The following is a 121,199-nucleotide window of genomic DNA, read 5'->3' as shown; positions in this document are numbered from 1 at the left end:
TTCATAGATTCACTTATTTTATTGTTTTATTTTCGTTATATTATTGAGTTCCTTTCTGACCTGCTGCTGATTTATCACTAGCTATATCTTTCCCACTGTGAGACTAAACAGATGATCGGATCTTAATGAGTTAGGGTTCTGTATCAGTTCTGTGTTTTAGTGCACTGCCGAGTTAAACACATCAGCTCATGAAATAACATCAGTATTAAAACGCGGATCTCTGCATGGAGATCTGTGTGACTCTGGTCTGCAGAAGCTGAAAGATTAGTGGTGTTTTTACCGGTAATGGAGTCGCTCCACGCGGTTTACACGTTATCTTGTTTTTCGCGACGTCAAAAGAGAAATATATCGCCTCTCCCCTCTCTCTCTCTCCCTGCTGAACACTGTCGAGTTAACTTCCAGTCGAGCTCCGTATCGACAGTTTAATTCCGCGCGGCGCTGCTGCAGGAGAGGCGGGTACTCCACCTTCGCTAAAGTAGCAGTGATTGGATCTCTTCCTAACTGGTCCCTACCTTTCACAGACCTAAATCAGTTCTGATTGGATTTCGTCCCTGCCAAACATTTTCGTCTCGTTTTTATTCGTTGACCAAAATGTCAGTTAATTTCGTCTCGTTGTGTGAGCGTGGAGCCGCTGTGAGCCGCTGCCCCTCCTTCCCTGTCATATCAGAGCGTATTCACCGCAAAATGTTATTTGCGTTTTGTCAGTGTTGGATTGGAAGAGCAAAAATAGGAAAGTACCGCAATGTAACCCTTTTATTTTAGCAGAGTAACTGTAATCTGATTACCACTTACTGAAGCAGTAACTGTAACGGATTACAGTTACTTATAATTTGTAATCTGATTACGTAACGCCGTTACATGTAATCCGTTACTTCCCAACACTGGCCGCGGCACCCTGGTTGAGAAACACTGCTCTAGAGAACACATCACTCCTGCTCTAGAGTCCAGTGGTGGTGTGCTTTACACCACTGCATCCAACGCTTTGCATTGCATTGAGTGATGTAAGATTTGGATTGAGCTGCTCAGTGATGCAAAACCATATCATTAAGTTCTCTACACTCTGCTGTTCATGAGCTAATCTAAAGGCCACATGAAATTTGGAGCTCTGTAGTTAGTGACCACAGTATACCACTTCTGACCACATAGCACATCAAATACATACAGACATTATATAATTTGTCCATATTATTATCTAAAATACCAAGCAGTTTGTTTCTCTGACTGGACTTTACAGAACCACAGAGATATAAGTTTATTACTCCACAAAACTCTATCACACACTAAACCAACTATCACAACCTTTCCAGTGCAGTGACATGATGACCTTCACAACAACATCATTATCAGGTCTCGCTTAAGAGTTTTGATCAGCATCTGGTATTGGAGAGATTTCTCTGGAGGTGAATACACACTCAGATTATTTAGTCCACAGACAGTGTAAACAGTGTGAACAGAACTACTTTGTTGTAACTTATACAAGAATGGCTTTAAGTCCAAAGTATATAATGCAGATAATTTATTTATTTTTTTATTTTTTTTATTATAAATTTTTAAGACTTGCAAGTTCCACAGGTCTGGTAACACATACCAACTGAGAAAAAAGCTCTACATGAGAAATGCTGTCGGAATGTATCTGACATTAATGTTTTGAAGAAAAAGTTTAGTAATCAGCAGTAAGCTGTCTTGATTTACTAATTTCATAATCCTATTGCAGTTAAATGTCTAAAATTAAATTCAGCAGGTCTAACAATCCAGAAAGAGATTCTGAAGTGGGTATTCTCCTCCTTATTAGAGACTCTCTGGTTTTACTTACACTGCAGTTACAAATGCCTGGACTAAAAACTGCTACACCATTTAAGGTGGCACAAAGCTGCAAGCTGTCTCCTTTTTTTCTATTCCACTTTAAATGCTACAGCTGAAATACCTTGTTCCTCTAGTCTAGATATTTTATGATACAGGGTCAGGCACTGACAGGGAGTAATGCAGACCCTCCGGCAGGGGGCGTGTCTGAACTATAAATGAACCCTACAGTGGGCGGGGCGCGTTGCTAAGGCTTGGGCGTGTCTCTGTCTGGTCGGGACACTGATTGGCTGCTGTGGTCAGGCTGCGTGTTTGAAAAATAAACAGCAGCAGTGGCAGTCAGCGCAGCGGAGCTCCGGTAAGAAACAAACCCCGGCGGTTTATTACAGTTAAATACTTTATTATAGTAAAACTGAAGCTCGTCTGGTTAAATAATCTTTAGAGTCTTCAGTATTACAGTAATACTGTTTAAACTCACCGGAAAACAGCTTACAGTCTCGAGAGACAACGCGCTGCTGTCTGTAGCTGTAACTTAGCCTGCTAGCTAAATATACCTAACCTAAATGACTGACTAGCTAGGTTAATTCTGTCTCTCTGTCTGTCTCTGTGTATCTCTTTGTTTCTCTCTGTCTTTCTATCTCTGTGTTTTTCTCTGTCTTTCTATCTCTGTGTTTCTCTCTTTCTCTGTCTTTTTCTCTGTCTGTTTCTCTCTCAGTCTGTCTGTCTGTTTCTCTGTTTCTCGCTCTCTCTCTCGCATTTTCTCTCTCTCTGACAGTCTTCTCTCTCTCTCTCTCTCTCTCTCTCTCTCTCTCTCTCTCTCTCTCTCTCTCTCTGTTTTTGTTTCTCTCTATCAGTCTCTCTGTGTCTGTTTCTCTCTCTCTGTCTCTTTCTCTTTCTTTCAGTTTTTTTCCTATTCAAAAAAGCATTATTGGCATGACCATAGTAAATTACATGAGCCAAAGCATTAATCAATTAATTAATCAATTAATGAATTGGAAAAAAAGTATTTTAATTCATTTTAAACAATATAGTTGTGGTCTCTAATATGAATGAATGCCATGTGAGCCGTTTTCTGTGCTCACGTGTTTCAATTTAGCCGTGTTTTAGATCACTGAATTAGAGGTCTCTGAAGAAAGGCAGGATTTGGCTCTTGCTCAAGAATATTCATACATGCAAACATATGCCTCTGATTGATTAACAGCACTGCAGCAGAGAACGCCCACAGTCAATTTTACAGTTCTAAAACTCAAAGGACAAAATGTTTTCAGCCTTAGTTGTAAAGATAGAGATATAATGTCAGACTTGAGGTGAGCAGCCCAGCTTCCAAGAAATGTTATCAATGCCATGGGGCAAGAGGGGACTGCCCGTTGCGGTGCTGCTCTCCCCGTGGCTGAGCTGCTCTCCATGTTCTGTTCTGTCTCTGAGTTGTGTTGCCTTGTCAAACTGTGTTTCCCTAGTGTATATTTAAGGTCTTTGTAAAACACGAAATCAACCAGAGATACAATTTAAACCTATAGTTACTTACACAAGATATCTAACGCTAACTAGCTGCTGTAAACAGAGCTGTCAGCTCTTTAGCTGATAAGACACAGTCAGCTCTGCTGCAGCCCGGCTTCAGCTCTGTCTGTGGGCGGTCGCGAGCCAAGGTGACCCATAAACTTACGGGTTGACGTAGATACGATGCTTTTCCTGATCGACTCGTTTTTTTGAACATTTTCTTTTCTTAGCTACTGCAGACATTGAAGGTTGAAGAGCAGTTTCATATGCAGCATGCATATACAACTCAGAGAGACATATAGTATTTTACAAAGAACAAGAAAAAGTGGATTTTAGCGGAAGAAGACTTTCAACAACAAAACATACATAAACATTTCACATACAGCTACATAAACAATTCACAAAACAATTAAAGTTAACTAGACATTAATTATCATTGTATTTGACTGGATATCTGTGTAGATTATATTGAAACTATATGATCTGTATGATTATCTCTGTATTAGAACCTGGTTTCACTACAGTACAGTGGTTTTGGTGTTTATTACTGAACTAACCCACTCTGTCTCTCTTTGTCTGTCTGTATCTCTCTATCCCAATCTCTCTCTCTCTCTCTCTCTCTCTCTCTCTCTCAGTGATGAAGATCAGTGAGTTTGATTCCTCTGATGAAGAGGAGGCAGGAGAGGAAGAACACACTCCTCTACAGATCTCCTGGTAAGGGGCTTTACATGCACACACACCTAGCCTTCATACATGGTGTGTTGATCTACATAGTGTAACAGACTATGTTTGTGTATTCCCAGGTTGTCTCTGTCAGTGGTAGAGTCCTCTCAGTTTCTGGGTATTTGCTCTTTGCCAGGTAAGCTGCAGCACATGCTGTAAAAGTGATCTGTACTATATATCTCATATTATGCATAGTAGAAGGATGTATAATAAACTGGGTGTCATTACTCACTGTCTTTAACAGAGTGACACAGTCAGTGCATATACCTCCACCCTCTAACCTAGCATTTAACCTTACCCCTAATGTATGTATCAGATTATCTGTTCAGAAGGATACAGTAATTATGGTGTGCCGATGTCGTGCTGATTTCCGATATTACACATGTATATACATGTCCATGCCAATGGTGATATACACATGTATAACTTTATTTTTCAGTAAGTATAAGGTTTTAAAAGTGAAAGTGCAATGTATGTTGCACTACAACTCAGTTATAATTATAATTAACAGAAGACTGTAACTGTAACTTCTTAACACAGAGGTGTTTTTAAAAACTGATTTCTAGGGGAAATGCAAAAAGAGACAGTTCTCACAGAAAAAATAACTGATGGAATTAGAGAAAAAAACGAGATGGAAATTGTTCTGGTATGCTATTGAAACATATGGACAGAGCAAGACATCACACTGAAAGCTGTTAGACCTGTGGTTGCAGTATATAAAGATCTAGACATACTTGTATTTCCACATCATGATTTTTATTCTGTATTTCACAAAAATACAAAAAATATTATTTTGTTGTTTTATTGCAGGATGCAGATATAAAGAAGTCAGAAGAAACCTGGAGAAGGATGTTGGTGAGTTCCTGTGATGTACTCCAGATAGAATGGCAGTAATTTGTATTCACTTTCAGCATTGTTATTCCGATGTGCACATGTAAATTTAGTTTTGCATGAAGTGTAAGAAGGCCTTAATTCTCACATACAGCTGCTGTAATGTCATAATGTTGGATTGCTGACTTCTGGTGAAATATGGTGAAAATCTTTTTTTTGTTTGTTTTCGTACAGTAAAATATATATACTGTATCACACATTCTCTATTAGGCATCATTGACAAAGCACAGTGGAAACATTACCTATAATGTTAGCCTTAATTGTCTGGGCTACACTGCTTTGAGCAGGACATGCTTGCCGCATGCGCTTATGTAAAAACACCTCACTGTGATGTGGAGGTGTGGCTCGATCCTCTGGTCTAAAACTTCATCCACTGATGTGAACACCCATGACCTGCTCATCCCCACACTCTGATCCTCCATTAGGTTGCAACAGACTGTCTGAAACCCACTGATCTAATAGACCTGTTTTTATGAGTTTACACATTATGACTGTTATTTAGAGCTTAAATTAGAATAAGGACACAATGAGAGTTTTCTTTAAATAAGTGTGTGTGTGTGTGTGTGTGTGTGTAGGGGATCTGTGTGCTGAGGGAGTGGAGGATGTGTTTGTGTTCTGTACACGAGGAGAGCTGGTGCGCTACAGAGTGCCCTGTCTACTGGAGCACTACACACAGCGTGGGCTCCGCGTGCACCACCTGCCCTTTCCTGATGGTGGCGCCCCAGAGCTGCCTCAGTGCTGCCGCATCCTGGAGGAACTTCAGCTCAGCCTGCAGAACCAGCACAGAACCGTCATGCAGTGAGTTCCACAACGGATGTGTGTGTGAATGTGTGTTATATTGTGTGTGTGTGTGTGTGTGTCTGTGTTTTACAGTGTGTGTGTTTTTCCTGCAGTTGTTATGGGGGTCTCGGCCGTTCAGGACTCAGTGAGTACTCCTACGTTGCACTTTCTTACAATATTTCAGATAATAAGACTTTAAATTGTATCAGTTTATTCTTACTGTGTGTGTGTTTATGTGTATGTGTGTCCCAGTTGCTGCATGTTTGCTTCTGCACCTCTCCGTCTCCATGACTCCCAGTAAAGCCATAGAGATTCTGAGAGAGCTCAGAGGAAGTGGAGCCATCCAGACCGTAAAGGTAACTGATTAATGTTACTGTCATTATGAAGTTTAACAATGCAAGGTAAACTAAACTCAAAATTAGACAAAGAATGGTTCAATAAAATGAAATAAGAAGACAGTCAGAGAGGAGAGCAGGTGTTCATCTTTATTGGAGCAGGTGGCATTGGCCATCATACAACAGCACTTAATTACAGGCTGATTGCAGTAACTTTTAGAATTTGTTTGCCCAGAAAACAAATGATTTGAACACAGTTATGCCCAGGCCAACTTGTTATTAATTAAAAAAAAGACATTAAAGTGTGAACCTCTCAAGGGATTCCTTGTAAGGGTGTTTCATTGTCCAGCTTCATTGTGATCTTGAGCACCTGCATCACTTTCCTCACTCATGCACAGAGCCTCTTGTAAAATACAGCAAAATAAAACCACTTTAGATCTCTTTAGATCTCACCCCTGGCAGTATTTCACAAGGCACTTCTCTTCATACTAACTGGTGGGCATTAATTCTGCGTTCCATTTAGCTTGGATGTCGCAGTTGTGAATAACGTCACTCCCGAGCTAACGTTCCATTTACACGTTCAGATATTACTGTTAGCATTGCAAGTGAAACCAGTTGATAACAATGCATTAAATGATGTTATGTAATAACAAAAGTTTGGGAGAAGGACCACGCCCGAACTCTACGTTCTAACTCCACCCCGTATCAATCAACCGTCCTATAAATACCTCCCCTAACTAACTATCTCTCGTGACGAAAGTTCGCATCAGTCGAATCTGCCGCACCCGCCTGCTAGCATTAGCTTGTTCTCCGTCATGGACCTTTAACTCGCCGCCTCCGACGAGGACCTCTTCCCTCCTAGCCAGCCTGTCTCCACTCCTGCTCCACCTCGCCGGGCTCTTCGTCTGAATTCCGTAATCTCCATTCCGGCTACTCCTTGTTCTACTACAGCTACTGCTTATTCTTCCTCCCGGGTCGGTCGTCCTCACCAGTGCACCCCCGGATCTCGGCACTCCCGCCGCTCTTCTCCCCCTTCCCCTACTCCTCCTGCGCGGGCTCGCCGCTCCGGACGCCCGTCTTCCTCGGCCGGCCTCGCCGGCCCTGGGCCCCTCTCTCCTAGTAAGTCCCAGCCTCCTCGCATGTCCGATTGGACTGTTGTTAAGCTGCAGCGGGTTTTTGAAGGACCGCTGCGTCCCTTTCCCCCGTTCTGCTCCAAAAGCGGAACTTTTCACTGAACCTCTGAACAGCGCACATGAGCCGCACCGGCGTCGCGGCCTGATGACGTCACCCGCTCAACTAGCCGCCGCTGCAGCTCTCGCGCCCCTGGCGCGGCACCAACTTCGCCTCAGCGCCTCGTCTCTCTTCCCCTCAGTCGTCCAACTCCCCCTCCCTCAGTCGTCCAAACCCCCTCGCCGCTGCTGCAGCTCTCGCACCCCTGGCGCGGCACCAACTTCGCCTCAGCGCCTCGTTTCTCTCGTCTCTCTCGTTTCCCTCTTCCCCTCAGTCGTTCAAACCCCCTCTCTCAGTCATCCTCCTTCTCCATTTCTGCGTTCCTCCTGCTGTTCTCCAACAGTGTTGCCAACTTAGTTTTTGTTTGTTATTGAGAGTTTAAATGAACACACATGCTCTTCAGTTTCTCCTCAGCGAGCAGCAGGTGCTGCCGCGAGCCCCGCCCACGACACTCACAGCGCAGTCTCAGTCAGACCACACACTCACACCGCTCTTCAAACACGCTGCAACGAACTGCGCATACCTAAAGCCGCCGCTGACTGTCAAAAAAAAAAAAAAAAACTTAATCATGTAATTTACGTTAAAATTGAGTTATTTTCAGAAGTCTCTGCCTATTAATAAAAGCAACAGACGTAGTTCATTTGTTAGAGTTCATTTGTAACATTTCTAACATTTAAGGGGTTTTAATCACAAATTGCAGCCAATGGCTACTTTCCTTACTGAGCAGTTGGCAACACTATTCTCCAACCCGTCCCTTCCAGCCAGCCTTTCTCCTTCCTTTACTCCGTCAATTCTCTCCCCGCCTCCTCTCTCGCCGTTTCTCACCGGGCTGCAGCACCCGCTCAGCTCCTTGCTGGAGCTTCATGACCTTCATTCTCCATCTACAGCGCCGCCCCCTCTCAGCTCGCGCTGCGGTTCATCTCCAACACTGGAACCCTGCTACATTCCAAGACGCCCCGGATCTGGAACTTCATTGACGTGTGTTTGCGGGACGAAGCTCCCCATCCCGCGATGGGCCTGGCTGGCTGACGTGGTTTCGGCTTTCAAAATCCTCCCTCTCCATCCTGACTCCGGTGCCTTTTCAGAGTCCGTTTTTCAGTTCACCTTGCTTTCGGGTGCAAAGTAACCCCAAGCTTCGACTCCTTTGCTAAGGCGCTCTGCTGGATTTGCTTAACACGGGCCCCAGTTCGTGCTCCACCTCCTGGGTAACTTCGTCATCGGTCCTCCTTCCTCGCCCCTCTCGATGGGTCTTGAAGCCATGACCAGCGCTTTCACTCGCCTCCGTGCCCCGCCGTCGGAGAACTCCGTTGGTCCCTCCACATCTCTCGAGTTTCTTGGGATCTTTCTGGACTCCGCCTCCTTTCAAGTCTCCCCGCCCGTACCTAGCACCGTCTTTCCCCCCTCGGCCACTTTGTTCACAAACCAAAATCGAACCCAGGGTCGTTCTTTCATTTCCCGCCTCCTCCGCTTGGCTTTTTCGTCCGAGCCCTCCACCATTCGTTATGCTCAACTGATACTGCACGTCAGAGCTCCATTTCTGGCTGTGCCTCCTCTGCAATTGAACGGGTTTTTCTTCTACGCCAACGCAGCTTCCAGCTCTTTTGATATTAAGCTATTCACAGATGCCGCTCCTTCCTCTGGTCGCTTCTGCTTGGCCGGAGAACTTCATCTGCTCCGCCGCGCGATTCTTCTGCGCTCTCTGGACTTATATGCGGCCCTCGTCGCTGCCCTCCTTTGGGGACATGAATGGTCAATCTATTCTACTCCACTCTGATCAATCTCGCCGCAGTCCACATCAAAAAAAAAAAAGTTGCTCCAAATCGCTAGAAATCTTGCCTTTTATCCGTCGTCTCACTTGGCACTCCATTAAGCATCAGTTCACCACTAAAGCTGTTCACACCTCAGGTCCATTTAATTCTATCGCTGATAGAATTTAATTCTATTCTTTTTCGTTTTCAGTTACAGAAATTCAGATCCTTGGCTCCGCATGCAAATGCAACCCAACCTCGGTACCTTCATTTTCACAAACTACACTTCACCTAACCCCCGTGTAAACGAACTGATCTTCCAAGCTCAACAAACCATCCTTTCAGCTGTCCTTCTACTTAGATTCCTCAGATGCTCAGAATTTACTTCCCTTAAAATCTCCCACAACTCCTTCTCAGCCCCTAATTTCAGATCTCATCATCCTTGACTCAGATACCCTTACCTTCAAGAATGAAGCAAACGGACCAAATTGGCAAAAACCACGATCCTCTAACTATTCAAACTTGACTCACCCCTCAGCCCGTACGAACCACTCGTCCACCACTTAATCTCCGCCTCTTTCAACAAGCATCACCTTTAGATCCTCTGTTCACAACGGAATCTAGTAGTATAATCTCAAAGCACTGGTTCCAACACATCTCCGTCGCATCCTTTCTCCCAGTAGTTACTCACCAGATCAATTCTCCGCCCACTCAATTTACATCGTGCAGCATCCAACGCCTCCAGACAAGGAATCTCCGAGCACACGATCAAGCTCCCCGGCCGGTGGTCTTCCCAAGCTTATAACCTATACATCCGTTCCCAACCAGACGGTTTGAGACAGGCTCATTCCAAACTAGCTTCCACACAAGCTCCAATTTTGGGGATATAATTGCACGCTTCTTCAAGCACGCAGTTCAGAACTCCAGCCCAAATTTCCCTGAGTTCCCTCCCCTTTTTCCTTCTTCTTTCTCTACTTCTTTAGGCGTGGTCCGCACTTAGCAAAGTAGTATTTTGCACAAACTAACTGCATGTAAACATGTCCACAGATAGATGTTGGACTGTACTGTTTTTGCAACTAGTTTAATGAGACAATAATAAATAGAAGTGATATTAAATTGTATAATAATGCTGCTTTTACTACTGTTTATATGGGGGCAGCTATCTTGCATTTTAAGCTCAGCGTTGGTGAGGCTCTCCCAAACTTTCAGAGCAGAAAACACAACCTGTTGGAACGTTCCAGTTAAAGTTTTCTTTGGAGCTAGAAAATTCCGATATGAATAAAATTCATGAAATGAAACTTTAATGCAGTCAGCTCTTGTGTGACATCATTCCCAGCTCCAACATCTGAGGTAAATGAAATACAGCATTAGTTTCCAGCATTTGTTAGCTACACTCTTTTCTTGCCAAAAGTATTTGCTCACCCATTTAAATGATTGCCAAATCATTTAAATGACAGCAGTTGGTCACGGAGTGTTATACATCATGTAGACTCCAGATTAGCTCAAGAATAGTAGATTGTAGAGAGCTTCATGGAATAGGTTTCATGACTGAACAGCTGTATCACCAAACACAATGCAAAACATCAGATGCAGTGGTGTAGAGCACACCAGCACTGGATTCTGGAACAGTGGAGTGTTCGGAGACAAATCATGTTTCTCTGTCTGGTAATTTTCTGACGGATAAGTCTGGTTTTGGCAGAAAACAGTACTTGTCTGACTGCATAGTGCCAAGTGTAAAGTTTGTTTTGGTGTGTGTGTGTGTGTGTGTGGGGGGGGGGATTATGGTGTGGGGTAGTTTTTCAGAAGTTGGGCTTAGCTCAACTGGGCTCAGTAGGTTATACTCCCAAGATTGCAGAAACAGTTTGAAGACTGCCCTTTTCAACATGACTGCGCACCTGTGGACAAAGCAAGGTCCGTTAAGACATGGACGAGCAAGTTTGATAACCTTAACCCAATAAAACACCTTTGGGGTCAATTAGGGTGGAGACTAAGAACCAGGATTTCTTGTTCAACGTTAGTGCAGCGTTAAATGCATTTCTGGAAGAATGGTCAGATTCATGGGCCAACATGATATTAAGCTCTGCAGATTAAGAATGGGACTGCTCTTGGCAGTGTAATGTACATTTTCCTCATCTCTACACTGCTTAGTAAAGTTTCCCCTGATTTTCCACAGATGTTTTGAATGTGACTTTTTTTTCCAAATCCATAAACACTGATGTTTAGACCATCTTCTTTTTGTCTCTGATTTTCTGTCTTTCTTTTTCTAACAGCAATATAATTTCCTGCATGAGTTTCGGGAGAAGTTTGCAGCCTATCAGGAAACCAAAGAGAGCGCTTCAGAGAGATCCATCTCCAGATAAAGATTTGCATTAATTATTGTTTCATATTCTGACAGGGTGATTTAATGTTGGGATTATGAAAAGGGAGGAAACTGGTGGGGCTGTTCTATTCCCTAATGGCACTTTAAACATTGATTGATTCTATTTTTTTTTTTTACATGATTCAACAATGTCCAACCTTACATTAGTCTAAAAAAAATGCTTCTCAATATCAACCAGTGTGCACACTGAGCATTATGCATTTAATTCCTGTCTGCTAAAGTTCCAGCTTCTATTAATACCATAATTAGCCATTTAATTAAATACCAGCCTGTTTAATTAATGGGTACAATCCTGTTAAATGTGATTATTTAAATGTTCTATGAAAGAAGATTCTGCATCTCAGAAAAAATAATAAATAATAATGTTCTGTATTTCCATTGCATTGAAATCATGTGTATAATATTTTCTATTTCATATTGACCTTTTTTATATACTATCCCTAAACAGTAAAGAAAACCTGATTAAATTATATTAATTAAATTAGTAAAAATTAGCTGTTACTTTCAAGCTCCTGTTTCATTGGTTTATAAACTTGTTAATTCATGGCCTATTCTGATGGAGAACAACAAAACATTTAAAAATATAGAAAATACACAATTCCATATTTATAGATGCCGGTTCTGAAAGGGTTAAGCAATACCTTTAATTGTCAACTGAGATGAGCAGTGGATGGCGATAACTCTACCTTGTCCTCAGATTCATTACACTGTCTGATAGTGAAGTGGGACTTCAGAGTCCAGTGGTGACACATGGTGCAGTGGTTACTATAGCAGAATGGCTTTAGGCTAAAAAAAAATATATATTATATTAATTCAGTTCAAATGTGTAACATTTTTTCTTTTATTGTTGATGATTATGGCTTACAGCCAGTGAAAACCCAAAAATCAGTGTCTCAGAAAATTTGAATATAATAAAAGACCAATTGATACTTTCTGCAGTGTGGGCAGTGTGCCACGTCCTGCTGGAAAATGAAATCTGCATCTCCATAAAAGTTGTCAGCAGAGGGAAGCATGAAGTGCTGTAAGATTTTGTGGGAAAACACTGCACTGACTTTAGACTTGATAATAAAACAGAGTGGACCAATACCAGCAGATGACATGTCTCTCCAAACCATCACTGATTGTAGAAACTTCACACTAGACCTCAAGCAGTTTGTACTGTGTGTCTCTCCACTCTTCCTCCAGACTCTGCTCCCTTGATTTTTTGATTGAAATGTAAAATTTACTAATGATCAGTGATGGTTTAAAAAGCAATGTCATCTGCTGGTGTTCAATATTGATATATTTGATATCTGATGCTGCAAATAGTTAATGAAAGAAATTTCAAATTTCTCCAACACATGTTAAAGAATGTGGAATCATTTTATTGTCAATATCATTCTGTGGTGGGTAGAGGGGTGAACAGTTCAGTTCTAGCTAAATAAAAGCACTCTCCCTTCAGGGTGATGATTGATACACACTGAAACACAACCCCACACATTCTCCACCAGCTCAGCGACACACTGAATCCTCTTAACACATCAGCAACTGTGAAGTCTGCATTTCCTCTCGCTTATACTGGATTTGATTGATTTGTACTTTTGTGAGAAGAATAAATTAATTCAATACAAATAATGGGGTATTTTAGTCTTAAAGGACATCGTCACTGTTCATAAAAACTCCTATTTCTATATTTTTCTACATTATTTGATCACTCTGTGTAAACTTTTTTATGATGAACAGGCCAAAGGAAATGCTGCAAAGTGCCATAGTGAATTAGCTGGCCAATAGAACACTGACGCAACTGTACCTTTCATTACAGACAGTATAGAAATCATGTTTAATAGGCTATTAAACATGATTTCTATACTGTCTGTAATGAAAGGTTTGGCCCGAATAGCGTTTTTTGAGCTCCGGATATTCGGCACTGATTCGGCGAATATTCGAATATTCGTTTTTAAAAAAAGAGGTAAAAAAAGAGGTAAAAAAAAAAAAAGAAAATCACGGCCCCCTTAAGACATATTCACCCCGGATTTTTGGTGTTTTTATCCCGGATTTTTGTTTTTCACCCCATATTTTTTCTGTGTTTTTAGCCCAGATTTCTTTGTGTTTTCATCCCGGAATTTCTGCTGCCGCACACTGCGGCTTATCCACTGCGTAAGCAGGCTAGGAGCGCTGCTGCTGCATGGTTTCTCCGCTGCACAAGCCAGCCCAGTAAATTGCTGTTTGTGTTTTCACACTTAGGCTATTTGCTTAAAAAAACAACAACAAAAAAAAAACGTTTGTTCAGGAAGTATTTTATATTCTTAAACATTGTTGATTATATTAGAGGACAGTCATTGTAAACTGTACTTGGTCTATTTCGGTTAAAGGATTGTGCAGGGCATATTACTGATTTTGTATTTTTGCACTTGGGCTATAAGCTCAATATTAAATATTTCGTTTGTTTAGAAATTATTTTATATTTTTAAACCATGTTAAATTATATTAGAGTAGAGGAAAGTCATTGTTAATGACGTTATTGTACTTGGTCTATTTCGGTTTAAGGATTGTGCAGGGCATAGTCTACTGATTTTGTATTTTTGCACTTGGGCTATAAGCTAAATATTAAATATTTCGTTTGTTTAGAAATTATTTTATATTTTTAAATCATTTTAAATTATATTAGATAAGAGGAAATTCGTTCAGACATCATTTTTGTAGGCCAGGCTTTTGTAATCGATTTAGCCCCTACTGTTGCCACGTTACCCCTTACTTTTATTATATAAATCAGTTTCGAAGTGCCTGCTTTTTTTTTATCATGTATAATAGAGGTCTGCGCCAGACTGATTTTTTAAACCCACTCTTCCACGCTCCGAGTTTCTGTCTCGTTACCGCGCCGCAAAAAAATTGCTTCTTTTAATCCCACGCCGCCCCACATACACATTTCTGCCGCTCCGCCCCACGTTCCTAATATAAATTAAATAAACTACATTTAATGCTTCAAATTTACTTATATATTTATTAAAACAGCAGCGCTGAATAGTGCGGTCCCGTTCCTTACCCCAGTCCAAACACCATCGGTGTGTGCCTGTGTGTGTGTCGGTCCATCGCTTTGAGAGTTTTCTTTAGGTTTTTTTTTTTTTTACAATTATTACAGTTTTCTTAACTATTTATTAATTTGCTCCTGCATGTCTGGCAGTGTTGGGCACGTTACTTTGAAAAAGTAATTAGTTATAGTTACTAGTTACTTCTCCAAAAAAGTAACTGAGTTACTCACGGAGTTACTCCACTATAAAAATAACTAGTTACCAGTAAAAGTAACTATTGCATTACTTCGCCCTGTAAAAATAAATAAATAAAGAATAAATAAAGAAAATAAATGATGTAATTACTATTATTATTAGAAAAATAACAAACAAAAATAAACCCAAAATGTTGACAAAAATATAGTCTAACGAATAAAAAAAAATAAGAAACGAAAAACTCCACAGGACCAAAGAAAATTACTAAGACATGTAATACTGAAAAAAAAACGGAAAAAACAAATACGCGTCTGGGGATAAAAATTAAACAAACCAAACCACACTCAAAGAAATAAATGTATATATAAACAAAACAAAAGAATGGACAAAAACAACAATCCGTTAAAAAAACTCATTTAAATCCATTAAAAAACTCATTTAAAACAATCACAGGCTTTTTGCGCAGAATAATAAAAGTTTTGGTTAGTTTCAGTTTCAAATCATGAAAACAGCTCACCAAAACCTCAACCTATCCTTTATATTTGACAATATTTGATTAACTTACAGGTCCTTACTTATTTTTATTTAACTGAACTGAGTTGTAAATTATTTATAGCCTCGCGCTGAATTCAGCTCAGCGCTGCTAAAGAGAGAGAGAGAGAGAGAGAGAGAGAGAGAGGCGCAGCGCATTTTGCCTGATTTTAATTAACAGTACATTTGTTGGCTTTAGTAAGTTTAATAACATTAATTTTAGTATACTTGTCAGATCTTATTTATAAAAACTTTTTTTAGAAGACAGAGGTTATTCTGCGCGTAATGCCGCGCCGCTGCGCCAAGCACCACTTTGCATGCCTGACATTTCAGAGCGCTGGACGAGAATTTAATTCATGAATTAATATATTTAATATTTTAATAAATTTGCCCTGGTGATAAGAAACGAATGCTAACATATAGCTTTGTATTTCTGTGTATTTCAAATGTTTTAAGTTTTATGTAATTGACGGGCAGCACCACGCGCCAGATTGACAATGTGATTTGTTTTTCAGATATAAAAGTGAAATTCAGTTAAATAATAGCAAAGTTAACTAAAATAAATTTATGTTCAGTCAAAGTTATTTTCTCTTTTAATTTTCCATTTCAAAACTCTAGCATTTGAGTGAGAATAAGCATCTGTTGAAATTTTTAAACAGCAGAATGCCTAGTTACAGTTATTTAGTCTGTGTACTAAACATAAATATAAATCCTTATAACTGACAGAAATAAATATAACTAATAATAATTTATAATTACAGTGCAGATTTTTAAGTATATATATTTTTTCATAGTTGATTGCTGAAGGCTCTGGGTGTGGTTTATTTTTATGTGGTAAAGATGTGATGGTATGGAGTATTTTGGAGCGCAGGGTGAGCAATCGCGCTAAGCTTTTTTCCGCCGCCAAGATAAAAACACGCCAGAAATTTACCTCAACACACATCATTTCCAGACCACCACGCCCATCGGTGTTAATATATTCCAAAGTCCAACGCTATTTTAAGGAAGCGTGCAAGGCCTAAAAATAGACTGTTGACGGGTGGCAACGCGCCACGCTACACGCCATGCGTGGGGTGTATGATAGGGCTCTTTGTCTGTATGCGCAAAGTTAAAAAAAAGTTCATTCAGCTGCTAAAGTAACGTGCAGTAACGGAGTGTCGAAAATGGTAACGGCGTTATAGTTACAGTCATAGTAATTAGTTGGATTACTCGTTACTGAAAAAAGTAACGGCGTTAGTAACCCCGTTTATTTTAACGCCGTTACTCCCAACACTGTCGTCTGGATTAAACTCCCGCTCCAGCCAATAACAGTTCAGTTCTGTCCCGCGCGCAAGATATTCTGACGGGACCCGCGAGAACAGAAGTGGTTAGAGTGAGGTGGAGCTCTGGAAAGTAGAAAAAAAACTAATATCCGAATACCAAAATTAAAAACCGAATACCTACTCAACGAACGAATATCCGAATACCCGAATATTCGGGTCCAGCCCTATTAATAGCATGATGTGCACCATGCATGAGAGACTATTTGAATATCAGTTTTTTAGAATCTAGCACTGCTGATTTTGTCAAAATATTGCAATAAATACTTTACATTATGTAAATGCCTTTAAATATCGTGATATAATATTTTAAGCATATCACCCAGCTCTGTCACTCTGATGTACACCACAGGTGTTGGCTTTTAATATTCATATCAAAATCAGGAAGTAAGCCAGTAAAAAGCAGAAGCCGGCAAAAATATACAGTGGAGATATCAGCTAATTAATGGATATTTACAGATTCCCATTATTTCAGTGTTTTGTTATTTAAATACAAAATTAATAAAAGGAGTTGTTTATTACTAGCTAGTTAGTTAGCTATCTTGTGTAAGTAACTATCAAAATTGGTACACCATGCTTTTGACAGATTTCTGCATATTACTAAGTCCCATATCAGCATTATGGATTTTTATGGACAGTGACGATATGAACTGTTCGCTAAATGCTTCATCTGGTCTGAAGTGTCACTAGTTTGTTAAACTAAGCAGCGGTTTGATTGTGGTCTGGGTTTGGTGAGATGGTCTAAACTTTAAAAAGCAAAATTAAAGCCTCAGAAACTTTACTAAGAAGAGCACAATAAACACACAAACTTCTCCTAGATCTGTAGTAATAGTGTAATAAATCAGCCGACCTTCTTTAGTTTTGCACTGGAGCCACAAGGCTGAAGCTTATAATACACCATTAATCAGTCTACATACCTACGCAATCTCTCAAACTGTGTGGTGGTGGTGTTACATAATCTATAAAAGGGGTGGAAATCACAAGGCATCTCAGTATTATCACAATTTGCTGCCCTGTGATTTTGATTCTGTGGTACTTGATATATCACAAGACAATTCTCTACGATACTTTAAGACATCTGTGTTACTGAAGAGGATAAAATAAGTAAATACCATTGGTAGAATTTTACATCCAATATTCTTCACTGCAGGTTTACTGTATTCATATGATTAGCGCCATGTGGACTAATGAAGCAGTAACTTTAGTAAGTCAGATTGGGGGCAAATCTTAAGAAGTTTAGAGAGCCTATGTTTCAGTAAAAAAAAAAGTACAATATATCACAATATCAGAGCATCTGTGCTCCATTTCCTGTTTCATGTTTTCTAGTTTGAAAAAATTAAATACACAAGACATGCTAACTGGTGGAGTATAAGCTTCCACGACTTATCAGAATCGCAGCTTCAGTCTAAAACTAAGAAACAAACCGGTCTCGTCTGATGGATGATATCTGTGATTATTACAGGATGGAATTACTTTGACTTTATCACCAAACTGTCGCTCTAAAAATGAATGTTTATAAACCCTGCTGCTCCACTTGGAGGTAGTGAATTATTACACACTCGCACCAAACCAGGGCTCATTAAGAACTCTGGCATTCAGCATTCACGTGAAAATAAAAGCCAAGAAGAAAACACGAAAAGAATAACAATCACAGCAACTCTTTAAATGCAGAATGATACATTTTAAACCATTGAACCATTTTTAAAAGCAGAGATCACTGCAAACTGATCGCTAGCGAAAATCTTGTCTGTCCTGAAATGATAGAAGCGCCAGCAATAAATGGCAACATCAAGGGGACCAAGCACTCTACCAACTGATAAGTAATGCAAACGTGTTGGCACACAACATAAAAAAACAAACCAGAACAGCCAACGCCTGATGAAACAAGTGATTCAGAGCTAAACAGACAATCGAACAGCATGAAAACAAAATGTTTAGTAAACAAAAGAAAAGAAAAAGAAAAAACACGAAAACCTTTATTTTAGTTAGAAATATCAAATCGCAACCAAAAGAAATAAAAACTGAATAAGAAGTGGAGAGTTGGTTTGAACTAGTGTTGTAATAGTTCATGTCGCACTGTGTGTATGTGTGTATATGTATATATATGAATGCGTCTGTATATATGTATTTGGGGGCAGTAATGGCCACTTGTGTCCAGTTTGGCCCCCCATGGGTGTTGAGGGTGTAGGAGCAGGATGTCCATTTGGAACAGAACCGCCCTGCACTGGGAGAGGTTGCCAAATTCAGTCCCGATTCAGCTCTTCCGGTGCAACTCGCGATCCAGCCTGTACGTCTCTCCAAACCAACAGCGTCCAGTTTAAGAGCTGACCAACACGTAGATCATTCTGAATGAACAAAAACAAGTGTCAAAACTGTGTAACTGGCAATAATAAAACCAATAAAAAAAACTTAAAAGTACAATATTAAAATACTTTTAAAATATTAAAGATTTAACTATTAAAAGTTTAAAAGTAGTTTCAAAGTGAAAGTGCAACTTCAAGGAATTCAAATAATATTGTAATATTCAAGTAATATTGTATATAAGTAATATTGCCAATGCAATACGTTCTAAACATGTAAACAGTAATTAGTTCAAATATTACCATTAAACACAAATGAGCATTATCACAATTATTAGAAGTGAGGTACTACTCGTAGTACTATAAACAAATGTCTAATTTTTAAAAGAATAAGTACTATATAGGAACAATAGCCAATATTTAACACATTGACAATTCTAATTACTCTATTTTTTAATTTTACAGAAACTGTTTATGTAATGCAAGAACAGCAGCAGGAGAATATAACTTATCTGAGGCACTAGTATTTGCCTAAGGTGAGAAAAATCATTAATATATAGCAACATATAACATATTGCCTTCACTTGCAATAAATTATTGATAAGTGGCAACAAATATCAAAAAAAAAATACTGAAAAATAGCTGCTCTAAACTCCCCAAGACTCGCCCCCAATTTGGCTTACTACAGTTACTGATTAATTTCTCCAAAACTGAGACCAATAAATCCATATAATAAATCAATTTAGGATTATTTTAGTCTCTTTAGTAATGCAGATGCTGTGAAGTATTTTAAAGAACTGACATAATTCATTAAGTGTCTCAGAATCACAGTATCGTGATATCATTGTTATAATTGGCAACATATCGTGATGCCCTGTGATTCCCACCACTAGTATGAGAAGTACTTACCCATAGAGATAGTAAAAGAAGGAGAGCAGGTAAAAGGCGAGTTTACACCAGCCTTCCTTCTGACAGTATGCCAGAATATCAGCGTTCATTATGGTGGTGGGATCATACAGGCCAGGACCACTCATCACCGGACGACTCATGTACCTGCACACACAGACACAACAAAGTTTTTTAACACAAGTTTATAGGGGTGTGCCATATGGTATTGTAGACAATATATTTTAATGTTAGAATTAAACACGTCCATATTATAATAGTGATTTTCTGTCAGAAAGCAGTCTATTATTTATTGTATTTATTTTGTTTGTTTGCAGTATAAGGGGCAAGGGGCTGAATAAAAATATCCTATAAAGCGTTTAGGAATTAAAATAATTTTTTAACAAAGCCTCACCATATTAGATGATCACAAGTAACTGGACAAATTACCTCAAAAGCAATTTTATAGGCTGCATGAGCTATTTCCTCATTAATCCATTATCAGTTAAGCAGGTAAAAGGTCTGGAGCTGATTCCACGTGTGGTATTTGCATTTGAAAGCTGTTGCTGTAAACCCAGAACATGTGGTCAAAGTAGTGGCCAAATCAACAGTTTGGTACATTCTGTTAAAAAATATTGCAGTGGTGAGCTCAGGAACTCAAAAAGCCCTAGACCTCCACATAAGACAACAGTAGAGGGTGATTACAGAATCCTTTCCATGGTGAAATCAAACCCTTCACAACTTCTAATCAAGTGATTAAAGCTTTCCAGAAAGGAGGTGTATCAGAGTCTCAGTCTATCATAAAGAGAAGATTTCACAAGAGCGAATGCAGAAGGTTCACAAGGTGCTAATCATTAATAGAAAAGCCAGATTAGACTTTACCAAAAAAACACCTAAAGAAGCCAGCCCAGTTCTGAAACGGTGTTCTTTGGACATAAGAAACTGACATCAACCTGTGTGGTAGCATCCAGAGCCCAAATCATAAAGATTGTGTCACTGTCCAACTGTACTACTGCAATAAAATAAAAGCTTTATAAAAAATATTTTTAAAATGTCACAATATTATTTTAGCTCCATATCACCCACCCTTACTTGTAAATAGTAAAAACAAATCTTACTGGTGCTACACAGAACCCTATTTAAAAACGTCTTCAAACTATTTGTTCAGGCAAAAAAAAACATTTCCACACCAAAAGCAAGGCTGTGCAGTAAAATGAAAATACTGTATACCAAAGTATTTCAAAATTATGACAGCATCTTCAAATGAAGACCAAATTTTAAAGTTACAATGTATCAAACGTCTGTTCTGTGACCAGCAGTTAGAAAACTGCTCATTCATTCAGGTGATCTTAGACGGTCAGAGGGTGGGGGTGCTGTGGGAGCTCAGCGACTGGTGATGTCACACTCTGAAAACAGGTAAACCCTGATGAGCCAGTTTGAAATGTGCCTTAGACCATTTACAACACCCCTAAGACCGTTCAGTTGACTGGGAGCTCTCAGATATAAGGTGGATCTGTACTCAAGCTAGCCCAAGGAAAAAAAAAATACCTTTTTTTTTTTTTTTAATTAAAAACTTTTTTCAGCTTTCTGTTCATCCAACAGCCCTCATTCGATCTAAGACATTCTTGTGTAAAGGCTTATAAATGGGATTTCAGTCAGTCAGACTCGTAAATGCAGGACCATCTGCGCTAATTGTGCAGCTTACCCTACTTCCTGCCCCTGTAATACCGTATACCACATTAATATTCTGAGATTGTATAATGGTTTAAAAAGACTGCCCAACCCTAATCCAGAGAATGTTTGAGGTGTATAAACTGTAGAACAACTCTGAATGAATACATGACCTCATGACCATCCCCAGTCCCAATGCAAGTCTGCATACCTGTAAATACTACCCAGTTGTCCAGTCTCTGCCTTAACACAGTGTAACTAGTTCCCATAGCATATAAAACAAACCCTGCGTTCACACTGACAGGCGACAAATCACTTGCATTGCCTTAAGTTTCTCACTTGTGGGTGTGCTTGTGGCTGCTTGTATTCGCCTGGCTGGTGACCATGGTGGCTAACCTAGAAAGCTACCCATCAAGCCATCAGCTGCTTTAATCCACACTTAATTTTTCTACGAACTGTCCCTGTATTGTGCAAAGATGCTTCATATAAAACAAGAAAGAAACAAACAGCGACTAGAAACCTCTTCATCATGTTCAGAACAGTGCACTGCTGGCGTTATGAATGAAGAACTGTTGGAATCAAATGTTTACAGAGCAGAAGCTGAGGACCTCAGTCTCTATGACTGGGCCAAAAAATTAGTTTGTCAACGTTGATTTATAGACGTAGTTAATTTGAATAACTCGATTTTTAGCCTCTTGTTGCCACAGCTGCAAATTGTGTTCTCCCATAGGAAATGATCGGTAGCTTGTAGCTCTGTTTCCTGCAGTGAGAGAGGAAAGTTAAGGCTGGTAGTCTACAGGGGAAGCATGCACAAGTGCCCTGCGCAGCTGCTTGTATTTATACTTGTGAATTCATGTGCCCGAGACGCTCTGCAAAAGCGTGTGGACGGGAACCAGAGGCTTCTCGGACCAATCACAGCTGCCTCTAGGGAGGTGCATGTCAGGGTTTGAATAGGCTACAGCATAGGTTTGACACAAAAGTATAATTTGACCTTTCAGCTGAAAAGCTTAATAAAAATGTATCTGTGTAAACTAAGTGCGTGAGCAGCCTCTCCCCCATCGTGTTTCTGTCTGCAACGCAGTGTGTGGTGAGATGCACTTACAGCGATTTGTCAACACTTACACTGGGAGTTTATAATAGATATTGTCAATTATATTGATTGTTGCAGTCGTAATGAGGTGCAGCTGCAGTTCTTTTGGTTACCATACATTTAACATTGCTTTATAGAGGTGTGCCAAAAAATCGATTCACATAAGAATCTTGATTCTCATTTACTACGATTCAGAATCGATTTAAAATGTCCCAAAATCGATTCTGAGGGGCGGGTTTTAGACTGATTTTGGGCTGGGTATTTTTGTTGGACCTGGCAACCCTGGGGATAGCGCTTGTCCCTTTGGAGATCTTCCAGACACACACAGAGCGTAGGTGTTTGAGAATCACCGGTAAGATGGCAGAACAAGCACTATATTACCTTAGATTAACGTGTAGTTTCAATGTTTTATGGCAGAATGCTTCATAACAAGCATAAAAAAGATCGCTAGTAGTTAGTTTCAGTAACTGTTAGCTAGCTAACTAGCTAACTTTCCAGTTCCACCTTAAATAACGCTACAGGTGGCAGCGGGCTGCAGCATTTAAGGCGGAACGGAAAAATAACAATAAGCTAATCAGAGCTAATTTCAGCTCCTCATCACAGAGGAATTAAGGAATGGACAATATGAATTAATTTCTCCACCTCCTGCCCCCTTTCTGAAGAAATACAACGACCTTAAATTAACTAGTTAATCAGCAGCTGCTCCTGAACTTTAGCGCTCCACTGCTATCATCACATCAGCCCAGCAGCGTCACCTACACACCACCGCTAGTAGCCTGGTAATAAAGCAGTGTTATTTATTATTTATTTATTGTTCATTAACGTCATTGTGATATCCCAGTGATTCCTCTGTCACTGAGGACCCACATTCCTGCACATTTTATTGTTTTTGTAACACATTACTTGCTCCAGGACCAGTGTATATTATGGAGGGTTTTTTTTCAATACGATTCATAAGCCAGAAGCAGAAATATTTATAATTCAAATCGTTTTGAATCAAAAATCGATTTTGAATCGAATCGTGGCCCCCAAAATCCGAATCGAATCGAATCGTGAGATAGTAATCGATTCCCACCCCTATTGCTTTACAAATATGCTTTAATGCTGCCTTCAAGTCTACCTCAGAAGCTCATTAATCACAACTTTAGAGCTCATAAATAAGTGTGTTATTTCTGTTCAATTGGTTTTGGTCAGAAACAGCATTTTTTTTATTAATGGTGGAGTCAGCTAAAATAAAATGAGTAACTTTTGAGTAAATTATTTATAAGACCATTAAAAAAGCTAAATATAACACTTAATGATATACTTAATGACATTATAAATTGATGTGGATCTAATTCTACTAAACAATTACTTGTATGAGTAGAATTATTTTGGAACTATGAGAATTAGGAGGTTAGGTTGTAAGATGATCAGTTTAAATGGGCCAGTGAAATTTGCTATGTTGTGCTCACTGTATACAATGGCTCATTTAAGCTGACTCCACTCTAACTACTTCTCTTGCCAACAAAACAAAGAGCAATGTATAAGCTAAATTCAAGGGGCAATTTTATCTAGTACAGTAATTGTAAAGTATTAGTAGCAAGTTTATGTCTGATTTTTTTTTGTTGTTTTTTTTTTTACACATTACCAACTCAAAGTTAGGAATTAATGAAAACACTTTCCCATGGGTAAGTTTAGAGTTTCTAAAATTCAAATTCTAAAATAGAAAATATTAAAAAATGTAAAAAAAAACAAAAAAAAAAAAAACAGAATAGATGTTTACCTCCAGACGTGGTAGGCCAGCAGGGGCATGTTGAGTCCGAGCGTCAGCCATTCAGCGGCGCAGAGGAACATCACACAGAAAAACACGTGGATCAGATACTCCGGCAACACCAACTGCAACATTCACAGAACACACCTTCAATACTGACGATCAACACCTGTTAATAATAACAGGAAGTCTGTGATCTCAGCTTGTTTATTGAAGAGTATTAAATGTACTTGCTGTGTATTTACAATGAAATCTCAATACTGAGAACATCTTCAAACTGAGAGCCTGAACTAAACTAAACTGCAGTCCTGTTCCAAACTGCAGTATTGGTGAATCTACAGGAGATTGATTTACTCCATTCTTAGGCTTAACCTGGGCCTGAGCCTCAATTTTTTTTTTTTTTTTACAGTTTAACAAGCACATCTGTATCTATTATATCCAATCGCTCATGTTTAATTCTTGATTTTAATTAATTAATCAGTTAAACAGCATGTGGAGAAAGCATTTCTCCCCTATCTTCCTCTTCACACCGCTGATGTAAAAGCAATGAAAATACATTTTCATATTTTTAACCCACTCTCCTAGCCCTCAAATGTAACCTGTGCTTCTTTAGTTTTTGCACTGGAGCTAAAAGGCTAATACAGCTAGCAATTAATGCAAATAACCATTCAACATATAGTTTTGAGAACAGCACTAACTGTGTGTTCTTTAACTAAACATAGACTATTTAGGCTTTCTAGGTTTGTGACATACTAAAGTTATCACTGAACTAATTCTATTTCTGCAATAACGCATGTTGGCTGTGACTGAAATGGCTACTTACTCCCTCATAAGAAAAGCCAGAGTGCTAGACTAGTTCTGTCTGTATCAGATAATTAATGTAACAGAATAATTGAAGATGCTCCTAATATGTCGTATGTGTGTGGTCAGCCAATCAGCCATAGATATATGAATCGTTTTATTGTTTTCGTAAAAAAATTGCAGGTTCAGGTGAGAGAGTAAGGTAAAATTATGGGATTTTATTTCCAGGCGTGAGCAGATGACCTAAAAAATAAAATTATACTAAGATTTGAGTAGCTTCCTGCTTTTAGCTATTTAAATCAGATCAGATAATAAGGAATGTAGCTGTGGGAGGAATGTTTGATAACAGTGTGACAGGTTTATCTTTTATCTGCTAAAAAATGCTTAAAATGAAAGCAAAATACCTCTCTACTGTACATAAGAGTTTGTGTGTCTCATCCCTCCTGTGAACTTTTATTAACAGTCCACCTTTTTTAAGGGAAAAAAAAGAGAGCAGCTGCTGAGGTTAGATTTGCTGGGAAAATGTTAGCATTAGCTAATCTATGTGTAAATCTAAATCCTTAGGTCAAGTATTACAGCTTTTTATTGGTCTCATTATAATTTTCCTCTCCAGCAGTGTGTAGATGTAGGTTTCAGTTCAGCTTTGGGGACACAATGCTCACCGCCCAACCTATTTTTATTTAGGGCAGACTGGTATGTTATATTTTCATGTTTATTAATAGAACTGTATGGAATGTACGTATTATTTGGTTTATATTTATGTGGTAATTTCTAATCATTTTTAAAAGATGTAGTGACATCATATAATCATATAATGTCAAAACTATCAAAAAATAATTACATGCTATATTATGTATAAATATATATTGCATAAAATAAATTAAAATGAACATTCAAAAAATTGCCATTTTAACAAATATTTATTTTTATATGATGAAATTTTTATCTGGTCTTGGTTTACTACTAACGTCTTGGTCTTGACTCGGACTTGGCATGTCCCATTCTCTGTCTTGAATACAACACTGACTGTCAGTTATTGTTTATTCATTATTATCATTGCTGCTAAGTTTATTTTTATTTACTTACATTTCTGATAGCATAGGGTCATGTGTCCCATCATAAAAATGCATTAAACACATATATAGTTGACAGATGCAGATAAAATTAATTAAATGTCCAGCATTTAATTTTAAGGCCATGTTAGAATAAATTCTGCAATATTGTTAAGATGTTGAATGTTTTGTTTTTTGGGCATTATTCTTTGCACTTTGGCTTATTTGAAAAAAAAAAAAAAATTCTGGACGCCAATGTAAAAATTTGGCAACCCTGGTGGCTTGCCAGCAGCATCATTTGGAAACGTGTGCATTGCTTAGTAGCAAGACTTTCTCAATGCATTTTGCGACACATTTTGCTCATGTAGCATGCTGCAATATTTGTTATAAATTCTGATGCATTATGGGAGTTAACAGCGCCCTTAAAATAAGGCCCTAATTCCACTTAACGATTCACCCACTTAATTCAAGAAAACAGTCTTGAACATATACAGGAATTAATTCCAGTCACAGCCATCATCTTGTAACAGTGGAATTAGCACAGTGCTAACGGTGTGCCTGAGGTACCAGGGAATAAAATCTGTCAAACTGATCTAGTCAAACTGTGTGGAGGTCACCAGTCAGCTCCACTGGAGCAGTTTATGTGGTTTCTAACACTGTACAACGTTCCCCTGATTCAGTGGGCTTCTTTTAGCTGTTTGCTACATTAGCCTCGTGCTAAACCAAAGAAGCCAGTTTTAGACACCAAACACACATCAAATACAGCTAGGATGAGTTTTTTTTGGTTGAAATCTTACTTTTAAATTAAATCAGAGATTTTTTTTAGCGTTTACTCCAACTCCCCCCACCAACAGAGTGCATACAGTCAAAGCAGGTGGGGGTGGGGGGTACATGCTGGTAAGGGTGTGTAAGGGGTCAAAACAAATCCCTGCAGAGTCAGGGTGGAACAGCCAGATGGGAAAACCACAAGGAGGCCATGCGACTGAGCGGGATAAAAAAAAAACTAGAGAGGAGGTGGGGTAGGCAACATGAGGTAATGTATTATATGTATATATAATGTATTATATATAAATAATATTGTGTGAATGCATGTGTGTGTGTTAGGGATGTAAATCTGTGTTTCGACACAAGCAATTCACTTGCTTTTTGTTGTTATTAGTTGTTATTTTGAAACACTATTCACTATTACACCAATGTATGAGTTCTGTACATTGGTAAACAAGATGTCGGCCATGGTTGCAGCAATTAATCCCAGCTGTGTGTTTACTAACCGTTAAACACTACCACAACAGCAGTTTACAAATTTTTTATAATATTTTTCATATTAGCAATTTTCTTCGCCAAATAATATAAATGTGCTGTTATGTGATGGGTGGAGCCTTTTTCGACCAATCGGACAGTGTGGACAGAGCTCACTGCGGTTAAGGTGAACCATTTGGATTATTGAGGTCAGAGATTTACATCTCTAAGGTGTGGGTGTGTGTGTGTCTGTGTGTGTGTCTGTATTCTAAACTGCTGTGCTATTCCCCAACCCTGTAACACACACAGAGAGCCATAATAATAAAAATAATGCATAGAAATAAGGGTTTGATGAAGGACGACACTACGTGTGATCAGTGCAGAGTTTGTGGGTTTAACTTTAAAAAAAACAAAAACAAACAAAAAGATAAACTGAACAAAATTATTTACTGAACCAATGAAAGTCTGGTTTTATAACATCTTAGATTGAGAGGAAAACAAACACGATTTTTGTTCGGATTTTCTAATTCTCCAATTCTGCATTTTTATGCTTATGTCTGAATTCTGCTTTTCTTCCTCAGTTCTGTGATTCTTTCTGTGTTCTCTGCATCACACAAATCATAGGGTCCTATTTTTCTCTCCCTTGGTCCCTTACTCATCCATTCTGTCACTTTTCTAGCCCTCCTTCCTCCCATACTTTCTTATTCATTATCTCTCTTCCACCCTTTTTCTATTTCTATCTCCATCCCTCAGTGCACCCTCTCTTTCACTTCTCCACCCTTGTTTCATCATATTTCCTTCCTGTTTCTACTATAAAACTGTTGTTTATACTAAATAAAACTTTAATATTTTTGTTGTAGTAGAAAATTCCAGAAGTTAATTGAAAAAATGAAAAATTGAAAAAAATCACCCACCCCTACTTCCTTCTTCTCACCTGTTCGTACATCCTTTCATCTATCCTTCCTCCCTTCCTTTCTCACTCTGCTTCTCTCTTCCCCATCCCATCCTTTCTATTTCATTCTTAACCTTTCACCCTTTTCTTCTTTCTTTTTTCTCTTCTTCTCTCATTCTAACCTTTTCTTCTCTCTTTGTTTCCTCATTTGTTCTCTTCCGCTCTGCAGCGTAAGGTCTAACTGTCCCTGAGTAAGACGCTGGACTTTAACACACACATACACACACCTCTCTGCTCTGCTGCAGAATATGTGCTTATCTACCTCCACAGCTGCAGGATCTCTGCACGTTCTTAAACTCTACCCAGTAAATGAGAGCAGCTCTGATCCAATCCCGGATTATAATCCCCCAGTTCAACTCCAGATTAACTCTATTAATCAACACATCCCGCTGTAATCCCACAATGAAATCTAATCCTGAATAGACTACACCAAACTACATTTCCCATAATCCCCAGCAACATTGATATTTCTTTCTCACTGTTTCCCACTAAACCAGCCAGCCATTATAAAAAACACTGTGAAGAGGAAAACTCAGAAGCCAGAATAGAACAGCTACACTATTAAAGGCACACAGTTAGCGCCATGCTAATGGGGTTATAATCTTCCATTATTTGTCAGATACATTAGCCTCATAGCTCCAGGGATATAAACTTCCAACATCACACATGCCTAGGTTTATCAACAACACTGAAGTGGGAGGACATAATCTATTGTTTAATGACTCCTGGTACAGATCACTGTGGTCGTCTCTGAGCTGATCGTGAGCGCAGGCTGCAGACGGTGTTAGTCCCTGAAGCTGAATGCAAAAACAAAGGGAAGGCTGGAAGAGAGATCATGCAAGCTGCGAGCATTTGCAAGTCTTTTCAGTTAACATCTGTTTTAATGTGTAAAACCACAAAACAAACAAACCTGTACACACACGCACACACCTGCTGTAAACCACTCTAAACACTCTTACTTTAAACACTTCACTAAAAGATTAATACTAATGTAAGTGTTTGACTGTTATATAAGCTAATCAGATCTGTGAGCATCAATGCCTTTAGTTAAATACTCTACACACATCTCTTACATTAATATTACAGTGCATTATAGAGCACCCCTTAATGCATTCTGCACTGTATTATAATCTGTTAGAATGAGCAGATAGATCATATATATGAATGTTACAACATATTATACAGCACCTTAATAGGTATACAGGTTCTTAAAGTGTATTATAGTTCATTAGATTGAGCAGGCAGATCTTATAAAATGTTATAACATTAAGGAAAAGCCATTATCAGAATATTTATATTTAGAGAAATGACTCTTTTTAAGGGGGTGCTTAGAAAGCTTTTATGCTAATGTCTTCCTTAACAGCCTCAAAAATAAGTGTTTCCCCATAAAAAAAACTGCAAGAGCAGACATGTGCGCGCTTGGATGGGTGATTTAAAATATTATGTATTATTTTACTACTTTATTTTTAATTTTTAAAAAGTTTAGTTTTTTCATTAGCAGACCACTTAAACCATATATGTAGCTTTTATATTAAACATGGTGCAAACATAATCTCCTTGTATTTTAAAATATATAAAAAGTTCTTTACAGATTTCTGACAGACAAAAATGTATATCTACTTCTATTGGAAGCTACTATATGTCAAGATGTACAATCTCCATTATACCATTTTGAAACAAAACTAATTTGATTAAATTAAATTAATTGGATTAAAATTCAGCCCTAGTTGAAATGTTGGGTTCGAATAACTAGCTACAGGTGCTGGTCAACGAATTAGAATAATTTGAAATAGTGCAATCATGAAATTCTTTGAATGCATTTTTTGTGCAGAAAGCAAATCAGGTGTTCACCGCACCTGTCCTACTCGTTAGACTAATCACAGAACTCGTTACCTGGAAAAAAAATTGCTCAGCTGAGCTTTCCAAAAGGCCCATTTAGGCCATTTAACTGTGACACTGTTGTTTTATTGAATTAGAATAATGGAGAAACCGTTTCATTGAATTAGAATAAATGCTCGAATTTTTGTTTTCCGTGAAGAGTGTTCACTGTGCAGTATAAAGTCAGGGTTGAGTAGAATTTCTAAGTTGTAAAATCAATCATGGGTAAGCAGCGCGACCTCTCAACCGGAATAGTGGCTCAAATTCAAGCCCTTCGCCAACAAGGCTTGATCCAAACTAAAATTGCTGAGCAGCTCGGCATCAGCCAGTCTTCCGTCTGCAAAGCTCTCAAGAAAAACTGCAGCAAGCGCACCAACTGTTCCGGCGTCCGAAAAACCTCTGCTCGCGACAACAAGCAGCTGAGAAAGATCGCAGTCAGCAACCAGTTCAAGTCCACTTCCGAGCTCACCGACTTGTGGAACAAGCAGACCGGCACTGACGTCTCCAGATCAACCACTTACCGTCGTCTGCGCGAACTCGGCTTCAAATCTCGCGTTACCAGCAGTAAAACCGATGCTGAACAAGAAACAAATGGAGAAACGGCTGAAGTGGGCCAAAGAACATGGCGAGTGGACTGCTGAAGACTGGCAGAAAGTGGTCTTCAGTGACAAATCACGCTTCTGCATCTCCTTCGGTGACCAAGGTCCTCGTGTCTGGCGTCGTGGTGGCGAAACCTACAACCACGAGTGCGTGAAAAGATCCGTCAAGTTTCCCCAGAGCGTTATGGTCTGGGGATGCATGTCCGCTCGAGGTGTAGGGAAACTCTGCTTCCTCAAGAAGACTGTCAATGCTGCCGTATATCAAGATGTTCTGGAAACGTTCCTGATTCCAACTGTTGAGGAACAGTTCGGTGAAGAAGACTTCATATTTCAACAGGATCTTGCACCGGCTCATGCGGCAAAGTCGACCAAAGATTGGTTCACTAAAAAACAGCTTGAAGTTTTGGCATGGCCGGCCAACTCGCCTGACCTCAATGTCATTGAAAACCTTTGGTCCATCGTCAAGCGGAAAATTCGCGACAGAAAGCCTACTACGCTGGACCAACTGAAGCAGAACATCGCCACTGCCTGGGAAGCTGTGAGTGCGGAAACTTGTGACAAGCTGGTCAAATCGATGCCGCGGAGACTTCAGGCAGTCATACAAGCCAAGGGGGCAGCCACAAAATACTGAGAAAGTGATGATTGTAATTATAATAAAAATTATTCTAATTCAATGAAACGGTTTCTCCATTATTCTAATTCAATAAAACAACAGTGTCACAGTTAAATGGCCTAAATGGGCCTTTTGGAAAGCTCAGCTGAGCAATTTTTTTCCAGGTAAGGAGTTCTGTGATTAGTCTAACGAGTAGGACAGGTGCGGTGAACACCTGATTTGCTTTCTGCACAAAAAATGCATTCAAAGAATTTCATGATTGCACTATTTCAAATTATTCTAATTCGTTGACCAGCACCTGTACTTTATGATAAATGTGCACAGTAGCACGTCCTATTTCAGACTGGACTCACTTTGAAAATGATACTATAAACCATAAAATACAAAATGTTTGAAAATTCTCAAACAAAACTGGAAGAAGAACTTTTGAAGCAGGTGTGGCAAATTTTGATGGATAGTCCATTACAGAGTGGCTCCTAGACTGTTCTGTTGTACAGGCTGTCAAAATTGTGTGTGTATTATGATTATTTTAAGTCATGCTATTTTTTTTGTTTCTCTAATGTTTCTATTGTTGTTATGTCTGATGATTTTTATTGAACTGGAAGCAGAGTAGGCAATTACTAAAGAACATTGCTTCACGTAGTTGGCCACTTATGTGACATGAAAGAATCCCACTTCCAGGTTGCAGAGGGGAAGTAGATAGAGTTACAGTAATAAAAATCACCACCAACAGTGTGTTTTAGTGTTAAATATAATGAATAAGCAGAAAAATACTGTGGAGGGTTGAGGCTCACAGAAATTTAATTCAAAGCATGTCTCCTGAGCAATCACTGAGCTACAGCGCACTACAGAACAAAGACAGGACTACAGCTGCTGAGCTTCTGGCGGAGTTCAGGGTGACCAGAACTGAATTAGTTAACTGAAAAGACGTTTGCAAACACTCTATCCTCGTGCATACACACACTGAGCTGGACTGGTGACTGGTACCAACCTTTAGAGCAAGCCTGACTCTCTTTATCTTTTTCACCCTCTCAACTGTCTTTGTGCCGATTGGACAAAAGGAAAATAAGTAAATAAATAAAAAACAAACAAAACGCAAAACAAAAAAACAAAAAAAAGTGTTAGTTTTGAAAAGCGGACAGTCGCTGAAGATTAGCGATATTTAGATCAGCAGTACAGTGCGGAGGCTGACCAGTGCGCATCAGGAGAGGAGAAACACAGTCAGAGAGAGAGCCGAACGGCATGCACTGTACATGCAGGCTCGCCCAAACTCACCGGGTTTAATGTGTTGCACTGGTCTATAGGATTCTTGTAGTCGGTCTTCAGCTCATCAAATGCGATTATCTGCAAGGAAAACAGGACAATGTTACATTCAACAATTACATTTTTTTCAAAATGATCATTTTGTAGCACGTATGATAAAAAGGGGCATCAGTAATAAATTGATTGTGTTCCTCATTGCTTAATCATAATTTTAAAGTTCAGTATTAATTAAAACCATTACAGTAATATACGGGGGCACAGACTTGCTCTAATGAGCCGAGGTAACTAACACTGTAAGCAGCAGCCTGCATTAACCATGCCAACAAGCCTGTAAGAATACTAGCGGTGGGACAGTATATATTCAGTATTGCAATATGAACCCATGGTACAAGAGACTCGCCCTCAATTTGAATGACTAAAGTTACTGCTTCTTTACTCCACATAGTGATGCTAATGAAATAAATAGTGTAAACCTGTGAAGTGAAGAATATTGGTTGTTAATTTATGTGAAACTGAAACCCATTAATCCATAATTCCTGGTATTTGCTTATTTAAGAATATGTTATTGTCTTTAGTAACACAGACGCTGTGAAGTATAGTAAGGAATTGTCTTGTGATATATTGAGTATCGCAGAATCATGATATGATTCGTGATATCGTTATCATGGGCAATGTATCGTGATAACATCATACTGTGAGACGCCCTGTGACTCCCACTCCTAATGACAACATGACTAATGACTTTTAGTGTTTGTTAGCAACATTATTCTTATACCTGCAGTGTTAGATTAAAAAGCTAAGGAAAATACATATTACATGATTGACCACATCTACCAATTTGCAAGTAAAAAACCTATGCTGTTTCACTGAACTGTTGCTTTAAGATTAGATCCCCCCCCACCCAACACAGAACACTGGAGTGTCTTTTCCCTGTGTAGAGCTAATTCACTTGTACAGCGTGTGACTTCAGTCACAGGTTCACATGGTAAGGAAGCAGAAAAACAACTCAAAGACTGTAAATAAAGCACAATATTAGGGGTGTACAATCTTTTGCATGAAGGGCTGGTGCGACTGCAGGTTTTCACAGGTCATCAATTGTTTAAAGACTGACCAGCTAATTGAACAAGTGGAATCAGGTGTGGTGCTGGTTGTTTAGAATGAAAATTTGCAGCCACACCAGATTGCAGACAAGATTGAACACCCCTGATTGACACATCGTCTGCACTATTTGTTTAAATAAATTGCCTCAATTTTTCTGTATGGTTCAAAATGAAAGAAAATGTTGATAGGGTTAAAATATGTCAAAGAAAACAAGGGTTTTCAACCTATTTTTTTACTTAGATGTGTGTACAACAAGTGTGTATACAGATGTGTCTGATATGATTAACATTGTTCTTGATTTCCCATATCAAACACAACCTTTTCTCTAGCCATATTAATCAAATTGTGAATACTGAGTATTAAATTGTGTTTAATAAAGCAGGACAGCTCAATTCAGCCTGATGGAAAATTGTAAAATACAATATACAATTATACAATACAATAAACAATAGGACAATATTGTTTATATCGATTTAGACTATGTTGTGCTCTAATTAGTGCCAAGAGTTCGCCTTTGTCTTCTCCCAGTTTGTTGATGCTGATACACAGCCAACTGATCTTTCCATCTTTAGAATATACATGGATGATCAGAAGCCATCAAACCAAGCTGAACTGTTTTAATGTTTTGCACCAAGAGTGGCATAAAGTTATCCAAAAGCAGTGTGTAAGACTGGTGAAGAAGAACATTCCAAGATGCATGAAAACTGTGATAAAAAATGGGCTTTTCCACCAAATATTGATTTCTGAACTCATAAAACTTTATGAATATGAACTTGTTTTCTCTGCATTATTTCTCTGCATTTTTTGTGATTTCAGCCATTTCTCATTTTGTACAAATACATGCTCTAAAATCACAATATTTTTATTTGAAATGTTTTTTTTCCCGTAGTATAAGAATAAAACAAAAATGTGCATGAGAGAATATTTAAGATTCTGTCAAAAATTTGCAATAAGTTTTGTTATACATATATATTTCATTTTAATTTTATTTTGCCATAAGTATTGTGTATGATAATGTCATTAAATGTCACAATTTATTTCACCATATTGTAAAGCTCTGTCAGTGCGTGACTTTTCACCACGGGCAGTAGCTTTTATGCTGTTCTTATCGATATCTAAATTATATTGTATCGACCAAAATTAAGAAATATAACTACATATCGTCCAGCCCTAAATAAGAACAACCAGTACCCAATACAGTACCGCTAGCTTAGCTAGTTAACTGGAGTATGTGTGTGTGTAACGTTACTGTGAAGTGTGTGTTGACGTCAGCCTCAATTGTAGATACTAAGGCAGACTATTCGCTCATAGGAGTAAAATAAAGCAATAAAGATAAACAGTAAAATAGATAAATATCCTAGAAAGTCTGGTGTAGCTAACGTTAGCTGGTTAAGTAATGAGCATTATGTGGAGCAGGCGGCCCCCAGTGAAGCCAGGGGCTGAGCCGAATACTCCCCGGGCTTTCATAACCCCGTTTCTCGCTGAGGAAGGAAGGGTGCGGCCCGGGGCTTCGTCCTGGTTGGAGCTCACGTTTAAAAACACAGAGTGCGAAATATACATGTAATGTGTGCCACTACAGAAAAAATCTGATAAAATATGGTCACTGCGGTTAGCCAGGCACCCACAGCGTTTTAAGCTAAGCTAAGCTACTGCTAAAGCTAAGCTAATGCCCCCGCTCAGTGTAACTCGGAGTCGGGCTGACCGGCTACAAACTGTCGCATAAATACTGAATGTAGGTTAAATTCAGAAGAGATTAAATGAAAACACCGGTGTGAAAATGTCGGGTGTCTACAGGCAGCAGAGCTGCTACAGATCTTCGCCCGACGCCTCCAGAGCACCGAAGAGTGAGAACAGACCGGGCCGGGAAACGGACCACTCCGCCCGGCCGGCTCCCTCTCTCTCTGGGTAAGCGCTCCGGGTTAACCGGGCTCTCCGGCGGTTCTTTACTTACGTGCCATATCGCGAAAAATATGAGAGCCGCTGTGAGAAGCAAGGCCAGCATGTAGCAGAAGGCTGCGAATGTAAACGCCATGGCGATCTAGCTAATGGAGACACACACTCACACAAGCTTACACACTCTTTTACTCTCTCACACACACACACAAGCACTGTAGCCAGCTAACGTGAGTGTTTCATAAAATAAATAAATAGCTGTTAAATAAATCTACACATTCACATGCTTTCGTTTTTTTTATTAAGATCAATTCCATATTACGTATAATAAACAATGTGTTTTTTCTGATTTATTGTAATATTTTAACCGTAATTTATCCCATTCATTCAAAAAACAAAAAATGAAGGACTTTTATTTTGTAGCCACGTCCTTCCTGCGGCTCATAATGCAAGCTAGCGTTCTTCTTGCATTTATGGATTCGTGATCAAAGTGCACGGAATAGGTGCCATTTCTGTCCCCAGGAAATTACATGTGTAAATGTGCACACAAAATAACTTTAAAATACATTTTGTTATGAAACATAGTGTCTTGTACATTGTCCTAATTGCAAAATTATAATATGTAATTAAAAGAAAATAATAAAAACTACTCAGAACCCAAAAAATAGCATTTGTTACTTGTCCCCGCTCTGTAACTATAAACTTTAGCTTTAGTAACAGGAATGAGTGCTATTAACAGGAGTGATTTTTTTGTCATTTGTTTGAACATACAGTCAACCATTTCTTTAAAATAAAGGCTTTTTGAGAGACAATACAAATGTATTAGTGAACTTGCTTTTAAACATGCTTTTTAAATGTCACATGGTGATCTGTCTGTCTGTCTGTCTTCCTTCCTTCCTTCCTTCCTTCCTACCACCTACCTACAGTACCACTCAGAAGTTTACACACATTAAAACCCTAAATTCTGTGAGTTTTTCTTTTTTAATTATTTTAAAGTGCATTGGATATTACTTAAGTCATTCAAACTATAAATATATATGGAAATATATGGACAATATATAAAATATATGGAATAATATAATAAGCAAAATAAGTGTTAAACAAACCAGAATATATTTTAGATTTATTTTATTCGAAATACCACCTCTTGCTTAGAGCTTTGCACATCTTGGCTGGATTTTCTCAGTCAGCTTTATGAGGTGTGCTGAACTCGTCGAGAGTTAATTAATTGATTCCTGCCCTCTTAATGAGTCAATTTGAGTAATGTTCTAATCCTTATTATGACAAGAACTACAGGAATGAAGGTCAGTCAATCTGGAAAAATTTCAAGAACTTTTAAAGTATCCTCAAATGCAGTCTCAAAGACAATCATGAGCCTGATACCATATAAACCTGGTATGGTAAAAAGTGCTTTCTGGCATTGCATGTCATTTTCTACAGTAAATGCATTCAGGTCATTTCCTATAGCAAATGCACAAAATTTGCTACAGCACATTAAGGGTATTTTACAGCACATAAATGGCTTTGTCTACAGCAAATACAAAACATTTTTTTACAGCAAATACATGCCATTTTTGCAGTAATTTAAATGCCATTTTCTACAGCAAATGCAGGGCGTTTCTACAACAGAAAAATGCAGGCAATTTCTACATAGGTGCTCCCCAGGCTGGCATTGCTAAGGCCAACTCAACTGCCAGGGCTTCTTAACCCGATAGCAGATTTCTATTCGAACTCAGAAAGTGCAGACTGCACACAGAGGTGGTGTAACAGATCTGGGTTTGTTACACCACTTTTCCCCTGTCTCTGAATGTTTTTCTACATGCTCGCCTCTGCAGACATTAGGTGCTGTTATTAGCTTCTGCACTCTCTACTGAATTGGTCCCCTTGGCCCCCTGTCTCAGATGAGGAGACAGAAATGGCATTCTTTTCCACAGAGCAGGTGTGGCCTCTGGACCTGCGTTGAGTGTAAGATGGAGGTCTTCTCCACCCAAGAACTACTTAAATTTCATGAACAAAAAAAATCCCATACACTGGAGTTGAAGATACTACTCGATCGAGTATTCTGTCATATATTTATGTAAGCTGGTTGCTGCTGAGAGAGTTTATGTTAGCATATCGTAGCACGATTATTAACCACCATAGTCCAAATAACTTCAGCTAGGTATCTCAAATACAAGCTACCTTGATAACAGAAGCTTTTCAGGCTGTGTAGAACCTACTGGTGCATCAGCTAAAACAGTCTGCTTGATTACTTATCCTTATTGGTCCAAAGAACTTAATGAGCTGTTAGTGAAATCAGGTTTGTTGGGAACAGAAAACACTAAAATGTATAAAACAGGGAGCCTCCAGGACATGGTCCTGGAACAGTAGTCAGCTTAAGGCTGGTGCTGTTCCTACAGCTGACCTGTACAATTTCTACATTTTGTATTGTTCTGTATGGTGCCCCCATAATTGAAAAAGTGTAGTTATAGTGCCCTCTAGAGTAGTAAAAAGGAGAAAAATGCTATAATTTGCTGCCCGTTTAGTGGGGAAAAAAATGATTGAGTGCCTGCTAGAGAGTCCCTTCTGGTAATCAATCATGTGAATGTGCCTCTAGATTAAGAAAATTTGATGTCTTAATCAGTGCCCATTCCAAAGGATGCACTTCCCAGTAGAGAAAATTGGTTGCAGTCCTGTATATGTTCTCCTACAGGTGAGAATGCATGATGAAATGCTCCTCTAACATAGTAGTGCCCATCAGTAAATAGATGTATACATTTATAACAGTATTTCCTGTTAATGCGATGAGTTATGACTTTTAGTTACTGTTGATTAAGGTTTAATGTGTGTGATGAATTTTTTGTTGTTGAAGTGTTATCATGTAGTACTGTATGCATGGTATATATAAAGAAGGGCTTTTGAAAAGGACAATGTTTATCAGTGAAAAAGCTCTTTGAATGTGTTTGATAGAAAAATATGTGTCAAATATACTGTATGTGCTACACATATATGACATAAGGCAAAACTATACATATACATACATACAATGGCAGAAAACAGTTATGAACCTTTTGGAATTTCATGTTTTTCATAAATTTGTCATAAAATGTGATCTGACCTCAAATGTATGGCTCTCTTCTACTAACTCCAAAGCATCTGAGATCTGGGCTCTGACTTGGTCACGCTTAAGCCATTCTGTTGTAGACTTGCTCCGTTGTTTTGGATCATTTTCCTGTTGCATCATCCAACTACAGAGTTTCAACTGACATACAGACACTCACAGTAAGCTGGCCAGGCCCTAATGTTCCCTCAACATACCTAATGATTGTGATGATGTTTTAGTGCAGCAATAGCTCAATTCTAGTGTCATCTATCCACAGTACATTTTGCCAGTACAGTTGTGGAGTGTTGCTGGGCTCTTTCACAAACTTCAGGCCTGCAGCAATATTATTTTAGTAAGTAGAGGCTTCCATTGTGGTATGCTCCATAGACACCCTGCACATAGACTCCTGAACATAGATGTTAGCCTCTACCAATAATGCCTTCAAATATTTGTCTGTTACTATTCATTAATAAGTCTCCGTTGTGCTGAGTCCTAAATTGTCATCCATTTGAAGATTATTTGCTTTACTGTAGACTGGTGAATTTCTAGTCTTTAAATCACTCTATTACCTTTTCAGCTTTGATCATACATCTTCTGAAATCTCTTTTTGGCTCACATACACATAACCTACTTGTGCGGAGCAAACTCAAAAAGAGTGTTTTTTTATTAGACAAATTTGCTCTAGTCCATACCGCCAAATTAGAAAGATGCCAGGTATGCTAATACTTGACTCTAATTAGAAATACGGACATGTCCCGGGAAATACGGACGTTTGGTCACATTTAAGTCTTTAAGTAGCTCCTTTCGTCTCATCCGGTAATTCGGACAGGTGGCAAGATGGCGTCACAAAGTCAGTTTCTGGGTCATTGAGGAGAATCCATAGGAAAAGAGGTTTCTATACTGAGACAATATAATTGTATTTTAAAGATATAAGTTGCTTCCTCATACCAGATATATACAGTCTCTGTTGTTAAATGTACACTTTTAAATTTTTGTTCTTTTAAGTTTTTAACACTTTTCTGTAAATCGATGAGAAATAATGCCCTGTTTGTAACTGTGTTCACTGACAATTCTTAATAATAATAATAATAATAATAAAATGGTGTTTGGAATGCTGCCAATGTGATTTTGTTCCTTGTGCTTATGGACTACTGGGTCACACTGGCCATGTCCCAATCCTGTTTGTAGTAAATAAGTGCTCATTCATCATGTTTCACTGTCAGTGTCTCTCACACACATCCAAACTCATACAAAATAACCTACCTGAACTGCCAAACTCAAGTTTTATTTGGAACAGTGGATAAAGACATTGTATAAACAATGGAAAAGTACAAATGTTCAGCACTCTCACAGGTCAGAATGAAATATTGTACATATCACAAACATTTATTTTGAAAAAACACCTGTTCTAATCACTTTCCAAAAAGTAAGAAAAATACATTTGTTTTAATTCAATACACAGGAGGACACAACACTGATTAGCACAAAACAGCTACTCAAAACGCAGGACATCATTGACACCAAAAGGAGCTCTGTACAAGTACAGGCTGAAAATACAGATGGGTCGAAGGTTTCCTCTCAGTGACCAGTCAGATCAACACTGCACATCTAGCAACTCCCAGATTAAAGCAAAAACTCAGCAACCAAATCCTCCCAGTTTTCCACCTCTTACCAAAATACAGTCAGTCAGTCCTGTCATGTTTAATATAAGACGTTTGTGGCTTTAGATTTATCACTGGAGCTACAAAACCTAGAGACACAAGTATTTTAGTATAGCTAAACATAGATAATAAAACAGTAGCAACCGCCAAGAAGCCATATTTATTTCAGTAATCTCTAGTAGACTTGCCTAGATGGTTTCTGAAACTGTACTAACATCTAGAAAATAGACTGCAGCAAAAAAGAAGAGATAAAAGCAATATAAGCAACCATCTAAAAGCCTGAATTTGCAATTTGCTGTGCTTTTTATGCAGCAACACAGTTAGCACCATGCTAATTGATGTAAGTTTCATTATTAGCCAAGTCCACTTCACAACTCCAGTTTTATAATAAAGACACAAAGCTAAAATAACACCAAAGCTGGTCTCTGCTGAGCTGGAAAACTGGAATTTCTTTTTCACCGAACCCTCAGCCACATTATCAAATGACCCAGAAAGATTTTAAAGGCAAATTTCACTCAAAAACATCAACATTTAAAACAATGAGTGAAGTTTAGTAGAGGCCAGTAATTATCCAGCCTAAGACATACTAATTGGCCTACATTAGTGTTCATTCAACTTATCAGCTTATAACGACAAGCTCACATTTTAAGTGTGAAGTAAAACATAAGAATCAGATAAAGAGTGGATGATGTTAAGAGTGTTAGAAATATGCTGAAGTTCAATGAAGCTCTCTTTACCAAACGTTTACATTTGCAAAGTGAGAAAACTTTACAGGAGAAGGAAAAACATTCCCAACACTTTGTTACTCCATTTGAGTAGAGAACATTTCTGTTATGCCATTTATCAAGAAATGTTCACACAGTGTAAAGCTGACGTACAGATTGTGTAAAAAGAAAAGAAACTGAAAAATAAGACAGTCATTAATAACATGCTCCCAAAAGCTCTGCATTAGAGGGTAAGGGCCGCATCGCAGGTACGGTTTGGTCCAGTGTTGGAATGCAGAGCATTAAACAGTACAAAGATAGAATCTGGAATGTTTTGAGGAAAAACAGCTCTGACATGGAAACAAAACAGATTTATAGTTATATTTATGGTGGTATTCCTCCACTGTTTCACACACACACACACGCAGATTCAAAGTTACTGTTTCACATGCCAACATCCAATTCATTCATATTTCACATTCAGTTACACCATCTATACACACTGCACTGTTCATCTGTTATTAAACCACTTCAGAATTTCTATTTTCATTATGGCCCAAATAATTTATACCCAACAAGGACTTTTTAATTTAAGTCATATTGCAGGTCCACCCTCCACCCACAGCACTTAGTGTGCTGATAAGGAGGAGAGGGAGAGCCAAGAAACGGCAAGTTTAAGTTCATTTTTTAAATCTACTTGCATAAAATAAACTAAATAAGGCATTCAGCATCACTTACTACACTTAGTATCAGTTTACTTATTTTCCTGCCTCTTCACAAACTGCCTGTTTTCCAACTGCATGATACGAGCTGTACAGCGCTAGAATAATAATAACATTAGCTGAGCTAGCTAGATAAAAAGGACCAGCTGTATTTCTCTGTGTAATTTTCACTAACATGACTTGCATGTGACTTGAGTAGCATTTGTAGCAACAATGTTGAGACACATTTAGGATTAGAATAGCCCTGCCCAAGCAAATTCCTCATTAAATGTGCACTGCTGAGGTAAATGTATTGTGCTTTTTTTGCCTGGTAGGATTTTCAGTAGGAAAGTAAAGAAAGAAAACCTGCAATAAACATATTTGGCCTTTGATCAAATTGCTTTGTTTTGTTCAATTTTGGCCCATTTTTTTATTTTGGTGCAGGTGTAATGTCATTATATAAAAAAAAGATTTGAAAGAACAAACATTCTTGGGGTGAAATTAATTCAGAATATTATTAAAATGTAATTTATAATTTGTTTTTATAAAGATTTAAATCATGCAAAACTTTACAAAATTTTCCTTGCCTTATAAAATAAAATTTTGGTGTGCATATAAAGTAACAAAAATGTTGCAATCCAGTTTATACCGATAAAGCACATAAACTGCAAAAAGCCAAAAAAAAAAAAATTCTAATCCGTTTTTTGGGGGGGGTTTTTGGGGGGGGGGGGTTGTTTTTGTCACCTTCAGTATGCAGCACTTTAGCTTTGTGCACACACTGTGATTGATAATGTGCTCTATTTCTGTTCTATATGACAACATAACACATTTGTACTCTATACTTGTAGCTCTGAACTCAGCACTTATTTGTAAAGCTGATGAAAATATATTTTTGTGTGGAAGAATCTGCAAATTCCATCTACATTAAAAACCAGGACTTCTGCTTTACCTTTAAAAGACCCAAAGAGGAACGCTTGTATTCAGAAGGAGAAACAGCACTCCCACAAACAATTTCTGCACAAAAGGAGTAAAAAAAAAAAAAAATCTGAATCCGTTTTTTAGAATCCAGCATGAACTGTAAACGGCTTTAGATAACAAGAGAAAGCCTGACATCATGAACAGGGATTATTTAAATCAGATTAAAGTGCTGATCCAGGATCAATTTCCTTTCTGAACACATCTGTAATAGAAGGATTAATAATTATATTAATGTAATAATTAAAGAGTTCTCTTTTTATTCCAATTAATTTATATCAAACAGGAGTGTACATTGCCAACCTTTAGATTGTACTGCGTTTTTTAGAAAATTATTTAAAGTTTGATTAATTTTGGTATTTTTGTAAATTATTATTTCTTTAATTGATTTATACATTTTGAATTAAATTTATATCTAGTGTGTCAAAAAAACACATTATAATTGCTACAATTTTACATCAATTTAAAAACAAATAACATGATCATTAATGACTAAAGTCAATGGTTTGCTTAATATAAACTACTGTTAAATGTAAACTATCAAAGCAAGATTAAAAACAGTTAAGCTCCCAATCTGTCTGATATCCCAGTACTCACAGTCCTCACAGCTGGTGTTAAAAACAGCCTCAACATCACACCTTAACAACCTTAAAATGTCACACAGGCACTTCAAACTAATAGTAAAACATCATCATTCAGTTTACATTTGACATTTTGTTTCCACCCATTTAAAACATATGCTGCTGTTTACACTGTGTGAACATGTCACATGAACTGAGCTACAGTACACAATATCAAATAACACAAACAAATGATTTTCCTTCTCTTATACAGTCACTGTTTCAGAGATTCACCCATTTCTTACAAAAGCAACAATTTACTGGCAATACAATCTGTAAGAAATGACCCTTATTATTGTCGCTGCAGTTATGGAATGTGTCCTGAGTAATGAGTTATAGATGTAATGCTTAAAAAAAGTTATGCTGACTGCAGTAAACCAATCAAATATATATATATATAAAACAAAACAAAACAAAACAAAAAAAAACACTGTTTGTGTGTGAACTCTAAATGTTTTAGTTCATTTGCTGTATAACCAGGTTTGTATAGGCTGCTGTTACTGCTCTAGTCTGAAGATGGCAGTGTTACTGCTGTTTTTATTCAGTCTGGCTGAGAATGGAAGCGGAATGACTGGGAATGCCCTTTAACAGCAGTACATTTTTTTTAGTGTTGTTCCACGTAAAATGCTCTTCTGTTTAAAGCTGAAGCTGGTTATATGTAGTGTTCGGGGAAGGGTTCAAAAACAAAAACTAAATAAACCTAAACACATTCGCGGACACACACACTCTCACACTTTAGTGTTACATGAATGGTTTCATCTCTCGGAGGTGACATATGATGCCTTGGTCATCCTTTTCGCTGTTTCCTTTCATGCTTTTAACGGAAGAAGCCCAATTTCTCCCTCAGCCACTCCTCAGTCAGATCCTCAGTGTTCCTGATTTCAAACACCTACAACAAGACAGACAAAATCACACAAAGCAGTTAAAGTCCTATTCAATTTAAATGTGGTTTCTCAACTTCTCAATGCACCTGTTACATCCCAGTGCACCTTAAATATTGTAGCTGTTACATTCCAGCATCGCATGGTTTTGTATTTCCACATGGAAGCACAAAAAAATCTAATCCATCTGTTTTTTGTTAATCATCTAAAAGATATTGTCAGGAATCATCAATTTGAATGTCTCCTTTAATAAGACGTCAGAATAAGGAAACCAGCATAGAACCACCCTTTCACTATGTCTCACCAGTCAACCCCTACCCACTATATCAGTTAAAGAAACACAGCAGGATTAGCCAGAAGACTTTGTCTGAGGAAGGGATCTGTACCTACTGTCCGTATCAAGCCTGCAGATGAGGGAGATGTATGTACTTTCACATAATGAGTTTTGTGCTTCTGTCACAGTTAAGCATGAACTAGCTTGTTTGTGTTTTACCATTTTGCACAAGCTAACACACTAAACGCATGGCCAGCAACAGCTTATAAAAGTGACAGAGCCCCTAAACGAGTCATTCTGAAAGGGACTGAAACTTGCAAGAATAGAGCTGCGAGATCTCTTTATGTAAGAGTGATTTTGTGCAAAGAACTTTGACCTAGCCCATTAACTTTGACATAACCCATTGACCTAGTCTAACTTGTGAAAAAAAAAAAAAAAAAAAAATATATATATATATATATATATATATATATATATATATATACAGTTGTGGTCAAAAGTTTACATACACTTGTAAAAAAACAATGTTATGGCTGGCTTGAGTTTTCAATAAGTTCTACAACTCTTATTTTTCTGTGATAGAGTGATCGGAACACATACATGTTTGTCACAAAAAACAGTCATAAAATTTGGTTCTTTCATAAATTTATTATGGGTCTGCTGAAAATGTCACCAAATCTGCTGGGTCAAAAATATACATACAGCAACAAAATTTGTCAATTTTGGTGATGTAGCGAGTTGTGTCAATCAAATTAGCTTCATGTCATGGCCTCTTCACTTCTTGTAAGTGATTCTGATTGACTACAGCTGTTGACTTCTCATGAGCCCATTTAAATAGGGCTCATTTGACCCAGTGATTAGACTCAGCTACAAAAGCTACAATGGGAAAGTCAAAGGAACTCAGTGTGGATCTGAAAAAGCGAATTATTGACTTGAACAAGTCAGGGAAGTCACTTGGAGCCATTTCAAAGCAGCTACAGGTCCCAAGAGCAACTGTGCAGACAATTATACGCAAGTATAAAGTGCATGGAACAGTTGTGTCACTGCCACGATCAGGAAGAAAACGCAAGCTATCACATGCTGCCGAGAGGAGATTGGTCAGGATGGTCAAGAGTCAACCAAGAATCACCAAGAAGCAGGTCTGCAAGGATTTGGAAGCTGATGGAACACAGGTGTCAGTCTCCACAGTCAAGCGTGTTTTACATCGCCATGGACTGAGAGGCTGCCGTGCAAGAAAGAAGCCCTTGCTCCAGAAAAGGCACCTTAAGACTCGGCTGAAGTTTGCTGCTGATCACATGGACAAAGATAAAACCTTCTGGAGGAAAGTTCTCTGGTCAGACGAAACAAAAATTGAGCTGTTTGGCCACAACACCCAGCAATATGTTTGGAGGAGAAAAGGTGAGGCCTTTAATCCCAGGAACACCATGCCTACTGTCAAGCATGGTGGTGGTAGTATTATGCTCTGGGGATGTTTTGCTGCCAGTGGAACTGGTTCTTTGCAGAAAGTAAATGGGATAATGAAGAAGGAGGATTACCTCCAAATTCTGCAGGAAAACTTAAAACCATCAGCCCGAAGGTTGGGTCTTGGGCGCAGTTGGGTGTTCGAACAAGACAATGACCCAAAACACACATCAAAAGTGGTAAAGGAATGGCTAAACCAGGCTAGAATTAAGGTTTTAGAATGGCCTTCCCAAAGTCCTGACTTAAACCCCATTGAGAACATGTGGACAGTGCTAAAGAAACGGGTTCATGCAAGAAAACCATCACATTTAGCTGAACTGCACCAATTCTGTCAAGAAGAGTGGTCAAACATTCGACCTGAAGCTTGCCAGGAGCTTGTGGATGGCTACCAAAAGCGCCTAGTTGCCGTGAAAATGGCCAAGGGACATGTAACCAAATACTAATGTTGCTGTATGTATATTTTTGACCCAGCAGATTTGGTGACATTTTCAGCAGACCCATAATAAATTTATGAAAGAACCAAATTTTATGACTGTTTTTTGTGACAAACATGTATGTGTTCCGATCACTCTATCACAGAAAAATAAGAGTTGTAGAACTTATTGAAAACTCAAGACAGCCATAACATTATGTTTTTTTACAAGTGTATGTAAACTTTTGACCACAACTGTATATAATATGTCCCCTTTAAAAAATTGTGGCATCTCAAATTCCCAGTTCACCTCAAATGCCACAGCTGTTATATTCTGACACCTCAGTTTAACATCCTATCTTAAATGGTAAAGCTATCATATTGTTGCATCTTTGTGATCTGCTACTTCTCTTTTGCTATTTCAACAATGTTTTTACTTAGTTACTTCATAATGTTAGTATGTGTCTAACTAGGAATGCTATGTGAGAAATAACGTGATGCAAACCATTATGTCAAACTTTTTCAGAACCTTGTTAAAGGCTAAACTACTTTTTCAAAATGCAAAACTTTCTTATAATGTTCTGTTAGTTGGTTTACGCAGTCCTCTGCCCAAATACATGTGTCTGTGTGTGTGCACTTGTACTAACCTTAGTGAGCTCCACTGTCTGCACCAGTTTGTTCTTGCTCCCAGCGTACATCATCTGCTGCTCCGGTTTACACCCTGAGAAACACATTGATCTGATCAGAAACAAAACACTAATAGAAGCTTTCATTATGTCTGTGTGAGACCTCTGCATGGCTTGTTACACCAATACCTTGTACTTTTCCTCACTTTTGCATGAATATATATTAAGTATGTATCTACTGTGTATGTACTGTATATACAAAGGTGTGTGCATGCCTGGGTGTGACTTTCTTACCAACTGGACTGGAGAAGATGAAGCAGAGTGGGTAAGAAACTCTTCCATCGTCGTGCTGGTATTTATAACTATACACTACAAATGTGCTTCAGGTTAAGGAACAATCAAGCAAAGCAGCAGCAGTTTTACTAGCACCAGGTTATATGTATAGATTTTACCGAGCATTATAAGCACTGCAATGCTTCCCGTAGTGTATTACAGTCTCTCAGTACTAGCATGTGTTAAATCTTGAAAATGGACTAAAGACAATGATTATGTTAATGTCTAGCAAGACATTTATTATTTTGAACTGGAATTGGACAATTGCATCCAGACACAATAAGTGGATTAGTGAAGTTACAGCTTTTATTCAATTGGAAAATATAAAATTCACTATTGAATGTTCGAAAGTTAATTTTTTGACACTTTTTCATTTACCAGAATACACTGCCAGGCAAATAAAAAATAAATAATAAATAAATAAAAAAAAACAGTCACACTCTAATATTTGGTTGGACCACCTTTAGCTTTGATTGTGGCACTTATTCTCTGTGGCATTGTTTCTATAAGCTTCTGCAATGTCACAATATTTATTTCAATCCAGTGTTGCGTTTTTCACCAAGATCTTTCAGCAGCATTGATGATGGTAGAGTCTGACCTCTGCACAAAGCCTTCTCCATCCAGCACATCCCAAAGATTCTCAATGAGGTCAAGGTCTAGACTATGTGGTGATAAATCCATGTGTGAAAATGATGATCTCATGCTCCCTGAATCACTCTTTCACAATTCCAGCACCATGAATCCTGACATTGTCATCTTGGAATATGCTTGTGTCATCAGGGAAGAAAAAAATCCACTGATGGAATAACCTGGTCTATATTCAGTATATTCAGGTAGTCAGCTGACCTCATTCTTTCAGCACATACTGTTGCTGAACCTAAACCTGACCAACTGCAGCATCAACCTCACATCATTTACCAGGCAACTTTTTCTTTGACCAAGCAGTGTATATTTCTGTACAATCTAATGTATATTATGACAACGACAGATGATGCTGTGTGTGTCTGTTTTCAAGCAGAGGCCAGGTGTGTGCTCTGCCCTATTATAACCTCCTGCAGTGTCTGGAACTCTCAGCATCTCTGTGTTCGACCTGTTTGATCTGATAGAGCAGCCTGCTGGACCAGATGCTGCTGAGTGAACCTGCTACTCAGTGAAGGATATCTGGGCTGTCTCTCAGGTAGTTCATCTTTTAGATCATCAGGAGAAATATCCTGCAAACAGACACACAAAAGAGAGTTCCTAAAATAAAGGAGACCCACTTTTCACAGATACAAATAATTAGAGTTACAGAATCAGACATTTCATGATTTTACTGTATTTAAAGTTAACATTTAACTCCTGTAGCTGCTGTTGTGATTTTATTCCAAAAGATGGCACAGCACTCATAATATCTATATATAGATATTATATCTATTTATAACTCATTAATATTTATGCATATGTGATATTTTTCTGATTTGAATTGCTCTTTTTTTTTTTACTCTTTTTCCTTTTGGTGCCTAAATAAAAAAAAAAAACTTAATATATTTTACTGTATATGCCATTTTAATACCATTCAAGTGTTTGAACATGGTGTGACTGATAAAATAAAACTTGGTCCATCTAAAAATACTGTGGGCCCTTAATGGCCACTTACACTTACTTAAATTTCTAGATCCACCTCTGCTGATGAGTATATTAGTAAAACAGCTTTAGTCTCATCTAACAGGTCTGAATCACACTCACCTCATGCTCTTCATCTAAAATGACCAGTTGCCTGTCCTTATCGATCTTCACTGTAAATAAAAAAACAGACAGACAGTTACAGGCAGGGCAAATATCTTAAAAACAAACTCAAATCAAGGCTCTAAAGTGCCAATAATATACATCAAGTACCACGTGTTATTGCTTCCATACAGTTGTTTGAAAGCTAAAATGTAAGAAAAATAAACGTTAGATATGTTTCTAAAGTTATACCACAGTGTCTAGTCTGTAAGCTAATGTGTAAATCAGTAAATCAAGCATCAGCAGATATATACATGTGGAAAATGGGATACCAGCAAAGCCCCGGAATTCAGAAATCAGGCCACCATGCCTAGTAGTGTTCTTCTACAGGTGAAAAAACATGATAAAGTGCCTGGTCAGGGGCTCCTCTACTTGAAAAGTGCCCACCAGTGGATTTAATGTGCTCTAGGTGGTTTATCTATGTGTGAGAATGAGGGTAATTTTCATTATTGTTGTGATGTGGTGCTCTACAGGTGCCTCACAAAGGCAGACTGCGTTTAATGGTAAAAGATAAAGTTGTTGTCAGTGATGGTAAAGTATAAATATATATATTCCAGCTGTTAACATGTATCTTTTTAATTCATGTCTATTCAGAAATGTTCATAAACCTCACTGATGCATTTATTTTGTCCACATTTTTGCAGGTTCTCTGAAACCATATTGATATGTATCAGAGCAGTACCACTGCCAAAAGAACACAAAGATGAAGAAACTCAGGGGTATTTTTTTACACTGATTTTAGCTGTTTACCCTGTCGGCCCTTTTGTCTTTTTTTCTTGGAAATACATTAATCACAACCTCCTCCTCTGTCACCATGTTTGTTGTCATCATAATATTTTGACTCCAATCCGCCCTCAAATCAAATCAGGTTTATTGTCACATCACATGGGTGTCGTTCTGCTTTAGAAGATGCTCTTCTTAACATCAATGCCAACATAAAGAACACAAGGAAGTATGATCAGTGATCAATCATGACAAACAGCTATTCATCAAACTGCTTCTTTAATGTAACTTGATTTCTAAATGTATAAAATGTTAGAATTTACTATAAAACATCCACACATTATGACAATATTTTTTTATCACTTCTAAAACGAAACTTGGGCCTGTAGTGGAATTACCAAGGTTTATGCACTCCATGATTTTTATGACTTTTCCAAGCCTTCTGTGCAAATTGTTATGACCATATGATCTTTAAAACATTAGTACAGACATGGACAGTACTAAAACTAAAAATCCATGTAAAAACTGATTATAGTAGTAGTAGTGGTATCTTACCTAAAAAGCTGAATAAACTTTCTGCACATCTATGCCTTATATTTGTCTGAATGAAGATAGACAGCATTAAATGATCATTTCCCTCTGTTTTAATTTACAATTATAGTGCAGCTAAAATGCCAATCAGAGTAGGACCCACACAGACAGCTAGCTAATTTAAAGTAAATTATTCAATTATTTTTAGAACCAAAACAGCTTAAGTCAACAAAAAAACAAATTTCCATCACTTTTTCAAACTTTATGGGTGTTTTTATTTTTCCAAAATTTATCCAGGTCTGGAAAGTGCTATGTTTAAATTCCATTAATTTTCCAGGTTTTTCATGACCATACGAATCCTGAATTACATAAATAGTTATTTTTTTCACTGTAGTAAATAATGTAATCATATACATAAACCTCTAACAGCTCCCTCACAAAAAAGTCATTACACCAAACCCTTTGTGTTCTGCTCAGAGCAAAATAAGCTGATCTGTTGCTGCCGTCATGCTCATTAGTTTGGTCTGCAACCATGAAAATGAAGCTCTGATTGATCAGATTTTAATCCTTTTGACAGTGCAGAAAATAGAGCAGACTCTGCCAGAAAAATACGTAGTGTTGTAATCTGTCACTTTTGGACTCATGTGGATATCAGACTTATGTCGATATGCTTTTACAATATATGCGTTTTGCATTACATCATATTGTGGTGACTGGATTATGACTATGTACAGCACCGGGAAGCTACTGTGAAACAACTGTCCAGCCCTAGTCACTAGATGCATTTCCCACTGCTGAAGCTGAAGATGACTGCAGGCTGGGGTGTAGAGATGTTACTCACTGATGATAGCAGCATTGTTGGTTTCCTTTCTGAAGCGGAAATCCCTCAGCTTCTTCACCAGATCTCCATCCACCTCACACACCACTAAAGACTCACTCTGCAAGGAAACATTTTAAAAAGAAATCTCAACTAAACACATTTGATCCTTTATCATGAAATGTTCAGTATGCTATTAAACAACACAAATTATGCATTGCTGAAGAGTTAAGGCATGAATAAACTTAATCAGGGTTTATTTGGTGTAAAAATAACTCTTCTAGAGAAACCTCACCAGTCAGTATTATTTACAGTGATACTGAATGAAACTAAACATCTGAAGCTCTAAAAGCTCCTCAAATAAATTTATTACAACAAATGGTTATGTATGCACTGCTTGGTGGAGGGATACATAAAAAACACCTAAAGAAAATGGACTTGTTCAGATCAATCAGAACAAAGTTTGGTTTCATATATCAGTCTTTCAAACGTACAGCTACAGTGTGTGTATTTGTAAGGGATGAAGAGGGATTAATTGCGCTTGGAGAAATGAAAGGGGTGTCCCATATTGTATTCACACTGTTCTCATTTCCGATTAAATAAATTCTATTATATCTGTCAGTATCATTTATTTTACTTCAATCCTGTATATATGGAGTGCATTATTAGTATCATTACATGTTGGACCATTGACCTCTGTTACAGTCTGGTAAAAAAAAACTCAATTAGGGGTGTGCCATATCATATGGTATTTAATGATATTGATAAAATGTATAGATTAGATCTATAAAATTTAATATTCAATGTTTTGTCATATCGCCAAGAATCTACTGGTCCACCATTGTAAATGTAAAAATATTCATATTTCTTACAAATGTTTTCCAGAAGTCTAATAAAGCTCTGCAGTACTTAACCTCTAGCACTCTTGTGTGGATGTAGAATGGGCGAGTCTAAAAGTTGGATAGGCTGACATCAGCAGAACCCTGACCAATCACTAGCCTAACTTATTGTAACCCCGCCCTCTCTTCTAGTCTGAGCAACCAGAAACAGCAAGCTTCTGAGTGAGCCAACTTGTACACTATCCAAATATTCAAGTTTTGTTTTTCCATCTTAAGGCTGTTTGTGTTGTAAATGTAAACAAACATTTCCTCACCAGTGATATTGCTAGATGTTAGTCACGTAGGTTCATTAGAATATTATGACCACGCCCACACAGTTCACAGGTCTCAGAGAGGACTTTTAAAGAGTGTTTTATCATATTTCTGCTTTGAGTTCTCTATTTAAACTTTGCTGAATTCTTCAAATAACACCCAAGTTTGGTTTTGTTCAAAACAATAAATATAAAATTGTGTTCCCAAAAGCTTTAATATGACCACATCACTGGTTTTCACTGACAGGACTGTTAGCTAAAGTCAATGAGCCTAGACGTCAAAGGAATGGGCCTCTGTCTGTGTGTGTGTGTGTGTGTGTGTGTGTGTGTGTGTGTGTGTGTGTGTGTGAGAGAGAGAGAGAGAGAGAGAGAGAGAGAGAGAGAGAGAGAGAGATTGTGTGTGTGATTGGGCGTGCATGCTCCAACATGTTTACAGCTCAAATATGCTACTACAAGAATTTAACATTCCAGCTCTGAGAAACAATTAAAAAATATATCAATTTACAGAAACTTAAACCCTCTTAACTTACAGCCGTGTGTGTGTGTGTGTGCGTGTGTGTCGTGTTGCAGCACATCACAATGCACTGGGTGTAACTGCAGCACGCAGGGAGGCAACACTTTCCCCAACACACACACACACACACACACACACACACACACACACACACACACACACACACACACACACACACACACACACACACACACACACCCTCACACACACACACACTGGCTGACAGCTGCAGCAGCAACTAGACGCCACACACACCCTGTTAGTTCCATATCTACTCACCATTTTCCCGGATCTGATCAGCAGCAGCAGCAGCAGCACTCTGTGTGTGAATATCTGAATGTGTGTGTGAGTGTGTGTGTGTTTTCCTGTCTAGTCTCGTGACTTCAGCTCATCCAATCACCATATTCAGTCTGCCCTCCAACTCCAAACCGCCCAATAATGCAACTCCTTCTTTCTCCAAAGGCTAAATGTCCAATCACAGCGCTGCTTCTTTTCTCGACCTGCAGTATAACAAATCACGGCACTCCTTATATTATTGGCATGTGCTCTGACCAATAAAATCGTTACTACCAAGAATTACTTCACTAGTCAAGTTTAAACACTTGCGTGTAAGTTAAAAAATAGTTAATTTTGTGCCAAAACCTTTACACAAAATATAAAATCTGCATAATGAAAAGGGAAAAGTGTATGTTGCAAATTCAAAAATATATATATATATAGCAAATACATATTTTCAAATTTACTTGGCTTCTTTTTTATTCTTTGCAATTATTTATAAAATTATTAGCGAATGGATTTTGCCAAGCTTTGCTTTCAATTCTGTGTTTTTGTGGATTTTATGTTGGATGTGGATTTTTTGTGGATTTTGCTGATGGATTTTGATTCTGGAATCTCTTGTTTGCTTATGCTTTTCTTTTTTTGCTTATATGTATAAATAATTAGAAATTTTGATTTCAGATTTTATATTTTTGTGTAAAACAATTGTACATGCATTTTTACCATACATAGACAACATACTCTCAAACACAGGCAACGTGTGAGAAAATCCAATATTTTATAATTTAAAAAAAAACCTTTTTACTGTCTAGTTTATTTACAGCTCTGAAAAAAATTAAGAGATTAAGAGACCACTTCAAACGGATCAGTTGCTCTGATTTTAGTATTAATAGGTAGATGTTTAAAACGAACATTGTTTTATTCTATACACTACTGACAACATTTCTTTAGTCAGTGCGTTCAGACATCAAATAATACAAAGAAAATACGTTTATATTATATATTTATATTCATTGAGAAACAAGGACAGTACTAAAGTGTGTAATACTCAGGAAGTGAATCAATATTTGAAGGAATAATCCTATTTTTTATCACAGCCTCCGTCCATCCGTGACTCTGACGCTGAGTCTGACGGCTTGTGACTATCTTCCTCTAGCAAAATTAAATGAACATGGTGAATATTTTACTATTTAGGATACTTCTTTATATTGTATTGTAGCTTATACTGTGGTCCTGTAGTGTACGAATGGACATTCTAAATAATATTGATTAATATTAATATTTTTATTATTATTTGTGGGAATCACCTTTAACTGTGAATCAAGGCATTAACTGTGAGTGTAGATTCAGAGACACATTTAAATGAACATTGATTTCATGTGAGAATTTTAACATTAACCTATAAGACACCCATAAGGTTATGTTAGTAAATGTTTTTCCATCATCAACATTAGAAGATGTAATTATAGAAAAAAAATGTTCTTTGTTATCAAAGATTCATCTGCATTTTTTTGTATTTCATACCAATCCATAGACAAACACACACACACACACACACACACACACACACACACATATATATATATATGTATATATATATATATATATACATATATATATATTTGTTTTATAGATTTTTGTCTGAACCCTTTGACGTGTATAAAATGGAGGATCATGACAAGAAATAAAAAGCAATATTTACTTATGTTTAATAGATCAAACCGATTCAATTGTGCTGTGATAAAGGGTTATTTATGTGCATAAACTTCAGAATAAATCAAAATAAAACACTCCTACTATGAAATTAAACTGGACACTAGATGGCAGCGTGGATACAGAACTGTAGATGACAGCATTAGTTGATTTTATCAGCTAGTGTGATCCTTTATGCTGAACTGGTTAAAATATTCTAAAATATGTGGAAAGAAATTTACCCACAATTACTTTCCACATAATTCTACATTATGGAACAAACGGGTTATTGCTATCAATAGGAAATCTTTAAATCTGAATAGTTTAACAGTGGTTTAACATTTGTTCTATTGAATTCAAGAGGCCAATTTTATCCTTTAAAGAATTTACTAAATAGTACATCATTATCTCCTGCAAGGGATATGACAACATTTGTAAAGCAGTTCCTAGCCCCTATACTCCACTATACTCTAAACTCCTTTATGGGGATTTTGACACATCCTATTTAAACGAGAAGACATGAGGAGACATGCTTTATTTTAATTTTGGCCATGTCCTATTACTCATAAAGCTAAAGAAACCCAGCAACAGCAATATTCCATGTTAAATAAAATATTTAAATTCCAGACAGGCCCTTGTAGTTTATGTTTTGGAGAGACAGTTGAAAATGTATTTGTTAAATGCTCTTACAGTAGGATATTTTACATAATTTATCATATGGGCAACTTAAATACAAATATTTCAGATTTAGTTAATCTGGTTATTATTATAAATATCATATGTTGTAACTGGAAAGACATGCCATCCTGTTTATACATGATTTTGCCTGTTTTTTCAAGTAATAGATATATAATTAGATAGATTAAATATATTAAAAGACATGAATAGAAAGACAAAAATGTGTACTTTAATATCACAATCTTAATGCCCAAATGAAGATTATTGTTTTTCTTATTCTATTTACCCGTTTATTTTTTTTTTTTAATAATACAACATTTAACTCTAGAAAGTTGATGCTAGGTCTGGGAGTTTTGTTTTTTTGTATGTACGCTTATACTCCCTGTCTTGTTTTGTACATTTTTGTATCCATTGAATATTAATAAAATAAATAAATAAATAAACTGCGCCGACCCCTTTACGCTGCTTTTTGAGACACGCCCACTGTTTGCGTAACTTATGCCTAAGTGCATATTGACGCTGCAGTTTTTTTTTTTCAACACTCGCATTCCGTAAATCCCCGCTCACGTGCGCTGGGATTGCCTGGTAGTGCAAACTAGCGCTCGGTGGAGTGTTTCTAAACCAATCGTAACGCAAGCAGGCGACACTATTGCCCAATCCTAGACCGAGATGGCGGGGCGTGTTGGAAAACGAGTGGAAAAGAAAACATCGAGCTCTAAATCAATGATACGCCTTATTTCCGCTCTCTGGATTGTTGGGTATGACTTGTAGCTCTGCATGTTTTAATCATGGTGTCGAAACTACTCCATGTTCCAGCCCCAACCTTACTTCCTCTGTAGAGTTTAGCGGATTGTAGTTAGTCTGGGTGTCGGTGAGTGTGTGTGAGAGTGTGTATATGTGTGTGTGTGTGTAAAGTGTGTTTTCTGAACGGGTTTCACTCTAACAGAGGCTGATCCGGGGGAGCAGGCCTGCACTGAGGCGAGGTGAGGAACAGGGGAACATGGCAGACTGATCACAGCCAGGCTCTGATCTGAGCTCTGCTGTTTAATCGAGGCTGTTAGATGCTGGTAGATCTTCATTTAGTGGGATTATTTGGAGTTTATAGAAGAGCTAGGAGGCTAAACACAGGTCGACAATAATTGTGTGTGTTTTTGTGTGTGTGTGTGTGTGTGTGTGTGTGTGTGTGTGTGTGTGTGTGTTATGAGTTATGAGATGAGTTTATAATTTATTTTCTTTCTTCTTTTCTTTTTTTCAGGCCATGGCAGATTTTTCGGTAAGTTAAGAATTGTATTATTCTATAATATATTGTACAAATAAAACATTACATTTGTGGTTTTATTTGTACCACAGTTGTTTATATCTTATATGAATTATCCCACAGTTTAGCTAGATTTTTATGAGTGTTTCCCATAAATCTTCAAATATTATTACTCCACATAACAAAATTCAGCATAATTCAGATTGTGAGATGAACACACACACAAACTTACAGTACCAATCAAGAGTCACAGCCACTGTTTTTCTTTATGTTCTCTAAGGCCTGTCACAGTAAATTACAATAAATTATAAGGCAATTTAAGTGCCACTGACATAATGATAATAGAGTAGCATAAAAAAAGCATTCATACCCTGTTAAAGACAAAATTTTAATTTAATGAAGCATTTGTTATTGAAGCATTGATCATTGTGCAACCAGCTAAAGTACTGTTCACTGTTCTCTCTCTCTCTCTCTCTATATATATATATATGTATATATATATATATATATATTGATAGATAGATATATATTTGAACAAACATACAAATAAACACTGTAAAAGATATTATCAGTATCAAATCTTATAATTATGTACGATAAGTCGGTAATGTAATTCTTTTTAGACACAGATTCAAATACCCCAAATACTTTAAGCTAAATGTGGTGCTTTGAAGAATCTGAAGTATAAAACATATTCAAATTTGTTTAACACTGTTTACAAAAAATGTAAAAGCTTTAATATAGTTTTTAATATTAAATTTACAATGTAAAAAATATAACAAAATGAATAAGAAGAGTTGTGTTTCCAAACGTCTGACTGGTACTGTACATTGATGTGAAATTGCTGTAGAGTAACTTACTGATTTTCTTTGCCGTAGTGGTAAATGGAACCAGGTATTGTTAAGACTTCAGCCTAAACACCTATCATATTATCTATCTAAATTCAGCAGTGAGTGTAAAAAGAAATGTTTCATCTGAAATCTGACTTTTGGCACTATGTTTTTTCTGCATAACTCGCTGCATGTATCACTCCAACATTTTAATGATTTGTAATAATAATTACAAAAACTCCTAATAGTCTCCTTGATAATTTTAGCTATCTGTCAATGTTTTCATATTGTTCATCCATTTGGTGTAATAACTTTGTTAGAGAAACTAAAATACCCATTTAATTTATGTTTTAATTTTTGAAGTCATTGATCAGATGGGTGTGTTAGAGTGAGAATGTTAATTGGTATCTGTTTTATATATGATTTCTGTAAATAATCGTCTTTGGTGTGCTACATTATTTTTGAAAGATAGATCAATTAGATTGGAAAATTATTTCAGACTATCTTTCAAATTTCATCCCAAATGCATCAGATTTTCAACCTTTACTGATGCTGAGGTATTTTCAGGAAGGATCTCATTATCACTAGTGTTAACTGTGAAGTAATGTTTGCAAGATTTGATGGGTCTAGGGTCTTCCATTTAAGGCTCTTTATTATTTATTATTTATTATTATTTCCTTTGGATTCAAACACTTAAGCAGGGAGGTAAAGTACTTTCTAGAGTCATGAAGGAACACCTGTAGTCACGTGTCAAAATAAACCGATATCGCGTTCCCACAGTTGTTGCACTTGCAGCAGACCACACTGCACAAGTCCGTCTGAAGCGAAACTCTGATCAACAATTTCAAGAGAGCCAGAGGCTGGGTCTCTGTACCTCTCCTGGGTTTAAAATAGCCTTTAAACTTGATCAAATGTACCTTATTTTTAATTGCAATCATCTCTGGGTTTAAAAAAGAAACGCGCTAGTGTGAAAACTCCATGTTATGCCAAAACTGTCCCATCCATTGTTTTTTTTTTTTTTTCTTTTTCTTTTTCTTTTTTTTTTTACGTAGCTTGCCGATGCAATTGCGGATGACGCTCCCAGTCAAGCGCCCAGAAATGCTAATATTAACCCATCTGCCCCTGTAAACGGGGCTCCCCCTGCCACCAATCCTGGCTGGCCTGGTGCAGCGCCGGGTGGCCCCAGCTTCCCACCGTCTGGTGGCCCAGCCCAGCCTTCTGCACCCGGTGGCTTCCCTCACTCTGGCCCTGGTGCCCCAGGTTCCTTCCCCCCTGGCCCTGGGGCTCCTCCAGGGCAGTATCCCAGTGCCCCTTCTGCCCCAGCTGGATACCCCCCTGGCCCTGGTATGCCCGGACTGCCTCCCCAAGGACCGGGCCAGTTTCCTCCAGGTGGAGCACCCATGCCATACTCTGGGGGGCAGTTTCCCTCAATCCCAGGGGCTCCACAGGGACCGTACCCGAACGTGCCTTACCCAGCCGGACCCCCAGCCCCAGGCATGTACGGCCCTGGCGGCCCTGCAGCCTTTCCACCAGCTGGGGGCCCTGCGGCCTTTCCCCCTGCTGGGGGGCCTGGACCAGGCTTCCCTGGGGGTGCTTTTCCTCCGTTGCCCCCTGGCTCATGGGGTGTGCCTGGAGGGGGCTTCCCTCCCCAACCCGGACCACCATCGGGATATGGACCTGGACCCATGGGGCCTTATGGAGGGCCTGGTGCTCCTGGAGGCATGCTGGTGAGTATGGCTGTGTTGTAAAGTATGTCTATTGTGCCTAAAATATGGGTATGTCTCATTTCTTTGCCTGTGGAGGAGGTGTGTATACTGTAACTTCTCTACCTGTGTGTGTGTTGGTTGGTGGGTGTCTTGTCTGCTGGTTCAGGTATAGAAGTGGTCATCTGTCTTCTCTGGTGGGGTTGGTGTGGTATCTGAGGGGCTGAGGCCAGGAGGGTTTTTGGGTTGGTGCTTGTTGAGGAATGGTGGCGGAGATTAAAGTGTACCAATGTTCAAAAAAAAAAAAAAAAAAAAAAAAAACTCCTGTTTTTCTCTTTCAGCCGGGGTATAGGCCTCCGTATCAGTGAGCGCAGTGAACACCGCAGATATTCTCAGGGGGACCAACACTGCATCCTTCACACAGAGAGAACCACACACTCACATTTGCTGACTCGATAAAACAGCACATTTACACGCCCATGCTCTTAGAGGATCATCTGTTGACTGTACGGGCTGCCAAAGTTCATTAAAGCAGATTTTAATGTAATATATTTTATTCTTACAGAAAATGTGTTTCTTAATCTTGCCACCTTAATGCTGTTGTGTTGCACTTTTTTTGAATACACCTTTTGTAATTCACTTGTTTATCCAAAAATGAAGTAAAGACAAATGATGTACAAGCATGATTTACTCTCTTTTTTAATGCAGTTTTGCTTTAACACAGTTTGGTAACTCAGATATTATTTATTGAATTTAAACTATAGCATACATTCCAATAGATTCCTCTAGATGTTGCAGGAAAAAAATGTGAATAAAGCATATTTGTATCTGTTCATTCAGTAAACTTAAAGTGCAAATGTCTGATGTGCTAAATTTCCTTGTTTTTAACCCTGGCTTTCCAGATATAATTGGCCAATCATGACATGTTTGATGTCTAAAGTTCTTTATTTTTTAAGTAATAAAAAGCTTAAAGGAGAGGTCTGGTGTGAAGTGGACTTGGGTTGTAGTGAAACAAAGCAACGAATACAGACTTTAGTCACATAGCTCATTTATGTTCTCCCCCAGCATTTTTAAATACAACAATTTTAGCCGATGCTCCAAACAGGCTTACAATGTTAGCAATAGGGGCATATCATTGCCAATGCAAAGAAATGGCTAATTTCACACCATTAAGAAACCTAAAATAGCTCCACGCTACATTGGTAGTCCTTTGGAAACTGCCTGCTTGAAATTAAGTCATGATGAGCTGACTGGGGAGCACAAGCATATAGGTTGGATATATTTCTTTGCATGGGCAAATCTATGCCCCTATCAATAGTATTGTAAGCCTGTTGGGATAATCGGCTAAAAGTGCTGTGTTTCAGAATGATCGAGGTGGGCTATTTGACAAACGTTTATACTCATCATGTTTCGCTACGATCCAAGACCGTTTCACATTGGATTTCTCCTTTAAATGCACACTCACTCCTCAAACCATAAGGAGGCATTAAAATAGAGATTTTTATGTGATCTGTCTGACACTGTGGACATGGATAAAGTACACAGCTAGAACTGAAGATAGCATAACTCTAGAAGTTATTGGCTAGTTATTTGCTTTACCCATAAACATATTAACAAATGTGGACATTAAGTAGATGTTAAGTAATCCGTAATATGCGTATGTGTTTGCCTGAAGCTGGATGACTCAATGTTTTCTACAGCATGGTTTTAACTATGGGTTCAAATTATTGTGTAAGTGTCAGTTGCTGCCACTGATTTAACTACAACTATGCACTTTAGTCCACTTTCTAGATAACAGTCAGATTCAGTATCAGAAACTATGAAAGCAATTTGGGTAGTTTGGTCTGGTGATTTAGGTCTAAAGATAGCACTTAGCTTATTTTTTTAGCTACATTAGCATAGCCGAATGATGCTAAACACATCGCACAAAGTAAGAAATTTGTGTTTGGTAGACTATCGTATACCTTGTAGTAAAAATGCTTCTGGGCAATAAATGTTATATCATTGGACAGCCTGTTAATTTCATTTTTAAAAGGAGCCACAGGCAACAATTTTTCATGGGCACAAGCCACATACTCAGCTCTGCTACTCATCCAACAAATGTCTCTTTTAAAAGAGAAATGAACAGTCTTTCCAATGGTATAAAATTTATTACCAAGAAGCATTGATATAATAAAGCAAGTATCTGCCAAACACAAATTTCCTTCATTTCTATGCTATGTTTTATGTGAAGAAGTAACATAGCACTTAAATTCTATTGAATTAAATTGGTTTATTTCTGAGACAAATGAGTTTAAATGACACAAATTTATCCAAATAAGCTACTACAGAGGTGTTGTTGTAACAGGCCTATGTAGTGCTCCAGTATAAACCTTGGAACATGTTATGTTGTCTTATATTTCTTTAAATTATTCAGAAGTTAATGTATACAGGAATAGTGGAATGTGATTAGCCTAGTTTCAGTTCTGAGGTGTGTGTGAATGTGTGTGTGTGTGTGTGTGAATGAATGTGCTTTCTGGAATGGAGTTACTGAGTCACTGGGTGGGGTTTGGAATCAGGTTGTGTGTCCTGCAGCCTAATTTGGCCCACTGTTGGCATGGTGATGTTGTTTTTAAACCAGATGTTGTCACATCAAGCTGACTTTCATTTCCATCCATTAATTCTAGGAAAGAGTGTGTTGGACTCTTCTTTTAAGGTCATATGTTTGTGTTTGTGGAGGGAATGTTCTGTAAATGCTTCTGTAGCTGAAGTTTAGACATGTTTTAGGAACTAGAGACTATTAAAGTATGAAAGTAATCATTTGAATTCCTCTTCTAATGAGAGATCGAGTGATTTATTTAATGCCACAACTGATGCCTTAAATAACATCAATAATAATAATAATACTTTATTCTCATTTAGGACACCAAAACAGCTTTATAGTTTACTTTTGCACTTTTAATAATTCGATACACTTGTGTTTTAACCTAGTATTTGTAACAGTCATTAAACATATTTTAAGAGAAGTATTAAGAGGCTGAGGTGATCTTAGCAAAATAATATAATGACAGTAAATAATAAACAAAGTGTAACTTCACTATAGGAACAATACTGAAGGGTAGGGTAAGGATACTCCACACCTTTCTTGTGATATGAATACAATATTATAGTCTCATAATAATAAAAAGGACAACAAAAATACATTATATTTATATAGCACTTCTGTGACAAAAAGCTGAACCTCATGTACCTCTGTGCAAATTAAGGTTTTGTATATTTCACTGATAGTTTTGATTTAACTCATTGTGTATGTGTGTCTGTTTGTTTCAGCCAGTACCGTATGACCTGCCACTCCATGCAGGGATAATGCCCAACCTCCTCATCACTATAGTAGGAGAACCTGTTCCTGGAGCAGACAGGTAACATATTTACATACACACACACACCTACAACATCCCAACAGTATGCTCACAGCTCTATATGAGCAAATTTAACATGGGAATATTGATTAAGAGCTTGCTGGTGTGACGCTTCATGAGATGACTGAGGAGATAATTGATGTGACTTGTAGATCAAGAATATTTAAAATGAATATTTTGAACATTTTTCGTAAAGGGTGCTATTGTAAAGTGTCCACTATGCCAGCTGTTCTCAACATTTTCCACCTCACTTTCCACCTGTTCATAATAAGTAAGCTTTACGGCCCAGAAAAAAAAGAAGAAAAAAAGCAATATGTATATTTTTATTTGTATTTTTTGAAGCTGTTTGTCTTAAACTGATGGTGTTGACCAAATTGCAGTGCTGTGTTATGTTCTTATTTTTGTGTTTTTATTATGTTTATGTGATGTTTATAGTTGATTTAAACTAAATCTAACTAATAAAAATGTGCTGCGCTTTCAAACATTGCTTTCACTCTCATGCCTAGCACAAAGATTTGAATAATGTGTCCAATTGTAACATGTTGTCCTTTATATTCTCAGGTTTCATGTGGACTTTGTGAAAGGCCCTGACGTGGTGTTCCACTTTAATCCTCGCTTTCCTGAGCAGACCATCGTCAGGAACTCAAACCTTGGGGGCTACTGGGGTCCGGAGGAGAGAGAGGGGGGCTTTCCTTTTGTGCAGGGCAGACAATTTGAGGTACAAAATTCTTCTGTGGTGTGTTTGTCTCTTTTATCTTTCATTGGTAGTAGAGCTGGGTGATATGGGCCAAAAAATCGCCCAAAAAATTTGATCTTCAGATTTTCGATTTAAATCGATTTTTTCCCCCTAATAAAATCTCCTAAAAGTCGCTAGAAGTCGCTAAATGACGTCATCGCCTAATTTGCATAATGCATATTTTTGAAGCTGTAAAGGATTAACATTGTGAGAGAGAAAAAAGTGAGTAAAAACACTCTCAATATGTTAGAAATGTTATAAATGAACTCCAACAAATAAACAACTTCTGTTGCTTTTTAAGTAGGCAGCCACATCTCAAAATAACTTTATTTTTACGTAAATTACATAAATCAGTTTTTTGCCGTGTTGTTAAATGTTATTTTTTTATTTTATTAATTTTTTTTAGCCTTCTTAAGTTTTCTTTATTTACAAACCTATTATAGACAAATTGTTGAATAGCTTTTTACAAAGAGGGAGACACTGTGGACGAGGTGAGTGACAGGCTACGTGGTGAATGAGGGGAGAGACTGACTAAGACTGTGTTAAAGTAAATTCAGTGAGGTTTTTTTTTCGTGTCACACTGAAGACACTTTTATATTTATATTTCTGCTCTGTAAATACGGGGCGGGGTCAGTCAGCACACACAGTGGGTTGATGGAGCGATGTGTGTGTGTGTGTGCTGAGTGTGTGAGACTGCACTGTGAGTGTTGTGGGCGGGGCTCACGGCAGCAGCCGCTGCAGTGCGGAGGTCAGTAACTGAAGAGCATGTGTTCATCTCAGAGTCGCCAAAAGTCTCCAAAATAACACCGCAAAAACTCGCTAGATTTGTTGCTTTTTTACAAAAAAAGTCGCTAGAGGGTCTGAAAAATCTCTAAATATAGCGAAAAAGTTGGCAACACTGCTCCGCCGTCATGTTGTGTGTGGGAGGGAGGGAGAGAGGGGTGGGGCTGCACGCGGGAGAGAGGGGCGGGGCTAAGCTCAGGGGAGCGTCAGTGGTGAAAATTAAAACTCAGAGAAAATTTTCATAAAAACACATCGTCCTTAACTGTAAATTTGAATTAATCGATAAAATCGATGAATCGCTCATCTCTAGTGTGGGGTACTTTTACATAGATACATATGATAGCCACATCATCACTGTTGGACAAAAACCTAGTCTCTTCATTTTTGTCACTTTTCACTTTGATACATAATGCAAATCTGGCAGTTGTTGTTTATATTGATCTTGAAAATCTTGTGTCATGAGGAATTGACCAATGCAAATGCTCCAACATACCTTGGAATATAATATTTTTATATTAACTTATATTGAAAGATATGAATGTTATTTGTTCTTTTGTAAACTTGCAGTTTTATAGATTAAAGTTTCTTGTCAGCCAACAATAAATAGTTAAATAATCAGCTCAATCATGTCAGTAGGAATCTCCTCGCAAACTTCAAGATCCAGATCTTGGTTTTGGAGTGACGGATTGGATTATTTTATGAAATAAAGATCGTCAGTCATCTGTGCTTATTGCTGGTGATGCACTGGGTGGATTAATCTGCTTCCCCACAAAGCTCATTCACACGTTCAACAGCAGCTCAGGTTAAGTTTGAGCCAGATTGAGTTAATAGCGGATGGACTGACCACATATTTTTCAATCTGTATGCGCTGCAAGTCCAACCTCGGTGCATGTAAAAGTTCAGAACTGTATTGCGCTGCACGTGGAGTACGCACACAAAAGCAAAACTGCTCCCGGTTAAAAGTATTCACCTAAATACAAGCAAATAAACACAACGCCATTTAGAGGGCATCAAAAATAATCAACAAAAAGTTTATTTATTAAACGATAAGTTGATAACCTAATTATTGAGACAGGCCTAAATATGGGGCAGAATATTACATACAGACGCTTACAAATCATTTAAATTGGGTACATCATGTAGATAATTACATATCGTTGCTGTTGGACAGATGTTTTGTCAGCTACTTTTAGTTGCACCCATTGCTTATTCAGATGTGCAATTGCGCACACATACACACACACAAACATACACACACAAACACACACACGGATTGTCTAGTACCTGTAGAGAAGTACTGACAATAGATAATAAATATGAACCTATTGGCACCATGCGTAACGTCAGTATTGAGTTGTGGAGCAGTGGAACTGGATTCTAAGATTCTAAGATGGATATGTTGAGTTTGAGAGTTGGAGGTGAGGAGGAGTGGTGATTATTATTATAGCTAAACAATATATTGTTTCATCATCACATCATTATTCACAGAATCGCAGAATGTGCAATGTCACATAAGGCAAATTTGATCAAACTCATCAGGCTTTTGTTGTTTGATACAAAAGTAAAATTTACACAATTTGAGGCAGTTTAAATTTTTATTGAAGTTTATTTTACTTTATATTTGACGTCTAGGGAAATCAGTTGAAAATTCAGCTTTTTTTTTTTTTTGCAATACATAATGCAGAGCAGCTAGATATCACAATGTTGTTTTTTTCTAATACTGCACAAACATTGTGATTATCCAACATAATATCCTCAATGAATCTCATCATTTAATGCAATCAAATCCTCACAGCAATTCTCATAAATCTAGAAGAAAGCCTTCCATGGACAGTAGAGCCAGTTACTCTGACAAAAGGAAAATAAACTCTTTTTTAAACCCTTGATTTTGGATCTCATAACTTATAACTGTGGTGTATATAAAAGATATGGGGCACACATGTGATTCCATGTCTCAGCGCTGCATAAGGTGTGTGTGTGTGTGTTTGTGTTTCTCAGCTGAAGATCCTGGTGGAGGAGGATGTGTTTAAGATTGCTGTGGATGGAGTTCACCTGCTGGAGTACGAGCACAGAGTGGGGGGGCTGGAGGAGGTCACACTGGTACGGGTTATGGGAGACATCACACTGTACAGCATCGCACCCAGCATGATCTAACACACACGTACACACAGTGAACATTTCGTCATTTATGAAAATTCAGAAGACGTCAAAGTGTACCCAAACCTGTTCCTCCTGAAATCTCTGTGTTGCATTATGGGATGGATCACCATGAAACTGTGCACTGGAGAATACGACCGAAGCAGCATGTCGCCCGGGTCTCTCTGGTGTGCTGGAAGATTTAATGCTGGCTACAAACCGCATACTTTACTTGCTATCTTTGGACATTTTGATGCTGCCTTCAATTCCTGTCAGAAATATCGTATTTACGAGATGAACACATGAACATATAACCACATGAACGCCACCACAAATTTATTTAGATAAGCCCTGAATTTCCCAGTTGGGGGCGTGTCAGTAACAATAAAAAAAAATTAATTACGTTTATTTAAATGGATAAATAAATTCAATAAATTGATGCAGACAGTTCATATTGTAAACTGCTTAACACTTAAACACTTGCAGGTTGTTATTAGCTAACTAATAAAATCACTAGCAATATGTGATTTTTTTTATTATTCGCTTCAGTAGTGAAAAACAATATATAAATAAATGAACAAAAGGATTTTCCTAATGGCTTCCATTGACATTCGAGCGCATGTCAAGTGGTAATTAAGACCTCCAACCTTGTAAGTAGGAATTTCTGAGGAGGACTTGAACGCAGCATGAGTGTGTTTACATGCAGATAATAGTATGATCACTGAGGAGAATTATATTTCTGCAATAGTAATTTCAACATATTTTCAGTAATCTGTAATCAGTAATCAGAGTTTATTAGATGTGAAATGTGTGTACATAACTAAAATAAGTAAATTAACTAAATTAGGGAAAAAAATGTCTGGAGAGAGAATTGGCTATATTCAATGCTTTTAGGGAGCTTGATATGTTGAGTTATATTGAGTTATGTTGTTTGGGAGTTAGATGATGATTACTCAGCTTCATGACCTCAATAAGGTGAGAAATACGGTGTGAAATGGAATTGGGTTGTAGTTCAACATGAGTTTGAACTTTTGTTGAATAGCCTACCTCGCCCTTCCCCAGCATTTTAAAATACAGCACTTTTAGCTGATGCTCCCAACAGTCTTACAGTGCTAATGATAGGGGCATAGCATTGCCCATTGAATAAATCACTTTTTTACACCATTAACAAGCTTAAAAGTAGCTCCAAACTTCATTATCATTAGTAGAAGTTTGAGGGCTGTTCAACAAATGTTGTGCTGGTTGTCATGTTTCATTACACCTTAAGTCTATTTTACACTGGATTTCTCCTTTAAATGCAATCAAATCCTCACAGCAACAGTGCTCCTAAATATAATAAAAGCCTCACCTGGACAGTAGAGACAGTTACTCTGATAAAAGAATCAAAAATAACTATTCTAATACCACTGATTTGGGAAGAAACTGTGAAAAACAGGTGTCTCTTATATTTTATCCATGTAGTTTATATAAAACATATGAGGCAATTCAGGAAACAATTTTAGAAAAAACTAAAATATTCCTCTTAGTCCTCTAATTTTTTTTGATTGAAACATTTGGTAGAACTGAATAAAATGTATGATATTTTTATTTCTGTTGTTTAAAGTAAATAGTCTCTAATGATTTGGCTCCAAATCACACAGAAAATGTTAATGACAAATCATTAATGTGGCACTGTTTTACAGTTAAAATGTTTTACAATTGTTTAGCTGTTTTTAATTGTTACTGTTCCAGGAAACTTGTCTTTATTCTGTTTTGTTTCTCCTATAGACATATATATATATAGACATATATATATATATATATATATATATATATATATATATATATATATATATATATATATATATATATATATATATAAATGAAATCAGTTAGATGTAAGGTGAAAACTTCAAATTATGAGTCACATTTTTTTAAATACTATAACAGATTTAATCGGGTAAAAGAAACGGGATATTGGTGTGTAAATGAATCGTCTGATAACTAACAGAATCTGATAATGATCAGAGTATACGTGTGCATGTAAACACTCTCAGTAGGTACACAAGCATCTCTGTTCTCTGTTGTTTGACTGAACCACTAAATTTAATCTGGACTAGAACCATAGATACACATATTAGAGACCTGTCATGAAGCTCTAACAGCAAAGTATACTCCTAAGGTGATGACACTAAAATGCTCTTTATTTTGCAATACACTACACAGTATCAGTGGGCTTTTTAACTTTCTAAAAAGAAGGATGTCTAATTTCTCATAATGTTTCATTTTTATTGCTTTTAAAATATACACAGTGCTAATCTTTGCTATGCCAGTGGTATTTCAGTGGTAAGCTAACAGTGGTGCACATTCACTTTCCCTCACTGACATTAACACTGACTAAAGCTGCTGTACTTTAAACATTAGCTAGTTGTATATCTGTGTTCTTACAGGGACCATGTTAAAATGACATCAGAATTTAAATCTAATATGTGTATCTATGTTTAGAAGGGTTCTTTATTTCAGAAACATGAGATTGATCCACTCAAGCTGACAAACAAACACGGCTGTAGTTTTTAGTGCTGTGATTTCTCTGTGCTGGTTCACTCAGCCTCCACTATTTAGCATGCATACAAATATAGGACTGTTTATATTTCTTACTTTAGTGAAATGCCAGAAATTAGCTCTTTGCCAATAAGGTACAGTGAATCTGATGCTGCACTGAATTAGCTTTAGACGTGCTCCTCTCTGAGGGTGACGAACACGTTTAGAGTTTATTCAGTGTGCTGTTTTCTCTGTACGGCAGCTGATGAAGTGCATTTATACGTGTTTGTTTTGCTGCAGTTCAGTGAAACTCTGCTGGAAATGTCCTCGCTGCGTAAAAACTGTGTGCTGGTGTGATTTCTGGCGTTCAGAGACTGATTAGAAACTGTCTCCTGTCTTTTTCTAACCATATGAAGATGAAATCCTGTGTAGAAATGTTTCACTCAGTCAGTTAAAGCAGGAAACTAATTGCCAAAGACTTTACAGTAGAATTTACTGAATGTTTGGAATAAAGTATTTAAACTACTTTCGGAAAGAGTGTGTTCTGTTTGTGCAATGGGAAATTCAGTGGGTTAAAACACTTCCTTTTGGCCCTCAAACTTTAGAGTCTATCGTATTTATAAGACATGCCATTCATTCATACTAGAGACCACAACTAGACATTTTAAAATGAATGAAAAAACGATGGAATGAAACCTTTAAACTTCAGCTCATAGTAGTAGTAATGCTAGCAACTTTACGGCCTGTACTGAAGACAAACAAAAATATACAGGTAGGTTTTCTTTGTTTTGTTTTGTTTTTTTATACTTTCTGAAATTAAAGGGATATCCTTTACAAGTATTTAGACACTTTAATTTTTATACACTATTTTAGACACTATTTAAAGTTTTAAGACACCAATTTAAAACATTATTTTAAGTTTTAAGACACTATTTTAGACACTATTTAAAGTTTTAAGACACTATTTTAAGTTTTAAGACACTTGTAAGTATTAAGGCACTATTTTAGACACTATTTAAAGTTTTAAGACACTATTTTAGACACAATTTAAAGTTTTAAGACACTACTTTAAGACACTATTTTAAGTTTTAAGACACTATTTTAGACAATTTAAAGTTTTAAGACACTATTTTAAGTTTTAAGACACTTTTAAGTATTAACACACTGTTTTAGACACTATTTAAAAGTTTTAAGACACTATTTTAAGTTTTTAGACACTATTTTAAGTTTTAAGACACTGTTTTAGACACTATTTAAAGTTTTTAGCCGTAAAGCTTCGTTAACCCTCATTCATTAGGGGCTCACTCGCGGGCTTACTCTAGCGGTTGGCAGAGGGTATACTGGTATAACTAGAGGAAATAAGAAGTGGGCAGTCTCTCCATAACCCGTCTGACTAAAACACTAGTGTCCGTTGTGACCTGAAATTATACGGAGTAACAGCGCCACCGTGTGGTGGAAACACATTCTTCAGCTGAAAAGTTTAGTAGGTGTGTATAATAGTGTAATAGTAATATTTATTTTTTTAGCTGCTTCAGTGATGCTTAAATGCTTAATACATATAAGTGTGTTTTACATTGTAGATTAATATTAAAGTCATCCAAACTATGAAGAAAAACATTAGGAGTTATGTAGTAATTAAATAAAAAAACAAACCAGAATATGTTTTATATTTTAGATCCTTCAAAGTAGCAACTCTTGCCTAGATGACAGTTTTGCACAACTTTATGACGTAGAGTCACCTGGAAGGGCTTTCAGTTAACAACTGTGCTGAACTTATAAATAGTTAATTATGTAGGGTAGTTCCCACAACAATACTTGAATTTCTGGCCTCTTAATGTGTTTGAGAGCATCAGTTGTAAAGTTGTGAAGCGGTAGAGTTGGTATACAGTGAATAGCTCTATTAGAGTAATGCTCTAAGCCATATTATGGCAAGAACTACTCAACTAAGTAAATAAAAAAAACTTTAAGAAATGAAGGACAATCAAGACCATAAAAAATTTGTATGAAACCGGTTCTCATCAAGACCACCCCAGAAAAGGAAGAGCAGGAGTTTCCTCTGTTACAGAATAAGTTAATCAAATTTACCAGCCTCAGGAACAACAAGTTAACAGCTTCCACGATAAGAGCACCTAAATACTTCACATTTAGTATGTTGGTTTGTTTAAAAGTTTTGTATGATTGCTTATGGGCTCCTTCATAGTCTGGATGACAGTATTCATTTACAACAGGGGTGTCCAAACCTTTTTTGTTGGGTGCCAGAAGGAGAAATATATTTGAAGTCACGGGCCACACTCTGTAATAAAACAAATAATGAAATATACCACTTTAAATAATACTTTTTTCCTGATTATTTCATTTACACACCATTTTACTTTACTAACTATCTTTATCTTTGACAGTGCTGTGTAAACTAAGATTTTTCAAATTGATGTTTAATTTCATGATGTCTATTAATATTAAACTCCTTAATTACGGCAATTTTAGACTCTTTGGCCCGTTTTTCTGTGCTAGAAATGCGCACTCTCTCCGCTTTTAGACTCTTTGGCCAGTTTTTCTGCTCTAGAAATGCGCACCCTCTCCGCTTTTAGGATCTTTGGCCCGTTTTTCTGCGCTAGAAATGCGTACTCTCTCCGCTTTTAGACTCTTTGGCCTGTTTTTCTGCGCTAGAAATGCGCACCCTCTCCGCTTTTAGGATCTTTGGCCCGTTTTTCTGCTCTAGAAATGCGCACCCTCTCCGCTTTTAGGATCTTTGGCCCGTTTTTCTGCTCTAGAAATGCGCACCCTCTCCGCTTTTAGGATCTTTGGCCCGTTTTTCTGCTCTAGAAATGCGCACCCTCTTCGCTTTTAGACTCTTTGGCCCGTTTTTCTGCGCTAGAAATGTGCACCCTCTCCGCTTTTAGACTCTTTGGCCCGTTTTTCTGCTCTAGAAATGCGCACCCTCTCCGCTTTTAGGATCTTTGGCCCGTTTTTCTGCGCTAGAAATGCGCACCCTCTCCGACTCTTTGGCCAGTTTCTGATACTTAGCGATCAAACTTTGAATCTCACATTATAAAAACCTGCTTAACAGCGGGCCAACTTTCATTCTATTTCTAAAATACCTTGCGGGCTGCTCCAAAAAAGGAAACGGGCCGCAAATGTAGTTTGGACACCCCTGATTTACAATGTAGGAAAAAATCCAAAGAAGATTCAAACTTTTGACTGGTATTGCGTATAAATATTTTATGTTTGTAACATTTATCAGCCTGTCTTCAGAGTTTTTTTGTTGTAAAGTTGCGAAACGTATCCTTACGCTGGAGCAAATAGGATAGAGTTCAAAGATATCATTCATGTGACACTCCCAGAAACAGAACTGATACCTGAAAAGACTTACAAAGATTACAACAAGCTTTTCTACTTCAGAGTGGTGGTGATTGGAATGAGAAGGCACTGTGATTACAACACAGACAATACAATATTACATATTTTATAGATAAAGTAAATATACAAAAATATTAGCATTTTTACATATGTACTGTATGAACCTGTATGTTTTTTTCATTCTTAATTGTTTAATTGTCCGAAATCCTTTAGCCCTCTGGTTAAAGGTAACCCTGGTTGCCTTCAAATTTACTAAAATCTTTTATCTGTTATGTCACATGCTATACACACATGCTTTTAACTACTCAAAAATAGTTGGACATTTATTACTATTATTACAGGTCTAATTGCATCGTTTTTTCATTCATTTTAAATGTCTAGAATGAATGAATGAATGAATGCCATGTGAGCTGTTTTTTGTAAAAAAAAAAAAAAAAAAAGTGCGCTGGTGATCCAGTATCACAGTGCTTTAGTCCAGTGGAGGAGTAGTCGGGGATAAATGATAGGATTTCGGATCTTGCTAATGAATATTCACACATGCGAACATATCACCTCTGATTGGCTAACAGCACTGCGACACCAGGAGGCAGGGAGATGGACAATAGTTAGAAAGGTTTTAAAATAAAGACGTTTTTACACTAATAACAGTCTTTGCAATGTCATGTGTTACTTTACAACATGTGTACTGCCCTGCTAAATGCATTTTTACTTTTATCTAGTGTAAACAGAACTGTTCTAAACATACACCTACCTATCTTAATTGTACTTCACTTGTGGTGTTCCATAGACAAATTCTAACCATTTGTTACTTTGCTCTGAATTATAGTGCAAAGCATAAAACACTGATGTGTTATTTGCACAAATAACACAGGAATGAACTGCCATGTTGTTTCTAGTGCTGTTAGCTCCTGTCTGATGAGACAGCACCACTGGCTGGCTTCGGCGCTGCCTGTGGGCGGTCGTGACCCAAGGTGGGCGAGACCATGAATACTAATTAACGAGTTGACGTAGACACGATACATTTCCTGTTCGACTCGTTTTTCTGAATATTTTATTTTACTAGCTACTCCAGACAATGGAGGTTGAGGAAGAGTTTCATATGCAGCATGCATAAACAACTCAGAGAGACCTATAGTGTTTTACAAAGAACAAGAAAAAGTGGATTTTAGTGGAAGGAGACCTTTAACAAATGATAATTAATCCAGGTCCAATCCAAGTCACTGGCATCCTCGACCAGGCCATCATCCTCAGCTCCTCCAGCAGGCGGCGCTCCTGCTGTTCACGAGCTTGTCCGCTAGAGGTCGAACCTCCAGCAGCACTTCAGAAGGAGGCGCTGCACGAGTTCACCTTCAGCCCTTAAATCAAATCTTATGAAACTTTACTGAAGCTTTTGGAGGATTAAAACATCATGAACGGCTCTGCTCTCAGGACCGCGGCGGTGCTGGACATCCAGCTCAGGCGGGGACCAGCGGGTTGGTTTGATTTAATTACATTTATTTTACTTTCACAGCCTTTAACCACAGAGTGGCGAGGTTGGAGTTAACTACTGGTTGTAATTCCCCGTTCCACCTTAAACGGTGCGGCAGTTTACTACACGCTGGCGCGTCAGGCCAGAATCCAAACAAACAGGCAACCGCCGTATTTAAGGTGGAACGGAGAATTAGAATAGCTAGCTGGCGGTTAAACTCTTGAACTTTTCAGCATGTTTCTATCAAACTGTTCGGCAAAGTCAACATTTATCAGTGTTCCTGAGACTCGTGGGGGATCAGTTATTTAACATATCGTCTCTGAAACTTATTAAACTCTTATTATGAATTTGGTTCCGATTGTTATCAGAGGTAGCATTAGTGACCTGCAAATACATTAGCTAGATATTTTATAGGATTTTAGCTGACAGGTCTGCTGTGTGTCACAAAGTATTAATTAGTTTATAAGGGTATTAAACATGCTGCAGATAAAGAAAACAATTCACAAAGAGCTGTAGCTCTGTTTGAACATATAAATATAACCAACTTTCGTTTTCTTGCTCTCGTCCTGAGCCTGAGCCTGTACGTTACAGCTAAACTTGACCTGCCTGTCGAGTTAACCACGTTTATTTCAATCATTTAACATAGAGTTAAATAGAAAGTCATATTTTAAGAAGACAAAACATGAGAACAGTTAATTAAATTGTAGATTTGTTTTTGCATATTTGTGGTTTAATCTTCACTTTATCTAGCTAACGAGCTAGGTTATCTAGTTTGCTTTGTTTTAACGTTATTTATGCTTAACTAAGATATGAAAACTAACACTTGCTAACAATAATTTACTGGGGTAAAATTATTACATTAAAGTATTACGATCATAAAATAGTGTGAACTAAGTTACATTGCAGTGCAGTTTGTAGTAATATAAATAATAATGGTAATAAATCATTCTTCTGCTTGAAAAAAATAGTCCTTAGGCTACCGTTGCCAAGCAACCATCAATGGGCCAGAATATCTAACGTTAGTTATATATGATAAAATATTTTACTAATCTAATTCTTCAACTTTAGTACTTAAAGGTCATAAAGCCATTAATATATCTTAATTTGATCGTGTTTCATGCAAAAAAGCTGAGAGTCAAGTTCTTATTAAAGTATTGCCTCAACAGTATGGTGGGTTTCTGCTAGTGATTTTAGCTATCTTAGCTAGTCTAGCTAAGTGATTTCCTGTGTTATGTTGGCATCAGGCTAACAGTGCCATACATACATTCCTGCTACAAATAACAACCTGTAATTTGAACAACTCTGCTCTTGACCAACATATTGTATGTTTTGTTAGGGTGCTTTTATTCCTACTTCTCCTACATTATTTGATCAAGACTTTCTGACTTTTTTGTTTGGGTCAGTATCAGTTCTTTACACACTTATTATATTCCTGATATGCTTATTAAAGCATATTGTCAATATGATAATAAAAATTATCACGATACAATAAAATATTGATATATATTGCCAAGCTGTAGTAAATGTGTACTCTGTCGTGTTTGATCACTTTCAGAGACACTGCTGAGTGTGAACAGTGTGAATGAACCCATTGCCTCTCACCCATTGTGTTCCTGTCCCCAGCACTTTGTGTAGTGCATTGCATCATATTGTATCGATATATGGCATCAAACATCAATATTTATTTATCAAAACATAGGCACTCTAAACTCCCTAAGGCATACCCCCACCCCACCCCACACCAATTTTATCTACTTAATTTACTGTTTTAGTACTCCATGTGGTGGTGCTAATTAAATAAATAGAGTAAACCTGCGGTGAAGAGTATTGATTGTTAAATTAATAATTCCTGGTATTTGGTTATTTAGGAGTGTTATATCCTCTTCAGTGACACAAATGACGTGAAGTATCGTAGAGAATTGTCTTGCCATATATTGAGTGATCTCAAAGTTATCGTGGACAACGCAACATGACAATATTATCTTGTGAGATGCCCTGTGATTCTCACCCCTACTCTGTCGGGATATAAAGGATTTTGCTTATTCGGTATCTGGCTGCACAAGCAATGTGATGTAGCGACAAAATACTGCAGAGTTTGCACCAACCAAACACCCCAGATAAACAGTGGCGTTCAGTCCATGCTGTGTGCTCGTTGATTCCACTGCATTTTGTCACAGACAACACTGAAGACTGTGAAAGGGCCAGTTATGAACTGCGTACATCCATCAAAGTGGCCAAGAGACAGTGCAGACTGAAGCTAGAGAGAACCCACACCACCACAGATTCCATATTTATGTGGCAGGGCCTGCAACACATCACAGATAATCAGCAAAGGTGCAGCTGCACACAAACAGCCACAACACTCCGCCTGTGGAGCTGAATGAGTTTTACGCTCGCTTTGAGGACCCTTAACAAGCTACAGTGCCCACCTGCTTCGAGACCATCCCCACTGTGCCCCTCTCAAAGAAGAACACAATGACCAATCTGTCTGAATGACAACCATCGTATACCACTTACTTCAGTTGTGATAAAATGCTTCCCAAATATGATCATGATTCTCACACAGGAGACCGTCTCGAATATCTTGGGCTCTTGTGCAGTTTGCATACCCTCAGAATTGCTCCACTGACAATTAGTGCTGGAAAACACAGGGCAACTCACAATGTTATTACAATACATTGCCCATTATAACAATGATATCTCAATACTGTGATTCTGCGATACTCAATATATCGTAAGACAATTTGTGTTACTGAAGAGGACAAAAAAAATCCTAAATAATCTAATTATGTATTAATTTGTGTCAGATTCTTCCACAAGTTTTTTCTATTCATTTGATTAGCGCCACCACATAGATTAATGAAACAGTACCTTTAGTAAGTCAAATTGTGGCAAGCCTTAGGTAGTTTAGAGGGCTTATGTTTGAACAAATATCCTTATTTGACACCATATACAGATACGATCGCAATGATATAATATATTGCTTCCTTTGGGAGAAAAGGTTCAGTTGTAGAATGTTTAATTGTATTATTAATAATTCCACCTTGAACGGTTAGTTCTGTGGAAAATTAGTCAGTACATCACAAAATCTCTCATTTCACCATAATAATTCAGTTTTGTAAACTCAGGGTTGGATTTGATTAAATTGTTTCAGAATTATACACACTTAAAAAGCGTATCTTTGACAGGGATATTATGTGCTGCATCACTAACCGTTACAATTATAAAAATGTTAGGAATCATTCCAAACCCACATTATCACTAAATCCAAAGCAGTAAATGCTTTGATGAAATGAATTTGATTAAGCTGCTCATCAGTGAGTGAATCAAGAGATCAAGCTGATCTAAGAAGATCTTGCTACTCCTGTTATGCCTTTCAACCCTGATAACTTTCCACTGCTTCTGTAATAACTACACTAATAACACAGTATTGTACTTTTCCTTTCAGTACTTCAGTACACATAATGTTGAATACTTTCCCGATATTCGATATATAGGGGCAGGGGCTATTTGAACAGTAGTGAAACATAAACACAAACAAAGACAAAAAAAAGCTGGGCCAGTAAGTGCAGGAAGAATTGATGCATTTTCAGATGTCTAGGTTTACACCCCTTATGTTCTGCTTGACCTGCTGATGTTTGTCTCTCTGTGTTTCTCAGGTTTGGGGTTTAATATAGTGGGCGGAGTCGATCAGCAGTACTTGCTGGAAGACAGCAGTATCTATGTGGCCAAGATCAAAGAGAACGGAGCGGCAGCACTGGATGGGCGACTGCAGGAGGGCGACAAAATACTAGCGGTAAACCTACAGCTGTTAAAGTGAAAGTTCAACACAAAGTCATATTTACCATTATACTCTTAATCCAAACTTAGTCATACAGCTCAGTTATATTCTCAATTTTTACACTGGAGTTACAAGGCAAATGAAGCTAACAAGTAATGTAAGTATGTACCCCACCAAAAGGCCCAATTGCTAACTGCATAACTACAGTGCTTTGGAAGTTTTCTAAACCCTTATGAATGTTGTAAATTTCTGCATAAATATGATCTAAACCTTCAGATTTTAACAAATTAAACCAATGATTCAAAAGTGTTCATAATAGTATTTATTGAGGAGAATTATTCAATATTACATTTCTCTGAGTGGCAGAAGTGCATTATATTGGCAAAAGTATCCACTCGCCTGCATTGCGTTTAGTAATGTTAGAGTTTTAGGTCAAATTTATGCAGCGATAAAGAAAACTGTAGAGGGTTCACACATTCTCATGCACCTAAAATATTGATATTGTAATATATTGCACAGTTTTGTTTGCAATACTTTTTCGATACATAGCATTATCATATATCGATAACAGCTCCCTAAGGCTCACTGTCCAATTTAAATGACTAATTTATAGCTTCATTCCTCCATGTGGTGTCTCTAATCAAATAAATTAAGTAAACCTGCAGTGCAGAATATTCGTTGTTAAATTCTGTGGCGCCAGTAAATCTAAATTAGCTTATTTAGGAGTATTTATCCTCTTGAGAAACACAAATGGCAAGAATACAGAATTATTTTGCGATATAATGATATATCTATGAATCATAGTAATGCGATGTCATCGTTATCGTGGGCAACATATCATATATCGTACAGTAAGATACAGTATTACACCTCTACTGTAGTTAATATTTAAGTTAACAGTGAGTCACACAGGTTCAGAAAGCACATCAATTTAGTAAAGATCCTCTAGAAAAGTGGCGATTTGAACCTACAGTTAGTAGCATGTTATTTGGTGGGAGTGCTGCAGAGAGTCCTTAAAGTCTTTTGTTTAGCATGGTAAGAAATTTGTTTGTTTGTTTGTTTGTTTAGATTAATGGACATAAACTGGAAAATCTGACCCACGGCGCTGCGGTGGAACTGTTTCGGTCAGCAGGAGAGGACGTCCAACTACAAGTTCAAAAGAGAGTAAGTCTCACATTCCTCAATTTAGCAGAGTGAACATGCAAATATGGCTGAAGAAAAATAATTGGATTTTTCCATCCTAAAATGACCTGGCAATTTGATTTGACTTCAAGCTTACTCTGCATTTGAGGAACTGACGATTAAAATTATACATTTAAAAAATTTAATCAAATAAAAATCTGAAAAGTGTGACGTGCAAAAGAATTCAGCCCCCTGTACTCTGAACCCCCTAAATAAAATTCTAGTGCAGTCCGTTGCCTTTGGAAGTCACATAATTTATTTTTAATTAGTAATGAAGTAATTAGTAATTCATTTCTACAACTGCAAACCTACAAAGACATGGCCGTCCACCCAAACTAGACCATAACAGATCAAGCAAGGAGAGCAGTGGTCAGGGAGGCAACCAAAAGCTCAATGTCACTCTGGAGGAGCTGCAGAAATCCACAGCTCAGGTGGGAGAATCTGTTCACACTATAAGCAGTGCACAAATCCACAAATCTGGCCTTTATAGAAAAGTGACAAGAAGTAAAACATTGTTGAAAGAAAGATATAAGAATGGCCGCAAGCCATGTACGGGACCCAGTAAACATGTGGAAGAAGTTGCTGTGGTCAGATGAGACCAAGTTTGTGGTTGTAAGGTGATAAATGTGAAAAGGTTAAAGGGGTATAAATCCTTTGGAAGCCACTGTACAAGTCAAGTTTATTAAAATAAAAGTTCAGTAAAGATGGTAGTTGTTTATAGTTTGTTGTTTATCATTGTTTGAACTAAAAAAACTGGTGAGCTTTTTGAGTTTAAGTCACATACACATACTCTCCGGACCCCCAGATTACGAACCCCTGCATTTAAGGAACAGTTCTTTAACGCATGACCCCAGATTCAGACGATCGGCCAAGCTGTATGTGGTGCAGAATATTGATAATCATATCACATGAAACATTAGGCCTTCTATATCTGAATAAAACATGTAAAACAACTTCTACACACCAAGTTACCGTGAATTTATGTGATCTTGCACATGCACAAAAACATGAACTTGGAAATTGTGCTGCAAAATCCCATGAAGGAAAAATGGGGCTAAACATATAGCTTGTACCAGGCTTTAGATAACAGTAGATGCGAGACAAATGTTGCTAACAGACATAATTCATTTGGTGTGTACAAACCTTTGAGGTTTACAACATGGTGTGACTTGTCTAAAGAAGCACATGTCAGATATTAAACACGGCTTGGCAGATTGAATGTTGATTTAAGTACTTTTTGAATTGTTCCTTCAAAGTACACGGATTGGGACATGTAATTATAACTCCAATAATTCTTTGTGTATGTGTTTTGTGCGTTTTCTACAGCTCCCAACCACCTCAAACGGTCCTGCAAATCCTCGCCCTGATCGAGATTCATCCCAGGCTGTCGGAGCTGTGACGATTGCCATTATGGTTGCAGTAGCTGCAATTGGGTTCATTATCTACAAACGTTACCCCAGACGACCATTTTAGCCCTTTTCCAGTTGTACATATTTTAAAGACAAACCTTATGAACTGTTTTTTTTTTTTTTTTTTGCTGAGGGCCAAAAAAAGGAATTGCAGTGACAAGATTAATGGAAACAGAGCTACAGGTTAGCTAAATGTTTGCCTTCAACTTAAAATGAATACAATTATTACAGTTGTAGCTACATTCTGAGCTGTAATCATATATGCATAACCAAAACTCAAAATCTGTTGTGTTGTATAAAGCTCAGTGGAGTTAGAGATTATGTTGAATAAGAGATCTTGAATAGAGGGAAGCTGCTGAGAACGAAACCTGCTGAGTGACCAAAGAAAGAAGTGCTGTTCCTCCGAAACTGTAGAGGGCGCTGCAAAACCTTCCAACTTGAAGCTGGTTCTTTTTCTCCTGACCGGACACTGTCAGGAGACACTTGGGATGTAAGCACAACATAGAGTGGCTGGTAGATGAACGACGGTCAGCTTTTTGAAAAGTTTTGCTAATGCCATTATGCAAAATGAAGCATGTGGTTTTGGCCCTTTACAAACCGGGAAGACCCTGTGCATGTGTGTGTTTGTGTATGTGTATGTAAGTTCCTCTTGCTCACTGGTTGTTGCATAGGCACACGTGTGTGCACTAAATATGGATGTTGGTCCTTGTGTAGTGGTCTTGGCAGGAAGGAAGTGTTTGTGTGTGTTGTTTTTTGACGATTTTGTCCAGTTTTAGGAATTCACCATTCTCCTCTTACAATCAGGTACTTAGTTAAGGGGGGAGGCGTTCTCTAAATGTTTAAATTGACACTCTAGCACGCTAGCATTCAATCAAATCTGCAAATCTTTAAAATGTTTTTGTTTGGAAGGGTGATCTTTATATGGGAAGTAAGGATACACAGCCTAAAAAGGAACGATTGCATAGGTCTCTTTTTTTTTTCTTTAACAGGCCTCTGAAGTGGTCAGTCATATTGTGGTTAGCATGGTAGCATGTAGTTAGCAGCGGGAGCTCATTGTTTCACTCTACGCTATTTTTTTTTATGAATGCTGTGGTAAACGAACATGGTACATTTACCGTAGTCATGAATATACGCTTCATCAGGGGTCACCAATCTTATCTGTAAGGGGCAAAAGTTACTGCAGGTTTTAAGTCCAACCAAGCAGAAGCACACCCTGTATAGGTAACCATATGTTATAAAGGCTGAGACTGACCGAACAAGTAGAATCAGGTGTGCTTTTGCTTTACTGGAATAAAAAAAACTCCACCCACACCATTTTGGATAAGATTGTTGATACTTGCACTGTTTTATCAAAAGTGTCCGCTCCCCTGCATTGTGTTCTACTGTTCTTGAGCTGATCTGAATCTACATAAAGCTTGGAGGTCTGTAGAGATTGACAGGCACTGATGGTTCACTCTGGAGTATTTAGTAGTGAGGAAATTTGATGACTGGATGTAGTAAACAGGTGGCGTTCTATCACAGAACCACACTGGAATTCACTGTTCTCCTAAGAGTGACTCATTCTTTCACATTTTTTGTAGAAGCAGTCTGCATGATCAGGTGCTTGGTTTTATACACCTGTGGCCATGGAAGTGATTGAACCTAAGTTCAATGATCTGGATGGCTGAGTGGATACTTTTGGTAAATAATGTGTATTTTTCCTCCTCAATCTTTCTGGATACTTATAGAATTAAATTAATACTACAAGAAATCACAGTATTTCTCATCACCAAGGTGATTTCCTAAAACTGACCCTCACTGAAAGTAACCCAAACAAATTGGCTATTTTTTTGTCGAAGATGTAAGTGTGTCTGTAAGTTTTAGCTGCACAAATTTAACATCTTACAATGTTACAGTTAATATCTTTATTAAACATGAAAGGATGGATTGTAGCTCTCTCACCTCCAAATCACCCAGTGGGCCAGTTTACCTGTGTTTTACTGCAAGATTGGGCTTCTGTCATAAATGTATACCATCATGTAGTTCTCTGTAACCAGCAGCAAGTATGGGACAATGTTTGGCTCCAATTTGGGTTGGTTTAGTTTAGTAGCAGAATTAGTGACATAATTTTCACTCTTTGATGAGCTCCTAGATCAAACGACAATTTTGTAACATATTTGTTTACCACAGGTTTAGATAGCAGATTGTTCAGTTTTTTCTTCATGCAGAAGAATGACTTGGGGCGTTTTCACAATGGAACGTTCAGTCAAGGTTTGCATGTTTGTCATACTGTATACTGCACATTTGTTTGTAGTCTTATTATACTTCACACTGATAGGTTTGTAGATTGTTGCGAGTTCGGCGAGTTGCTTTTTTCAGGTGTTGTGCTAAATGCTAGCTCTCTAGAATCTGTTAGAATCTGACTCCCCTTGGCAGCAGAATGAGTTAAATATATATGTCTGTTTATACATTACTAGGGTTAATCTACAATTACAGTAGATACAAGAATCAACAGTGTAAGCGTTTACATTCATATAATTTATGTGATGCACCTGCGTGTCAACGGGAGTCGGACTTAAGCACAACATCGCTTCTTTTTCTTCTATTATGTTTAAGGATGATGGTAGCATGCCTCAGCTTCCTGTAATCTCAAAGTCCGAACTATCTAGAAAAGTGCACTTTTAACACTGCAGGTGATTCAGACCATTGTTAGGAGATTCAAACCAAGACCAGCTCTTGTGGTCCAACCAAACTCTGGTCTTTTGGTCCAGACTGTGGCTCACGGCCCAAACAAGGCACTCACGAGTTTATAGTTATAGTACACATCAGAATGACCTACGGCTCCAGAGGTCTGTTATTATATTATTAGCAGTTGTTTTTCTGGAGCTGATCTGTTTTACTCAGGGCTGCCCTCTTTCCCGGGCCAATCTTGCAGCTAATCGTGAAGGTGGCATGTAAGGCCCAGTGCTCCAGTATCTGTGTTTAATTTTCAGTGTAATTAATTTCTAGTGTAATTAATTAAGTGTTTATGTGTATGTACATGTGTTCTGGAGGTTCTGCCGTTTGGCCAAATGGAGGAACCTGCTTTGAAAGCCTTACAGCATGAATGAAATGCATTTATTTCTGTCCTGTCACTACCAAGCTAATGTAGAATTCGCACGAGCATCACCCTTCGAATAAACCATTTCTTACAAAAGTCGTGTGCCGTAAACTTTCCATGTGGGGTTTAATTCAGTGTTGGACAGCACTGATGCTCATGAAACCTTGCATGTGACTGTTTGTGTACGTGTGTGTGTTTGTGTAAGTATGTATTGACATGATTCCTCACACCCACGCAAAGTAAATGCACCCTTTTCCCCTCACTGGACAAAAAAAAAAAATGCACTTCGAATGCAGGGCACAGTGTCACCAAGACTGAGTTTTCAAGTCTGGATCACAAGTGAAAGTTTGAAGAATTAATTTGATTGTGAAAGTGTTAAATGTGACAATTGTAAATAAATGCTAATGTCGGAGGCCTTGATGTGAGAGTGATATACAACTAATAACATAAAACAAAAAGTAAAGAAATTTGTGTTTGGTAGATTGTTTCATTGTTGTAAAATAGCTTCTTGGTAATACACCTCCCTGAAGCCTACCACTCCACCCACTCAACCCTCAGACCTCAAACAGCATATTAAACATGCCCAAACTTATACACAGCTGAGACACATAGTAATGTAAAATAACTATCTATTTTGGTGGTAAACTTTGTTTCCATGTGTTCTAAAAAAAAAAAAAAACTCTCAGAAAGCAGTGAGGCCAATTTATTTATACAGCACCTTCTGTCTCAACCCACCATTTGTCTTGGAAGCAAAAGTAGTGGAACATGTGACTGTCAGGTGTGTTATGTTGCCCAGGTATGTGCTGATAAATTGATTATTCAAACAGCAAATAGCGCTGAATGTCTACACTCAGTTTCAAATTAGTTTTTTGCCTTTGCAGACTGTGCATTCATAGTTAGAGAGTAATCAGAAAAAACAGAGCTGTCTATGGGTCAAAAACAAGCCATTGTACAGAGCAGAAATATTATCCATAGCCAGTACAACTGTTTGGATTGGCCTGCAGAAGAAAGTCGTCACTGGTGTACTAAATGTCAAATGTCGAACAGGTAGACCAAGGACAGCACAGCAGTTGTTGATGGAAACATTGTAAGTGCTGCAAAGAAAATCCCTAAAACAACTGTTAGTAACATCAGCAACAACCTCCAGAGGCAGGAGTGAAGGTTTCACAATCTACTGTCCACAGAAAACTTCAACAAAGTACAGAGGCTTCACCAGAATATGTAAACCACTATAAATAAGGGGAATAGGAAAACCAGGCTGAAATGTGCCAAGAAGTACAGAGACAGCACCTCCAGAAACTCCAGAAGACGCTGATAAAACTATTCAAGGTGACTCTTCCTCATGAAGACACTGAGATTAAAACACCAAGAGTGTGCAGATCTGTCCTTAAAGATAAATGTGCTACTTAGAAGAATCTAAAGTATAAAACATATTCTGGTTTGTTTAACACTTTTTTGTTTACAAAATAATTTTGCATTTGTTCATTTATAGGTTTAATGCCTTTAGTGTTAAATTTAGAATGTAGACAATCATAAAAAGAAAGAAAACACATTGAATGAGAAGAGGTGTGTCCAAGCTTTTGACAGGTAATGTTTTTAAAGTATAATCTGAATTGCTGTTCTCTGTTGTAGTCTGTGTGCAAGAATTTCCCCAGCTTTCTCTCAATGCTCATAGCCGTGCCTAGACTTTAAAACAACGTTCTCTGCTGTGCGTGTCACCAGAAGATCAAATTCCATTTGTTTAAGTATGTCATCCAAGGACGAGTGAGTGTACACTGTATCAGATTTTAAAATATCACCTGTCAGCTGTTTAAGGTGCTCAGCATCTGCAGAATATTAAATAATCTCTCCCCTTTAGAACATTTTCAAAGATTCCCATGCTACTGAATATAAAATAGAGATGCAATAGAGAGTTTAAGAATGTAAGAAAGTATTAGGTGGCTTAGAGATTTTTAATAAATTACATTGGAATGTAAAAGTGGCAACATGAGAAAGGTATCTCGAAAACTGCACTATCATGGTTCACATTATACCTTAATGTGCGCTTATTCAAGGTTTCATGGTTTTGACACCTGTCCTCAGCCCACTCACGATCCACTGGGGTTCCCCAGGGCTCGGTTCTGGGACATCACCTCTCTAGGTTAGGTTATCTGCTCACATGGCTTCTCCTACCATTGCTTTGCTGATGACATCCAGCTCTAGCTCTCATTACCGCCTGATGATCTATCGATTTCTGCATGGATATCATAGAGCCTCTCAGATATATCTTAATTGATGAAGGAACACCACCTTAAACTTAACCAGTTCCAAGACTGAACTACTGTTTCTACCAGCAAAACCATCTATTTAACAAAACTTCACCATTACCATCCACTCACTCTCACTCTCCCTGACAAAAGTAGCTGAGGAACCTGGGTGATATAGTTGATGACCAACTCTCAATTACACACCATGTTGCCTCAGTTGCTCGATGCAGCCGCTTCTGGCCTTTCCAACATCAGACAGTTTTAACCGTTTCCAAGCTTTGATTAGTTTCATCAATTTTTTTTTACAAACACTTTTTCACACCACTGTATTTTATGTATTATATTTAATAAATAAATACAGTTTCTGTTTTCTGTAGGGTGGGTGGGGTTTAGGCAGAGAGGGAGGGGCCACATCCTGTCCTTTAATTCATCAGTATGTTTGCAGGAAGACAAAGCACAACCTGTCCTTCTGTGTGAGAGAGAAAGAGAGACAGAGAGAGAGTGAGCGAAAGAGAGGGAAATTGATCTGATCTGTGTGTGTGTGTGTGTGTGTGTTCCAGTCAACATCTTGCCGAAATCAATATTCAGTCTACAGTAGACAGCTGCTGAGAATCCATTTGTGTTTAGGCCTAGCTTTTAGTCTGTGTGTGTATAACTGTAACTATTAGAGCTTGGTCTACAGTTCAGGCCAGACGTGTCAAAATTCAATTCAAAAGAAAGAAAAAACCCATCTGTAATATAATGCTACCTTCTGCTAGCCCAGTTATGGTATTTCTAACAGAGGTGTCAAGTAATGAAGTACAAATACTTTGTAACCTTACTTAAGTTGAAATTTTGGTTATATATACATACCTTACTGGAATAATTATTTTTCAGATGACTTTTTACTTCTACTCCTTACATTTTCACACAATTATCTGAACTTTCTACTTCTTACATTTAAAAAAAATCCTTGTTACTCCTATTTCATTTCAGTTTGTTTTCATTTTGGCTTCTCATTGGTTAGAAAAAATACCTCTATCCAAGTAAATCTCTCTATCCGGTTAGAGTGCTCTGACCACCGCTGATCCCAACCCACCCTCTGCCTCCGAAGCTGATGTGCGCAGAGCCTTACAGCAGGTAAACCAACACAAGTCAGCTAGTTATACCTGGGAAAAGTGCTTAAAGTCTGCTATAAGGAATTAGCAGGAGTTTATGCAGTTATACACAACACCTCACTTTCTTTCTCGGTCGTGCCAACAAGCATCAAACTGGCCACCATTGCACTACCTGTCTGAATGACTGGTGATCTGTTGCCCTAATCTCCATCATAAGCAAATGCTTTGAGAGGCTGGTTAGGGATATCATCTGTTCCTCACTGCCTGCCAACCTGGACCCACTGCAGTTTGCATACAGGTGGAACAGATCCACTGACAATGCAGTTGCCCTGACCCTGCACACTGCCCTCTCCCACCTGGACAAGACGGACACATATATGAGAATGCTGTTTGTGGACTAAAGTTCAGCATTCAACACCATTGTTCCCTTAAAGCTCAACATCAAGCTCTGGGATCTACTTTAGGAAACAGGAGAGAGTAAACTTGTTAAACTCTATCAATGGGACTGTGGTGGAGAGGGTCAGCAGCTTAAAGTTCCTTGGTGTTCGCGTCAGCGAGAATCTGATATGGACAGAACACACCACATGGGTGGTGAAGCAGGCACAACAATGCCTGTATTCCCTTAGATGGCTGAGGGGGTTTGGTCTGTACTGGTTTCTACACCTGCACTGTGGAAAGTATCCTGATGGGCATTATTACCAACTCTTTCGGGAACTGTATTACTCTTGGTGAAATTCCTGCAGATAGTAGTGCGTACAGCACAGTAAATCACTGAGGTTCAGCTCCCAAACCTTCTGAATTTAGACACCAACTACTGCCTGAAGAAATCTAGAAAGATCAAGACCCCTCCCCCAAGCCAGTCCCTGTTCTCACAGCTGCCAAGTAGAAGGAGGCTCAGAAGCTTGAAGACCAGAACCAGCCGGTTCAAAAATAGCTTCTTCCCCCAGGCGACCAGGCTGTTGAACATCCTGTAGAACAGTGTTCTGCCCAACCCACCCCACTGCCATCTCATACGAACTCACTGCACCCTGCACTTTACTTCATACTGCATCTGTCAGACTTCCCCACACTTATCCCCCATACACCATTGTGCACCCTGTTCTGCACCAACAAAACTCATGTTTTACCTTGCTGTGGGTTTCTCAGGTTGGGTTTTGAGTCTAGTATTACTGGTTTCTTAGGGTGTACTCACACTAGGCAATCCGAACCGTGCCCGGTTACCTCCCAAAGCACGGTTCGTTTGGGTAGTGTGATCGCTCCGAAACGTTTGCGCTCACACTGCATCTGTACCGTGCCCGGGTCCAAGTGAACCGTGCTCGGGCACGGATCAAGATGACGTCAGTGACACATTTTATTATTACTTGAGTTTTATGTTTCGCTCCTTTGGTCACTATTTATGTATATAGCAAGTACGTCTACCTTACTGATGAACGTGAATTGTAGTCCGTGAGTAAAGCTGCAAATTTCTCCCTGGACGTCTGCTGCTTGTGTAAAAACCTTCTTACACGTGCAGCACGATTAGCAGTAAATCGTTGTGTTGCACAATCAATGAATCTCTGGTTCAGTTGCGTATTTGCACGCCCAAAACGACTCCAGAGAAACAAAAACAACAGTACAATCCTGAACTCCATTGTTTTGCGCGCGCATACTGTTCTTCAAAACAAAAGTCACCTGTTGACGAAAGCGTGCTCGAGCACGGATCGTTTAGCGCAGTGTGAGTGCAGGCCTGCGGGGGAGTGGGGAGGGGGCCGAACCGTGCTCCGGCACGATTCAACCCAACCGGGCCTAGTGTGAGTACACCCTTAGTTTTGGTTATTCTTTGATCTCATCTTTGTTATTTGCGTTTTCTTGTGTTTGCTTTCTGTTTTATTTGCTAGAGTTTACTGTTTAATATTATTAAAGTTAATATCTGCACTTACGTCCATCCTCTTCACCTCCCTGCATGACAGTTACTCAGTGGTACTAAGACCATGGCATAAAACATCTAGGACTCGAGTGATGCTTTTACTCACAGTTCATCCCACTTTAAATCAAAACTTGATTGCATGGTTCCTAACTGTGTTGGTGGCTAATCAGATGACCTTCAGTTCTACCAGTCCTGACCAATGGGAGAGCTGGATTAGATTAATCTGCCCAGATAACATGGAGAAAACAGCCTTGCTTGGCCAATTTACTGTTTCTTTTCACAAGTGTAACCTTTTAGTTTCCCCACAGAGGTCATTATGTAATAAGGCATGTACTGTAATACCGAGTGTACACCTTAGCTTCTTGCTAAATAATAACCAATTACAGAGACTCAGAGATTCAATAATCAGAAATCATCAGACCTTCTCTAAAGAACAAGAAAAACATAAGGGTTCCACACTTTAATAATGTGTTGTTCAATCAGTTGAAACATTCATTAATTTTTGTTTTTAAGTGTAAGAGGGTTTAGCTTCATACATTGCTGGCCATTTTAATGTGCTTACAACCCAAATATGCTGAAAGCTGTGTGTGCAGAGTGTCCAATAGTGCATGAGTAGTATGTGTGTGTGTAGACACTGTACAGCAGTTGAGCTGCTCACTTCAGCCGCACACAAATCAATTAGCAGCCCGATCAATACAGGCATTAGCAGATCAGCCGGAGACTGGACATCAGGGGTTTTACAAACACACACACACACACACACACACACACACACTGCACTATGACTATGAATACACAGATTCTCTCTGCCTCTCTCTCACACACACACACACAGAAAGGCTTTGCTGCTATATGGCCTTTCAGAGAGTGGTTGTATATATATATATATATATATATATATATATATATATATCATTTAACATATAATTGTACACAGAAAAACGTTTTGGATAGCAGAAGGAAGATTATGTTCAGAAAGAAGATAAAGTTAACAGGACCAATAAATAAATAATTAAAACTCTCTCTTGTAGTTCTTGCAGATTTTGTGGTAGGCTGGAGTGTTAATAACCCATCCAATAGCATTCTGAACATTTTCAACTCATGGCATAGAATCTGTGTCCTCAAGGCAAGCTCCCAAGACAGCGGCATTGTCCTGCTGGAATAATGGACTTGATTGTGTGTTCAGAAAAGGTAGGGCTACAGTTTGCAGAACTTCATTAAGCCTTCGGTATATTACAACTTTTACTTCGTAGCGTTACGTTGCCAATTATATACAGACTGGGAGTTTTTCTGACTAATCGACTCAAAATGAGCTGAACATGCCCCAAAACAGAGGCCTGGCGTTGCCTAGAAGACACAGAGTAAAGATGGAGGCACAACAGCCTTTTACTAATGTTAATTTTGCTGCCCTTTGCACTGACCAAAAAAGAAAAGTAATACAAGTAAAGAAAAAGATTTAAAAAAAAAAAAACTATTGTGTTTGCCTTTATATCAGTCTCAATTTTTGAATCATTAATTGTTCCTGGTAACTTTTATTTTCCAAGATGATAATGGCAAGAATAATCAGACTTAAGTTGTGAAAGAGTGCAGGGTTTAGGGAACATCATTTGAGATTTTTACACATAGATTGGCCACAATAGAGCAGGCTTTAACCCCATTAAGAATCTTTGTGATGTACTTGAGAAAACTTCTGCCAATAGTAGTAATACAAGATATTGGGGGATTTTTTTACAACTCTGGACAGAAACAAATGTTGTGACATTTCAGAAGCTTGTTTAAACAATGTCACAATATTGAAGCGTGCCGTAATTTAGCATGTTAAGTATCTGAATTGTGTATAAATACAGTATGAATATGTAGATGTGTTAAACGGTACGGATGATGACAGTTACGGTCCCCGTGACGTGATGAAGTCTCTCCCCGAGGCGAGCGTCCACTCGGCGGTGACGTCATCCCTCTCTCGCCGTTCTTTTCGGTACCGGAGCTCCACGAGCGGCCTCTACGAGGATCCACCCCGCGCGCGCGCGGTGCACACACACACACATACACATACAGCGCAGTGAACGTGCAGCGGCAGTAGCTGCAGGGTAGCAGCTCGCGCGATGTTGCTGCAGTAGCGCCTCCCACACGCGCGCGCCGTTTCGGGGCTGCTGCCGCTGCCGGACCCGCTCTCGAGCCGCGCCGGATCGGACCGGTGGAGTTCCCGGATGAGCGGGACCGGAGCGCCGCACAACTGGGGTTCGTTTCGGCGGATTTACTGCGCGAGGAGAGCCCAGCAGCAGCAGCGCGCGGCGCTCCAACGTTAAGGATGCTCCTCGGTTCCACTTCCGGTTCTGGTTCTGCCGGGGTTCGGTTCTGCGCGAGAGCTAACGATACAAACCCGCGAGCGGTTCTGAAGAAGAACACACACTTTTCTCTCTATATTTGTCTCCACAGCTCTCTCTCTACATCTCTCAATTTCTCTCTTTCTCTCTCTCTCTTTCTCTCTCTCTACATCTAACTTATATATTTCTGTCTCTACACCTGTATATTTCTTTCGTCCTCCCTCTATCTCTCTTTCTCTATTTGTCCCTCACTCTCCATTTCACTCTCTCTATTTTTTTTATCTCTCTCTCTCTCTCTCTCTCTCTCTCTCTCTCTCTCTCTCTCTCTCGTTCTCTCTCCGGAGTGGAGTATGGCCAGTGAACCGGTGATCCTGAATGTGTATGACATGGTAAGAGTGACTCTGCACGGATGCTCCGCTGCTCTGTTACTGTACTTATTCATCCAGTCCAGCAGGGGCAGCACAGCGCACAGGCACGACTGCACTGTTAGCATCAATGTTTATACTTTTACTCCTACACCACCCCTTAAACTCTGGTTAATCTGACTGAGTTGTGTTGCTTTTCCTCATGGAGTGCTTTACTGTAGATCACCCCTCTCACTCTGGAGCTGCAGTGTTTTGTTTTCCACCATTCCACCATTTGCACCATTGGCCAGCTGTTACATTTGTGGACAATTCACACACAGTTTCAGCCTCATAGCTATTATTATAATTGATACAGGGTGCTAATTGTTAAAGGATGCACTAATGGTAATTGGTGGAGAGTGTAAGCTGTTGTTATGTGTGGTTATTGAGTGTTTTTTGATGCAGTGTTAGCTTCTGTTATTGATAAGCCTTGAATACACTACACAAGAATTTCTCAGGGGGAAAAACATTTCACACTTCTACTCAGTGCTAAAACTCTTGCATCTAGACTGCAATTGAAAAAACAGGAGGACTTTCTCTGTCACATGGCATCGCGTTCAGTAGCTTCTCTATTTCCATACACTGTTGTGTTTACGTGGATCTCAGTGGAAATGCGCGCCCAAAGTGTATTTATGGTGTGTGGCATTGGACAGATAGCTATTTTATTACACGCTGGTAATGAAACTCAGAGATGCGCATCTGGAGGACCACGGAGTTTAACGAAAAAAGTACGTAATTCAGCCTGTAATTTTCTCAGAGGACGTCTGAAAAAAAAAAAAAACACATACATGGTCGTTCTGAACAGGAATAAAATCACAGAGGAGCCCCATGAAAGAGAAAATTCCCCCCTGAGAAACTAATCCCATCTGCATAGGGCTCACAACTGTTTTTTTGTTGTTTTATAAAATCTAAACCAATATAGACACACACTGGGCATGATACACTATACAATCAGATTCCTGACCATACATGCCACCATGCACATGACTTACGTCACCTAGGAGATTCAGATGCCAACGAGGGTATTGCACGAGTTTTCTGCAGACATTGTTTGTGGTGCTATATGTGCAGAAGCAAAAAAAAAAAAACTAAAAAAAATGTAAAAACTTTGTTGGGTGGGTGGGTTAGGAGACATGGTCTCTACACATTACATAATAAGCTGGAGGAAAGCAAAATACCTACATTCATATGAAAAAGTTTGGCCACCCCTATTAATCTTAAAAGAGTGGAAACTCTTTTTCATATGATGGTACATGCTGGTGTTCTGAAATAAATAACTGAATTAACATACATATATAATACGACATATCACACAACAGAACTTACTCTCTGTAACCTGTATAGTAACATCATTCTGTTATCAACAGTTAGCATTGCCAGTTAGCCATAAGCTACAGTTAGGTCTATAAATATTTGGACAGTAAAACAATCTTCATGATTTGGGCTCTGCACAACATCAAACTGTATTTAAAATGAAGCAAATGAGATGAATTGTGGACGATTAGGTTTTATTCAATAGGCTAGGAATTACAATCTTTTTTCCACAAAGACTTCTCATTTCAGTGTCAAGAATATTGGGTGTTGTAAAAACAAGGATTAGAAATGGTTCCCAAAACAAAGCAAGATTTTTGTTGAAAAGAAGATGAAGCTGATTAATAATATCATTAATCAAATCTCTTAAATCATATTAATCATATCTCTCCTTCTCTCAGTACTGGATTAATGAGTACACATCCACTCTGGGGATTGGAGTTTTTCACTCAGGAATACAGATCTATGGCAGAGGTATGTCCACACACTCTAGATCCACACACTCACAGATCAGATGCTGTGCTGTACCTTTATGTGTATAATCTAAGTCTGAAATAAAACCTTCCAGATTAACATTAAAATATAAAGTCTATACAAAATTTCACATTTTGGATGTTCTGTGTAAATAAATTAAGAAATCCTTTAAAGGAAACTGAGTTTTTGGTGGGAATTGGACCAAAACCGTATTTTGGTCCAAACCCCGAATCAGCAAACAAACCGCTGCCAACCAAACTCTGTAGCAGTTTGTTTGTGGTGTAAGGTAATGCGGCCTTGATCCAACCCAACTATTAAATGCATTATCTCACAAAGTGAGTACACATTTTTGTAAATATTTAATTATAACTTTTAATTGGACAACACTGAAGATATGACACTTAGACACAATGTAAGGTCATGAGTGTGTACAGCTTGTTTAACAGTTTAAACTAGGTGTGCCTCTAAAATTACTGAACACATTCATTAATGTCAACGAAACAAAATTCAGTACATCCCTAAGTGAAAATGGCCAAATTGTGCCCAAAGTGTCAATATTTTTTGTCAATAGCTATCATTATTTTCCAGCACTGCCTTAATCCTCTTGGGTATGGAGATTCACAGTTTACTGGAATCCTCTTCCACTCCTCCATGATGACACCTTCTGTTTAAGGAACCCCCACAGATGCTCAGTAGGGTTTACGTCTGGGGCCAGTCCGTCATATTTACATTTAGCTTCCTCTGCAGTTCCTCGGTGGTTGTCATCTTGGAAGTGTGTTTCGGGTTGTTATTATGTTGGAAGTAGGAGGATCATGTTCTACATCAAAATGTCACAGTAGTAGTAAGAATTCAGCCCCCCAATACCAAAAGCACTTATACAGCCTCACATCATGATGCTACCACCACCATGCTTGACTGTAAGCAAGGGACAGTTGTTTTGGTATTTTTTTACCAGGATGCTTTTACGCATGCTGGTTACCATCTGAGACAAACAAGTTTATCTTGATCTTGTAAAACCACAGGACACGGTTACAGTAGGATTAATTATTTATAAAAATGTGAGGGGTGTGTCACTTTTGTGTGAGACGGTATACTCCTCATATTTGAGCTAAATGACTGTTCAGCTGCAGTTTAATCTGATGTGTTACCCAGATAATTATTACATTACTATCACACCGTCATATTTATAAAATATGAGTAAAAGGAAAGTACATTTTTTTATGCAATCAGGTAGAGGAATCAATGTGTACAACACTGTTAGAAATCTAACATTAAATTAACCAATTTTGGACACCACCATTAGTTTAACATGTAAACTAATATTTAAAAATAAATCATGTGTCAATACAGTACTGCAAAAAATACACAGTACTTCAATATATCAATATATCTTAGTCCCCTAGCATGGACATAAAATTGATTGTCACACAATGATGAATTTATAAGTAATAAAGATATAATTGATAGCATAAACATGGCAGACTTTGTGATTTGTTTACAGCACCAGGTGCTTCATTTTCATCACACAGAGTAATTCTGTGTATGTGTGTGTGTGTAATCTTTGAGATTATGTATGTAAGGGAGAAAGAGAATCGTTGCTGAGTCATACAATGAGGTGACACAGAGCAGGATCTCCAGCTGCCTACACACACAGCATAGATTTCACAGTCTGTTTTTGAGGGAAAAATATATCTCTCTTCATTTTCCTCTTTTATTATCTCATCCTTTACAAACAGGTGTTTTTTACAGTTTTTCTGTGTGTGTGTGCTTTATTAGAATTTGCCTATGGTGGCCACCCATACCCCTTCAGTGGGATCTTTGAGATCAGCCCAGGGAATGCCACCGAGCTGGGAGAGACATTTAAATTCAAGTGAGTCATTTACATACACACACACACACCACAGTCACGCACACAGGGATGTGTATTGGCAAGAACTGATATGTATCATAATAAAGGGGTTACAAGGGGATACTGTAACATATTGTGATTTTTTAAATATTTTTTTGGAAAAAAAAAAACTTTAATAGTTGAAAAACAAACACATTCTATTTATAAAGTCTAAACAAAAGATACGTTTTTGAGTCAAATACAATACAACTGTCCTATGGTTATTTTTTGCATGATAGATACAATGTTTGGCATGTGAACTTAAAATGCATAAGAGCTCTGGTTAATAGTGTAGCGTAGTGTGCAATCACTGCTTGAGGGTACTTGTGAGTAAAGTGAGAACAGGGATGTGAGATTGGGCTCAGGTTTTTTAAAGTCTGACTAGTGTGAGCTGCCTTATGGACTGCCTTAAATCTGTTTGATATCTTTGTCACACCAGACCAGGGTCCTACCTGCAGCCCAAGAACTTAAAACTGGTCAAATTACTTCTTATATGTAAACAGACACCCTGTTAAGCAGAGTTAAGTAGACATTTTGATTATCTATACTTTACTGGAGTAATTATTCTACTCCTTACATTTAAAAATAGCCTTGTTATTTCTATTTTATATAAGATTGCTTTCATTCCTGTCTCGTTCAATAAAACCTCTTACCAGATAAATCTCTCCATCCAAATAGAGTGAATCTGATTGTGGTTGGATGAGGAGTATAAACATATACCATTCTGATACCCTGTTGGTTAATATGATCCATCCCACCTGCACACGTCACGCCCCACACTCCAGCAAGAACAAAGCAGACGAATGTAGCCTAGTATGAAGATGATTCACGATAGAGACTCAAGAGAACTTATGCGACAATGTCCCAACTAAGGTTATTTAATACATTTGCATTGTACAAAAATGCTTTCCTTTTCAATAGGCATAAATGTATCCCTTAAATTACTTTTATATTTAAGTCATTTTGAATCCAGTACTTTTCCATTTTTACTTTAGTAAAATCTGGAGTTGATTCTTCAGCTTTTACAGAAGTATTTTAACCCCTTATTATTTATACCTGAGCAATGAATGTGAATACTTTTGACATCGCTGCCTATATGAGCACACCCATTTATATTCCATCCAGTGATCAGTCTCCTCATTTATAGTGTCTCTAGTGCTGCTGTATGTGTAAGGCTAGACTTCTTCTCCCGGCCTGTCTAAAATAAAAAATACTTGGAACTTATTAAAAGTGTGTATTTTAAGCATTTAAAAACATTTTATTTGAAAATTATTCTTACTACAAGAACTCATACACAACCTTCTCTCCACTGCAGAGAGGCTGTTGCTCTGGGCACAACAGACTTCACTGAGGAGGACATCGATAAGATCATGGAGGAGCTGGGGAAGGAGTTTAAGGGGAATGCGTATCACCTCATGCACAAAAACTGCAATCACTTCTCCTCCTCTCTGTCTGAGGTTAGTATATCTCTTCCTCTTTCTCGCTCTGTTTCTCTTTCTTTCATTACACTTTATTGATCCAAAGCTTATTTTTTTAATTGGTTCTTTGTAGTGATCAGCAAATTAACAGAGTAATTTCAGTCAGGCTGTAGCTGACAGTCTAGGCTATAATGCTAGCTTAGCAAGTTCTTTACTAAAACATCCGTTGTGTAATGTAACCATATTTCCAAGGTTTGTACAGTACCAGTCAAAAGTTTGGACACATATTTTCTCATTCAATGTGTTTTCTTTCTTTTTATTAATTTAATTTTTTTTTGGTAAATTTAGTATTGAAGACCATATTTAAGCTATACAGGAACACATTAGGAATTATTTTGTAAACAAAAACACACCAGAATATGTTTTATATTTTAGATTCTTTTAAGTAGCACATTTATCTTTGAGGACAGATCTGCACACTTTTGGTATTTTAATCACAGTGTCTTCATGAGGGAGAGTCACCTGGAATAGTTTTCTCAGAGTCTTGAAGGAGTTTCTGGAAGTGCTCATCCCAAATCACCATCTCAGCTGATTTAGATCAGCTGGTTTAGATCAGGGGATTGTAGAGGACAAACACCCTTTTTCGTTTATTATCTAAGTCTATACGTGTCCCTTTTAGTTTTCATGTGTTTAATTGTTTTCGTGCTTTTAATATTCATCTACAATGTAGAAAATACCTTAAGTAAAGAAATAAAGAAAAATATTAAAACATCAGTCTACCTGATAGTAGAAGTGTGAAGAGGCTGTGTTGGTGTGTGCTGGCCTTAATATTGAGTGCTCTGCCAAACAAAAACAGCCATGTGAGCTTTCTGACATTCTAAGCAACGCTAACTTTTCCACTGGATACCCAGTATGTACTGTATATCTCTTAGAACTCTAGACCAATTTGTTGTTCGATGTACCTTTATTTTCCTAAAACTTACAATGAGTTTATAAGACAGACAGTGAGGTTAATTTCAGGAGATTCTAGGATGTCTTAAAAAGCACTTAAAAAGCTGTCTAAATGCTAACTGGTGATATTAGGCTAATCTGTTGTTTTGAGTTAGATTAATTGCTGATTTTTGATTTAGAAAATCTCTGGCACTGTGTGGTTTGATATGATATAAGGATTATGGCTATACTTCACTCAAGTCTTTAGTTATTGAGCTCATAAAAACAGCATGTATCCATCAGCTCAATACTAGCTAACAGCTGAACCCTGATTTTTGATAACAGATTGATTTCCCTGTCCCTGGTAGTTACCTGCTAAATGTGGGGGGGTATTGAAATATCAAAAATGTTTTTAAGAATTAGACCAACGTTATGAAATATTTTCTATCATGATGAATATTGATATAGAATCATTGTCCAGCCGTAATGAAAAGTGTATTAAATTAGGTTCAACATTGACATTAAACTCTCTCTCTCTCTCTCTCTCTCTCTCTCTCTCTGATTCTTTGTCTCTTTTTCTCTCATGCAGCTGCTGTGTGGGCGAGAAATTCCTCGCTGGGTGAACCGTTTGGCGTATTTCAGCTCCTGTATCCCGTTCCTGCAGAGCTGCCTGCCCAAAGAGTGGCTAACTCCAGCCGCCCTCCAGAGCCACATCAGCACACACTCGCACGCACACTCACACACGCACTCACACACACACAGTGAGTCCAGCGATGAGGAGCCCTCAGGAGCCGTCGGGGGAACATCACACACTTGCAGACACACTCGGGTCTGATCTCTCTTCACTACAAACCACACACAGACACAAAGCAGCTGCGTCCCAAATGGCTTAGTTCTCCCTCTGTAGTGTACACTTGTATAGTGTGCGACATGTCCACCAGGGGGGGCATTTTGGATTCAGCCATACACTCACAGGCCTCTGAAGACATCATCACTGTGTAGTTCAGCATCCAGGTCAAAATCAGCCCTGAGTCTGAATGCCGCTGTGGAGCCTAAATTTGCATCCCTGTCCTGATCTTACTTTCATACATTTATTTGACTCTTCAGTTATAGTCAAACAATCCTATGTGTCAATAGGGCTAACATGCTGAACTCCAGCTAGTACAGACAAGCTCAGCTCCTGATAGCAGGTTTATCTCAGGCTAATGCAACCTATCTCTAGCTTTCAGGCTTAGTTCAGGCTAGCAAATGCTAAACCTAATTAAACTGATTTAATTCCGGCTAAACTTAGCTGATGATGTTGCAAAGTACACAACAACTGCATGTGGGACCTTCAGAACAGGGATGTGAACTTGGACTACACACTAGAATGAGCATCACTCAAAAAGTTCAAAAAGCAAAACACACCAGCACCAACACAAAGCCCAGGGCTGTCCAAACTGTTTTCAAAGGGGGCCAGATTGGACCACATCAGAATATCTAATGGCCAGTCTTCCTTTCCAAAAATATTTATTAACATTAATTTTTATATTTTTAAACACTGAATTTCATTTTAGTGATATATCTGCAGCAGTATATCAGAGGAGTAAAAAATGCCACAGCTGATTATTTAGACTGGACAGTTTCTTAAAAACATTAATGCAGTGTTCCAACAGTCTGTTGTAAATATGTCTACACTGATGAGTGTTGGGATCTGGAAATGCCTATTATTTGTCCCACAATAGACTCATTTGCAGCTCATTTGAGCATGTTGCTACCTACAGAATGATGCCAGAGGCCTGTGTGTACACCCCCAACACACACACACACACACACACACACACAAAGAGAGAACGAGAGATGTTAACCTCTCATCCTCCTGCTGCTTCAGCAGGCTGCTCACCCTACCAGCCTGGATGACCAACAGACCTCAGAACTGTTTTCTGGAGAAGAATGAAGGACGTACTCCACCTACTGGATCCACCAGGGATTTTAAAGCCTCTAACTGCTCCTATTAAAGTGATAGTTTGGTAAATAATCTCATTTACACAGTTTCACCCCCTCCCCCGAAGTGTATGTGATATACCAGGTTTATCTCTAATGCAAGCTTACTCTAGCTTTCAGGCTTAATTCTAAAAGGTAGCTGCATCATGCAGATGTTGCTTTAAGTATAATGTGGTTTCTGGCACTGTTTGGCACACATTGCACATATACATTGACTACCCAGCTAACAGAGCAGCATTTAGAAAAGGTTCCAGGAAGGTTAGCCCATAACGTTACAGAAATATTGGTTTGCATCACAACGTTTTTAAAATGTTTCTCAGGTAATGTTTCCAGCTAGACAAATACAAACATTATAGAAACGTTAAAAGTCACTAAAAACTTAAAAATGTAAACATTGACAGAAGTGATGATGCAGTGATATTACCAGAATGTTTAACAATGTTACATAAAAAGGTTCTAAGAACATCCAGAAAACTTGACTAAAACTTATCAAATTGAATGTTCTTATATGTAAACTGTTATATTAACCAAAAATTGTTAGCTGGGTAAAAACATCCCTTTACTTTTAGCTCAAATGCTAAAGAATAAACATAGACTTAGGATGACGGATCATATTACGATTAGGTGGAGGGAAAACTGTGTGAAAGTGATTTGTCACCAAATTATTCCTTTGATTACCCTTATCCTTTTTCATTCCTTTAATACAGAACAGTATTTACCATTGTGCATTCTCCTTTTTTACGACCTTCCTCCGTTTGTTGGAGGACAAAAATCGATGGATGGCTCAGACTGACCGCCATTAAGCCTCCTTCATCCTTTTTGCAGTATATGTCCCTCTCTTCCGTAGTACTGTAAACCTGCTTCTGACTGAAGTTTGTGAGTTTTCTCTCTCGGTGAAATCTCTTTCAGACTAAACTGTTCTAGCCGTTTTTAGATTTTTTTTTTAAAGAAAAAGTTATACCTCCGAATAGCTGGGTTAGTTGTACTTGGACTCTTTTCTACTTTGTAAATATTTTAACAATGAGATTTTAGCTAGCACATTGTTCTTTTTGTTTTTACACAAGGAAATAAAACATCAGCAGCCCTTTCAGGAAGAAGACATTAAAAGAATAGCCTCGACCAAATTCGCTAACATTGATAACTGTTAATACAAGCTAGTATCGGATGATGGGATGTCTTTTCCTTGATACTGTAGTTTGTGTCTACAGGCTTTCATTCACTTTTAGCAATATTAGCGTTTATCGACTCTACTCCTTAACTGTCTTTTTAAATATTATTTATTTTAGATAAAATTATTTTGTTTATTTAAAAGCAGCTTTAATTTGAAAACATGATGTCAGTTTGCATTTTTTATATTCAGGTTTCACTTTTTCAGTTTATACTGGGTATATGTTGCTGTTTTAGAGAGTTTGGTCATCTGTGATGCTGCCTGATGTTTTTTCTATTTTTTCTTTTGTGCATTATTTGCAGGGTTGCGTTAATGTGTTTATGCTAAATAGAACTAAAGAACTCTTCAACACTGTATTAAGATGAAGACGGATTATGACTAAGTGTGTTATAAACACACACAGCTGTATGGAAGCGCAGCCATATTACAATAAGCTGTTAATGATTCATAATTTCAATAACAATGGCCTCATCTTTCTGGTAATGGTCTGATTACTCAGATGCTTGGTAGGAAAATAGGGAAAGATTTCCAGTATGTGGCAACTTTAATGTTTTAGACCTATGTATATAGCATAGTCTTATAAATACCAATTACCCATAACATTTATTACTATTTTTAATTACTATGCAGTATTAAGCCCTGCTGGAGCTGCATTACCTTTACTTAGTATGAATTGAGCAAATGATACCACAATCCAGTATGAATCTGAAGTGTCTGCAGTTTTTACAGAATGCCATAAATAACTGCAGAATTGTTAAATCCAGTATGAATCTGAAGTGTGTGCAGTTTTTACAGCCTGGTAATAATTATTGTGGAGTAATTTAAATCCAGTATGAAGCTAAATTTTCCAGTGTTTTAACTATTTGACTAATACATGCAATGTGATCTCAATGCATAATGACTCTGTTAGCAGTTTTTAACTTATATCAAATAACTAAAGTGATTTTTTTCCAGCCTTACAGTAATAAAAAGTACTTGTGGAGTGATATTAATCCAGCATGAATTTGCAGTGTATGCAGTGGAGGTAGTAATTGTTGGGTGGTTTTGATCCAGTATGAATCTGCAGTATGTATAGCTATTGTAATCTGACAGCAGTATTGATAATTGAGAAGGCTGTGCTGTATACAGTGTTGAATAAATTACAAATTACCTAGTGAAAATGTGATCCTTAAAAATGTAATAAACATTTGAATTAGTTTTACTCTATTCCTGATTTAACTGACTTATTTGGTGTTCAAAGAAGTTCAAAGAAGTGTATTATTATTTAATCCTCCTTTACCTTTGTATTGTAATTATAATATGAATGTACGCGTATAACTTTATAATTTAACAGTATTCTGCAATGTTTTGAAGGTTCGCACAATCTGGGACATGTTTCCTTGAGCTTCTGAAATGTTCTTTGAAATGCTGTGGTTCTATGTAGAATCATTGCTGTACTAAAGAATCTTCATCGGGTCGATTACAATGGTATGTTTGCATTACGAGTACTGATATTTTGTGTAATCCAGATTACACACAGTCCATTACTACCCAACACTGTCCATGCTGTTACTGTTGTTGAGTGTGTTACAGGGTGGTACATCTGGATAAATTACACAAGAGGGAAAAGAGGGAATAGGCCAATCAAATCTTGTTTATTACATTGCAAATCTCTTCTGGGAAAGCTAATCCAGCTCCAGTAGGGTTTTTAGCACATCGCTATGACTGAAAATAAAGTTCCTGTGAAAAGTCAAATCATCATGATTTATCACTGATCCCAGATTCAGCTGATTAGCCAACACATGTTTGGAATCTAATGTGTGCTTCTTTAGTGCAACAGGAGATGCAAAATTAAGAAACACTGGTCTTAACCTGTCACCAATTACGTCTTTGTGAACAACAAAATGGCCATCTTCTAAAGCTCATACAGATTAGCTAAATTAGCTAAAATATTTAATTGATTTTTTATATCTTGGGTTGGAGGCTTGTGTTGAACATTTTTATTTTATTTTTGATAATGTCCTTTTTACTACACAAACCATCCCTTAACAGTAAAATAATAATCTAATGGTATAAGTTGTTGCCAATAAGCTTTATTACAACAAAGAGATAATCTACCAAACACAAATGTTCTTATTTTTTGTGCTACACTTAGATTTGAGTACTTTAAATGACATTTGCCTGTCGCTGGTAGATATGTTGAAAAGTATAAAATGAGAATAGCGTGAAACTTTTGTGTGGAAATGAGAATTTGCAAGTTGTACCATGCAAGTTGTAGCATGAACTGTAGGATGTAATTGATGTTACATGACATTGCACATCCTGCGATGTGACTGTTGTACAGGCATACATTGCAGTGATGATGCTGAAATGATATATTGTGCAGCCCTCATATGTTGCACATTTAATAGATAATAAAGTTTGATAGATACATCATAAAGCATTTGGAAAAGGTTTAGAACACTGTGTAAGTAACTTTAGTCTATAAACACAAATATCTTTAAATAAACATCTCCACAGAGCTGAACTGTGGGGCAGCCGTTATCTTACATGTGTAAATATGGTCTTTTTAAGCTATTTTACTTAATCAATGGGTAACACTTAACTTGGATGGTCCATTTGATGGCCTTGTTGATGCTCAACTGACATTTAATTAACTGCAACTTAACCGTATGTCAAATGTAAATAGAACATAACCCTAACCCTAACCATTAATAAATCCTAAACTCTAACCCTACATCTAACCCTAACCTTAACCATTAATCAACCCTAAAATCTAATCCTACACTTAACCCTAACCTTAACCATCCATCAACCCTAAAATCTAACCCTACACCTAACCCTAACCTTAACCATTAATCAACCCTAAAATCTAACCCTAACACCTTAACCTAAACTTTAAATATAACCCTAAACCCAATCCTTAAATGTTAAGATTAGTGTTTTAGTTAGAGTTGCATGTAGAGTTACATTGAATAGAGAATCATGTACATTCTCCTTTCAGTTAATTTGCATTTAATAGACATACAGTTGAATGTTAGTTGAATGTCAGTTGAGTATCATCAAATGGACCATCCAAGTAAAGTGTTACCAATCAATGTATGGTGTAATCTATTTTTGTTAGTAATTTTAGCATACCAAACTAAACTAAACTAAAAAAACTAGAAGCACACATCAAATACTAAACTTGTCTTGGCTGATCTACTTCCCTGTGAGGTCAGAGATTAATTATGGTTCACTTTGTGAACCTTTAAAGCTGTGTTTAAAGATGTCTGTCAATCAAGTATTTTATCTCTTCATTCATTCTGTGTCACAGCAGGCAGCCCCTGGTGTGAAGCTGCTAATCACCACTGCTGGAACCTCCATAAATCATTCTTACTCATCTGTGCATTTAAATTCCACAATCCTGATTTCTGTCTAGTATTGGATATTATTTCTGTTGTTTGACTCACATATCTGTTTCTCTGGATGGAGTGAAAAGGCCACTGCTACTTAATCTTAAATCTCTAATAATAAGTAAAAAAAAAAAACATGTTTCTACTCTTTGTCTCTTTTAACCACGAATAGTGTTTACTTTTATGGACTGAAAGGTAGCAAAGTTTTACTAATGCTGAACCTAATAAAGAAATGAAAAATAACATTTTAAAAGCTCACATTATTCCTGTCTCTTTACATGTGGCTGTCTAAACTAACACAGATTTTTATTGATAATTTAGTTAATGACATTAAACTAAACTGACGTTACTCTCATTAAACTAATGATAAACAACAATTAGGCAGAGACAAGGCCAATAGTGAAGCTGTGTGCTCTAAGTTTTAAATATATATATATATATATATATATATATATATATATATATATATATATATATATATATATATATATATATTAATGTATATGTCATATTAAAAGCTTATATGTATGTATATAACTTGACAACATTTTGGTGATGCTCTACACCTCAGCACTACTTGGATAAAGATGTTAAAAAAGACATTAAAAGTATGCTCCATTTTGGTTGAAAGTGAAAGATGAAAGGATGCTTATATGAGGTCTTATAGCCTGGTTTCATCCACTTAAAATATGTCTTTATACCTTTAAAAATTAGGCTACATATCTTAATTATTTGTCTTTTTATCCACCTTAAAAACATCTTCTTACCTTTTACTTTCTACCAAAATGGAGCATACTTTTAATGTCTTTTTAACCTAGAAGTGCTGGGGGTGTGTATTGTAAAGCAGTTTTAGGTTCAAAACTGTGGTAAAAACTATATTTATAGAATACCTTATACCCAATTGAAACATATGCTGAACTATTTGTGAACTAAAAGTGTAAAACAAACCAGAATATGTTTTATTCTTTAGCTTCTTTTAAGTACCATATTTAGCTTTGAGGTCAGATCACCCTTTTGGTATTTTCCAGAGATGTATAAAGTACTAGAGACTTAGACTTGAGTAAAAGTACAAGTGATCAGAGTTCTCAGAGTGAAAGGCAGAATGGGAGTAGTAAGATCTTCGTATCAGCTTGATCACTTGATTTACTCAATGATGAAGAGCTTCATCAAACCCAGTGATCTACCGTTCTGGCTTTAGTGATCATGTGGGTTTGGAATGAGTTCTAATATTTTAATAATTGTAAAGAGTAATGATGCAACACATAAACAATGTATCAGAGTTAAAGTATTTTAATCTCACTGTCTTCATGAGGTAGAGTCACCTGGAATAGTTTTCTCAGCTTCTTGAAGGAGTTTCTGGAGGTGCTGAACAATATTTTTCTGCGTTTCTTTCACACTGTAAAGCTCCAGCTCATACCAAAACACCATCTCAGTTGTATTACTGTTTATTATGTAATTTTATGTGTTCCTTAATTATTTTTATTTGTTATATTAATCAGGGTATCTGCACATTTTTAAAGCACAAATGGAATTACCTTTAAATAAATAGGTGATAGTATACAAAAGTATACAAAAATATTTACTGAAGTGAAATAAAAACATTCAGTCCACCTTAGGGAACATTATTGACTTTCTATTAGCAAAAAATATTTCAAATACCTGTCAAAAAAACATAAAAGTACTCTGTTAATGGAACTTGACAAAACAGTATTTTAATTACTCATTACTTTGCCAAAAGAACTGGCAGAATAATTGGCATGGTCCAATTTTTAGAATATGTTAATAATCAATGCAACATAAGAATAATAAGCAAACAAAAACTTGAATAAACTGGCTTGAATGGCACCTCAATTTATAAATCATTCATCTATATATGTACACTATATTTAGCTTCAATTTATTAAAAAGTAGTAGTTATGAATAAGAAGTACAAAAAAGAGCCTGTAATCATATATATATATATATATATATATATATATATATATATATATATATATATCGGTGGGATTTAAATCGGTGGGATTTATTGTTCGGTTTAAGTATCGAAACTGAGTGGTATCGCCCAGCCGCAACGCCCTGTTCCAACCCACAACCCACCTCCCCCCTCCCCCCACCCGATACTATAAAATCCCTCCGCAAGCCGCTTCACCCTCATCTCCTGTTCATTCGCCATTTTGTTACAGCTCAGTTGATCAGGTGAGACACGGTTTAAACTGGTTTTATTACTATTTTCTGTATTATCTGCATCTGTGATTTGACTAGATTACTTTAAAAAAATCAATACATCGGTTTAAATCGAGTTAGGATCGTTTTAGGAAATAAACATCCGCGCGTTCAACAGACGGGTGTTTCTGTAGCGTTAGCATTAGCAGTAGACACGCTGTTAATGGCCGCTTCTGTTTGTTTATCAGGATTTTTGTAATTTATTTTAGGTATTTCGGAAACTTGAGAGTTGGATTATAATTGTAAGGGGCAGTTTGAACTGTATCTGTGCTTAGTATTGCGAATTTGGTTGGCATTTGTGTTTTTGGCGATGTTTATCTTAAGTAACTAGCTAGCTTATTAGGAGAGGTGGGTAACCCAGGTCCAGAAAGTAAAAATCCATGCCAGGGTTTTGTACCAACTGCTTGCAGCTGAGCTGCAGCACTGCCGCCCAGGCAGTTGGTACAAAACCCTGCGATGGATTTTTACTTTCTGGACCTGGGTTCTTCACCTCTAGCTAGTGTAAACTTTCTAGCCTAGCTTAGAGAAGCAGTTTGGAGACCACGTAGGTTAGCTAGCTTATTAGCTAAGCTAAGTGGGTGAACACGAATGCATTTAGAATTGGGCGTTAAATTGAGCTTTTTCTTTACATGAAATGTACCCAACTTCTTTTTAAGGCTAAATGTTTTAGCACACCACTGTGCTTGTTTTCGATTAAAAATAGTTAGTTTAAGCGCCATTATTGCCTGAACTTAACTTACATAGGTTAACTAAGTTAGCTAGCTAACCTCGGTTACATTCTTAGAGGCAGACTTCCTGCTCGTGTTATCCGTTCCACCTTAAATCCTGTAGCAGTTGGCTGTCAAGCAGTTTATTTGCTTTATAATATATATTCTATAAAGATATGTGCAGTACTACTAAACTTGTGCTATTTTTTAGCGAGTAGCTATAACTGTAAGCCTTGGGTTAAATAGTTGGCTTATTCACAGTACTATACTGTACTAGATCCAGAACTTTGCTAAGAGTGATCTTTGGACTCTCCGTCTGTTTGTCGTGTAGATAAATAACCAGCCTTTAGACTTAATCTATAATCTACCACTTTGCCCCCAGACTTCCTTGAATTTGCACCATGAGCGGATGTCGAGTGTTCATTGGCCGCCTGAGCCCCCACGCCCGGGAAAGAGACGTGGAGAAGTTCTTCAAGGGCTATGGACGCATCAGAGAGATTAATCTGAAAAATGGATTTGGATTTGTGGTGAGTGCTGTAGAATCATCCCTTTAACTTAAGAGTCTGGAACCATTTCTCACATTTTCTTTTTTTTAATACTAAATTCAACATGGTATTTGAAATTTAACAAACAGATCATTCATGTTTTTTTCTTTCTGTGGGGAGATGACTGTAAATATTTAGGTTAAAATCCTGATGTAGTGTAAATGATGCAAAAACAATTTCATAACTTGCTTTAATTTGCTTGTAGATATCAGGTCTCAACTAGTTATACGGATCAGAAAACATATTTCAATACATTTTGAATTGTTAAAATAATTGGAAGAGAGCGGTAAAAGCAGAAAATACACGTTTTAAAATATTCTGTGAATATTTATGAGTGAACACATGTTCACACACAGACCTGCTGTGCTCTTGATCTATGTATGCCAATTAGGAACTTAAGTTTACACAGATATTAAAGGTTCTGTGACACAAGTCACCATGGGCTCTTTTGGGTTAAATATAGTTCTTTTAGCCAGTGCTCATAACAGGCTTACAATGCTAGAGAGGAGGGTGGAATAGCATTGCCCATGTGTAGAAATTACTATTTTAACACCATTAACGAGCTCAGTGGCTGCACACGTAAGTGGTAGAATTCAGAGGGCCTGACATATAAAACGAAGCACTGAACTTTAAAAGTGCTAATGTAGTTACTGGGGAGAGTGTTTGACTGTCCAGTTTTTGTGCTTTGTGTACAGGAGTTTGATGACCACAGAGATGCAGATGATGCCGTGTACGAGCTGAACGGAAAGGAGCTTTGCAGTGAGAGGTATGGTGTCTGTGATTGGACCAAATGTATCAAAGCAGTATGAAAATGTACTACCATAGTTGGGGTGAAGAGCTAGAGAAAGGATAAAGTGGTCCATAAATTAAAAAAATAAATAAATGGAGCCTGGAGGCTGATTTGGAAAGTGAGGGATATTTTTAAAGGTTGGTGAAAATTATGTCTACAATGTAATCATTTTGCATGTTACAACATTATCAACCAGAAAATAATACTTGACTTCATTTATTGCCATATTGTTTCATTGTTTGCTGTGTAATTTAATTAAGTCTAATGGAACTTATATTATCTGTATTTTAATATTATTTACACGTATATAAGGCATCCTGGGCTCTGCTTAACATTTGTTAAAATTTATATTGCTTTAAATGTAAAAAAAAAATTATGAATTGCCTTTTTTGGGTGGTGTTACATTATTTTGGACCAAAGTTTACGTGTTATCTGACTATGTAAATATTTTAAGCGCATGATGTTAACTCCAAGCTGCAGGAACATCTTTGTTGCTTTTGTCATGCAACCATCACATTTGCATTCAGCCTTAAGCAGTTGAGCCCCACCCATTTTACACTGCTTCAGTCTGCACTGGTTTTATTTTTGAATGAGGTTGCCGTGCGTGGCATTCATTCTGAACACTTATTTGCACAACAGTCAAGGAAGGTATTGGAGGAACTGCGTCTCTTTGAGGTTAAAATGTACTTACTGGTGTTTGAATGTAGTTATACTTAAAATGTAATGTAATATGCTGCTAGATTGATGCCTGTTCCAGGATGTTTTTAAATTCAGTCTTCTTATAAGCCATTTATTACAAGCCATTTGTGTACATGCCCTCTTTACATTTACTGCACATTTAATGTGTTACAGAAATGCACCTTGTACCCTGGGATTGAGTTAGGAAAATGCTGTGACCTCCATTTATTCACTGTTTTAGTGATCATGTTAATGTTTTCTTGGCCTATTTCAACATGGTTAACAAATACATGCAGGGCTATTTAAAGACTAAGCTTCTACAAAAGTCTAATGTGGAGGCTTACTGGGTTGATCAAATGAATATAGTGATGTAAATGTTTTTTTTTATTTTTTTTTTATTTGTGTATGAAGGGTGACCATTGAGCATGCTCGATCTCGCCGTGGCAGAGGAGGTGGTCCTGGAATGGGTGGGGGACGTTTCTCTCCACGCTTTGGAGGCTACCGTCAGTCACGTAGTGCGGGGTCCAGGTGAGAAAGTGGGTTGGGTGTGGGTTTATTATTTTCGAATTATAGGTTCTATTTGCAAGTCTTATAACAACCACGATGACTCAAGCTTTTTTTCTCTCCCCAGGTATGGTCCTCCTGTTCGTACAGAGCACCGAATCGTTGTGGAGAATCTGTCTTCCCGGATCAGCTGGCAGGTGAGAAACCTTAGCATGCTTTAAAATGTTTAAATTGTCACTTTCAGCTTTTATAAAACAATGTACTCAACATCCCCCCTTTTTTTTCTTCATTCCATTACAGTAAGAGGGTAATTTTTCAAATGTTTTTGCACTCATTTATAACAGTAGGGTACTCAGATCTTTTTACCATTACTTTTGATGATTTTTTTTCTGCTAATTGCTGAAAGGTCATCTAACTGAGACCCGTCTTTTCAAACCTTTCTTTAACAGCTGTGCTCTGGCATTCTTTAATTGGAGTTGCATGCACAGCCCCCTGAGGTGCATAGCGCCCTCTGCTGGTTGTGTTCTGAATAGTGTCCATGTGGTGCCTCTCCCTACACACAGTTGCGGCTGGTCTAATTCTTGGCTGGGCCCCCTAACGGGTGAAAGCGGTAGCGCAGGATAGCCTTAGAGGACATGGGTAGCCACTCTGGAGGGTCTGTGGTCACAAATCGGCTCCACGCCCCCCCCTGCCCCGTTTGGGTCTTTTTCTGTTGGTGCAGAAGCGGGGGGTTGCACACTCCTCTATCTCTGGTGGGTCCGTGCTTGTGGAGGCCGGATGGGTCGAGGCCAAGGTCGTTTAAACTGCATTGGTTCCGTTTGCTATTTGGACAAGTGGCTCTTTGCTAATATCTTCCGTGGTTCGGAACGGTAAGTAGCTCAACACACTGATAGATCACATGGAACGAGGGTTGGGAGATTACTGTAGGTACAATGTTAAAGGGTGGGTTAAAGGGCCCATATTGTGGACAGACCCAATTGCAGTCCCGTATATGGTAATTGAGCTCCATTAAAGCTTGTTCAAGTTCATTGAATGTGGTGATGGCCCCTTTTACATACACACTTACCTCCACATTGTTTACAGTGATTCAAATGGAGCAGTTTAGCACCACTTAACACAAATGTGCCACAATAGAGGACAGTCACACATCATTTGCATGCAACTTTTTGGGTATGGGCTCTTTAGTGGCTCGGCCTGGAGAGAGAAAATACTAAGCAATTGTAAAAAGCTTTAAACCAATAATAATGTACTTTTGAATCTTTAGGGATGGTTTGAGCCTTCTCTCTTTCACCACACTCTTTTGCAGTGCTTTACAATAAAGCTGTAGCATCACTTACACTCAGAAAAACATCAGTTTCTGGGTGAAATGTTTGTGGGCAAAAATCAAGGTCTTCAAAGGGAGCTTTGCTAGAAGAGCACATTACACCACAGGTGTGCAATTTAGGTCTGCGGAATGCTCTGTTTTTAAAGGTGTGTGTGTCTCAGTAAATTGTGGGTCTCGTTTTTGCATGGATCACTGAGTTCTCCTGCTTTGCTGTAGGACCTGAAAGACTTGATGAGAAAAGTGGGTGATGTGACGTTTGTGGACGCCCACAGGACCAACAAGAACGAAGGGTGAGGTTATTTTTCAGACTTGTTTAATGGTGAAGTTCACAAGTCAGCATTAATGTAGTTTGTATTAATGAAGCTTGTGTTTCCCAAAGGGACTTCCTTATTTTAAACATGCACCAAGTCCGTCTACAATGTTGCAGCATGTGTATATGTCCTGCTGGAAAATGGTGGCTCGAGTAGGAAATGTTACAATATCTGGGCACAACTGTAGCTGCATTAGCAAGAATACCACAGATTGGGTGGGTGGGTGCTGACAGCCATTGAGTCTGATAAAATTCCAGTTGCATGTTAACCTTGAACTAATGTTGCTGATTAGTAATGAGGCTGAAATTGCAGTGCAGTCTAGTGGCAGATTTAAGCGAGCTCCTTAACTTCTCTCAGTTCTGTTGAATTCAGAAGGGTTTATATCTGCCTAAAGTGCAATCTGACAATGCTGTTTTTATTTATTTATTTATTTATTTATTTTTATAGGGTTGTTGAGTTTGCCAGTCACAGCGACATGAAAAATGCCATTGAGAAGCTAGATGGCACAGACCTGAACGGCCGCAAGATCAAGTTGTTTGAGGACCGCAAAAGGAAGTATGTTGGAACTTTTTGTTTTTTTTACACACCTAATGTGCTCGACACTGCCATACAGTGCTCACGGTGTTCATTGTATATCACTTAGAGGTTTCAAGAGTTAAAAATGATTGAAATCTGTATGAAGTTCCATACAGACCTCTGTCAAAGTGTCTGTGACCTGCACCACCATGGCCCTTTTTTGGTGTTAAAATGTACTGTCTTAATGTCTTAATTAGTTAACCATTTAAGTGTGTTACTGTCACTAGAACTGGTAATAGTACCCTAATTGTAAAGTGTTAAGATCTTGCAAAATATCTGTCTGCCCTCAAAACCCAAACACATTTTCTGTCACTAAAAAGTGAGATCTGATGTAATGCAATTAATGATGTGTGGCGGAAGTTCTTAAATGAAAGGTCTAAATATTGTGTACTTGGTATAAGAGGATCTTATGTTAACTCCCAGCTTTGATATGGTTCATTAGCTGTCAGAGAATAATTTAAGTTTCTTTCCCTCTGTAGCCGCAGCCGAAGCCGTTCCCGCAGCTCCTCCCGGTCACGCTCCCGTTCCCGCTCCAAATCTCCCAGCCGTAGCCGCAGCCGTGAGAGCAAACGCGAGAGCAAACGTTCTCGCAGCCGCTCTCGCTCTGCCAGCCGGACTCCAGAAAAAAAGCAGTCAGCTGCCTCTCGCTCCAGATCACCTTCGCCATCTTCTCCACCTCAGAGGAAACAGTCCCGCTCTCGTTCTCGTTCTCGCTCTGCGTCCACCGAGAGCCAACACTGAGATTGAACTTGTGTGTATAATTGTGTGTTTTGTCTAAGGCTGAATGTGTTTAAAAATGGCAGAAGCTTAATCAGTTAAACATGTTTTTGTGGCAAAAGGAATAGTTCAGCCAAAGATGTTTGCGGAGAACTGCAGCATTTTACCTTTTTATCTGTCTGCTGTGTCTGTAGTGTACGGTTGTTTACTACTGAATGTCTGAAAAAAGCAACATCCTACTGACTCTAAACTCATTTAAAGTAGACTCCATTGGGCAGCTACTTAAATGGAACATCAGAACATGTCAAACCTATCTGGTAAACTACCCAAAAGCTACAAATGTGGCAGAGATATGGACTGTTGCTTAAAGCAGGTTGTCCGCTTAGTTCTACTTATTGATGGTCGTTTCAGTTTGTTGTCTGCATGTTTGGACTATTCCTTTTACTATCATTATGTAAACGCTTTTATTTTATTATTTTTTTCCTCCCCAATCAAACATGCTTCATATTGGTCAGTGCCTAATTTTCCTGAATGATGCAATAATTGCTTCTCCCCCCCCAGTCCTTTTGATTAGCCCCTGCTCTTTCTGCTTGTTTTGTAGTAGTGACGCACTTGATGAATAATAATAAACCACATTTGTAATAGTTGGTACAGAAATTTTCACTGGACCATGATTGCATTTTTTTTTTTTTTAATTTCTGAATTGGCCAAACTGTCCTTTTTAACTGCGACACCCAGAAGCAGGCACAGGACTGGTTGATATGTTTGTGCTTTCTCCTTTTATTTTCTTTTTTTTTTTTTTTTTTCTTTTTTTTTTTTAAATGGAGTTCTTGTGCTGTTCTTGATTTTGGAGAAAGTTTTTTGAGGTGTTCTATGAACTAACTGTGAATACTGATTTAATACAGAAATAAACTATAAAACCAAACTTTTTTGTGGGGTATTTAAACAGTGTGGTTTGATGCCACTCAAACACTAGGTGGTGCAGTACCACAACATTTGACTGAGGCCTAATTTGTCCGGGTAACAGTGAAGTTCTAGGTGCAGGTGTATGTATTTGCAGCGTTCCAGATAAACATAAATCAGGTTTGCATCATCCAAGCTTGTTCTTTGATTTTAATTTGTTTATAATATGCACAGCCAGGTGAAAAATGTGGCTCTTGAGCAATTATGATTTTAATTGGAAGTTTGTGTATCTGGTCTCTTAGTCTGACCAATGTCCTATTGATGAAGTATTGTGGTTAGAAACTGCTTCTCAAATTGAACTTTCTGATCAGATTTCACTGCTGGAAAAAAAATGCTAGTTTGATCTGAGTTTGTTGTAGCATTACATTTATATGTAGCAATATCAGTATTTCAGATGTGCAAAGCTCTTAGCTAAGCAAGAGATGCTTACTTAAACCCCTGAAAATGTTTTCTTTTGCTTTATAAATCATTGGTTCTTTGGAGCAGCAATTTTTTGTTAGATGTCATATAGCAGACAAACACTGATATTTGAAAAGTGAAATTAAATGTGCATTAATTACTCAAAATTAGGCAAAGATTAATGCATAAATTTGAGCAGCTTTGTCATTTTATTAAATTGAATACCTTATTGGAAAATATGTTCGGTAAGGCCATTGGCACTTGAACTAAATACACAGGTGAATCAAAGTATTAGAGGTTTTTCTCTTCTCTGAACAGTGGCAACACTGGAGCCTCAATACACAACTTTCAAATGACCTAAAAATATGGTTGCCACCTATGTCTGACAAAAAAAAACCGATACGGTCATACTGACACATGCTCACAAATATACGGTTGATGTAACAGAATTAGAGACTCCATAGAAGTATCTCCCTCCTTAATATTTGATTCAGTATCAGTAGAAGCCGCCTGTTCCGATTGGATAGTGAAGTCACATAATCCCACAGCACCAATGAGGCACAATAGTGCACGTCAGCGAGAAAAAAAAACAAGTTTAGACAAGCCAGCTTCATTTTGTAAAAAGGTGGTGTGGACTGATGAAACTAAAATTGAGGTAATTGCAGGGCGGTATGGATGGCAGAAAAAGAACACAGCATTTCATGAAAAACTCTTGCTACCTACAGTAAAATTTGGTGGTGGTTCCATCATGCTGTGGGGCTGTGTGGTCAGTGCAGGTACTGGGGATCTTGTTAAAGTTAAGGGTCACATGGATTTCAATCAATATTTAAAGTGGGCTGTTAATGCTCAGAAACCATCAAACCTGGATATGTTTTGTAAAAAATAATGTAAAGAAGAAAATACCTTTAACCAGAAGCCAGACTCTCATTGGAAGCTATAGGAAGCGTTTAGAGGCTGTTATTTCTGCTAAAGGAGGACCTACTAAATTTTTCTAATTTTAATTTTTCTGTCGGGCGCCCAAATTTATGCACCTGCCTTGGTTGGTTTAAAGAATTATTGTTCACTTTCTGTAAATCATGTAAAACCTAATTTCACTTGTCAAATATCACTGCGTTCATCTGCTATATTATATATTTAATTGAAGTTGCTAATCAGAACAAAAGATGATTTATAAACGAAAATCTTGAAAATTGTCTGGGCTGCCCAAACTTTTCATACCACTGTATAATAATAAACAAAATCCCTGAATTTACAGTGTGTCCAAACTTTTGACTAGGTTTAATAATGTGTTTGTTCAGAGTAAATCTTAAAGGTGTATTGTTACTCATTGTTAAAAGACAATATATCAAAAGGTTTTTTTTTATTCTTGTACTGTCTTGTCTCCTCCACGCCCTCCACTGCATACAGTGTCTGTCTCCCTCTCTCTCTCCCGCTTGCTCACTCACTCACTCTTTCAGTGATTGCTGCAGTGTACAGAAATCAATAATAAAGCCGGTCATGGCTGACACACACTCAGCTGAGACAGAGATGGATGTTATTGATTTCAGTCCATATGTATTTCCCAGAAATGAAGAGGAGCAGCTTGCAGTGAAATCTGCTGTGTAAAACACCTCATCCTCTGTTGCTATGAGGATCATGGCAACCGCTGAGTTGGAGAATAATGACTGTAGGCCTAATGCAGTGTCAGTGATGTCCAGGGTGTGTGTGCATGCCTCTCTCTCTCTCTGGACTGTGATCACTCAAGGACAACTAGATTAGCACCCACAATGCACATCACATCAGTGTATTCTCATGAACTCCAGCAGTGGAGTCCAATTAGTCTGAGGGGAAGAAATGGCTGTTGGCAAGACTATTCAGGCTGTTAAACACAACGTTGATTGTTAGCCCTGATCTAACAAGTTAGATATGAGCAAATACAGAAGCTCATTTTTTTCAATCATTAAAAGAAACTCATATATTATATAGATGTATTACACACAGAGTGATCTATTTTAAGCGTTTATTTATTTTATTGTTGATGTTTAAGGCTTACAGCCAATGAAAACCCAAAAGTCAGTATCTCAGACAATTAAAATATTATACAAGACCAATTTGTACTTTTGGCAGTGTGTGGCAGTCCTGCTGGAAAATGAAATCTGCATCTCTCCAAACCATCACTGATCCTCCAGACTCTCCCTTGATTTCCAAATAAAAATGGAAAATTTACAGAAGGTCGTGATCATTTGGAGAACCATGTCATCTGCTGGTTTTGGTCCACTGTCACATTTCTGCAAATATATTTCATGAGACAGCACTAAAAGTGAAACCTGATCATAGCCTGGAGTAGTCAGTGTACAGCTTGTATAGTATGTATACCCTATACCTATATACACTGCTCAAGAAAAATAAGTAAACACTTAAACAACACAATGTAACTCCAAGTCAACCACACTTCTGTAAAATCAACCTGTCCAGTTAGGAAGCAACACTGATTGTGAATCAGTTTTACCCGCTGTTGTGCAACAGACAACAGGTAGAAATGAGAGGCAATTAGCAAGACAACCCCTATAAAGGAGCGGTTCTGCAAGTGGTGACCACATACCTTTTCTCTGTTCTCATCCTTTCTGGCTGATGTTTTGGTCAATTTTGCATTTTATCAGTTCTTTTACCATAGATGTAACATGAGGTGGTGTCTACAACCCACAAAAGTAGGTAGTGCAGCTCATCCAGGATGGCACAGCAATGCGAGCTGTGGCAAGAAGGTTTGCTGTGTCTGTTAGCACAGCGTCCAGAGCATGAAGCAGATACCAGGAGACAGGCCAGTACAACAGGAGACATGGAGGAGGCTGTAGGAGGCAGCAGTCCAGCAGCAGGACTGCTACCTCCTCCTTTGTGCAAGGAGGGACAGGAGAAGCAGTGCAAGAGCCCTGCAAAATGGCCTTCAGCAGGCCACTAATATCCATGTTTCTACTCAAACTCTCAAAAATAGACTCCATGAGGTTGGTATGAGGGCATGAGGTCCACAAGTGGGGCTTGTGCTTACAGCCCAACACCGTGCAGGGTGATTGGCTTTGCCAGATAAAACACCAAGATTGGCAGATTTACCACTGGTGCCCTGTGCTCTTCACAGATGAGAACAGGTTCACACTGAGCACATGACAGACGTGTCAGAGTCTGGAGACACTGTGGAGAACGTTCTGCTGCTGCAACATCCTCCAGCATGACCGGTTTGGCAGTGGGTCAGTAATGGTGCGGGGAGGCATTTCTTTGGAGGGCCACACAGACCTCCATGTGCTCGCCAGAGGTACCCTGACTGCCATTAAGTACCGGGATGAGATCCTCAGACCCATTGTGAGACCATATGCTGGTGCAGTGGGCTCTGGGTTCCTTCTGATGCGAGACAATGCTATACCTCATGTGGCTGAAGTGTGTCAGCAGTTGCTGCAGGATATAGGCATTGATGCTATGGACTGCACCGCCCGTTCCTCAGACCTGAATCCAATCCGGCACATCTGGACATCATGTCTCGTTCCATCAACCAACTCCACACTGCACCACAGACTGTCCAGGAGGTGACTGATGCTTTAATCCAGGTCTGGGAGGAGATTCCTCAGGAGAACATCCGCCGCCTCTTCGGGAGCAGTCCAGGTATTGTAGGGAGGTCATACAGGCACGTGGAGGCCACACACACTACTGAGCCTTGTCTTGAGGAATTTTCACTGAAGTTGGATCAGCCTGTCATTTGATTTTCCACTTTGATTTTGAGTATGATTCTAAATCCAGACCTCCATGGGATAATAATTTGGATTTACATTGATCACTATATAATAAATAAAGATTTTCAACTGGAATATTTTATTCATTGAGATCTAGGATGTGTTATTTTAGTGTTCCCTTTATTTTATTGAGCAGCATATATAACTGTGCTCTGAAAATAACTCAACACACAGCTATTTAAGTGGACATATTATCTCATTTTACATACGTTAGAACAGGTTTATGGGATATACAAACTTTAGAGTATCCAGTTTACCTCATCTCTATGTTTTAGACTGTGGAAGGAAACCACGGAAGAAATCCACACAGACACAAGTGGAACTTGAAAACTGCACCCAGATAGGGACTTAAACCCGAAGCTCCAGCTTGGACGCAAACATGCTAACCACTAAGCTACCGTTTTGCTCTTCCTCATGTGAACATTCACGCTTTTTTCTTTGTTAATTTGTAGCATGTTCTTTTCTTGTTGCACCTTTTGTCCCTCTTTGTGCTTTTTAGGGGATTTTACATTCTGCACTCATAATGTCATTTAACCCATTTACAGTTGTTGTGGTTTACATTCTCTGTTGGAGCAGGTGGCATTTTCGTGATTAGCTAATGACCACACACTTTGGATACTGTGCACCAATCAGTTTTTATTTTTAGCTCTTTTAGCAGCCCCCACACAGAGCGACCCACCGGGAATTGTCCCGCTATTCCCTATGGCAGTCCATCCCTGATTATTACACCCGTATTAAATAACTCTCAACAATAGTTTTACATTTATGGCTAATTTAACTTTGATTTCATGACATTGGGGCAAATTTTGTTTAACCCCAGAGCTTTAGGATTTTTATAAAGAATCTCACAAATTCACAATTCACAATTTCAATCAAGAAAATCACAATTTCAATAAGTTTATGTTCAGCTTCTGTTCACAGATAATAGTGACACAGTAAACAGTAAGTAGTTAAAGATAAGCGGATCAACAAAACATCTAGAGCACCATCAGAATAAAGTGCATACTCTATATTTTTATAGTCCATAAACTAGAGCACCTCCAGGATAATGCCCCTTATTTTGTAAATTAATTTCACCACATTTGATTGCATGATAGTTATTACAGTGTTATAGTTTTCCACTCAACCTGCATTACTGTAGTCTGACCCCAGCCTTAATCTCGGCAGAGCAGCAGCTCTGTGATCTCCTCATTTCTCTGAGTGGAAGCTGTAAAAGCTCGTCGCTCACGGCCGTCAGCAGAGCTCGCTCTAATGTTATCAGCTCAGCAGGAGGATATTTGGTCTCTCCTAAAACGGCAAAACAAAGTACACAGTCGAGTGTGTAAAGGTCAGTAAACAGTATAGGGATATGGCACACACACACACACACTCAGAAGGTATAATGTGTGTAAAAAGCAGTAATAAACAGTGTCCTTCTGGAACAGTGTGTCCCTCAGTGCAGCTGTGTCCTCCTGCAGCCCTTCATACTGCCTCACTGCCTGCATACAGTCCTCACTGCCTGCGGATGCTCAGGCCGGCAACTACTGCTGCACACTAGTGAACACACTGCTATTGAACACACTAATATTACTAATGGATGTCATTAGAGAATTACTTGTGATTAGTGAATACTCAGTTAGTGAGCACAGTTAATTGACCTACTGCTAGTGAACACAGTTAGCCAACACTCTCAGATTTCAGAATTTTCTTTTTCCAAGAAAATTTCAGCTGGAACACTAATGATGTTAGTTACATATATGTTGGTTAACATGGTTAAATTTGTATTTAAGTGTATTTAGGCAGACATCCCCCCCTGCTATAACTCATTTAAGTGAGGTAGCTCAACACCCCCAGTCTCAAAAAAATCACAATTTACAGGTATATCAGAATTATATCTGTATTGCCAGTAATTGCAATTTTTTTTTTTTTTTTAAACATCAGCATTGTCTAATTTGGACAATATATCAAACCAATGCTTGGCCTAGAGATGCTGCTCGCACTAATACAATTTGCTGACAGTGGCTCACTACTTTAAAATATATTGATTTAGGCTGTTTTAATTTGAATTTATGTTATCATTTATAATTAAGTAATATAATACAGGAAATTGACAAATCCTGCACCTAACAGCTGGGGTTATGCCTAGGGCTCAGCCAGGATCTACTACTCACTCAACTAACAACAATAGCAAAACCACCACAATCTGATACTGGCTCGACAAGAATCCAGAAGCACAGCCTAACACTATGTTCATGGTCCATTGCCTCAACTGCCAAGTAACAGACCTACCAAAAAATAACCTATGAACACACAGAATCCCTCCTTAATCTAAGCTCACTTCCTTTAACTATGGCAACAACACACTTACCTAAGCACAATCACACACAATAAATCACATTATAAGTTGCGTGAGCAGAACACAGCAACCACTACCATCCGATACTGGCTCGACAAGAATCCAGAAGCATAGCGAACTATGTTCGTGGTCCGTGCCTCAACTGCCAAGTACTCAGACGTCTACAAAAACTCATGAGACAAATTATTACAAGAGCAGGACCACACCAATCCCCTTCATCCAAACTCTAACACAAACTTCAGTGCAAGCTCTTCTCAGGGGTCATCAGGCAGGCACCTTCCTTCGTCAGTGTTTCGCTGAATTAGGCCCACGACACCTCCAGAAGGCTCAACAGTGAAGTCTGGCGTCCCAGACCCACCCCCCTCCAAGCTTGCTGTAGAAGCACAAACTCACTCCCTTCCCCACACAGCCTCAGCCCTTCTGAACCACAACCACTGACTAGATCTTTCAGCTACATCTGACAACTCCTTCACTACAGTCCTTAGCACACGACCTCTAATTCCGAATTCAGACAGCAGTCTTGTGGCAGACTTCACAACAAAGCCTCTAGTACCTACCTCTACCGGTCTAATATACGCTTGCCACCCACGCTCTCTCACCTCAGCCACCAAGTCTGTATACTTCAGCCTTTTCCTTTCATAAGCTCCATCTACCTCGTCTTCAAACGGAACAGTCAGCTCTATAAAATACACTATCCGCTTACTTTCAGAGTACAACACTACATCCGACCTCAAGGTTGTAACCAGAATGCACTCTGGGATCTGCAGTTTACTACCTACATCCACTAATAACTTCCAATCTCGTGCATTGGCCCACTTACCAGCAGTTTTCAAGCACTGTGCTGTTTCTCCACTATGCTGCCCCTCACGCACAAACGTGATTACCCTACTGCAACCTACCACGGGCATGTTATTAACTTCTAACCGAAAGCTATACTGGGGAGTTATAAAAATGTATATGAGCATCAGCAGATATATATGTATAATATCGACATTGGCCAACAATTCCTACATTACACATTTTTGACCTGTTTGTTGTTATTTTATTAGAGTGGATAAAGTACAGTAGCTTCTTAAAGGAGAAATCTGGTGTGAAATGGAGAAATTAGCATTCTGAAATGCAGCGCTTTTTACCAACAGACTTACAATGCTAGTGATATAGCATTACAAAGCAAATGCAAAGAAATCACAATGAATGAATATTACACAGATATTTTTAGCAAAAGCTGGACTTCATGCATTTCCACTGAATTAAAAAACTTTTTTTTTTATTAGTAAACTGTTAAAAATTCTTAGTGCCTTGTTTTAATGTCAGTGCACTCAGAAAATTTTACCAGTGAAGTGTGGAGCTACTTTGAGCTTGTTACTTACTGGTGCAAAAATAGTGATTTATTTGCATAAGTAATGCTATGCCTCTATCACTAGCCTGTTATGAGCCTGTTGGGAGCATCGTCTGAAAGCACTGGATTTTAGAATGCTGTGGGTAAACTTTAGTTTTGTACTTTTATCATGTTTTACATCAAAGTTCTCTTTTAACACCTAGCCAGCTAGTTTAACTAAAGTTAACTATGTTAATAGAAAACAAGTGAACCCTGTTTAAACTACCCTCAACATGCTCTCTGCAGTAATTTACCTGCGGTACACCTCATTCATAAATTTGGGCATTCATTAAGTTGTGGGCACTATGCACTATGTTTATGTTGGTGAACATTCTGTTTGGATTTTGATTGACTTGTTTTCACACTTACATGAACCCACTTGTTTTTGGAAACATGTTTAGGTGTACACACACACATACACACACTACT

The 121,199-nt window shown here is 38.0% G+C and overlaps 7 protein-coding genes across 10 annotated transcripts; 5 read left to right on the top strand and 2 right to left on the bottom strand.

Moving 5' to 3' along the window:
* The first annotated feature begins 2,055 nt into the window (after positions 1 to 2,055).
* cdkn3 (cyclin-dependent kinase inhibitor 3) lies at positions 2,056 to 11,756 on the top strand. Its single transcript, XM_007247593.4, has 8 exons — positions 2,056 to 2,158; positions 3,933 to 4,011; positions 4,101 to 4,156; positions 4,831 to 4,875; positions 5,487 to 5,709; positions 5,805 to 5,836; positions 5,944 to 6,047; positions 11,275 to 11,756. The coding sequence occupies exons 2-8, from the start codon at positions 3,935 to 3,937 to the stop codon at positions 11,362 to 11,364; spliced, it is 627 nt and encodes a 208-aa protein (XP_007247655.1). The 5' UTR covers positions 2,056 to 2,158; positions 3,933 to 3,934; the 3' UTR covers positions 11,365 to 11,756.
* Positions 11,757 to 18,085: 6,329 nt separating this feature from the next.
* cnih1 (cornichon family AMPA receptor auxiliary protein 1) lies at positions 18,086 to 35,757 on the bottom strand. Of its 2 annotated transcripts, XM_007247592.4 has the most exons (5): positions 35,586 to 35,744; positions 32,546 to 32,614; positions 24,149 to 24,261; positions 19,647 to 19,790; positions 18,086 to 18,782 (listed from the first exon to the last, which is right to left on the bottom strand). In XM_007247592.4, the coding sequence occupies exons 1-5, from the start codon at positions 35,664 to 35,666 to the stop codon at positions 18,755 to 18,757; spliced, it is 435 nt and encodes a 144-aa protein (XP_007247654.1). In that variant the 5' UTR covers positions 35,667 to 35,744; the 3' UTR covers positions 18,086 to 18,754. The 2 variants fall into 2 exon arrangements, with proteins under 2 accessions (XP_007247654.1, XP_022540739.2); XM_022685018.2 differs by lacking the exons at positions 18,086 to 18,782; positions 19,647 to 19,790; positions 24,149 to 24,261 and adding an exon at positions 32,015 to 32,309 and having other exon boundaries at positions 35,586 to 35,757.
* A 7,130-nt stretch (positions 35,758 to 42,887) lies between these two features.
* Positions 42,888 to 53,189, bottom strand: gmfb (glia maturation factor, beta). Its single transcript, XM_007247589.4, has 7 exons — positions 53,036 to 53,189; positions 51,117 to 51,213; positions 48,983 to 49,032; positions 48,419 to 48,468; positions 47,219 to 47,301; positions 46,946 to 47,019; positions 42,888 to 44,159 (listed from the first exon to the last, which is right to left on the bottom strand). Exons 1-7 carry the CDS (start codon positions 53,036 to 53,038, stop codon positions 44,088 to 44,090), a joined length of 429 nt encoding a protein of 142 aa, XP_007247651.1. The 5' UTR covers positions 53,039 to 53,189; the 3' UTR covers positions 42,888 to 44,087.
* Positions 53,190 to 56,148: 2,959 nt separating this feature from the next.
* Positions 56,149 to 69,292, top strand: lgals3a (lectin, galactoside binding soluble 3a). 3 transcript variants are annotated; one of them, XM_022685019.2, is made up of 6 exons: positions 56,149 to 56,273; positions 56,658 to 56,675; positions 58,543 to 59,217; positions 62,503 to 62,591; positions 63,153 to 63,309; positions 66,109 to 69,292. In XM_022685019.2, the coding sequence occupies exons 2-6, from the start codon at positions 56,661 to 56,663 to the stop codon at positions 66,262 to 66,264; spliced, it is 1,092 nt and encodes a 363-aa protein (XP_022540740.1). In that variant the 5' UTR covers positions 56,149 to 56,273; positions 56,658 to 56,660; the 3' UTR covers positions 66,265 to 69,292. The 3 variants fall into 3 exon arrangements, with proteins under 3 accessions (XP_022540740.1, XP_007247652.1, XP_049337037.1); XM_007247590.4 differs by having other exon boundaries at positions 56,151 to 56,385; XM_049481080.1 differs by lacking the exons at positions 62,503 to 62,591; positions 63,153 to 63,309; positions 66,109 to 69,292 and adding an exon at positions 59,535 to 59,873 and having other exon boundaries at positions 56,157 to 56,385.
* A 4,122-nt stretch (positions 69,293 to 73,414) lies between these two features.
* On the top strand, positions 73,415 to 83,138 carry LOC103034783 (synaptojanin 2 binding protein). The gene is made up of 4 exons (XM_007247587.4): positions 73,415 to 73,595; positions 77,251 to 77,387; positions 78,441 to 78,536; positions 79,881 to 83,138. The coding sequence occupies exons 1-4, from the start codon at positions 73,532 to 73,534 to the stop codon at positions 80,025 to 80,027; spliced, it is 444 nt and encodes a 147-aa protein (XP_007247649.1). The 5' UTR covers positions 73,415 to 73,531; the 3' UTR covers positions 80,028 to 83,138.
* Positions 83,139 to 90,245: 7,107 nt separating this feature from the next.
* Positions 90,246 to 101,397, top strand: LOC103035102 (deubiquitinase DESI2). The gene is made up of 5 exons (XM_007247588.4): positions 90,246 to 91,004; positions 92,732 to 92,804; positions 94,581 to 94,674; positions 96,008 to 96,149; positions 97,630 to 101,397. The coding sequence occupies exons 1-5, from the start codon at positions 90,966 to 90,968 to the stop codon at positions 97,873 to 97,875; spliced, it is 594 nt and encodes a 197-aa protein (XP_007247650.1). The 5' UTR covers positions 90,246 to 90,965; the 3' UTR covers positions 97,876 to 101,397.
* A 4,281-nt stretch (positions 101,398 to 105,678) lies between these two features.
* On the top strand, positions 105,679 to 112,865 carry srsf5a (serine and arginine rich splicing factor 5a). Its single transcript, XM_007247586.4, has 8 exons — positions 105,679 to 105,761; positions 106,878 to 107,022; positions 107,736 to 107,806; positions 108,920 to 109,036; positions 109,140 to 109,209; positions 110,553 to 110,626; positions 111,095 to 111,202; positions 111,703 to 112,865. Exons 2-8 carry the CDS (start codon positions 106,897 to 106,899, stop codon positions 111,962 to 111,964), a joined length of 828 nt encoding a protein of 275 aa, XP_007247648.1. The 5' UTR covers positions 105,679 to 105,761; positions 106,878 to 106,896; the 3' UTR covers positions 111,965 to 112,865.
* The last annotated feature ends 8,334 nt before the right edge of the window (positions 112,866 to 121,199 follow it).

This window comes from Astyanax mexicanus, chromosome 7, assembly GCF_023375975.1.
Source record: "Astyanax mexicanus isolate ESR-SI-001 chromosome 7, AstMex3_surface, whole genome shotgun sequence".
In the NCBI taxonomy this organism is placed as follows: Eukaryota; Metazoa; Chordata; class Actinopteri; order Characiformes; family Acestrorhamphidae; genus Astyanax; species Astyanax mexicanus.
This window is presented reverse-complemented; position numbering and strand designations above follow the sequence as displayed.

What these genes read in the sequence shown, in the direction of transcription:
- srsf5a (XM_007247586.4), top strand. Translation starts at nt 106,897, where the DNA reads ATGAGCGGATGTCGAGTGTTCATTGGCCGCCTGAGCCCCCACGCCCGG. An exon ending in CTTCCCGGATCAGCTGGCAG is followed by an intron (nt 109,210 to 110,552) that starts GTGAGAAACCTT and finishes GCTTTGCTGTAG; the next exon opens with GACCTGAAAGACTTGATGAG. An exon ending in TTTGAGGACCGCAAAAGGAA is followed by an intron (nt 111,203 to 111,702) that starts GTATGTTGGAAC and finishes TTCCCTCTGTAG; the next exon opens with CCGCAGCCGAAGCCGTTCCC.
- lgals3a (XM_022685019.2), top strand. An exon ending in GTGCTCCTGGAGGCATGCTG is followed by an intron (nt 59,218 to 62,502) that starts GTGAGTATGGCT and finishes TGTTTGTTTCAG; the next exon opens with CCAGTACCGTATGACCTGCC. An exon ending in TGCAGGGCAGACAATTTGAG is followed by an intron (nt 63,310 to 66,108) that starts GTACAAAATTCT and finishes TGTGTTTCTCAG; the next exon opens with CTGAAGATCCTGGTGGAGGA.
- LOC103034783 (XM_007247587.4), top strand. Translation starts at nt 73,532, where the DNA reads ATGAACGGCTCTGCTCTCAGGACCGCGGCGGTGCTGGACATCCAGCTC. An exon ending in GCTCAGGCGGGGACCAGCGG is followed by an intron (nt 73,596 to 77,250) that starts GTTGGTTTGATT and finishes TGTGTTTCTCAG; the next exon opens with GTTTGGGGTTTAATATAGTG. An exon ending in AGGGCGACAAAATACTAGCG is followed by an intron (nt 77,388 to 78,440) that starts GTAAACCTACAG and finishes TTGTTTGTTTAG; the next exon opens with ATTAATGGACATAAACTGGA.
- cnih1 (XM_007247592.4), bottom strand. Translation starts at nt 35,666, where the DNA reads ATGGCGTTTACATTCGCAGCCTTCTGCTACATGCTGGCCTTGCTTCTC. An exon ending in TATTTTTCGCGATATGGCAC is followed by an intron (nt 32,615 to 35,585) that starts GTAAGTAAAGAA and finishes TTTTCCTTGCAG; the next exon opens with ATAATCGCATTTGATGAGCT. An exon ending in CTGGCCTACCACGTCTGGAG is followed by an intron (nt 19,791 to 24,148) that starts GTAAACATCTAT and finishes CTGTGTGTGCAG; the next exon opens with GTACATGAGTCGTCCGGTGA.
- LOC103035102 (XM_007247588.4), top strand. Translation starts at nt 90,966, where the DNA reads ATGGCCAGTGAACCGGTGATCCTGAATGTGTATGACATG. An exon ending in TCCTGAATGTGTATGACATG is followed by an intron (nt 91,005 to 92,731) that starts GTAAGAGTGACT and finishes TCCTTCTCTCAG; the next exon opens with TACTGGATTAATGAGTACAC. An exon ending in AATACAGATCTATGGCAGAG is followed by an intron (nt 92,805 to 94,580) that starts GTATGTCCACAC and finishes GTGCTTTATTAG; the next exon opens with AATTTGCCTATGGTGGCCAC.
- cdkn3 (XM_007247593.4), top strand. Translation starts at nt 3,935, where the DNA reads ATGAAGATCAGTGAGTTTGATTCCTCTGATGAAGAGGAGGCAGGAGAG. An exon ending in ACTCCTCTACAGATCTCCTG is followed by an intron (nt 4,012 to 4,100) that starts GTAAGGGGCTTT and finishes GTGTATTCCCAG; the next exon opens with GTTGTCTCTGTCAGTGGTAG. An exon ending in GAGCCATCCAGACCGTAAAG is followed by an intron (nt 6,048 to 11,274) that starts GTAACTGATTAA and finishes TTTTTCTAACAG; the next exon opens with CAATATAATTTCCTGCATGA.
- gmfb (XM_007247589.4), bottom strand. An exon ending in TTTTAGATGAAGAGCATGAG is followed by an intron (nt 48,469 to 48,982) that starts GTGAGTGTGATT and finishes GTCTGTTTGCAG; the next exon opens with GATATTTCTCCTGATGATCT. An exon ending in CATCTTCTCCAGTCCAGTTG is followed by an intron (nt 47,020 to 47,218) that starts GTAAGAAAGTCA and finishes TGTGTTTCTCAG; the next exon opens with GGTGTAAACCGGAGCAGCAG.